This window comes from Colias philodice, chromosome 25 (genome assembly GCF_061535455.1).
Source record: "Colias philodice isolate Cphi_HAF_F1 chromosome 25, ilColPhil1 Martin Lab GWU primary, whole genome shotgun sequence".
NCBI classification, from domain to species: domain Eukaryota; kingdom Metazoa; phylum Arthropoda; class Insecta; order Lepidoptera; family Pieridae; genus Colias; species Colias philodice.
In genome coordinates this window covers 4,138,433-4,282,611 of record NC_143110.1, presented here as the reverse complement: position 1 = coordinate 4,282,611, position 144,179 = coordinate 4,138,433, and the positions used below count along the sequence as shown (strand labels likewise).

The 144,179-nt window shown below is 32.9% G+C and overlaps 2 protein-coding genes and 1 long non-coding RNA gene across 5 annotated transcripts; 2 read left to right on the top strand and 1 right to left on the bottom strand.

The window, feature by feature from the left end:
* The first annotated feature begins 40,350 nt into the window (after nt 1-40,350).
* LOC149477303 (uncharacterized) lies at nt 40,351-40,885 on the top strand. Its single transcript, XR_016317647.1, has 2 exons — nt 40,351-40,692; nt 40,789-40,885. It is a non-coding gene; the product is annotated as an uncharacterized LOC149477303 (long non-coding RNA).
* Nucleotides 40,886-48,532: 7,647 nt separating this feature from the next.
* Nucleotides 48,533-124,684, top strand: LOC149477302 (uncharacterized). 3 transcript variants are annotated; one of them, XM_089710782.1, is made up of 10 exons: nt 48,533-48,644; nt 98,060-98,157; nt 102,234-102,350; nt 103,261-103,407; nt 103,679-103,825; nt 104,722-104,850; nt 110,034-110,127; nt 111,234-111,341; nt 121,004-121,136; nt 122,924-124,684. In XM_089710782.1, the coding sequence occupies exons 1-10, from the start codon at nt 48,533-48,535 to the stop codon at nt 122,994-122,996; spliced, it is 1,158 nt and encodes a 385-aa protein (XP_089566908.1). In that variant the 3' UTR covers nt 122,997-124,684. The 3 variants fall into 3 exon arrangements, with proteins under 3 accessions (XP_089566908.1, XP_089566909.1, XP_089566907.1); XM_089710783.1 differs by lacking the exon at nt 111,234-111,341; XM_089710781.1 differs by lacking the exons at nt 48,533-48,644; nt 121,004-121,136 and adding an exon at nt 48,682-48,796 and having other exon boundaries at nt 111,234-112,349.
* Nucleotides 124,685-126,542: 1,858 nt separating this feature from the next.
* Nucleotides 126,543-132,390, bottom strand: LOC149477301 (uncharacterized). Its single transcript, XM_089710825.1, has 4 exons — nt 132,049-132,390; nt 130,300-130,454; nt 127,090-127,235; nt 126,543-126,671 (listed from the first exon to the last, which is right to left on the bottom strand). Exons 1-4 carry the CDS (start codon nt 132,138-132,140, stop codon nt 126,594-126,596), a joined length of 471 nt encoding a protein of 156 aa, XP_089566951.1. The 5' UTR covers nt 132,141-132,390; the 3' UTR covers nt 126,543-126,593.
* Nucleotides 132,391-144,179: the final 11,789 nt, after the last annotated feature.

Here is a 144,179-nt window from a genome sequence, read left to right as displayed (position 1 = left end):
TAATTAAAATGGATGTGTATTGCGGTTTCAATCGTGTCATAGAATGGTCAAAATCATAACTGTACTATGCTGAAAAACTTTTAATACACAGATGGTTTTGCAAACCTTTTCTCGTTTACGGTTTATTTTACTTTAGTTGATCGTAGAATACGTCGAAATATAAAATTAATTTGCAAGAAATATTCGTTTAAGAATTGCCAAGTTTAGTTTTTACGTAGCTGAAATTATTATAGTATAGCAATTTGACATGACATTATGACATTATAAGACAATGCATTATTTCAATATTTAACATTATTTAATCAATTTCAAAATTTTTCTCACGCTTCTTATTTGACTTTTTCGTATATCATTGTGAAAAGAAGATGTATATTTTTTTTTTCAAAAATACAACGGATTCTACTAGGTATATTCCTTTTTCCTACCCCATATGTTTTCTTGAATGACTCATCGCTCCCTCACGTAAACAATTACCCTTCGACGTAAACAATTTTACTAGGTTCCCCTTGTACATTTCATGTTTTCATTTCTATTGCCACATAAACAGAATGCTACAAAGATGACGTTTGTGTGATTTTCACTTGAACTGGCTGTGGTGGAAATTAAATTAGCTTTCCAAGTGGTTAATATCTTACACACTGTGCGAATGATATCTCTGTAATTCAGATAAATATAACCTAACATACTAGAAAATACAAATATGCATAGGTAAGAAAACCTTATTCAGTCTCTATCATAATTATTAACAATAATACCGATTTCAAAATGTTCAAATTTACTGAAAAATACTGAATCTGTTTTTGCAAACTTCTCCCTTTCGATACAGCTGCCTTTTAAACTATAATGACTTTTAAACTTAAATCAAAGCCCAATACTATATGAATGTTAATATTCGTTTAAATAAAGTTGTTATTTCATTCTATTCGATTTAACGCGAGTATTAGTAATGAAAAAAAAATTGGTTGTCTGTAAAGTCGGTTTACTGACGATAGTTGAACGTGACAACGGCCTATTGTGCTTCTTTGTCGCTCGTTCAGCGCTCTCGCTTGCACTTCAAGCCTACATGGAACGCCTCAGAGCGAGGTAACGCCGCATGAGTCATGTTTTTTCGTGCGTGCAGCCGGCTATCGAATTATAAGACGTTGTCACGTCAAAAAACTGAAAGTAAGAAATGAAATATCAACGGATTTTAAACGCGATTTAATGGTCAAAGTTGTTATTATTGCAGAGATGAAGATTGAAGGTCGTTTCCTATGCGAATAAACCATATGCATGAAATATTAATTAACTTGATGTTTGCACTTTCAAGTTTGATATTGGCTGTTACATCAATCGTGCTATAAGCTGAATTGATTTTCACTCAAGGTGCTTCAAGCCAAGAACAAGTTTAATTATAAACATAATATTATGCTCTTATGTTGTGGGAATTAATTTAAATGTTTTGTTAATTTCAAAATAATGTACTTCTATGGTAACAAAACTAATGGTATGTTATATTATGAGGCTCTTATAAATAACGTATATCATTAGTTTAGTTACCATAATTTTTTGTCTCAATTAATCTCTATTAAAAATAGAAAAGGAAAAACTTTGCTCTTATATTGAAATTCCTCCGCAGACGAAAACTTTTTTTGGAATAATTTAGAACGAAAACTTCATTAATTTTTTTTATTACTTACAAACGACATTATACATATTAAACCATTCAATAGAATTTACCTACATTTCGTTTTCTACTTGTGTTTATCCAGGCTTTGTTAAAAGTTTAGGTACCTTTCGTTATACCAAAGTAAGCAACATTTTATCAACATCCTTTTGATGGCTGTTCGCTGTTCTACGCTGTTCTACGCTGTTCTTCGCTGTTCTACGCTGTTCTACGCTGTTCTACGCTGTTCTACGTGATTGCGTAACAAATACAATCTAACACCTACATAAAATACGCACTACACTAGTAATATTTCACGACAATCTATAATATTCAATCTTTCTTCTATCTATCGATAAACCCGTTCTTAGAATCAGTTTCGATCGCTTACACCGTGTAAGCTAACTCTATCGCAGATTAAAAGTTTAATGAGAAAGCGACGAGGAACTTCCCTCATTGTTTAAATTCCTTTGTAAATTATGTTCGAACGGCAGTAAAAGACATTTTATTAAGTGGAGAATGCAACTATTTTTAGATGGAACAAAAATATCATGTTTATAATAGTATCATCATAGTAGTTTTAAACAAAATCGCTTCCCGCTGTCAGTCCCTATATAATATTATGATTAGATCTTTAAAGCTACGCAATGCATAGATTGCATCGATTGCTTTAAGCAATAAGGCCGCCTATTGTGCACTTACCATATTCATGTTCTCCATGTTAAATTATATATGTTTTTTATTACTGGTATTGTACAATAAAGTGTCATAAATATGCATTTTGTTGCAGTTTTTTTCTAATAGATAGAGTGGTTTTTAAGGAAGGTTGTAGTACATAATGTTTAGTTTTAGATAAAACGGAAGAAATTGTGGGCGGAAAGCTAGTTGCTTATATATTAAAGGAATCCAGTTGTTTTCTCTTCAAGAAAAATAATTTCTAATTATCTGAAATCGTAAATACAAAGGATAGAGTGTAATTTTTATGATCTATAAAACACATTTGTAATTATATCTGGTCACATTGAATGCATCTGATAGTTTGTTTCTTACGTTGACACACTAACTGAATTATTTCGAGATATGAATAGTCCTTTCCTTACATGACTTTCTCTTTTTCGCCATAAATAGTTGATTAAAACACTCATTAATTATTCCCATAGGTGGGTTGGATTTGTCGAAGTGTGGTAACATTAACATTTATATGCTAACAATGGATTAATGAAAAGAGCTTTCACGCAAAAATGAACTTACTTTTCAGGGACAAAAAGCTCATATTTCCGTGTTTTAAATTTACACATGCGCTCTATAAGAAAATTTGGAGGACCGGTGTTCCATCATTTCCCTCGTTGTAGCCTGAAGCCCTGAAAACTTCAGTACCCGCTTGACCGTCGAGCCGAACGCACGTGCTGCTGAAAATTGATTTAATTGTACGCCCGCGTTTTATATCGTAATAGTGTGAAAAATTGTGCTTTCAGTGATTTAGTATTCAGACTGGTATTCGTAAAATTAACTTTCAATTGAGGTAGGTTTTTGATTGTATAAAACAGTTATAATGTTACATTGGAATATCTTGATTAGATCGGATTTGTAAGTGCCTCGGATTTTCGAGATTTCCTTTTGAACAAATTGATTTTAAGATTATTATAATTTTAAAGCTCATTACTAGAATTTACGGTAATTATTGTTTTTTTATAATTAATTCACATTTACCTTTACGAATCAATTTAGGTAACATAAAGGTAACATAAACGAAGAATTATTGAAGAAAATTTGGTGAAATATATTTTATTTTTATAAAATATTTTAATTAAGAAATTCATGATTTATGCCCAAGAAAATATAACCTTTTCAACTGCTCTGTCTTACCCTAAGGCATTTGAAATTAAAATATAGCTAATACAGAATATTTGAGCATATTTTTTGCGTCTCTAGGTACCTAATTTATTACTTCGATTTTTCACTAAGAAATATGTTATTCTTGCTCTACAATAACTATAATATTATATTATTATGTATGAAATATTATGATAAGATGAGCTCCAAAGGTAGCTAATGAAAAAAATACTGACCCTTAAATGTCAGGAGAATATTTTATTACACGAGCAAGGCGATTTCTTATTTCAAATAGAAACTTTCAGTCTCAATATGTTTATAATAATGTATTTATTAATGAGTTAAATGAGTAGGCATTTTATACTATATATAAATTTATTTGCTTAAAAAAATATTAATAAATCACGGATCAATAACCAGACGAACAGACAACCAATAAACAGGCATATTTCAATTATTATATTTTCTTGAATTTCCTTTAAGACTGCGCTAAAGCCAGCTCTTTAAAATAACTAAAAAAATACGTCGTCTTATTTAATAGGTTTTATGAAATAGAGCCACAGTAAGTCGTTAAATAATTTTATAAAGACCTATAATCCAGATTAATGTTTGGAAAAGGGAATGTTCAGGAAATAAAGAAACAAATTTCAAGGAAATACATTTAATATTTCTTTATTACATTGTGATATAATTAAATGTTGACACATATATAATATTACTAGAGGTCCGCCCCGGCTTCGCCCGTGGACCGTGGTACATATTTCGCAATAAAAGGTAGCCTTCCTCGGGTATCAAAATATCTCCATACCAAATTTCATGCAAATTGGTTCAGTAGTTTAGGCGTGATTGAGTAACAGACAGACAGACAGAGTTACTTTCGCATTTATAATATTAGTATGGATAATACCTTGGGTACGACCATAGAGTATTCTAAAAGCTCTATAGCCAATACTTTCATGATAATACAAAGGTTATAATAGATACGAAACATTTGAAACATTATTATCTAGCTTGGTTTGCTATTTTTGCATTTAAACACTGGTAGGTACTCATAAAATCAAATCTATTGTAGAAACAATGACGCTTGTACTCCTAATATGGAATACAATTTCATAAATAATTAATTATTGATATTATTAACAAAGCAAAACCTTATTTAGTCTGTTTCAATGCAGTAATTAACAATCTAAAATGTTTCGAATACAATTTCAAAATTCTAGCTTAGCTCTGGCCATACGATGTTTTTTTTTTTTTAATTTTTGAAGCACTGGCTAGTCAGTATGAAAATATGAACACAGATATGAAGCTATTATTCAGACAATGTGGTATAAACTTCATTAATAAATCGCTTATGCTTTGATCACTCGATTTACATAATATGTATGACATCCTGAACTCAATAATTGTCTTGTCCGCTTGTGTGTAACAATAAGCTTCGTTGAGGGAACAACATTATATATATACATTATATGTAATATATATATATATATATATATATATATATATATATATATATATATATATATATATATTACATATTGAAAAATAGCGTTCTTAAAGTTTATTAAATGCGAGTTCATTTCTAAAATCTCGATTCTTACAATAAAAACACACTTTTTATAGGACTACACTAATGTATTCAACGATATAGCGATGACTTTGTAAAGCCGTACATAATAAATGCTAATAAATGGCTTTAATTTTTTTAGATATAATTCCGAACCGAGCCAGCTAGTTATTAAAAAAAAAGCCGATTTTCATTGACAATTCTATTTATCTATGTCGTAGTACTATTTATTCGACGACGCGGTTGGCGCAGTGGTAAAGTAACTGCCTACTGAGCCGACGGTCCCGGGTTCGATCCCCGGTCAGGGCAAATATTTGTGTGATGAACTCAATTATTTGTTCTTGGGTCTGGGTGTTATTATCTATATATATGTATTTATTAAATATTATATTTATCGTCGCCTAGTTCCCACAACACAAGCCTTAATTGAGCTTACTGTGGGACTAGGTCGATTTGTGTAATAATGTCCTATAATATTTATTTATTTATTTATTTATTTATTTATTCTATGTTGAATCAGGTATTGTATAGGTACGTTAGGTTTTAAGTTGTAATAGGTCATGAAAGCTTTCAGTGCTGAAGGACACGACATTTCAAACACTCAATTTTTGCAAACACAAAAATTAGTTTGACTATTTTGTTTGTGTGGTTATGTGATTAACATGTTAAGTGCTTCTAGAAGAACTCTAATTGAATGAATAAATGTTTGAGTTTGATTTTGAGTTTAATTTCAATTGATTTACATATTATGACAATTACGTTTACATATAAACACCTCCAGAACTTTATACAAAGGCTTGTTTTATACGAATGATAAATTGTATGAATCTAATATTTCTAAATAATATTATAAAGGCGAAAGTTTGTATGGATGTATGGATGTTTGTTACTCTTTCACGTAAAAACTACTGAACCGATTACAATGAAATTTAGCACACATATAGAGGGTAACTTGGATTAACACATAGGATAGTTTTTATCCCGGAAATCCCACGGGATCGGGAACTATGCGGGTTTTCCTTTGCAAACGCGGGCGAAGCCGCGGGCGGAAATCTAGTCTATCATATTTACTGACCTAGTGATATTAATTATTCCATTTGTAGACTAACTGTACTAAATTTCTAAGTCAATAGTTTAATTACATACCATTACTACATAAATTCTTCAAATAACTACATACTCATTCAATTGTTATTTTCGCAAGCATTATAAGCAGGAATTAATATATTAGCATGTGCTCGATATTCGGTAATAAAAGGATATATTTATAGGAATGCCGAATCATCGGGTTTATAAAGGAGGGTGAATCTTTTGAAACTATTTCGTAATTGGCTGATCGTGACGCTGCTAGTTTGGAGACGCACTATGTCGTTCGTTCATGTAACAGATTGGTGTAAATGCAGTGTTTTTGATACATAATTGAAATTGATTGCATGCAATATGAAAAAAATAAAAAAAATATAAATCTTAAAAAGCGTTTAAAAAATGAATTTCGAGTATTTTAGTAGATTTTGTTTTTACAAAGCTGTGACAATCTACTATTTTGAACGCGGTTACGTAGTTTGTATGCATGTCTATTTATAAGATAAACTACTCTTGCCTACTTCTTACTACATTTACTACTTAGGGTTAAAATTAGTATAGTAAAATTAATTTACATTATTTTTAGTGACTTTTATAGGCAACTATTGAATTCCTTGTTAGTTCTAGTAAAACTGTAAATCCAATATAGTAGATGATAATTATTTGCCTATGTAAGGTTAAGGAATGTTAATTAAATTTAAGGAAGGCGTTAATTGCAGCCCCTCATGAATGAAACAGGATCGCTGTGTTTAGAATTTTTAGGTCCTTTCATGTTAGTTGAAGATAGATACCTACCTACTCGTCACATAGATAGGCAATTCAAAGTAATAAAATTAATTACGGATAATGCCATATCGATTTATTTATTATAAAATTATAGAGAGGAAGGATTAGTTTGTTTGTTTCTTTTTATGGTCAACTACTCGACAGATTTAAACAATATTTTACCCTCGGAAATCTCTATGTAATATACTAAAACAAACTTTTATATTATAATTTTATACAGGATTTTAAATTTTGTAATATTCTTTGCATAAATTATTTAGCAAATTCATTATTTTTTACACGCATGGACGGTATTGTACGAATTATTTATAATTTTATTAGTGTTTTATTCTCATAATATACGTCGCAGTACTTTTCTTGAGTCGTAAACGTTTCATTTTATTGTATGAATAGTAGAATTATAAACTTTATGATGTATGAATTACTGTACTAATTTTTTACTATTCATGATTGACCTACATTTTTATATGCAATAGGGGAAAGCAGTTTTGTTTGAATAAGTAATTTAGTTTTATATGGATAAATGCGTAGTATTGTCACAAGCTATCGATTTATTTATTTATCGAAAACTAAAGCAAGCTTATATTATAATTATAATGTTTACTCACAGTAGTTAAAGTTTTGTTTAATAATGAAGCCAATAAGTTATTTAAAACGAGGAAGATTACAAAAAATAAATCTTCTGTAATCATAATTTTACTATGGCTTCACCATAGGCCGGTTATAACTTATAAAGGCATATTGACTATTAAAAAGCTACTTTATTTTATACGAAAAAGACGGTCAATCTTCTAATAAGTACAAAAATTCCCGTGCCACAATGTTAGTTACCATACTCCTCCAAAACGGCTGGACCGATTCTCATGAAATTTTCGTGCATATCGGGTAGGTCTGAGAATCGGCCAACATCTATTTTTCATACCCATAAGTGATAAGAGTATGGCAGAACAACGTTTACCGGGACAGCTGGTAAATATATATAAATGCACAAAAGGTTATTCATATTTCTCACTGCATCGAGATAAATTTTAATATAATTTAATTGTACAAAAGCTTTAATGGCGGACTCGTTTAAACTTTAAATCAATTACGGTCGGTGTCGTATCAATAACATGAAATAAGCATTAAAATTCAGTGTTAACAATGCTATAAAGTTTATACTTTCATAATTATTTATATAATTGTGGACTATGTTCTATTATTATAGGATTTAATAATTTATTGGTTAGGCTTGAATAAGTAATTTTCTTCCCTTTTAAAGCGACTTGCAAAAACAAAAAGAGGAGGTTCTATGTTATATGTATGTTGTTCTTTTTTGTGTAAGTTCAAATAGGTATCTTAGCACCAATGATAGTATATAACACATAAATAAACAAGTAGGTAGCACCATAGAATATGATACATATAATAGTTTACTCACTGGGTAGTTAAAATGCTTTGGTATATAACATTATTTTTGCTTATGATTGCCAGTTTGTGGTATGCTAATTGGTGTTATTTTATGTTTTATATATTACAAAATTGTAAGTACATATTTGATTCCACTACAGCGACACAGGCCTTCTATAAGAGTTTAGACCAGTGGCCAAGTGCAAGTTGATATAGGTAAACCAGAATCTGATGGCAATTAGGGAAATCAAAATTTTGAGTGTGCAACCCTAGGGAAAATGGACTGAACGATCTTGATACTGCTTATTTTTTAGTTTGTTCTCAATATCATTAGTCACATTACATAAGTGGACAATACTCTACTTAATAATGAGATATCCACTTAATATAATGTGGGTACATACTTACATGACGTATAATATATATATTACTTTTATACAGGTAATACATATTATTATTTACACATAGGTACCTATATTTGTATGTTCATTATCATTATTCCATGTAAAAATATCGATGTTATTTCGATAGAAAACTAGACTGCTTATAATTTTTTATAAAATAAAATAAAAATAAAATAAAACTATGTTTATTTTCGTAAGTATAAACAGATACACACATTATAAAATTGACTTGGACAGCTTGGACTTGACGAATAGCCGTATTGGAAACTCCTGTAATAAGTTTTCATAAAATTATATTCCAATCAACAAACAATATTATAGTTACCTACATATAATATTTTTTAATTGAAAGTATCAAAGCGGGTAAGTCCAATTTACCAATAAAATCTTCTAAATTGAAAATTGCGATGTGTTTGACCCTTCTTCATCAAATATTTTTTTATACACATTATAAACAACACCTCTTGCTTGTGATCACAGCGGCTTTTTCGACATTTTCGAAGATTTTTTAGACAAAATCCTAAAATTTATTTATCAACTGCAAAAAAGACAAATAATTTGACAACCAATTTGATAGTTGTCAAATAAGTTGCCACATGAAAATCTTTTATTTCTTAAATATAAATATGCCATCAGATTCTGGTAGACCTATATGACATCGAACTCTTTGTTGTAGCATGCCAGTTTCCCAGCGATGTTTTCCTTTGCGCTTGTCTATAATTATCTTAGAGAATTAAACCAACTATTATTATAGTCTATAGTGGTTAATTATAAGTCTCGAAATCTTGACCTTTTGATGTCGGGATTAAGACCCTTAAATACTGCGGTCTGTGAAAATGTGCGGTTAGTATACATGGAAAATGTTTATACAATACTAGAGGTCCGCCCCGGCTTCGCCCGTGGTACATATTTCGCAATAAAAGGTAGCCTATGTCCTTTCTCGGGTATCAAAATATCTCCATACCAAATTTCATGCAAATTGGTTCAGTAGTTTAGGCGTGATTGAGTAACAGACAGACAGACAGAGTTACTTTCGCATTTATAATATTAGTAATTAGTATGGATTTATTTCAACATTCCTATATTTCCACACCTACTACTAAAGTCATACTACTACTAAAACTACTAAGTCTGTCTGTGAAAATTGTATTATTAAATACGTATTTTATTTCACATGTTGTGAAGACTATAATGATAAATCAAAATAATTGTCTGGTAAACAAACGTATTAATAAAATAGGTTAATCTTTGTATACAAAACTTCTTTGTAAGCAGCACAATAAGTAATTTCCATTAGAATTATAATGTGAACGCCTCGTTTCTAAGTAAAAATATAATGATCAATTTAACGAACAAAGAACGGGCCTAATCGATCATGTATTGTCTTTTTGTTTGAAATAGTTGGAAAATACATTTTCTTCCTGTTATAACTTCAAAGGAAAAGAAAAAAGTTAACTAGTTAACCGATTTAGATAGGTATTTATACTACAACATTGATTTTAAAGGTCGACCATGCAAAGAAGTCTATTTATGTTATTAGACTACTAAGCCAAAACACAAAAATCAAATCATAAATCGCTCCGTCGCGACGTGAAAGTAATACAAACACACAATATATACACTTTCGCATTTTTTTTCAAATCTTAATATATATAAATCTCGTGTCACAATGTTTGTCCTCAATGGACTCCTAAACCACTTAACCGATTATAATACAATTCGCACACCATGTGCAGTTCGATCCAACTTGAGAGATAGGATATTTTAAACATGTAGGTACCACGGGCGAAGCCGGGGCGGACCGCTACCTTATATATATTTTTATAATATTTAAAAATACAATTTAAATATTAGTAAGAAAAGTTTTTAGGTTATAGTCGATTAAATGAGTAGTTTTGTAAATTCCAACACTAATAGTACGAAACCGCATATTACGGTTGTACGGCGTTTGATTTATTCAGACCACGGCATCCGTTGAAACTTCGCGGGGCTTGAAAACCGTGACAAAATATAATTTACATATTTCCACAATCTACTTTCGTATCGCATAATTGTATGTGAAATACGCTGAAAATATATGCGTACGAGCATTGCCTGAAGTTTTTAATTACTAACAGGTTTTGTAATAGTTTTTTGTTTGGAATAATATTTGTGAACTCAATTTCGTAGTCAGTTCTTTCATACATCACAATGTGATAACATAATAATATTATGTAATAATGTTCTTAGAAAATAGATTTTTAATAAGCATGTTATTTACTAAACTACTACCACTTGCTCTTGCATAGAACCATCTGCAATTAAAAAATGTATTGCGTAAGCAATAGTCATATTACTGGTCAAATAACAGAAAGACGGAATATCAGAACGCCGACTTTATTATTGTCTTTAATCTCAATAAAAGTTTCATTTATTAAAATAAAAACATAATACCAATAGTAGGTATAGATAATATCAGGATAAACTTAATTAAGTAGATTAATTAGTAGCAATCCAAGTCAGCAGTGGTGGCTCAGTGGTGAGACCTCGGACTTCGAATCGATAAGTCCGGGCTTCGAGACCGGGCGAGCGCGCAGGAAATAAATTGATTTTTCAATTTATCTGCGCATGTTGTAACATCACCACTGCTCGAACGGTGAAGGAAAACATCGTGAGGAAACCGACATGTCGAAGAATCAAAAGTTCGACGATATGTGTCATCCGCCAACCCGCACTTGGCCAGCGTGGTGGATTATGGCCTGTACCCTCATAGGAGGCCCGTGTCCCAGCAGTGGGAACATATATGGGCTGATGATGATGATGATGATGATGATGAATCCAAGTCAAAACAGTACCTATAGATAATAATTATCTATCCTGCTATAAATATACTTTTTGCTATTAACACTAGAAGATAGCCGTCCCTACATTAATCTGATCCTAAATCCGCTAAATTGAGGTTCCCCGTTTATTTTTAGACAGATTACTTTAATCGAAACAACCCAGCAAAACTAGTTAACGTAATTTATTTTAACTCCTTTAAAGCATTCGCAAAAGCTTTTCAGTTCACATTGGATAGTGTTTTGAGCAAAAACAAGTGAGCAGGAACTTTTCTGAAAATAATTAATTTAAATTTCCGAGGCGACATTACAATTTGTAGCCGGACTAGTGAAAATTAATGTTGTTCTGGGATTTTGCCGAATTTTAAGAGAAATTCGATGTTTTCGATTTTGATTTATTATAACTAGGTATTTGTCCCGGCTTCGCCACGCCGTAATTTCTACAATTGAAGAATACACAAAATCCTTACAAAATCGTTAGATTGTCAGTTGACACCTTTTAATATCTTTAGAAAAGTGTTATAAAACACAAACAAACATTCTTTCTAATAATCTCATTGTAAAACTTCTCCTTGTTGTAATATGTTATTAGAAATCGATCTATCTTCTTATTACTATATCAAAATAGTCCAGGATGTGGCCAATACTAGGATAGGACTGATATAGGAATAAACACATTTTTACAATATACTCTAATAAAATTTTCAACCAGTCTATAATTGTGTAAGGTCATGACAAGCCAATTACGTATTCTCTTGATATAGCCTAGTGGCCAGTTGTCAAAATTGATCAAACCTCTCATTCATCAATGTTTTTGGCTTTGTAACAACAACTAGTGTTGACTTTAGGTGTACCTCAAGGCTTGGTTTGTTTGCGCTAAATGAAACTAGTTATTTGCCTAAATTTCTATTATAAAATGAACATACATTGATGAATAAATTTAACACTTTTTAATAAACTTTAAACGTGATTTATTGCGAAGAAATAGGTTGAGGTGATACACAGATAAGATGTGTTTTGTAATATTAATAAATTCGCCATAATTAATTCAATTAAATAATTATATGTTAATATTCTACATTCGTATTCATTAACATATCTATTCCACAAAACTTTCGGCTTTAGATAATGATAATTTACTGAAATCGAACGTTTCTTGTCCACTATAACCGACATGTTTATTCAGCAATTGGTCCCTAACTAAGCCTCGACTAAAGCAATAAAAGACCCCATTATCAGATGCGATCCGACAATATCGACTACTTCATAGAACTATAGAGGCAAAACAGTCGTATCTTATTTTATTATCCATTGTCACTGAAATTAATGACATAAGTTTTGTTGAAGCGGTCTCCTGGACTTTAAGTTATTCTGCTATTTGCATCGATTATGACTGTTTTACGATTGTTTTAAATGAGTTTAAACTGTGTTTATCTATGCAATCTTAGTTTTATGGGTGGTAATAATACATATATTATAAAAACTGTGAATGAAACTGTGAAACTGTGAAACTCTTAGAGCTTCTCACTATTATAAAAGCTCAGTTAGAATTCATTTTCTCTTTCGATGGTGTATTTAATTATTTATTTTTTGCCTTTATTCTCATTTAACTGTCTTTTATTCAATGAATTACTTCCATTGTCAATTTAAAGAAAATTATGTTTATAACAATTCTCTTCGCGAAATTCAGCTAAAAATACATTTCCCTTGATATTTGCGAAAGACTTTATTTTTAAACGTTCCAGGATAAACGAGGCGTACTCGGAATTTTAGCAATTTTTTTGTATAAAAGTTTATTTTTAGGCTACAATCTAAACAATTTATCATTGGTAGAAAACCAGTTTAAAAATACAGCTTTTTATTGCGTAAAATCTAAAACTTTATAACATATTTTTAGATTAAACTAGTTGTGCCCCGCATTTTCACTCGCATGAGCAATATATCCCATATTTCTTTAGAAGTTGATGTAAACTAGCCTATTTTTCACATTCATATCCAAAATGGCACAGTCGTTTATTTGTGAAAGCACAACAGACAGACTTTCGTATCATTATTTTTATATTGCAGTAACATATACTATTTAATACTAATATATCCAAATGTAAACCGTATTGCCTTTTAAAATAAAAGAACAGAATACCAACAAATCCTAAATAATATTTGTTTATTCTTTTCTATAACAATAAGCAAATTAACGCGTAAAGATCTCTGTTAGCACGCTAATAGGGTTTTCAAACAGTCTGAGCCAAATTAAGCCATTAAAATTTCAGGTAATTGCAGCTAAATGAAAATAGTTAACGTGAAATCCCTGCGAATTTAAATCTTTTAGGTGCAACGCTCACTAAATGCGTAGGATTCTGTTTACTGGAACAAATAAATCTAAATAGAATGATATTTATTAAGAAACTAAGTATGCAGGGCCGAGCCGCCCCTGTGTGCGAAGTGTGCGGCGCACACAGGCGCCAAGACAATAGGGGCGCCGCGCCGCCACTGCCACCAAAATTATTTTTGTTACCTATATGATTGTTTTTTGTGGTGGAGTATCGAAGTAGTAAATAGGCGCAACATAGGCCTTGTAAACAACAAAACATCTAACGCTTATTGAACAAGTCTCTCAATATTTAATGTTTATTATTATTCACGTTTATGGTTTCATTTTACGTGTAGGGTTTTAGTTTACATTCCTTACGAGCTCAACGTTAAAACGGCGGCAGTTCTTTGAACCAGAGAAAAAATACTAGTTATTAATTATTTTAAACGTAGAGGCGCCGAGTTTGTATGAGTATGAAATTAGTCCACTCATTTCGTCCGAAAAAAAGGCAAATAAAAGAAAGTGAATTTGCGCATCAAATTTTTTGATATGTTGTAGGGGATACCTAGAAAAGCTTAACTTGAGTTTTTCGACCAAGATTTCCTATGAGCTTTCGTCGCCATCTTGAAAAAAGGGGTAAAATTGGTTTTTCGGCAATAACTCGGCTATCCGATGAAATTCGAAAATCACTTATAAGACACTTTTTGTTCCTTTTTTAATGCTCTACAATTAAGTCCTGACCATTTTTACTGTATCGTGCATAGTTATCGAGATATCGATCGATTTTTTTAAGGATTCATAGGAAATCTTGGTCGAAAAACTCAAGTTAAGCTTTTCTGGGTATCCCTACAATATATCAAAAAATTTGATGCGCAAATTCACTTTCTTTTTTAAATGTATATAATGAGTGGACTTAATATGAATGAGTGAGTTTCTGAACGCAACCCGATGCGATGCGTGCGACCACAGCGTGCGACGCAAGCGGGGCCCGGGGGTGGGTCATGGGTATTCCCCGATTTTAACGAACGAGATAGCTAAGGCAAAACAAAACAAATGAACAATCATTTGATTGAAAGTGTGTGTGTGTGTAAGGTGCGCATTGAATTTTTATAAAAAAAAGAGGCGCTTCATAGGTTTCGCACACAGGCGCTGCCGGGGGTCGGCGCGGCCCTGTAAGTATGTGATATCTTATGTTTACGAATACATAAACTAGGTACATGAGCGCTAAAATTAAACAGTTTTTATTTTATTCTTGCAAATTACAACTTAGATGACGTGTAACATAAATTACATAGCCTTACTACTACGTTTTAAGTTTTTTAAAGTGAAACTTCTTTAGGCGCGTTGAGAGTAAAATTTCAAGGTCGCGTCATGGCAATACCGTCACGTCGTAAGGCGACGATTTTGGTATCTTTGCCAAATAATTTCATCTTTTATTACGTGTGTTTGAAACACAGGCTCTTTTTTCCTTAATCGTGTCAAACAGGATCGAGAGTGTAGTGAAATGTAGTGAAATATTATTTCACGTCTTATCAAACAAAAGAAAGTAAAACTCGTTTATACCACTTTATACATACCCCTTATCTCTGTAAAAACTCTTTTCGAAACTAACAGTAAATATAACATTAAATTATTTATTTTAACGATTCAAATGCGTTTACAAAAGCAGCGTAGATGCATAAATACATTTTGAAAAAAAAATCTAATAATATCTAAAATAACTGTGTAAAATAATTATTAATATTTCAAATCCCGTAGTGAACGCTGAGCTTTATCATGAAATTAAGGCTAAAGTGAAACAGTTTGTCTGTTGGATGTCATCCATCTTGCGCCACTGTTCTACGAATCGCAAAGCTTCGGTATATCTGAAAATATTAGTATGTTTATCCATCGATTTATGTGTATAATATAAGTTAGAGTATACATTTATTGCCTGCTTATTGCTATTTATAACCATTATTAAGTAATTTAAGACTGTTGTTTTTGATGAAAATATAGAATAAAAATGTATTTTATTTAGTGAATTATTCAATTCCGATTCTTTGTTTTATCTGTATATTTATGTACATATTCTCTATATCTATTTGAACAATAATATCAAACGATTACAAATATTATAATAATATCCTAACATTACAAACAAAAAATGTCATTAAAGCCGAGAGCTTCAAAAATTATAACCTACAAATTTCAGTCAATATTTACGTTATTCTACTGATTAATCTTAACAAGATCTCACCTACTGTATTAAAATTCCTTCAATAACAAAAGCTTGAAACACGCAAATAAATTCGAAAATCATTACAAGGTAAGGCGGAAGCCGTAAAATATTTTAATGAGGTATCGCTGACTTTGAGGGTATAGCTTGAGGCAGGAAATATAAATGGGGGCAGATTTTAAGTGTTGGGATGCTTTAATGGCGTTGAATTTGAAATAATTATGAGAGACTGTATTTATTTCATGGTTTGGTTAAATATACGTAGGTACCTAGGTTGTGCTACATTCCACAAAGTTCTTTCCTACTAATATTATAAATGCGAAAGTTTGCGAGGATATGTGTGTGTTTGTTTCTCTTTCACGCAAATACTACTGAACCGATTACAATGAAATTTAGCACACGTATAGAGGGTAACTTGGATTAACACATAGGATAGGTTTTATTTCGGAAATCCTACGGGAAAGGGAACTGGGCGGGATTTTCTTGAAAACACAGGCAATGCCGCGGGCGGAATGCCGGTTATAATATAAATGTGAAAGCTCGTTCTCGCTGTTAGAGAAATTTTATAGATCTAACGATCAATTTAAATTGTAAATTTAACTAATTTTGCTCGGTTCTTTTCCCGGTTGTGGTAAGCAAGTTTTCGGAAATCTCTTTTTTGCAGTTTTCACAAAAAAATCATAGTTTGTTTCCTTAAAGTAAAATTGTATATCTACAGTAGGTATTAACAGTACTTTCCCTCTAGGTATTACAAAATTCTCATCCGATTATCACAACGATTTTCTTTATATTTAGGTAGGTACGTGTAAACAAAATATTTAAATATCAAACGTACATTGTTTATATTCCTCTTTTTGCTTTATTTCAAACAACCTCGAGCAATTTGTACAAATAAATAAAATTGATAAACCTTTAATTAAATTCATAACATGCAGTTAATACTTTATAGGATAGCAAAACAACGAATATATTTTGTTTCTGAAGTTCGAAGCTAAGTACAAAATAAAATATTATAACCGACTAGCTATATGCGGTTTTACCAGCATTGTTTCACTCTTCTTTGTCTCAGCGTGATGATAAGCCTTTCTCGATAACTCTATGTAACACCGAAAGAATTTTTCAAATCGGAAATGTCTCGGTCTAGCAGAACACCGAAGGCTGATCACCTACCTGTCCCTAAATAAAATCGATCAGTGAAACAGATGTATATATGCATCTGCCCCTTAACCCACTAGGGGGACATGGGGCTTCACTTATAGATTATACTGCATTATTTCGAGGTCAGAATGTTCTAATATCAAATTCAGTGCCGGATTAAGCCAGCGCGGGGCCTGTAGCAAATTCTGTCAAGAGGCCCTTCGTTTGCTATAGTTTCTGAAGTTAAAGGGTATTAAATAAAACAAAACTATTACAAATAAACTTTTCTGCATTTAATATGGGCAAATTTAGAGATAACACTTTCACTATCGACTTCTTTAAGCAAATTATACTCTATACTAGCTTCCGCCCGCGACGCGCGGAAAAATAAAGATTTATTTTTTTTCTACGTATTTTTCCGGGATAAAAAGTATCCTATTTTATGCCCAGGATAATAAGGTATTATTATACCAAGTTTCATCGAAATCGAACCGTTAGTTTTCACGTGATGCCTTCACATACAGACAGACAGACAAACAGACAGACAAAAATTTTTTTTATCACATATTTGGGTTTGGTATCGATCCAGTAACACCCCCTACTATTTATTTTTTCAATATTTTCAATGTACAGAATTGACCCTTCTACAGATTTATTATATGTATAGATTCATCAAAGTAAGGTGATTAAGACGTTCTTGGCCCATCGTGTTTCTTAACTCGTTTTTAATACGTTTTAACGTTGAAAAAGAACGTTCGCCACTGCAGTTAGTGATCATGAGAGACAAGTAAATGCGCAAGGCAAGTTCTACGTTTGGGAAACACGATTCTAAGGAATTATTTAATAAAAGTTTATAAAATTGCAGTTCCAGAGACTCTTGTTTCTTGCTATCAATAACAGTAGCCACATCTGTTTTCAGCAGTTCAGCGAACTGCACTAATTCGTCGCCTAGGCTACTTTCCAAATCATCTTCGTAAGCACTGACCATACGTGAGGCGTTTTCCAAAATCTCTTCTGTTGTTAGGGATTTTAGCTGTCGAAATATTCCAAAAACACCAGTAATTTCATGATATGCTTCCATACGTTTAGTTAAAGCAGACAGTACGTTATCAATAATGACAATAAACACCTGAATTTCAAAACGTTGTCCAGGTGTTTGATTTTCAACAAAGTTGTCGAGTGTAGTAGAGCCGGTGAAATGGTCGTACTGTGTATTCCGCTTTCTTCGTCTTGAAGTCTGTTGCTGATACTCTTCACAGTCGGTCAGATCTTTGGCTTTTTCCTCAACATCTGAAAATGTAGATTGCATTGCTTGTACGTAGGCATATACTGTTTCATAAAGGGCGTATCCTGTGTTAAGGTCTTGATCAGACGACTGCAGCGAAGCACTAGTCGCTTGCAAGCCTTCTAGGATTCGGTTCCACATAATTGTCATTATTCCCGTTTCTAACTTATTCATCGTTGAAACTAGTCCGTAAGCTTTATTACGGCACTCTGCTTTTTGATCTACATTATTGAAAATGTCTTCCAAAACTTGCTTAATAGTGATAAAACCACATAAAAGCGCCTTCGTAGCATCAGCTCTGGCTGACCACCTAGTGTCCGATAACCTTTTCAAAATCGGAATTTTTGAAGTAGAATCTTTCAATGCGTTCGTGAGACGACTCCATCGGTAGGTAGAAGCAGAAAAAAACGTGCAGAGGTTTTCAACGAAACAAATTTTGCAGCGTTTTAATATCACAAGACAGCATTTTTTTTTTACTAAAATAGCAAACCCCTTTTGACGTATTGCATGACACTATAATCGCTATAGCACTGGCGGAGGTTCGTATTCTTTTTGATTTCGTATTTTCTTTGACAAGGGCGATGGATGATTGTCATGCTCCATCTGCCTTTTATTTTGTAATCTAAGGTTTGATAGTCGATAGAATCCTATTTTATTTGATCGGGTTGTTACGACTAGCTCGTTCGATGACAATATCAGGGGATTCCCCTGTTAGTTTTGCCGTGCTACCAACTTGCGTGTAGCGCAGTGCAAGCAGTACAACACAACTTTTGGTGTAGCCAGCGCTCAATTGTAGAAACGTGGTAAAATTTTAAATTATTGTTGTAGATTTTGATACCAACGTTTCTCGTGGTAGGTACGTGTATTTTTTTTACGGTACGTGTATTATAAATTGATATTTTTTTACGGTCTGACAGGTATCAGACCGCGGGGCCCCCCGAGTCGCGGGGCCCGTAGCATTTGCTACTCTTGCTACGTGGCTAATCCGGCACTGATCAAATTCAATCACAATTAGATTAACAGTTTGGCTATCAGAACAGTTTCTAGAACTTATTTAATGTACGTATAAATATAGCTATCTAAACAAAGAAATATTTTTGTTGGCATTTTCAAAAGAATTCCCGCTTAATTAAGTTAAACAGCGGAGGGAAATTAAAACTATAATGTCTTCAAAGTGGAACATTTCAACTAAGTGCCTTAACATCCTTAAATAGTACTAATACCTAGTAATAGGTCGCAAGACACATACGATAGCGGAAAACTTTATTTTCTTATTTTGGCGCACTCACATAAAAGCTTGTATTTTTAACTTTTTATTTATTAATCAGCTATATGTCACGGCATCACGCGTGAACGGGTGGACCGATTTCGATATTTTTTTTCATAATATTCCTTGAAGTACGAGGATGGTTCTTATGGAGAGAAAACGTAAATATGTAACCACGGGAAAAGCCGGGGCGGACCACTAGTATCGTGATAAATGAAGATTATTGAGCTTTATACGATCGAATAAAATATAATATAATAAATACCTATAGTATAATAAAGTACTTTATTATAATATATCGAGGCGCTTATGGTTAATTGTATTCTATGGTCCGTAAACGCTTTGCGGTCATGGCGCGGTCGGTTTATTGACGAATGCTTTTAGTTGTATTTATCCAACTGCGCAAAAGAGGATTATGTTTCTCAAGTATATGTGGTTATATCACAGTGGTAACTAATGTATTATTTATATTAACTTTTGTATTATTTGTAGTTATGTTCTAACACTTTGTAACGTAAAAGGATTGATTACATTAGGCATTAGGTAGGTATATGTATTATGTTATATTAGGCTTCATAGTTAGACCATATTATAGGATTGTAGTAATATTCTTACGCTTTGAACGGCAAAAGAATTTATAAGATGTCATGATATTCGTATCATTGTTTAACAACATCGATATTAAAAAAAATTTTTGGCGCCAAATTGTTTTCAATCTTTCGATATAATATCTTAATAATTATATGTCTGTGATCTTATGATCTTTGTTAAGTATAAATGAAAATTCTACACACTTTAATATATTTGCATAGTCAAGGTTATTTTAAACTAGCTGCTCTGCGCGGTTTCACCCCCGTGGCTCCACTCCTGTTGGTCGTAGCGTGATGATATATAGCCTATAGCCTTCCTCTATAAATGAGCTACCTAACACCGAAAGAATTTTCAAATAGGACCAGTAGTTCTCGAGATTAGCGCGTTCAAACAAACAAACAAACTCTACAGCTTTATAATATTAGTATAGATTTCGTACCTATAGTACTAATAGCAGAAATATATAATCAAAGGTAATGTATTTACTGAAACAAACCAACCGCTACAGTTTGTGTTTGAAACCAAGTAAACTTGGAAACGTGAGGAGCCTGCAAGATGGTTGTTTTCACGGCGGGAAGTTCTAATGTCGATTTATTGCATTATCAAGTTTTGACCAAGAACGTTATGAAAAATAGAATTAAAGTTGGTTGTGATTTAGTTGTTTATGCACTTTGACTTTTCCATTATGTTTGTTTATTTCGGGTAATATTTTGAATGTGTGCAAATTAATTAAAATCCATATATTAGATGTGTTATTTACGGTTTTTAGGAGTACCTAATAATCACATAAAAATGTATTTATTACCCAAAATAACATGAAAATAGATATATGTACATAGGGCGATATTATCGAGTTAAGCTAATACATATTAATATGTGACGTCAAATAAAATTCAATATGGCGTACCTGCGTATTTCCAAACTATACATAGCCAGAACGCAACCATAGGAAACTGCTCGTGTATACTTTGTAATGCTGTTTTTAAGTTTGTTATTACAATATATACACGAATTTTGCGTACTGATCGTGTATACTTTGTAACGCGGATGCTTGCTTCTCCGTTCCAAACTATACACGATCAGTACGCAAAATATGTATAACTAAATATAGCTACTACACCACTTACGCTTGAGCGAAATAATAAATATAGGCAATCAAAGACTTGTACAGCTATATTATATCTATCTACTTTTATTCTTCTTGATTGATTCAGTAAAATATGGAATAAAAATATTATTAGGTAAGCTTAGAAAAATAAATAGGTAACAGATATAAGGGTTACATATGGGTTAGGTTAGGTTCGTGTTTTTTTTAACTACACAAAAATAGCTTAAAATAGCGTCTTCTTCTGGACTTATTAGATTCTTACATTTTAGCACTATTGTCAATTGTAAGTCGTGCAGTATAGTCGGGAATAAAGACACAAGCATCCTCGATACAAAAAATATACGATCAGTACGCAACATTATACTTAGTGTCCGACCGAAACTGGTTTCCAGGCCGAAACCGAAACCGAAACCGAATGTTCGGCCGTGGCTTCAGTTTCGGCCGAAACCGAAACCGAAACCGAAACTCACGTGGTCAAGTATGAAATTTCTAAAAATACTGAACTTTGGTGCATTTTATCTATTATTTTGCCCTAATTAGGGCATGAATTGATAACACAGTATATTTAATTTGTTGTGATCATTTATTTAATATAAAATAAAAAAAAAATATTTTTAAAATATTAATTATTAATTAAAATTATTTTATCAAATTAAGTTCTCAGTAAAATCAGTCATCTAAATCAAATCAGTCATTGTTACTGTTACTTTAAATACTAAGTTTTGGTATTTTGAGATCTTTCTCTTTATTAAAGAGTCTTTAATACTTTGGATTGGTATTAGTACTTATAGAAGAATAATCAATCTCTTTTAGGTACCTCTTATATAAAAATAATAATTATTAATTACTATTACACCCAGTTCCAATATCAACATAGATATAATCAAAAATTGTTTCCACCAGCGTGGGTCAACCAACGCTTTGACGGCCGTCAAAGCGTTGCCGAGGAAAACGAAGTTAGGCGAGCGTGAACGTGTGTGAACTAAGTTCACTGAACTTGCGAAATTAGTTTCGGTTTCGGCAAAAGTTTCGGCCGATTTTGGCCGAAACCGAAACTGCGGCCGAAACTTGATTTTTGGCCGAAACTCGGCCGAAACCGAAACCGAAACCGAAAGTTCGGTCGGACACTAATTATACTATATAATGTTTATTTAAAAAATAATGTTTTAATAATTTATTTAATATTTAATGTTTATTGTGTAAATATGTATACACAATACACATGCATTTTAATAATAGATTTCAAAACAGCAATACAATAATATAAACGCGAGCAATGGAAAGACGCCGCGCTTACTCCGAAACATACACGATAGTCCACATGCGTACTGGCGCTGTATACTTTGGAGCGCTATTCTTACTTACTTCACTACAAAGTATACGCGAGTATTTGCGTACTGCTGTTGTATAGATTGGAAGAACTTTGTAAAAAAGTTATTTCCAAACTATACGTGATTAGTTTCACACCGTTGCGTACTAGCCTTGTATAGTTTGGAAAGACGCGGCGTACCTACACGAGATATGTCACAAAAATTATTTATATATTTTCTTTTAATATAATAACTACGTATCATAAGAGAAATAAGCCAATTAATAACATGTCTTGTCTGTTTAATTTAACTCTACCTACTCATATTTGTGCGAAATACATTATGAATTCTTATCGATAAACCAAAATAAGCTAGTGCTACGATTTTATTACCTAAGTATACAATCTTCTCGACTATACTTTGCACCAGATAGATATAATTTGTTGACTGAAATACACTACGGATGATTCCCAATCGTGCCTAACCCAATTTCGGGGAAAATTAAAGGAAGTCGTAAATATTGAGGGAGGTAATTTATGAGTCAATCTCCCCAACACATTCGTCATAGCCAAATGTAGTGAGGTTTAGTGTTTGATTTGTATAAAATACAGGGTGACCGTCTGTGTACCTACTATGTTCAATGGAGTTTATACCTTTGCATAGGTGATCACGTAAAAAATACCGAAACAAGAGTTTTTTCTTGGTTCAGTGTTTGTTTTTTTTTTATCTCGAATGATGTTAATTGTCATTTTGGTGGTATCTACGACAACATAATAACAACTAAGCTCATTTTGATAGATTTTTTGGAATTTGTCTTATAGAGAAAAATGCGTTAGAATTTTATGAGTATTATTTATGTAATCAGCGCATGGAAAACTATATTAGTACCACTGAGCTTACTATACCGACGGCGGGACACCTCGTATAAATATACAGGATGACCTACCTTCGTACTTTGTAGTAAACATAATATTATTATAATATGAGAAATTGAAAATTATCATGCGTCAATGAATTCTTATTTCGCGGTTTTCAAGTGCAGATTTTTTGTATTGAATTGATAGTAAGTGTTTTGTTCTTGATATGCATATTGAATGGATATTGTGTTATTTTTTAGACAAGCACATTTTTCATTGTGGCAATGATTTATTGCTCTCTGGAGCTTTATTATGGTTTTGAGTAAGAATGTATATGAAGAAATTTGTAAAAACAAATCTGTTTATTTCGATTCATAAGTTATATTATAAAGAGGTAATATTTAGTTGTTTTAATTTCGTTGTTTATGTTTCAATGATTATGTAGGTAACTGAATACCTATGAATTATTTTCTACCTTTATAAAGTTTTACCAAACATTCCTGATTTACCTACATTCCTTTGTGATGCGTGGTCAACCAACAGCGTAGGTCAATGCGGTTAAGTCGGGTGAAACCAAATCGAATGCCTAGTATTATTTATTTGTATCATAGTTTAACCGCCTAGTTTTCATAATAATATAATTACCTATCTATACTAATATTATAAAGCTGAAGAGTTTGTTTGTTTGTTTGAACGCGCTAATGTCAGGAACTTCCGATTTGAAAAATTCCTTTCATATTCATATCATCAAGACCAACAGGCGAGTTCTTTATAAACCGTAAACAGTAAAACGGTCACATGATATTCTATGCATCACTTATAGAAAACTATATTAAAATTTAAAATCATTTTACATTTTTATACTTCCTTTGATATAAGTAAAGTGGGTCACGCGTTTTTTTCTAACAAGAGAATAGTTGCATCATTTTATTTCAAAGTACATTTAGAATTGCTTTGTTCGACTTTCATATTTCTGGATATTTTTTATAGGATTGTTTTCATTTTTTGTAAACTGTATTGTTGATATGCAAATTATTGTTTTTTTTTCTATTTATAGTTGAATGTACATGAATGAATGAACACGCACAAAAGTACTTTCGTTCTGAATTCCGATTAGGTGCTATTTTTAATAAAAAAAAAATAATAATACATAAAAAAAAACCGGATTATAAAAAAAAAAATTGTTTTACTCAATTTCATCCCATAGAACTCTATAGGAAAACATCGATTTGAATCAGATGGAAAATAATAAATAATATGTCATAAAGCTAAGGAGTTAAGTTTTTCACATAAATCCAGCGAAGCCAAATACTCTCAAAAAGATAATTTTACTATAATCATCTTCGTATAAAGCATAGATAAGACAACCCTTCATTACCATCACAGAACAGTAAAAACATATAGAAGTGCGATAATGTCATAATTAGTATGAAAACCAGTGTCGCTAAACCCACACATTTAAACCGATAGTTATACAGTACACTACAAGTAAACTATGCCTTTGATTGGACAGCTTAATTTGAGTAAAAACTGACTTAGGTTATAAATTAAGCATTTCAATATGTACCCTAACGCACCATGTTACGGTTTATTTTAGTATAACATCCCTAGGTATATTAGCTGTTTTGTTTCTTATTGCACAGAAATTCCAAATTCGAAAACATTCAGCTACTCCACAACAGAGGGCGTTAGTTTTCGATAAATATAACTTTGAACCTCAACACATAGAGATAAGGTTGAAATTTGTGTCACTCAACATTAATGACATTAACTTGATATTTATCTGATGCTATGCCCTGAGGGATGTCAGCCTTGTTATCGATAATTCACAAATAAATATTTTTTGTGTATTTTTCTTTTCTTTCTTTTATATGAGTATAGTATAATGTGTCACATTTTGGAGTATGTTTATTACTACTAAGTACGTCTTTTTATATTATTACTAGCGGTCCGCCCCGGCTTCGCCCGTGGTACATATGAGAAACAGATGTTGGCCGATTCTCAGACTTACCCGATATGCACAGAAAATTTCATGAGAATCGGTCCACCCGTTTCGGAGGAGTATGCAGACTAACATTGTGACACGAGAATTTTATATATAAGATTATTAAATAAAAAACGGAATAGAATAGTATTAATCTATATTTACAAAATACAAACAGAAAATATGCATTATTTTAAATCTTGGAACTGCCGTAGGTTTGCTGTATCGGTGGCCTTTGTTAGACCGCTTAGTGCTGTTCGGCATCCAGTTAACTCGTCACGTTGCATTTATCCATTTCTCTTTTAAATTAGCCTCTTTGGGAAATCTATAAATAAATTGGACAAATGAAAGCTAAGGAAAAATAAAATAAAATTTAATATTTATAATGTTTCAAGTCTTTTCTAAAGTATCGATACTGTCGATATGCGCCACAAGCATCACTAAAGCGACATTCGTTTGTTTATTGCAATAATATTCCAGAAACTCTTGTTTGCTGTTCAATCTATAATAGTACTAATTTCTTACGGATTAAGGTTCATTTTGACTAGATATTTGTATACAATTTTGACAAATTACGACAAGGGAAGTTATAACATAAATAGACTAGAGTAGATAATTTTTGAAACAAAAAAAAATCGCAGTCGGATGAAACCCATTAGAAAAGGAGGGGAATATGATAAAAATGTAAGGAAAAATAAATTACGGTCAATCCGAGTTCGGGAAGCGGGAGGGGGGAGCTTTTAAGAGAAAAAAATGGTTTCTCCCGATTTCCGACAAAACTACAAGTCCTATAGAAAAAAGTTCAATGGCAAAGTTGTAGGTAATTAAAAGTTCTACAACTTTTGTATTCACAATTTTTTCACATAACCTAAAAATTTAGGTGAAAAATTCAAAAAACCAAGTTTTTGGTCTTTTATTTCTATCTACTTCAAAATTTATTTTTTTTCTACGAAATTTGGTGGAAACTTACTTTATTATGTCCCAAATACACTGTAATTTATTTGATTGAAAATATTTATTTTTTAGCCTTATTTTGAATTAATACCAAAAAAACTACCTAATTTTCAATCGAAAAGTCACCCGTCAAAATATCAGCTTTTTTCAAAAACTTGGGGTGCCTTTTATTCATTGAAATCTCTACTTTCATATGGTTTAAAAAAAATAAACACCACCATAGTAAATGTTCTCAGGAAATGCATACAAACAGTCTGAAAATTAGCTTTTACTAAATCAGGCACACTTATCGAACTACCTGAAATGTTTTTATCGACATCATTTTGCTTTTGAATACGCTGTAAAATATTAAACTTAGAACAGATAATTATTTTTCTTTTGAAATATTACCGAAAAGCCGATACAAGAGAAGATATAGAGTTCAAGAAGTGTGCCTGATTTAGTAAAAGCTAATTTTCAGACTGTTTGTATGCATTTCCTGGGAACATTTACTATGGTGGTGTTTATTTTTTTTACACCATATGAAAGTAGAGATTTCAATGAATAAAAGGCACCCCAAGTTTTTGAAAAAAGCTGATATTTTGACGGGTGACTTTTCGATTGAAAATTAGGTTGTTTTTTTGGTATTAATTCAAAATAAGGCTAAAAAATAAATATTTTCAATCAAATAAATTACAGTGTATTTGGGACATAATAAAGTAAGTTTCTACCAAATTTCGCAGAAAAAAAATAAATTTTGAAGTAGATAGAAATAAAAGACCAATAACTTGGTTTTTTGAATTTTTCACCTAAATTTTTAGGTTATGTGAAAAAATTGTGAATACAAAAGTAGTAGAACTTTTAATTACCTACAACTTTGCCATTGAACTTTTTTCTATAGGACTTGTAGTTTTGTCGGAAATCGAGAGAAACCATTTTTTTCTCTTTAAAGCTCCCCCCTCCCGCTTCCCGAACTCGGATTGACCGTAATTTATTTTTCCCTACATTTTTACCATATTCCCCTCCTTTTCTAATGGGTTTCATCCGACTGCGATTTTTTTTATCTTTTCATTATTTTCAAAGGCTTCTACCCCAGTGTAAAAATATAATTAAAATAAATAAAAATAAGACATACCGATGGTATGAAATGCCTCCATTGCTGATATTATTTCGTCTGCTATCATTTTTGCACTCTAATACCGAACAACACGTCCTAATTAATGAATAAATATGGAAAAAAGGTTTGACAGCTGACAACCGACTCGAATATTTTTCTGCGCACAACTGAGAGCAAGTTAGGTGATCTTACCTTACCAGTGACACGTGGGCCACGCCCACATCACACTTCTATCTACTTTACTGTTCTGTGATTACCATAAATCTCCAATAAAAAAAATGATGACAGCTCATTTTTTTAATTGTCAGAAATTACAAATGGCCAGCAAATGGCTGTTAACATCAGCCACAGATAATAAACGGCTCCCTTTTCGTATTGTTTGTTTAATGAATTTCTGATTGAGCAGATAGAAGTTTTAATTGCGAGCAAAATGTTTATTCGAATTAATTTATACTTCAATAATCAATTGTGATGCTGATGTTTGATCACTTTTACGTATTTATAATTGTTTAAAGAAACATTGGTTGTGTGAATGTTTCTTCACAGATTAAGTAAATAGTCACTACATAAAGAAACATTGGGCCTATATTAGGCAAAGTCCATTTCAAGAAAGAAGTCCCGCGGAGAATTATGGCACTAATTTAACAGATGGGGAGATCGGCCAATACATTACATATATCTATTTTTTTATCTTAATATTCGAGTCGTAGTACTTTATAAAATGAAATTAAATGAATGATAGGTACATAACTTACCTCACAGATTTCCCCACATTCTTACGCGCGCATACAGCGCTGCGTCTGCGGGACTTCTTTCTTGAAATGGATTTTAGCTTAGGTTAAGACAATATGAGCTTTATGATTTATCTTTATTAATGAATTATGGAAAATATTGATATTTAGATATATGGATATTTGAATATTGTCCGAGCAATATTCTGTACATAAATCATGCAATGAAAATAAATTCAGATCATAATTAAAATGATGTTTGTAGCCAATAACATCATTTAAAAGATAACTCAAGCGTGCGATCTAAAAATTTTTGATATCTAGGTATGCAAAAAGCACACATTATGAAAATAAATAATATTATTTTTAAACAATACATTGTTAAACACTTTTATTCTGCTAATGTTCTCTCGAATTAGAGTAAACATTTTCCTAGAATCAGGGATGATCCCAATTAATTACCCGATCTTCATTGGAAGTGCAAATACTTTTGTGATTTGTCCCCAAATAATTAATGGCTTGATATAAAGATAAATGACTTAATTAGTATCTTGTTCTAGGCTCAGATCACAGGTCTTTAATTTATATACTTTTCGTAGAACCTCTTTCAATGATCGAATTAGTAAATATTCTATACGATAAAACAATAAGAATAAAGACAGAAAACATATATTTTAGTTTCGTGAATTCTTTACACGCAATCACTTGAAATATTTCTGTCTTAACCTTCTTTCGTTGTTTCTTTTCTTTTCATGTTTCAGGATAAATAGAGTTATTTATGTATTTGGAAAATACGTAAGAAAATAATTTAATAACGTGTTTTGTGAGACACGTACCTCAAAACGAAACTTATCGTCCGTTAATTTAAATAAATTAAGAAGGACAGGAGATAAAAGCAAAAACAATATAAACACAGCATGTGTTTAGAAAAGAAAATTAAGTCTACAGCATCTCATACCACTTGTATAATTGTATTCTATTACCCCAGTTAATATTACTATAGCTATTATATAAAAAATAACAGCCAAGTTTATCTACAAGAAACAATCACAAAAAATAGAAAATACAAGTTGCTGTCACAACAGAGAGTCGCGACGGAGTTTTATTATTCCGAGTTTCTTGTTTCCAAGACGTTGGCCGATTTCGATTTAAAAGCTATTAATTTCTACGATGAATAAATTGTGCGTTTTAACAGGTATTTCTGTTGAATTGTAAGGAATATTAGTGATTCTCTTTTATTTTACTGCGTCGATTCAGCTATCCACTTATCTTTGATTGTAATCTTACCCTTTTAGCTGTTATTAATTTGAGAGTGATTGAAGATATTGTCAGATGTTATATAATGTTAGATAGGTATATAGGGGACGTAAAGGAGCATAATTATCGCTTTCCGGCTTTGGGCCAAGATCAAAGTATAGGGAGTATAAGATGTTGTTGCCATGGCAACGAAATTTGTGGATAGGTGCTGTTGTTAAGTAATTTTAATAAAGATTAAACTTTAAAGATTATAAAAAGTGTATCAGTGCTTTCCAAGAATTTGGTCTTAGATTTGTGGGTGCTTATTTAGGTAGTTCAATCTACTAAAAGAGCAACTATGGAGTTTCTTGCCGGTTCTTCTCCGTAGATACCTACTGCGGTACTGCCTTCCGAATCGGTGGTAAATGTTAAAAATATGTAATGACGTTTCAAAAGTGCTTCTATAAGAAGTTTAATTAAATAAATAAATGTTTGAGTTTGAGTATAAAGATAACAAAAAAATAATCACTTAAAAACACTGAGCTCTAAGTATTTGCTGAATTAAACTATGTTTATAGCATTTTCATTAGTTTAATGGTTAGCAAAAAGAGCGCTCAGTGAAAAATGCAAATTATATTAGACCCTAGGGCTCATTTATTCCGCCAAATCCCAATAATTAGTCTTAGTATTCAGCTTTTATAAAGAACTCACCACTTATTACCGCTTCGTTGAATAAAAGACCTATATTGCCTTATTAAAGTAGGTACAATACGCTTAAGCCAAATGGTTGAAGTGGCTTTAGAAATTTCTGGACTTAAGGGAATTTGACTGGTCATTTTTGTTAAACAGGCAAATTGTGAACAAAAACTAGAATTACCTTAAAATTACTTACAGAAGTTGGTATATTACTTATAGGACTAAATTGTTTATGTACCTACATCATAAACAGTATTCTAATTAAATTGAGAAAGGTCAAGGCATGGCTACGTAATATACCGCGGTTTCACCTGTCTCTATTCGTATTAGTCGTAGTGTGATGTTACGATTGCCTTCCTCGATAAATGACTCAAAATTAACACCTTATCATAGTTACTAGTTCCTGTGATTGTCAAACAAAAATAAGCAACAGCAGTCATGTTTATATATTACTAGCTGTGCCTCGCGGTTTTACCCACGTTTCTCCGCTCCTGTTGGTCTTAGCGTGATGATATTATATAGCCTACAACCTTCCTCGATAAATGGGCTATCTAACAACGAAATAATTTTTCAAATCGGACCAGTAGTTCCTGAGATTAGCGCGTTCAAACAAACAAATTCTTCAGCTTTATAATATTAGTATAGATAAGTCATCTTAATACTTGTCTACAATATTCAGTACAATAAAAAACACCCAAAATGAACTCATCAATCGGTTACAACAAAGAAAACAAATGAAACAAGCAGACACCAATTTATCAAGCGATATCTCAATCAGATACAAAAACATAGAATAAGTAATATTCACCCTTTGTTTTTCAAGCATTGTATAATAAAAATCGTAAATTGCTTTCTGTTTGATCTCTCAATAAACAGTTGCAAAGGGATTTGGGTCACCTAATTGAAATGAAATGTGATAAATAATTTTATGTATTTTAATTTTTAAGCTGACCATGTTTGAGGTGGTTTCAATAATTAGGGCCAATTTTTCAATGCTTGGAAAAAACCAAAAAACTTATCCGTCCAATTAAGTATTACACGATAATATTAAAATGTCACGAAAACTGTCAAATACGGGCAATTAGAATACGTTTTAAAATGGTAGTTTTATACTGTGTTTTAGGTATACATTATTCGGCGAATAAGTTTTATTTGGTTTTATCCAAGCATTGAAAAATCGGCTCTAAAGTGACAGAAGATATAATGACATTATTCGTAGAGGAATAATTTAATTTTAACCTATTATAATTGGCTTGATGTGGTTGAATAATTATTTAGTGACTAGCCTATGCGCTTATCTATAGACTTTAGTCTTTACTATAGGTAATCTAGCTGTAAATATTGTAATGTAATAAAATTTAATACAGATTTGATCAGTTTTTTTGAGTGAACGAGTTACAAGTATATAATACCTACTAGGTTTCCACCCGCGGCTTCGCCCGCGCAGTCAAAGAAAAACCCGCATAGTTCCCGTTCCCGTGGGATTTCCGGGATTGCGTCATTTTCCCGGGATAAAAAGTAGCCTATGTCCTTTCTCGGGTATCAAAATATCTCCATACCAAATTTCATGAAAATTGGTTCAGTAGTTTAGGCGTGATTGAGTAACACAAGCCATTCGTTATTATTATTTAGAACTTCCAACAAATCCTTCGCGATATAATATCAAATAGGAAACTTTTCAGAGGTTTTTAATTTAACGCCGTTTAATAACGTTCATTTTTGATGAGTTTTGCGAAAAAGCGTGAAATAAAATGCCAGCACTAAAATATTCACTTGGGATATGGTTTTTTGAATGCTGTAAAATTAAACATGAATATAGAAAATACATACCTAGTTTTAAGTTTAATTTTTTTCACTAGTTTGCGACTAACAGCTTCGTTGACATTTTTGCCGAACTAAAAGCCTAATACTTAAAAAAAAATACTTTAAGCTTTACTTTTTTTGCCATACTTTTTAAATTCGCCATTCTAAAAATTTATTTTTAAAACTATACAATTTATCTAGCCAGTAGGGATAATAAAGATTTGATCATTTGATTTACATTAGTTAGCATACTTCTATCTATGAAGTACTAGCTTTCCGCCCGCGGCTTCGCCCGCGGCTTCACCCGCGTTTTCAAAGAAAAACCCGTTCCCGTGGGATTTCCAAAATAAAACCTATCATATGTGTTAATCCAAGTTACCCTTTATATGTGTGCTAAATTTCATTGTAATCGGTTCAGTAGTATTTGCGTGAAAGACACAGACATACATTGTGAAAGAGTAACAAACACACACATACACATCCTCACAAACTTTCGCATTTATAATATTAGATAAGAATATGTTTGCATAATATTATACCGGCTAAACGTAAACATTCTATAGAACTAGAAAAGTAAAGAAAATACTCAACTTGAATGACCGTTATTCATGAAACAATTTCTAAACGAGAGAATTGTTTATACGTTGTAAAAAAACTTTAAAATAAACTTGTATATTTGCGCTATGTTTATTCTAGAACGCACCAATATTCTTTAACTGTTCCATTCCTACATTTTATTCTTTTTATATTTCTTTTAAAGGTTCTGAAAGATGTAGAGATTTTGTTGTTATAATTTTTTGGTGTTGTGATGGAGTTAATGCGTAAACGAATAATTATTATTTTAATTTAAATTAACAAATTTTAACAAATTTTTAAATAAGGATATTAGGAGTTAACTATCTTATCGGTATGTTACATATTTAAAATTTACGACGAAATCGAAATCTACAGATTAAACAGAATTTTATTCAAAATAACTACATCTAATTACATCAATTTAGAATTACATATTACTATCGAAATCGTGTGTGTATTAATTAAACCTAAACTGAACAAAGTAATGTGCTAATCGCTACGTAGTACATATAGTACCTATAATATGTTACGTATGGTTAGGGAGCCAGGTGCAAATTTGGTTAACTATTTCCTCTCAAGAGATAATTCGTCAGACGCATGAGAGTATAGTATTATAAAGCCTCGTGAACGTCAGCTGGCGCTCGGTTGGGGGGGTGAGCGGTTGTAGCCTCCCACGCACATAGGAAAAAAAATACATTCATTCATTCATTTCCTCTCAGCTAAAAATTTGTCAAATTGTAGCTAACCCAATATCTCAACGAAAAAAAATAGTCAGCTGGTTACAACATGGTGTATTATACGTCAGCTGGTGTCTCGAACATGAAAGTTAAATTTAAAGAAAAATTTATTTTCCGTTATTTCCTCTCAAACAAAAATTTTCCTGATGATAGCTTATATGTAACTGTGGATAAATATATATGTCAGCTGGCTGTATCTTGGTGGAAAAACCGTCAGCTGATACGGGAGGCTACAACCGCTCTTCCCCCCAACCGAGCTCCAGCTGACGTTCACGAGGCTTCATAATACTATACTTTGATGCATTTTACTAATTACCGCTTGAGTGGAACTTGGTCATAAAATCTGCTGCTGGCTCCCGGACCAGTAGCTATGCTAGGTATCAAAATATAAATACGAATTTTCATATAGATTGAATAATGTAGATAAATCTAGTATTCAAAGGTGGTAGTAAACCAATTATATGTATAGGTTTCTTAAGAACATAAAATTTCTATTATTTAGTAGTAGTAGCGAAATTTCAACTACCCAGTATCTAAACACTTTATTTATTGCAATAACCACGTGCCACAGATGATATTATCGATATTTCTGTGACATTCACGAAAGATTAGCATCTGACCTTTTAGGAAGTTTTATTAGTTCGAGCGAAAAGTTCGCTTTTTGTGAGCTTAGCAAAACAACTTTGAGTTATTTTAGGTTCTGTGGGTTTATGAAAAAAGGTCATTTGGTATTTTATCGTTGTAACGGATTGTTGTAGGCCTAATGTAGGTGCTTATCGCGGCGATGAATTGGCGGCAATGTAATAAAAGATAAGAAATGTTTTATTGTATAGCAGACTATTTAATGTTTACCTTTAATTGGGTACAGAGTACAATTAGCTTAGAAAGCGAAACATTACTTCTTTTAGTCTATGGATCAATTGGTACATCAAGCAGGATGAAGTGATTAATAAAATAAATTAATTATGGCTTAAATGACGAGCTCAGATAAAATGTAGAAATTTACTGTAGAAATACCATCCATATATAGTTCAGTGCAATGATCTTCAGTCTTCAGTAGTAAATAAAACCACATTGCACCTATTACAGGAGGACTGAACCCCGTTCTAAAACCGAACTGACTTTTATACATATATAATAAGTAAAATAATATTAATATGTATTACATTGCATAGGTAAAAAGCTCACATACCCACTTAAACTTACATTTTTTAGTCTTTCGATTCATATAGATATTATTAATATACTTATACATTTTATCTACTTACACTTCAATTACAATGTTAATATATCTCCACACCTTTTAGAAGTAATTTAAAAGAGTCCACATAAATGAAACTTCAACCGTATAAAAGGGATTGAATTGCTAGTGTCGACACAGACATTGCACCTCCTTAATACCATTAAGCCATTGTTACATATATCTAGAACTTTCTAGAACCTTCTAGACTCGTTCGGTGCAGATTGAAACTCGATTGGGTCTTAAAATGTCCCCCGGAATAGATTGTCACTTAAATTGTTTAAAGCGGTGTTTGTGCAGATGGGAAACGCTTACGTTGGATTTCCAGACGATTTTTAAATGTAGCTTTCTTATCTGTGCTTTTTATAATATTCATGAGAAATATATTTTATGATCAATATAACAATTTATGTTTGTATGTAGGTATGTTCTGTATAGAATGGCAAAATGTGCATTTGATCATGCAATTGTCTTGACCAATATGTTGTGTATACGCCCACGAAGGATTCTGAATTGGCACCTACGACAAAACTTTTGACAGCACGTGCAATGCCGGGGTGCTACGCTAGTTATCTATATAAATAAGAAGTGGGTCATATTCCTGAGAATAAACTCGTAAACTCTGAAGTTTTAATACATTTTTCCTGCACGTACTGCTATTACACAAATATTATTGTTTTCATAGTGCAAGGCAGATTTGTTGACTGAACATTTCATCGCGATATCTCAGAGAAGTTATAATAAGAAGGTTGAAATTTAAATACCAAGCGATACGAGATGTTATAATATTAAAATATATGCTATTCATAGGTGATTTAATACATACAAATAGGTCATTAAATACGACATTCAACTATTGTTACTTAATTATGCTACAAACACAATTAACATGGCTGTACTATAAATTTAAATTATATAAAACTGAAGAATTTGTTTATTTGCATGAACGCGCTTATCTCAGAAACTACACGTCCGATTGGAAAAATTCATTCAGTGTTAGATAGCCCATTTATCGATGAAGGCTATAATATAGGCTCATAACATCATGCTAAGACCTATAAAAGCGGAGCAGTGCGGGTAAAACCGCGGGGTACCACCAGTTAATATTTGTATACCGATATGGTCTTCTAATTTTCACCATTTTTACAAATCCAAGTTATTCTTTCATCTAATAAGAGCAATCGTGGTGTGTGAATAAAATAAAAATTACTGCAGAAGCATGTCATAAACTTTTATTTCATTGCCGTTGTCCACTTGAATGAATAAGGACAAAGGGCAAAGTATTATCTCGTGAGAAGAGGACATTGTTGGAATTCAGACAAAGTTAATTACATTTATTGTTACGCACAAACAAAATTAAATTACGACCTTAAGTACGGATATTATGGTTCTTGAGAAATTGTTTTATGCGATATAGGTATATTTATCAATAGTTATGGTGATTTAGGGTGTTTTGGTTTGCACTAGTAATTTTTTGAATATGTTAAATGATGAGACATAATAATCAATTGGGTATTGATAGCTTTAATACGACTTATCTGTTTTAAACTAATATTATAAAGCTGTAGAGTTTGTTTGTTTGAATGCGCTTATCTCGGGAACGACTGGTCCGATTTGTGAAATTCTTTCGGTGTTAGATAGCCCATTTATCGAGGAAGGCTATATTATATCATCACGGTAAGACCAACAGGATCGGAGCCACGCGGGTGAAACCGCGCGGCACAGCTAGTTGAAAATTTAACTAAAAACTACATAAGCAAGACTTTCAGCTAAAAAGTTATTATTATTTAATACATACTTATAAATTAAACTTTTGGATAATTAAATACAAAACAATTAACAAGTCACAGACATATCATAAATTTTAACAAGCCTCTTCTCTATCGGGAGTTAAAAAACCTAAAACTTTTTATCAATTTTTCAACTATTTTTATGAATATTCATTTCAAAACTCTATTCCGAACCATCGGTTTGGAATGTCACATGCACATAGAAAAATCGACATTTCACGTGATTATTTTTCCGACCCAAATATCGACCAATAGAGTTGCACCATTCGACGTCACGTGGTACAACCTACATGGTATTATACTGATAATTTTTTGAAAATTTTCTCTGGTAGTTGAACGTCAAACTGACAGGTTGAATTCAATTGTGAAATTATTGGCCGGACATTTAGGACGGAAAAATAATCCCCCGAATACCACACGAGCTTCAAAATTATATCGGAAAATACCCGATAATTTTGAAGCTCTTGTGGTATTATAAGTGATAATTAGGTACCTACTGTCATAGAATAATAACTACATAGTAGTGTTCTAAAAACGTTCGATATCAAAGCACTATAAATATAGATATCATATTAATTATAAGAAATTAAAAGTATTCAAACTCAAACACATTTATTAATTCAATTAGAATTTTTATAAAAGCGCTGTCGAATCATCATAGCTTGGATTAATATTTAGCATTTACCACAAAATTTTATTAAATTCTTTTTATAATAATTATTACAGCATAACATCATCTGCCACTATTTTATTTCTATTAATTCCGAATATAATATTTACAGGATACATCTGCCACTAACATGAATATTCAGCTTACTCCTAAACCAAAAGATATCCATATTCCATATGTGTATACTGAAATATCTTTATACATACACTCACTGTAGCTTGTAGCTGATAACAAAACCGGATATTACGAAAGAAGATATATGAAAATGTACTGCGCTACGGTAACACATTTTTCTATTTGGCATTTTGTTAGCAAAACTCCTAGACAAGCTTTATCTGTATCGATTTAGTTACACCATTTAGAGGGATAGGAAAGTGAGCGATGTATAGTCGATTTCATGTTTTAAAGTTAGTTCGTCTATAGTTGAATAAATGCAATGAAGGAAAAGCACATTTACTAGACTATAATGCACTATGGTAAACCCGCGACTTTACTCGCCAGTGTACTGTGGAAGCCAGATAAGTTGCATCCTATCCTAGTACCTATACTGAATACTATGAACTGTTTCCTATCAACCGATTTAGCGAAATAAAGCACTACAATATAGACAAATACTCATTCACGCGTGATTACAAATTAGGTATAGTATAAAGAAATAAAGCATGCTATGTACATTATGTATCTAGTCTATAATATAAAAATGAATCGCAAATTGTGTTGGTGAGCTCATAACTCCAAACAGCTGAACCGATTTCGTTAATTTTTTTTTTATAATATTTCTTGAAGTACGAGGATGGTTCTTATGGAGAGAAAACGCAAACTTGTACCACAGCTGAAGCAGGGGCGGACCACTAGTTATCTAATAAAACACAAAGGAACTAACTTATTCACGTAATATTTTCCGCACATTTAAGCAGTTTTCCCAACCATTGCAGCATTAATAGTGCGAGCATTTTACATTCGTTTTAAACACGAAAACATATTAAAGTCCTACCTGCATTACATTTATGAGAAATGAACTGAAATCTCGCCTAAATCTCCGAAAATATTTGGGCGTAAGCCAAATTGTGACGACTCTTAATAACGGAACTAGGTAGGAATTATATGAAAAACTGTGTAACATATTACCTATATTATTATTCTTATGTTTATTATCGCAATGAATGTTTAAGCTCTGTTGGCAAGCTCTCTATTTAATTACCGGTTTTGTTTTATCGAGAATAGACCACCTACGTTAAAATATTTTAGGATCAATTTTAGCATTTGTTTATTGTGTTATTATTTATTGAATCTAAAGCTCAATGATGCGTGGGTTGCGTTAAAATTATTGAATATTTGATGTTCTCAACAATGGTCTGATGGAGTTTATTTTATCAATAAATCACTGATGGACAATGGACGGATCACAGATGGACTTCCAGCAGGTTTGTTAGGGTGATTTTCCGGTGTTGATTGAAAATTTACGGCTAAAACAAACAACCTCAAAACGCAATTAAAGTCATCTCGCATACAGGGGGCTGGTTGATAGGTGACAACCAGCCCCCGAAAATTTGTGACAACGAGCCCCATAACACGTTTCATGAAAATAAAATTGAAAATAAATTCCGATCAATGAATATCTAAAAAACTATACTACGATATTATAAAACACATTTCATCATCATCAAATGAACTGAAAGATTATTACTGTAAAACAAGAACGTATAATTACGAGGTTCGACACAGCAGCACAAAAATTTACTTTTGCTGTGCGAAAACAATAAACACGTGTGAGGCCCTCACGGCAGATCGGAGCGGTCTGACGCGAAGTTGGGACAGCGTTTTCACTGTATCGCTCTTGCCACGCTGTTCAACAGACTTATTCGATAGTTCAGTTTTGTGTTAAGACCGCTGTGACAAACAACCCGTGAGACAACCAAACCCGGTCTCCCCTACTATAAGCATCACTTATTGTGGTAAATGGTAATATACATTATTATCTCAATGGTAATATATCGTTGTTTTTGTATTGCAATGCCGATTTTTCATTTGTTTGTTCCAATCTCGAACAATTAATCTCATAACTTTGTATAAAGCCTGTATAAAGAATGCTTATCAACCTATAATAACCAAAAAACTACTTGTTCGTATTCATAATTTGCAAAATCTTACCTACAAATATATATATATCTTATATATAAAATTCTCGTGTCACAATGTTAGTCTGCATACTCCTCCGAAACGGGTGGACCGATTCTCATGAAATTTTCTGTGCATATCGGGTAAGTCTGAGAATCGGCCAACATCTATTTTTCATATGTACTACGGGCGAAGCCGAGGCGGACCGCTAGTATATATATATATATATATATATATATATGTTTCATTAATCACTCAATCCGTTTGAAACCTATTTGTGACGTGACTTAGTGACTATCAAGTATCACACGATCAATGTAAAATTTTAGGAACAAATTAATATTCTTCGAATGAATATATTTTATAACATCAAGATGAATTAAAATACTCTAAACTAGATCTCCAGACGCCGGAAAGCTATTATTACCGCGTCGCAAACTAAAATAAAGTTTTGACTATTCCATGCGTAGACATTGAGATAATATTAATATGGAGTCGATACCGCCTACACCACTTATGTTCCACTCAACATACGTCATGTGGCGTAACTGCACTCAGTCGCTTGCTCGCTCATTGGCGCGAACGTCACGCTCATTTTTTATTTGTTTTAAAGTGAAACGCATCAAATATGCCTACGTGTGTGTTACGATATTGCACAAATAATACAAATAATACGGAAAAGTGCAAAGGAATAACTTTTCAATCAGTAAGTAATTAGATAATAATTTTTAAAACTTAGTTAGAACAAAATTTTTGGCGGGCGACATTTTGCGTCATTTGTCATAGATTAAAAATTTAAGATATGACATTGGGCATGAAATAAGTGTTGTTAGTAATATTTGCTGGCGTATATTTTTGTAGTATAAAATAATAATTTTACATATTTAGAAAAGCATAGACTGGTTGTTAATTGAAAAAAGGTGAAATCATGAAATATGAAAATCAATTACTTAAATACCAATTTTTTTTTTGTTAATTGATTTTAATCAATTTTAATTGATATTGTATAAGCTACTGACTTGAACGTATAATTGAATTATTATTTATTTATCTGCACTAATATTATAAAGAGGAAAAATTTTGTTTGTTTGTTTGATTGTAATAAACAGGCTCATAAACTATTGGACCGATTTTGATGAAATTTGGCACAGACAATCTTTAGACCCTGAGAAAAAACATAGGCTACTTTTTATTGCGAAATATGTACCACGGGCGAAGCCGGGGCGGACCGCTAGTTCAGAGATTAATATTTTTTCTATTCAAGGTTTCCATGTCTGGGTCGTGAAGAAAGGGAAAAATGGGTAAAATTTGTCCAAAACAACCGCAGTGAAGAAACCTGGTTACCATCCGATAGAACTAGCATCTGTTCATTGCATTTTCGCGATGAGGATAAATATACCACAAAAGCGGGAAGGCGTATTCTAAAGAAGTCTGCTGTTCCTTGTATTGATGTTAGTAATAATAATAAAATTTTACGGATTTGTATAACAAATAAAATATTATTTTAGCCATCACTAACATTATTATTATTATATATTTTATTTTAGCCGAAGGTGTGCTACAATAGTACTGGAACAATACAAGCAATTTCTGAGCCGGGAACATGTTCTGAGGATGATGAACTAAATATAAATAAACACAATTTTTACACGGCTTTTATTTTTTTTTCTAAAAAAGGCTCAATTTGTAAGGAATGAAACTTCCCATAGCCCATATTGAACCTCCTCATCCTATATTATACGCCAGATATTGTTAGCCCCGCGTAGTAAAGTCAGTTTATATCTGAAATAAATATTAAGTAAGTACAAAGAAAATTTCAAGTCAACGTGCATGTAAGGAGTGGCACCCAATAAAATAGACAGAAAGAAACAAAGTGTCGCCTCTATAGCGGTGAGTCAGTGACATCGCATAATCTATGACTGTCTAGCCGTCATTCGCGCGCCCCGCGCCGCCATCTTGGCGCACAGATTTTGTTCGTGGTGTCTGCTCCATTATTAATATTATCTCAATGTGCGTAAATAATAAAATTGGCGGGAAGCCAAGATGGCCGCCCGGCTGTCACTTGTGACCGATGGTTGTCAAAGATACGCATCTCTTCAGTATAACATTGCGACACGACATTTCACTTGCGTGGGATGTTCTAATAGGAATATGCCAGACATTGTATGCAGCTGAAATGCTTTTCAGTTTTAAGTTGAACAAATCGGGTTTTTGTAAAAGTATGAGAAGATTTGAGAGGCAATTAATATTGGAGCTTAATATTATTTATCGTAACGTTATACATATATATACCTATATTTTTTTATTAAAGGTACAATAATACCCTGCATATAATTTTATTAGATTCGACTCTACATTAAAATTCTTCAATGTTATAGGCTAGACTAGGCTATAATAAGTAATAACTATATAACCCTTACATAAATAGTCACTATTTTCCTTATAAAAGCAATTTCCTAATAAAATGTCAGAACTTCTTACAGCATAATTAATTAAATTCAAGAGATGGTATCATGGTTGAATGGAAGTTGCTTATAAAATATCTTGTAAAATATAATATGTCACGACCGGTTTTTAATATAATTTCTTAGGTACTAATATCCGTCGTTGCGAAATAGCATTTCTTGTGAATAGATCGAAGTGACAAAAAGAGAAAATATTTTTTTACTAAAACCTTAGATATTATTTGTCTAGAATCAATCAATAAAGATGAATCTCTGTAATGTCTGTATGCAGTGTATGTTTGTTGTCAATAATATTATAAAAAATATATATATACGGTCGAATTGAGAACCTCCTCCTTTTTTTGAAGTCAGTTAAAAAAAGTTCAGTATCTTTTTGGTGTCCCTTTACAGGGTAGATAATGTATAGGCATATCCCATGTGTTTGATTGATTCTTTACTGAAAATGCAGTCTAGCGTCAAGAAGATGAGAGGTCTCAAGTTGAAATTAAAACATCACAAAGCAATTTTTTTTAATATAATAGATGAGGTAGCCGAACTAAGCATTAATAAGTAAGCCTCTCTTCATATTTACTAAAATATTTTCCTTGTTGTGATACTACAAACCAAGAGGAATCTTAAAACGAAAGCAGACAGTAAATTCAACACAGCATTGTATAATGTATACGTAGTATATAATGTTATAAAACGCGTGTTATTTTTATGTGATTATAAAAGTTCCCAATGACGCGGGACTAATCTTAGTTTTATGATCCACAGCTTTTAGTGCAACGAGGAAGTTTATGAATGTCTTCTGTGTGAAAATGCAAAATGGAAACGAAATATATGAACCACTAGTATTGCCACGCAGTCTTACTCGCCAACAAAATTAATATTATGTTGGTATGGTACATTATCTACAAAACAGCTACCTACTTTTTTATACTAAAATGAGAATATTAAGATGTGAGTAAACTCGTTTTAATTTTTTAAATTAAATTATTTTAAATCCGTTTAGCAGCTTTCGCCTGAAAGATTAGAAGAAATCACATAAATTTTTCTAAGTATTTAAGATTTATCTTGCGTCTCTATCATATATATCTAAATACATAATTTGGCGTTTATGATACATAGGATAAATCCTTGAACCTATGACTCGTATGTTTGGTAATTTATGAAAGATGTTAAGTTAGTGGTTATAGCAGTTAAATTAATATAAACAAATATCATAAGTTAACCTTAGTCATACCATTATAGGCAAACGAAGGGTGACATTACGGTAGTTAGGGTAAAATATTAGGTACTTGTCATATATTTGCTCGTAATAATTGTCAACAAATATAATAATTGATAATAGCATATGAGCTGTTAAGAGTCAGTTTACTTGATATACATTATACATCCTATACCTATATGTATGAATTAAAATATGATATATATGAAGAAAATGTAATCTATTTTCTTTTTAAAAATCTACTAATATTATAGGTAGACACATTTTAGCTTAAAATGTGTCTGCTCTATAAAATATGTTTTAATTATAACAATACTGATACAATTACAGCACGTGCTAATTTAAAATTGCGACAAAATAAAATATTGCGAAGTTTCAATTCTATTTGTAGCACCCATTTTGAACCGCGTTAAATTGATTATTTTGTAGTTTAGTTTTTAGCAGGTTTGAATTTATTTCCATGTTTTTTGTATATTGACGATTTATATTGTTGTGTATTTATATTGTTGCCGTTTACAATAACTTTTAGTAATAAGATTAACATACTTTTAATCCCATTTTTCTGTATATTATTGGCAAATACAACCTAATTATATACTATATTATGTACTTTAATATCCAATAAAGGAAATTACATAAGCTAACATAATTATAAAGCATAAATAATAACAGCTTTTGTAATAATGTGTTCTTATTATAAACCCGTAGTATTTAGGGTGATTAGCACACGGCGTTTTTTTAAATAGGATATTGGATATTGATAATTCTCGTTATGTTTTAGAAGTGTTTTAGCAAGGACTTTCCACTAATTCGAAATGAAACGCTTATTACTAGAAGTAATAATTTTAATACGATTAGAAGTAATAATTTTCTTCTAATTAATTACACTGAAATAAAAATATTCACAGGTATGCTGTTCATTCTGTACCGATGAGAAGGCTAATTTTCAATGATAAAATCAATTTTTATTATTCGTTTTGATTTGAACTAATTGCTAATAAGATAAAAGACATGTTTTATAGTGAAATGTTTTTAAATATGGAGAACATGTGTCTGTTTAGATTAATCGCATTCACCAAATTATATTCGTGTCAATTTATGTTATCTAATTCAATACCGCTCGCGTACAACCAGCCTTATATTATACAGCTCAGTAATTTGTTCTCAAAATACAGTGAGAGCCCTTATTATTATAGTTTTGGCAACGATTGCGCCTAATTTACAAATATCGTGACTCCTTAATGCTACATTATTGAGGGTTGACTCACAGACGATGGTAATATATTATTATGTTTGTCAAAATACTCGTTTCACAAAATATATTCTCTTCAAGTATATTATGTAATTTACGATACAATTTGTTATATGCAATCTACATGTTTTATAGAAGAATGATTATGATGTCTTCCATCTTGGAGGAATCTGTAGAGTTAGACTATATTCATTATTTCTATTTGTGCTGTATTTGTAAGCGTGGATTAAAATCACTACACAGTATAAAACAAAGTCGCTTTCTCTGTCCCTATGTCCCTTTGAAAAGTAGTAAACTGCCGATTAAAGTAAGAAAACAGTTTATACAACGAGCGAGAACTTCCATCCAATATTTCAATCCTTCAGAAAAAAGCAAGCCACTTATGTCGTTTTCAACTATTTTCCTTAAAAAATTTTATCCAAAAAGATACTCTATAGCCGTGAAACAGACAGACAGAGTTTCACTTTTATGATATTATCATATAAATACTTCGCTGTCATCTGGTGGAATCAGCTATTTGATTAAATGACTAGCGAATTTATTGAATGACATTGAATACATACCGATGCATTGAATGTACGTATATCGTAATTAAAATCTATAGATTTAAATCCAGTGAACTTTTATAAATAGCTTTCGAGTTAAATCGATGGGCCATTAACACCTACGAGGTTAATAAAACGTTCACTGTTTGATTCATTTGGATCTTTTGATGCGCAGTCCAACGGTTATACACTGACCGATTTAATACTGAATGTACGAAAAATATTGTAGAATTTTAACAATTGTGCCAGATACCTGTATAATTCAGCATGTAGAGATGTGGCTTAGTGGTTTGGATTTCAATTAAAAGGTGTGGATTTATTGGACAACGATCGTTCAAAAATTTGCTTTTTATCCTCATTACTACTGTGTTAATACTGCTTCAATTGGTGAAGATAAAATCAGTAACAAAAGTTCGACTACAGTCTACACGTAACGTAACATCTACCTATTATTTTCAACACGTCAAAAAATTTCGAACAGATTTTGATGAGACTTAGCAGTCTTGTAGCTAATGGGATTAAAAAATATTTTGTTATTATTTTGTATTGAATAGTTCATTTATTGAGAAAGACAATAGACTTTACAACATGCTATGACTAATAAAAGCGGAGCAGCAAACCAGAATACTCCTTTTGAAAATGAAGCTGCATATTATAGTCCATGTATTTTACACGACTATTCTAATACAAACAGGAATTTGCAATAAACCCAGTGGGAAAGCGTCCCAATAAACAATGCAGTATTTAATTAATGGACATTACAGCAAATAGATTCGCAATCCGGATTACAAAGCCAAAGATCAGCGTTGTTGGCACGGACCGGCATGAATGAACTATAGATATATAGTCTGTAGGTTAATAAACGAATGTGTATCTGTGGTTGTAAATTAAAAAGCTAATTGTAAAACTGAATATAAAATTAGATATCTACACTAATATTATAAAGAGGAAAACTTTGTTTGTTTGTTTGTTTGTTTGTTTGATTGTAATGAAAAGGCTCATAAACTACTGGACCGATTTTAAAAATTCTTTCACCATTCGAAAGCTACATTATCCACGAGTAACATAGGCTAGGTTTTATCCCGGAAATCCCACGGGAACGGGAACTATGCGGGTTTTTCTTTGAAAACGCGGGCGAAGCCGCAGGCGGAAAGCTAGTGTTATAATATAGGTGTTGTGTTTTGTATTTACTACTACCTATAGCTAATTTTCGAATTATCTATACTAATATTATAAAGCTGAAGAGTTTGTTTGAACGCGCTAGTCTCAAGAACTACTGGTCCGATTTGAAAAATTCTTTCGGTGTTGGATAGCCAATTTATCGAGGAAGGCTATAGGCTATATAATATCATCACGCTAATACGAACAAAAGCGGAATCACGCGGGTGAAACCGCGGAGCGCAGCTAGTCTTTTAAATAAATGTACATATTATGTTAAAAACAAAGACGTTATAGAATTTGAACATTAAGTTCTAAAATTAATATAAATAAATACACATTAAGGAAATTACTGTAAAGTTTAGACATTCATAAATATAATATCTTCTTTATATTTTTTCGTATAATATAATATATGTAAGTATCTTCATTTCCTATTTAGTCAACAGATAATAATTTTACATACTATGTGCTGTGGGCTTATTCATAATATTAAACCGAGCTACAAAACTGCATGCAAATTTTACTGGAATTTCCATATTAACTTTACACAGAGTTGGTTTTTCGCACGATTACTATCGAACAATTTATGAGAAAAATTCATTTAATAGAAATTTTATACAATTATTAAGTAATATATGCAACGAATAATTTTTAACAAAATATATTTAAAATTTGCTGGAACTTTTGATCTATTGATCATTGAAATACTTAGCAAGAATATCATACAACAGAATAATGTGGTATCTGCAGTAAATCAGAATATAATAAAAAAACGACGTGTGGCACTCGGGGACTGCCGCGGTAAAGCATGCTATGCCTTCAAGCCACACCTCCGCGCCCGTCGGAGTGGGGAGCGTGAGGTTTTTTCGTTACGGAATTTCTCGATTCGGTCCCCGCGCTCAAGGCCCGCGATAGAAGCTATGCAAAAGCTTAAAAAGAAAGTCGTGTTGTATTCCATTACCTACTATTATTTTTTCACATTCCTTTCATTCAAAATTTGTTCTTCACGTTTTATTATAGCGTCTAAAAATAGGTTGTCGTATAACAGGGTCACACCAATCTCTATATCAAATTGATATAATCTAACCGTAGAGCGAATAAAATGTGTTAATGTAAGTTATAACAGATAGAAAACCAGAGCACGTTCAATTCATATAGATTAAACATATCATTTCTCTCAAAGAGCTCAAAATCCTGCATACATTCTGTTTAAACTTCTTTCGCTAATCTATTCCATACAAAATATCCTTCATACTAAAAAGTAAAAATGCACTTTAAGTTGTATTTCAACACATAAATAACCCACACATACACATGTTTTTCTTTGACATATCAGTCCATCACAGTCTCGCGTTGCCTTTTAGAGCAAGTTTTAAAATTTTCCTTGCACGTTGAATTTTAATACTTTAAGCAATGGAGCTTTACCTTACGTATTTCTACATAATTCAGTTGGTTTGAGCGCATTACCTTGCATACTCTGGTAACATAACACTTGGGTAAAAATATTGGAAGTAGGTAGTATTGTCTGAAGAGTTATTTCATAACTACTTCCATATGTTTCTCGTTTTGTTTTAAGTATCCAAGATATATCTTACTGAACTACGTTGTAGTGTATCACGGGGTTTCAGTATAGGACTCTTATCTACACTAATATTATAAAGAGGGAAACTTTGTTTGTTTGTTTGTTTGTTTGTTTGATTGTAATGAATAGGCTCATAGCTACTGGACCGATTTTAAAAATTCTTTCACCATTCGAAAGCTACATTATCCACGAGTAACATAGGCTAGGTTTTATCCCGGAAATCCCACGGGAACGGGAACTATGCGGGTTTTTCTTTGAAAACGCGGGCGAAGCCGCAGGCGGAAAGCTAGTCTGGAATATTGTGGATATAAATGATTTTTGAATGCATGGTAACTTTTTATCGGGTTCTGGTGGTCATTTAAATGAAGAAGGGATGTACAACATTTTTATGGGCAGAATTTCCGAGTACTTTTTCTATGTGAATTTCTATTCGCATAGAAATGTATTTACTGCGTTGAGCTTAATCATTGCTTTGGGGATATAATGAAGTTTGATAACAGGATCGCTGGCTTTGATGTCCTATAGAGGTTTGAATACCTATTAGTTCAGGCGATGCACTTTGCATTAACACTGCATTAAGAGTACGCCAATAAGGCTATCGTGGGAATATTAATAGTAGCCTAGTTGATTTCTGGAAAGTTTGGTAAGATGGCATTTTAATTCTGTAATTCAATGTGTTCATATTGGGGCAATTTAATTAAAAATGTCTTGGCAAATAACGACATGATTATTAAGATATCATATAATATTTTAGGTGTAAAAATGTTAAGAAAGTAATAATGGTACTAACAGTTCCGCTAGAGTCTAGAGAGTAATGGCATGATTGATTCTTATCATACAATTTTTGTTCCAGGTACTAAAGTGAAGTGCAATTTGTGATACAATGTATAGTGCAGTGATGAGAGTGTAGTGTTGTACTTAGCAATGGAGGCGACAACTCTGCCCCTGGAGGCGGACGACGAGGGCAGGCCGCAGCAGGCCTCGTCCACCGGCAGCGGCTCTTCGTCTGGCGCTGGCTACTATGGGCACAAGAATGGTGAGCTTTGTTTGTGTTACACGTGTAGTGTAGTGTTGCAATGGAGGCGACAACTCTGCCGCTGGAGGCGGACGACGAGGGCAGGCCGCAGCAGGCCTCGTCCACCGGCAGCGGCTCTTCGTCTGGCGCTGGCTACTATGGGCACAAGAATGGTGAGCTTTGTTTGTGTTACACGTGTAGTGTAGTGTTGCAATGGAGGCGACAACTCTGCCCCTGGAGGCGGACGACGAGGGCAGGTAGCAGCAGCCCTCGTCCACCGGCAGCGGCTTTTCGTCTGACGCTGGCTACTATGGGCACAAGAATGGTGAGCTTTATAGTGCAATTGATATGCAATTATGGACTTTATTTGGCTGTATAAAGAGCTAATTATGCAATGGCAGTGGACCTAGCATGCGCGCCACGACATAATATATCGCCCAAGATAGACTCTATTTGCCGATATTCTTAACATGCGCGCCAGAGTCGATACATTTCTCGACGGCAGATTTCCCTGGTATTAAAAAACTGGTTTTTGTGTAACATTCCGGTAGGTTTTAACAATTTTGTCAGGATATGATAGCATAATGTCATAAGATACTATAACATATTCTTTGTGTTAAATGAAAATTGTGTTGATAAATTTCTTTCTGCATTTACAAACTTAAATCTTAATTCTGAATAAAAACAAGGCACTAATTACTAGTTCAACAGTGTCGCCAATACGAAATCGTACGATCCAGAAATCTCATTCCAATTTAAATTTAATATTAAATAGTTTGTACATAAATATAGAGATATTAATTGCAAAAACATCGAGTATCAGCGGCCTGATTCATTAATTGTGTTCTGTTGACCCAGTTAAGAATGGGGAAGCATTATTCTAATAGGGTACGTTGTTAATGCTGTGTATATAAATTGTACAATTATTTACGCTACTTGCAATCCTGAATATATATGACGGAAATGAATTGTTTGCGTTTCTAATTGCCACCTTAAAATGATTCAAGATGTATCGTATTTGTAAATCTAATAAAGGGAACACGGAAGTGATATTTAAGGGGTATAATAAGAGTATAAAATAGATGTTTATTTATTTTGATTGAAGCGATAATACATTCAAATGAAACTATATCATGTCTGCAGTCTATGTGTTCTTGACAATTATTGATATCTTACTTACTTATCGGACACGTACGACATCAGCAGGATATTCATCAGGAATAGAACCTATACTATGTCGTTAAAATACCGACAAAGCCCCTGCAACATCTCCCTTGAAAAATTTGTTTGCTTGCCAAATACTACCTAATATAAAATGTTAAAGAAATGTTTTATAATATATGTATTTTAATTTCAGTGTGCTCATGTTGACTCTTATTAATATGGGTCTCAAAATTCTTAAGTGTTCATTATAACGCTACAAAGTGTGCGACTTAAAACTTAAAACGAAAATCGAAACGAAACTATGTATAAAAAAGCCACAAAACCTTTTTACCTGTTTTATTCATAGCTACGAAATATAGTCGAGTGAAATTCTTTTCGGGCTACGTAATAAGTTATAAGCCTCGGATTTGTTGAGTGCTCAAACTTTTTTATGACACGTCTTGGTTGAACTTTGGAAAATCCTATTTTAACGCTGCAAAGACACCTTTTTATGCGGATTCACCCGCAGCGCTGCTGTTGGTCTTAGCGTGACGATATTATAGCTTATAGCCTTCCTCGATAAATGGGCTATCTAACACCGAAATAATTTTTCAAATCGGACCAGCAGTTCCTGAGATAAGCACGTTCAAACAAACAAACAAACTCTTCAGCTTTATAATATTAAGTGTAGCTATATACTTTTTTCTAACGTATAAATCACTTCATTGGATGGATTTGTAACAAAAGAATATTGATTTTAAATTAATATCGAGTAGAATGTCTGTTTCTACGGAACGTCATTTATTCCTTTACTGAGCAAAACTAGAACAATTCGGTTTCCAACAAGAAACTAGACTAGTGCTTACAACTCTAGTTATAGATGAGCTGGACGAACAACATACATGTAGAGAACTTAACTCAGACGTATTTAGTATTTCAACTAGGTTTCAAAGCACTTTGATCATTTCAGGACAGTATTTATAATGAAAGAAGCTCTTTATACACTTATTAAGCGCAAATCTTCAATTCTGTAATAACTGTAATTTCATCTGTGTTTTTTAGTTTATCTGTGCTTTGTAAGATTGTTCTATCGATTAATTTGGTATTATTATCATTATAAGTACCTATAGTTGTGAGTAAACTTATTATAATTTTACTTCTTACATTTTACAAAATAAGTTTGTAATGAAACGACAACTTTAATTTCAAGGTGCACATTGTTTATTAAAAAGAGTGTGTGTGCCGGGCACACGTGTCAGAAGTGAAACTTCTTTGGCAAGATTCAAAGATACCGAAATCGTCGCCGTATTCCATGACGTGACTGTATTACCATGACGCGACTTTGAAATTTTACTCTCAACGCGCCTAAAGAAGTTTCACTTCAAAAAAACTCATGAAACTATGAAAAATACATATAAAAATCTCTGTAAAATTCTCAGTAAAGTATTATTGAATTAAGGCAATTAGCAAACACGTGTAGGTTCGGTATGGCGTGACGAATTAATGGTCGTTACGGAAAAATGTTAGTACATTAATCATTGCACGAATGAAAGTGACTAATTAAATGCTTAAACGATATATTGTTAAGAACGTATATATTTGAGATGCCATTGTTTTTGAGAAGGTTTGTTATTAAACACTGCCTACAAAGCTGTCATTTTATTGGGATTGTCGGTTAAGATAAAATAATTTTACATCTTTTATCGTATAAAAACTTCATGGTGTTGGAAATTTTGCACAAAAAAATACTCGTTTGCGTTAAAAAATAAAAACTGATTTACCCCAAAAATGTTGCGTTTTATTGCAATAAATCTTCGCCTCTTTTTTAATCGATTTAAAATTCGAAGGAAACTAAGACATTATCAAAAATTACCTATAAAATGTTCTAAAAGTATAATTTGGTGCAATAATTCCCCCTATTAATGCTTTTCGTTAAGATGGCGTGTTTGGAACCCCTTACCTCAAGATTGATTACCGTTTGTGTTATGACTGACCGCTGACGGAAGGATATTTTAGAGCTATAAATAATGAAGATATCTCTATCGTATGATAAAGATTTCGCACACAAATATCTCTAACAAGGTATACGAAATAAATTTACTGTAATTTTAAGAACTTTCGACTTTTCTCGAAAAATGGTTTTTTTATTATATTTTTCTGTTGTGGGTTAGATTTTACATCTAGTTACTAGCTTCTGAAGAACCCTTAGGATAACCTAATTTATTGTTCAAAAAATTTCTTTCATATTTATTAATAGCTAATAAAAATAAACTAGTTTTAATTTAATCTTATTTCTTGAAAAGCTTACCTAAGTACATTAAGAACCTTAAAATAGACATGTCTTCAAATAAGTTGACACGATTTAATAAAAAAGGATATAAGGAACTCTCAGAATATTAAAGTAGAAACGTGTATAAAGCATTCCTCTTTCGATTAAACGAAAAAGGCGCCATATTGCATCATTATATTCACTCGCTCCACAATATTACTACAGTCGTTACAGAAATATGACCAGTAAGGAAGACCCCTTGATATTGTTTATTCATTTCGAGAGAATAGTAAAAAAGTGTGGGTTTTGTTTACGGGTTCGAAAAAAGTGGATGTTTTATGCATTTTTCACAGTAAAGGATTGAAACAAGACCGGTTGATACTATCTTTTGATATTTACTGAAGAAAAAAAACAAAAAAAGGGGTAATAACAATTGAGATTCTTGATTCGTTGGTCAATTTTTATCGTCCACTCTATTCTGAACTCACGATCTATATTCACGCGTTGTTCGCTACAATACAATTTAGAAAATTTACCTCAAGTAAAATAGTTTGGTACCTACCTATGTATTATTACTATTTATTTTCATCTAGTAGATATTCGAGCAAAAATTAGATAGTGTAGATAACATTTTCGCTTCCACAATTCTTAAAACTATATTCTAACGAAAAAGGCATATAGTTAGCCTACAATAGCCTAAATCTATGAAATACCAATTTGTTTTTCAGATAAGTTGCTTTAAAGTACTTTTTTGATTAAAATACAAGATAGGAAGAGTAATGCCAAGAATTTTAATGATTCATTAATATCTAAATCAACCCTGAGTGGGTGAAAGGAGGGAGGAAATTTGTCAATGGCTGTCGCGAGATAACGTGAAAGTTACGCGCAAATTAATTATATATTCTATCTGTTTTTTATTTGTTTTGTCTTTCATGAAGACACGTATTTGTTACTGCTATATTTTGTTACTGCGCTTTTATTAAGGAAGGGCGAAGATAAAATGTATTTCGATGTTGTAAAATGCAAAACTTTCAACACAGCAGCTAAATCTTCTACATTTAAAATATGCCACAATAATTATGTATTCTAATTGTTTTTTATTTCTTTTACTTTTCATGATTGACATATTATTTGTTACGGCTTAGCTTTATAATAAGCAAGGGTAAGAAGAAATGTATTTAGATGTTGTAAAATGCAAAAACTTCAACACAGCAGCAAACTTTTCCACGTTTAAAATATGCTTCAATTACATTGGTATGTTGGTATGGAGTTGGCATTGCATGATATTATATTTATTATAAGTGGCATACATACTACGGGTTCAATTATAAATTGCTTGATTTATACCAATTAATAGAGTTTATAAAAAAGAGAGCTTACTAATTATTAATTACTTACTAAGAATAATTTTATTTATTTGGCTGATTAATAATTTTATTTATTCATATTCTTATATGTTATTTTGTGTAGTAAAAATGATGTTCTACTTTATTTCTGGCAATATAATAATATATTAGATAGGTAGGTACCTAAATAATAACATATTGTAATTTAAAAATCTTATATAAGGAATTTAGTTATCAATTTATGATAACACTTCAAGATTTGTTTAATTTGGGGTAAGAAATAACAAAAATATGCAAATGACAAATTAAGCTCTGGAACCAATATTACGTTAGTACTATTAGATATTATGTGGCTATATACATCTCTCTATACAAATCATACACTCGAGAACAGCCTGGCCATATCAAATATCAAAGAGTATAATGTGTTCCATTATGAGGGTTCATCTTACACTGGTCCCCTTCGGTTTGCATAATAGCACCGAAATTACGTGGGATAATACACATTGAATCTTTTTTTATTAGCCCCAGTTGGTAAACAGCGCTATAAATAATAAATACGATGTACGACCTTTTGAATTTATTAATTTCATTTGCTACGTTATTCAGTGGAAAGAAAGGATGTTACAGAATTGTGAAGGTATGTTAAAATTACAAAAACATAATTGTAATGAAAGAAAGCGTAAATCTAAATAAAATTCTTTATATCTATTATCTGTTACTAATATGTCTGTATCCTGCTACGTTTTTCTGTAGCACACGTTAGTTGAATAAATGAAAAATGAGATAAAATAGATAACAGCAATCCATGAAACAGTTTTATTTCTTCTCAATCGATGCAGAAGCTTAGCGTGCCTCGCTTAGGTACAACATATAATTATGAACATTCATTTATATTTATTATTTATTTATAAATTAAAGAAGGATCACATTTAACTTTCGTTAACATGAAATTTAAACTAATATTTCACCAAGCATTGCTCCTATGATATGCCGTCATGGAAAACTAACATTTTCATCTAAAATAGCTGGAGATTAAACAAAATCTTGTCACGTCATCTTTGATGCCGAAACTCATCTTCATATGAAATGTATATTCTTATAATAGATATGTTTTATTTAGAGACACTTGATATATTAAATATGAATTTTATTTATTTCTCTCATCACGTTTGAGACTAATTTTGTATGTGTTAACCTTGATAAAATTTGAAAAAGATTACAGTGACTTTTGTTTTTTCATCCGACTTCAATAAAAAGAGAAGGTATTCTATTCGACTGTATTATTGTTCAGTTAATATAGTAATTAACTGAAATATGAAATCGTGTCGAAATTTAAATTTGAAAATAGAGTATATATCCATTTGAAATTGTTCATGAAAACAAGAAATAGGTAAGTAAACTCCGATAAAATTGTATGGAACTTTTTGGACTCATTTATATTACGCTTTACTTTGATATTTCTATGTTTTAATTAACAAGTCTTTTATAAGTTTTTTATATATTTGTGTTGCGTATCTGATTTTTCATTTTCGTATCAAAATTTAAACTTCTATAGGTACGTATATATACGTAAAATTTAAATATGTCTACTCAACTATGACTGTTCCATATGCTTTATAGATTACTAGGTTTCCGCCCGCGGCTTCGCCCGCGCAGTCAAAGAAAAACCCGCATAGTTCCCGTTCCCGTGGGATTTCCGGGATTGCGTCATTTTCCCGGGATAAAAAGTAGCCTATGTCCTTTCTCGGGCATCAAAATATCTCCATACCAAATTTCATGAAAATTGGTTCAGTAGTTTAGGCGTGATTGAGTAACAGACAGACAGACAGAGTTACTTTCGCATTTATAATATTAGTATGGATGAATTTTTACTAAAGAAATTTGTATTTTCTTTATTGACATAGATTACCTACCACAATTATTGTACCTACCCTTTTATTTTAAATGTTGCGTTACTTTTAAGATATTGCTAGAAAATTTTTTATGTATATCTAAGTACTTCAAGTTTTATCCAAATCTGTTCTACGATTCAGAACGAAAAACAAGAGTTCCTTTCTCGATATTGTATTAATTTGTAATTTTCTTTTTATCTCAAAAACTGTTACATTCCTTTATTAGCACGAACAATATAAACAGCAACATCAGGATATCATTTATTTTTATATCAAAACATTTTATAGAACAACGCTCTAAATTGCCTTTATGTAGGTTCGATCTGTAGCAGTGTGGTCAGTAAAAATCGTGTTTATAGCATCGCTGGCTCTTCGACCGGGCCACAAAATTTTAGTGCGCTATAAAAACTGATTTTAGGTGATTGTAAGAATTGAGGGTTTAAGAATGTTGTAGAATAAGTTGAATGGTGTAAAATAGCACAAATTAAGTAATTGAATGTTTAAAATATTATAATGATTTTAAAAGAACAGCAACGGAGTCTATTGACGGTTCTTCTCAGTAGAAAATGCTTTTCGATTCGGTGGTAAATGGTTAAACTATGTTATTACGATTCAAAAGTGCTTCTTGAAGAAGTATAATTTAATAAATAAATATATGAGTTTGAATTAAATAGGTAGGTACGTTGTAATTTTTTTAAGGGACAGACACATTTTTTTCGGTCTCAAATTTTTTTTTCATTCAATATGATATGTGAGTTTTGTTTTAGGACATTGACAAGATTCTTAAGACATAAAGAAATATGTTTTGATAAATTTTTAAGTTATAGCAAGTTATTTCATTGAAATAAATTATCGATTAAATTTGAATATCATATTAATTCTTTTCTTTCATAATATACTACTTTAATTTCTGAATTGAAGCCACTTACAAACAAATGTTTTAATACATTTCTATTCAAATATTGCTTACTAGCGGTCCGCCCCGACTTCGCCCGTGGTACATATTTCGCAATAAAAAGTAGCCTATGTCCTTTCTCGGGTATCAAAATGTCTCCATACCAAATTTCATGCAAATTAGTTCAGTAGTTTAGGCGTGATTGAGTAACAGACAGACAGACAGAGTTACTTTCGCATCTATACATATAATAAAATCGTAGGAAAGTCAAAACTGTACATTGAATATTTTTTTAAAAGAATACATAATCCATGATCTATAATCGATATAGAAGCCAAAAACATAGTTTTTAGAATTTTTGTCTGTTTGTCTGTTTGTCTGTTTGTCTGTTTGTCTGTATGTTTGTCCAGGCTAATCTCAGAAAGTACTGCACGGATTTACTTCAAATTTTGCATGAATATTACTAACAGGTCGGGTCAGGCTGTTATATACATATTATCATGCTATCACCTTCGGGGGAGGAGCTGTGAACCTTTATTTTTCTTACGTATTCCGTGTACTACGACAGCGTACAATATAAAGACTCATGTTTAAATGTTGTTTTTGAGTAAGCCATGCTATTGTCTACCTTTACACTATAAAAACTACATCATTTAAGTAATTTTGGCAGAGAAACAGTATAATGAATCTTAGTAGTATAAAGACAAATTTAAAACAGCGCCATCTATGAGATTTCATTTAAATTAAATCAATTTACATAATATTAACGCTCCTTGGAAATTCATAATTTAAATATTATGATGTTGGTGAGTTTGTTTTTTTCCCAGAGTAAATTTCAGGTGCGCTTATATTTCATGTGAATATACTAAATTTTTATAAGTGAGGGTAGATGTTTATTATTTGATGTTAGTTACAGTTATATAGGTAATAGACGTAGTATTTGTATTCTCTTTTGGTAATAGTAGATAACAGTGATTGTGTTCATTGGTTACATTTTTAAAAATCTTCGGCTTTTTTTTAATTTTCGCCTTCTTGCGTTCCCACAAAAGGTAAGTTGTAGCTTTTATATTTATTGTTTATTATAATTATATAGTTAGACTCATGTTTTTAATTAGTTAAAGTTATGACAAAATAAGAAAATGATGAAATTTTATTTTTATCATGTATAACTTTTAGAAGACTATATTATACGCCCAAAGAAGGTCACTTTAGTTCTTGATAAAACTTTATTTGTTAGTAGCTTTTTATTAAAATTAGGTACACTTATCTTTTGATTTTTTTTATTTACAGATTCAATGTTCATAAAAATTGACGATTTGCGTGAGGATGTAGTGGAAATTAGTAACCTTGCGCGTGGTCAATCAATATTCAATACATATTATAATAAAATTCTAGAAAAGTGATGTCTGTACAATGAAAATATATAAAAAAATAGCAGGGGTTATTATTAAATCGATCTGAAACCCAAAACTGTAGTTATAATTTTTTTTGTCTGTTTGTCTGTATGTTTGTGCACGCTAATCTCAGAAAAGGCTTATCCGATTTAGATGCGGTTTTCACTAATATATTGTGGTAATCTTCATTTAACATTAAGTGTTTATTTCATGTTAATCAGTTTGTAAATAAAAAAGTTATGACCATTTAAGTATTCACGGCGAACATTTGCAAAGGCATTCTATTGTACACTATACAGTGTACGATAAAACGTAAGTTATCTGTTATACGCTACAGTAATTATTCCTTATAAATGTCCAGGTGATCATATCGAAAGTCCCCAAGGGTGGGGGGGTAAGCTGAGGTAGTAGGGGGGGAAGGGGTCAAATTAGAATTATGCTTACTTCTAGGTAAATTTTATACATAAAATGTCCTTTAAATTATGTCGTATTATATTTTTAACCCCTTTTAACCATTTTTAACCATCAAAAAGATGGGTGATAAGTGTTTGACCGCTATGTTTGTCTGTTTGTGCCACCGTAGCTCGCTTACAGGTAATACGAATTAGATGCGTGTTAGGCAGCATATTTTCCGACGCTGGTTCTTAGATAAAGTGTATCAAAATCGGTTCATCCATTTATTATACCTAGGTATATAGAGGTAAAAGTGGGAATGTGGGAAAAAATATTAGTTATATTTTTATCCAATTCGGTTTATCCATTTATTAGATTACAGCGGTGAAAGTGGGAATGAACAATAATCGAATGTGGTCAAATAATATACTCAAGCGGCATATCAAAATATAAAAGAGCAACGTGTTTTATCGAAATCGGTTCATCCGTTTATTACATTTAGGGGTGACAGTGGTTAGATAAATAAACCAAATGGAGCATCAAACGACAGGATATGACGTGTACATATAGGTATAATTAGATAATATGGTTTACATCAAAATCGGTTCTGCCATTTACTAGGTGTGGAAAGAGAAGGGTTGAAAGTCTGTGAAAGAAGAGGGGGATATGGGAGCGAGAGGATAGCCACACCCTGGAAATTTTGAACTCTACTCAAAGCCACATAGGCCTGGCTCTTGGCAATTTTTTTTCCTAAAGATACCACTTCTTTTGCCACTGTGATCCATTACAATTTGTGCACGGTTACGGCCCAACTTAAAAGATGTCAAGGAGCAACAAACTTATAGATATCAATAAGATGTAGGAATGTAATATGGAGGTAGAGGTAGGTCTCGCTCACTTGAAAATATCACATGAAAATAAGAAACCGAAGTTAAAAATTTAAAAATTAAAAAGAAAAACCCAACGCAACGAAGGAAAAGGAATAAATAATAATTTTACAAACTTCCCGACGATCTTTAAAATTAAGTACCATTATAAAAAAAATATAATTGTATATGATATGATAATGATGGTATGGCAGCTCCGACGACTTTGTTTTTTTATTTTTATAAATATTTAAAATGGTATTTATTTTTAAAGATCTTCGGGAAGTTTGTAAAATTAGTGAAACTTTTATTACATCGTCTCAAACTTTTTGGTCTGTGTAGCGCATGTCGCGTGACGGTCGGCTGCCGAGTAGGTATAAAGCAGTGTTCGGAGTCATTATCGTACAAATAGGATAATTTTGTGCCTAAGTTTCACTTTTACCGTGGTTTCATAAAACCACACAACATTTTTAGGGTTCCGTACCTCAAAAGGAAAAAACGGAACCCTTATAGGATCACTTTGTTGTCCGTCTGTCCGTCCGTCCGTCCGTCCGTCCGTCCGTCCGTCCGTCCGTCTGTCAAGACCCTTTTTCTCAGGAACGCGTGGAGGTATGAAGCTGAAATTTATATCAATTACTCAAGTCTACTGTCCCTTGAAGCTGTGAAAAAATCAAACTTCTAAGCCAACGCAATCAAAAGATACAGCCGTTTATGCCTCAAATTTTCGACACATGCAAGGGAATCAAAACCTACAGGGTGCTTCCCGTGAACTCAGAATCTTGAAATTTGGTACGAAGCAACGTCTTATAGCATAGATAAAGGAAAAATTACGAAAACCATAAATTTTTAGTTACATCACATAAAATATTTTTTTTTTAATAATTTTAAACTTACTACCCATTTCCTCATAAACGCGTAGAGGTATTAAATTGAAATTCATACCAAATACTCAAGTCTATAATACCTTTAAGCTGTAACAAAATAAAACTTCTATGTCAACGCAATCAAAAGAAACAGCAATTTAAGCTGCATATTTTGAAACTCGCAAGTACTCGCAAGGGAATCAAAACCTAAAGGGTACTTCCAGTCGACCTAGAATCTTGAAATTTGGCATGAAGCAACGTTTTATAGCACACATAAAGGAAAAATTCCGAAAACCTTAAATTTTTTGTTACATTACAAAATATATATTTATTTTTTAATAAATATAAACTTATTACTTTTTTCCTCATGAACGCGTAGAGCTATCAAGTTGAAATTCATATCAAATACTTAGATCTAATTGCCTTTAACCCGTGAAAAAAAAAATTGCAGGTTTGTACGGAACCCTCGGTGCGCGAGTCCGTCTCGCACTTGGCCGGTTTTTATTTCCTTTTTCTATGCACTTTTCTTCGTGGCGTTGATTTTTTTTTTTATTTAATTTTTATTGCACGGTCTAAACGGTTTAGTTACTACGGCGTGAGACTGGAAAGATCTGAGCGCTGAGACAAACGTCAAAACGCAAAGGAATAGAATCTGCTATCGATACTAATTATTGTCTTAAGCGTATGATGTTTTGATAAGGATTTGTTCACCTTACCAACGACGACGACGACCACGAACAAAATTTTCATCCAGTCGTAATTTAACAAAATTGTGCAAAACACAATTAAAAATAAATTATTAAAATTTCGTCGTTCTGGTGATTGGAATTTTTATTTTTGAGATCAACGAATGAAAAAATAGATTTTTCGTAGAAACGGTTATATACAGGGTGTCACACTTTTGGTATACTAATCTCAAAGGAGGTTATAGTTTTGCATACGCTGAGTACGTAAAAAATACTTATAAAATTCCAGACGCATTATTTTTTCGGATAGATGAATTTTTAAAACTCTATGTATACACCCCTAACAAGCAACACGCCCAAATTTGCCATCCGCACGTGAGATATCGTTTAAGATTATGTTTTCATAGACAAAATGCTCACATTAGAGAAGCGGTATATGCCGGCTGCGCGAAGCTAGAGAAGAAAATATAGATTTTCAGGAAAAATTTAGCAAAAAAATTATGATGTAATTTTGTTGTTTAAGTATTTTTTACGTGATCAGTGTATGCAAAACTACAAGTCCCTTCGCGCTTAGTATACCAATAGTGGGACACCCTGTATATTGTCAAAAACATCCATACAAGGAAGGAATTTATTTTTATTTTTTAGCTCAGCTTAGTAATAAATTTTACTAACAGTTCGTTTAATTATTTATGGTAGTACGTGTTTATTCAATAAAAGTTAAGTAGTAACTACCTACTATGCAGTCACTATTCCACGCGGACGAAGTCGCGGGCACAGCTAGTTTATAATATTAGTATGGATTATAAAACACCTATTATTAATATTTATTAAACAACCCATGCAATAAATACCACAGACCGCAAACCTCATTAATGATATAACGAAAACAATGTAAACCGCGTGTAACAGCTAGTCAATCACAACCGGTTTTCAATTATGAATATATTACGTTTTGAAATAGTTAAAACCTCAAATAAACAAAATGTGGTTTTGGTTAATTAAAGCATTAAACCTTTGAATTTAAATCATATATAATTTATGGATATAATTGAAAATAATAACACCGACCAAGTGCGAGTCGGTCTCGTGCACTGAGGGGTTTCGTATAAACCGGTATTTTTATACGTTGTAACTTGTAACTGTAAATAAATTCTTTTAACAATTTTTCCTATGCCTGTGCTAATAATACATTGTTTTATTTTATTTTATTTTATTTTTATTTTTATTTTATTAGTTTCCAAACAGCTTATACAACAATATATAACAAACAAATTATTCAAGTACAATTAATAACGTTCTATGTATAAGCCTATTCTATGGATACACAAATGTTTAGAGTGTGAAAGATGTTAAAACAATTGCGGTTACATACTAAACATACAGGTGAAGCTAATAAAAACGAATGAAATAAAACACAATAGAAATAACAATTGTACGAGTTTGAATCGGTCTGCTTATGGTTTGCTTTAACAAGTTACAAGACATCTTGTGAAAGAAATTAGTTTTGTTAGTTGCGAACATAATATAACATACTAGCAGTCCGCCCCGGCTTCGCCCGTGGTACATATTTACGTTTTCTCTACGTAAGAACCATCCTCGTACTTCAAGGAATATAATAAAAAAAGAATTAACGAAATCGGTTCAGCCGTTCTCAAGTTATGCGCTTACCAACACATTTTGCGATTCATTTTTATATATAAGATTATCTGTAATTTTAAGATACCTGCACCAAAAAATATAACATTTCAATTATTATTAAAAGACTATCTGTGCTACGGTTTCAACCGCGTAGCAAAAGCACGTATTTCTAAAGGTACTGTGTTCTGTTACAAAAACTACAACACTGCTGTAACATTCAATTAATAATGTTCTCTCGTAATTACTCACGTAATTATAATTTTAGTAGGAAATAGAATAAAAAAATAAAAATCATTTTATCGTCAAAAATTAATCGAGCGAGGTTAATCTTAACACGTACAAAAACAGCATGTGTGCCGAGCATACGTGTCAGAAGTGAAACTTCTTTGGTAAGATTCAAAGATACCAAAATCGTCGCGTTACTCCATGACGTGACGGTATTGCCATGACGTGACGGTATTGCCATGACGCGACCTTGAAATTTTACTCTCTACGCACCTAAAGAAGTTTCAATTCAAAAATATCACTAAATAAACCTCGGTTTATCCCCAAAAATTTATCTAGCAGGATCTTAATATAGCAAGACACAATGGAAACTTACAACCAAGTCATTCCATCACACTCAAAGGTCATTGAACTAGATTCGCCATTTCGGAGACAGATTGAATATGTGATGAGTCGAAACTCGAAAGCATTCCGAGCTCTATGGACACAAGTGTATTCCAATATCACCGAATTGATTTAGGACATTTTTTAAGATATTCTTTAAAAACATCTATACCTGTGAAAAAGGTTAAATGTGCTATGAAGTTTAACAAATCACTGACGTTAATACCACTTAATACTTTGAATAGTAAAGCTTGTATATTCCCTTCACCTTCGATATATCTTGAAAAATAATATCTGAAAATTCTTATTGAACTTATAAAACAATTTGTTTTTATTGAAACAACCATCTTGAAGTACGTTAATTCCATAATGAATTTGTAAACATTTATTCTGGAATATAAATAGATATTCGAATATAAGAGTAAATATGATAGCCCATAGAGCTTTTTAAGAACGATTTAAATATACAATTAAATAATTGAAGCGTAAGTTTATTGCCTATGTGGTATTCGGTTATTAATATCTGTCTGGAAAGTATCGCAAAGGCTATCGCGATAAACTTCCATGTATCCCTCGAGGGAACTTCCAGACGTGTCAAGCAATTGCTGCCAAGCAACTTTGACCAACTTCGTCTATAAGCCTTAAGTATAATGAGTAAAGTTTCGCTCGGCCACGTTGTTGCTATTAATTAAACAACGGTGTAGCCCCTACTTCGCTGAAAGTATGTTCGTTGTGAGAATTTTATCGCTTGTGCCTTGTGTAATTAAATCTTTAACGTTTAATAAATTATTGTGGAGGGAATATCAAACTTAAATCTAATGCAATACAGGCAAATTTTGCGTAATACGATTTTTGGTATTTGTATACAGTCATCCACTTGAACAAAAGTTGTTATAGATGCAAATTTAAACAGAGTACTGCCAAGGAAATATTAAATATCTCGTATCATTTACGCGTGTAAAAAGAATTTTTCGGAGCTCATTTTTTTGCCAATTAGCGGGCGGAAAAGTTTAGTCTCTTTTGTTTTATTCCCTACGAAGTAAAAGCTTCAAAATATCCTCGGGGATACAAGCATAGGACATAAATTTAAAAAAAACTGCTCTAAAGACCATTTATTGGCAGTATTTACATATTATGCGAATATTTTAGTTTATAAAAAAACGATAGGTTTCGGTACTTTTATCAAATACTAAATTAATTAAATCTCAATATATATTAATGTTATCATCATAGCAAAGTTAAACTGCGAAACTAATTCACACTGTCCTAAATTTTAACGTTATTGGAATTTATAATAGTATTAATAAAATAACATCCTTTAAACTGAAGCCACATAAAACTTCATCTAACATAGCGATTTGGACGTGAAAATATGATAAAACAAACAGTTAAATCGGTATAAATCATATTATTACCTACCAGCTTCTCTCGGTATACATTAAAAGACTTCGTTCCATCCAGTGAGTGCCAAATTTCATCAATATCCGATCAGTCGTTTTTGTAAAAAAAGAAGACAAATTCACAGCCATTCGCGATTAATAACTTAATAAAAAACAGAATTGCCAAACTAAATTCTCATCAAACAAAAATGACTTTAAATTAAGCTCACCCGATCACTTTCTAGAATAAATCACAATTCACAGCTTACAAAAGGATCTTCGAGAAAGTTCGATTCACTTCCGAACCTATAGTATATTATCTGCGGTCCGAACTAATCTAGTCGACGATTGTCAACGCAGTCTAACCCAATACACGTAGAGAATTAATTCCATAGAGGATCGAACTAGTTTTATCTAAGAACTGCTGGCGTCTGTTGAATTTCTTAATATTTTCTACTATTTACTCTTTGTATTAAGTGAGAAAATTAAACGAGTTTGTTTGTTCATTGTATTAGTTGGATATTCGTTGGTAGTTCAAGAAAAGCTATGATTTTGTATTTGACTTTCTGAAATTGAGGTACATAATTGGATAAGACCTTAGAAAATGTAAGAAATATAGGTGTTAACAAATAAAACAGGAAACATTTAGAAATTAAAGACTTTTTAACGGATTTTAAACGCGATTTATTCATTATATTATTTTCCCGAGGTTTCGAACACTTTACAGCGAGCGTGGTCACGGGGACGTAACGAATAAATCGCGTTTAAAATCCGTTAAAAAGTCTTTAACTTCTAAATGTATAATACTCGCGTAAAATCAAACACTAGAAAATACTAAAACAGGAAACAATTTAATTACCTATCAGATGACATTTGTTGACACGTTTCGCGTCATACGGCGATGAAAATACTGTTGACAAACACCTTACAGTACCTACCTAATTTACCTACTGAAAATAATATTACTTATTACTTGACTTCGACCGTTTCGCCTGCATTCATTATTTCATATAGGCTCTCTAGTGAAGGAGGTTCTATAAGAATAAGAGGCTTTCCAATTTACTGCTCACTTGCCAGCCCTGGCAGGTCGCCAATGCACTTCCGATATTATTAGTTCAAGAATTAGTGATTTCAAAATGCTTATTTATGTATGAACGTTGTTAAATGTAGTTTTTATTGGTGAATATTGTGAAGTACTTTCATTTAGATAGTTTACAGTGATTTTGGGTAAAGTCGTGCTAATAATTATTGTGATACAATAAGTTCGACTGGTTGCATGAGATATGTATGTATATGTAACAGTTTACGTCAAAATAATTGAAAGGGTTTTGAATTTTGATGAATTTAAGCAAAGATATAAAGATAAGAAAGACGACAAAGGCGATTTTGTATCATGTAAATAAAACTTGACAAAAATGAAGTAAGTACGTACATTTGCGCTAATAGTAAACTAACGTAACACTTAAGATATAAATGAAAATAAAATGTACACAAACATCTTAGTATTATTGAACCAAAATTCTAATAATGTATGAATAATATCTAATTCGCTCGCTTATACGTATTTCTTACCACAAATTTAACTAAGATTGTACTACAGCTCAAGTCTATGAAGTCCAGTTTGGAGTGACTATCGTGGCAAATAAGAAAAAATAATTTTAAACATTTTAAATTTTCCGCCCACGGCTTCGCACGCGTTTTCAAAGAAAAACCTGCGTATCTACCGTTCCCGTGGGATTTCCGGGATAAAACCTAGCCTATGTGTTAATCCAAGTTACCCTCTATATGGGGCTAAATTTCATTGAAATCGGTCCAGTAGTTTGTGCGTGAAAACCATACATACATACATAATTACAAACCTTTCCTCTTTATAATATTAGTATAGATTATAAGTTGTGTTTTATCGACATGACTAAACTCACTTTAAACCGCAAGTTAAGCTATAAACTAAAGTTAACGTAAAATAAATACAGTCGGAATGAAATTTAATAATGTTTGAAGTTTTCCTTTGACTAGTTAATGAAAAATAACTCCATTTATTGAAATGGCAGCCGTGGAATGAAGCGAAAGTATTTATTTATGTAAATTGTTATTGTTTTGTTTATTTTAACAGCGCTAAGTTTGTTAAACCACTCTTTTCTTTTATGAACGCAATAAAGTCTGATAATAATTAATTAATCAGTTAAATGAGACCTCTCGATACAAAAATAATTTAATTTAATAAAACCGATCACGGGGCAGAATTCAGTTTGGCAATAAGACGCAACTGCAGGTTCGAATCCCGGCTCGTGATCGAATATTTTATATTCTTTTATTTAATTTTCTCATTTGAATGTTATAAAACGAATTATTAAAATCTATCAAATTTTTGAGCAACGAAGGCGTCTAGACAGCTCTAGTCAGTAATAAACTGGATAGCTTGTGCGTAGGTTGGTTTATAGTACCAAGGCCACATGTCAATCTTTATCAAGCACAATAATATTCATAACCTTACTTGTCGTGGTGATAATAACATGGAACCACACATGGAACTATAATAGTGTCCGACCGAAACTGGTTTCCAGGCCGAAACCGAAACCGAAACCGAATGTTCGGCCGTGGCTTCAGTTTCGGCCGAAACCGAAACCGAAACCGAAACTCACGTGGTCAAGTATGAAAGTTCTAAAAATACTGAAATTTGGTGCATTTTACCTATTATTTTGCCTTAATTAGGGCATGAAATGAAAACACAGTAGGTATATTAAATTTGTTGTAATCATTTATTTAATATAAAATACAATATAAAAAACAATTTTAATTTTTATTGTTTTTTCAAATTAAATTCTCAGTAAAATCAGTCATCTAAATCAAATCAGTAATTGTTACTGTTACTTTAAATACTAAGTTTTGGTATTTTGAGATCTTTCTCTTTATTAAACATTATTTGTTGCAAATTAAATTCTCTACAACTTTGGTGCAGAAACTTTTTGTCGTAGAACTATAAATATAAAAGTTATAAGCGAAATTGTTCAGAAATTAGAGCTATTTATATCTTTAATAAAACTTTTTCTTCGCTTCGCTTAGCTTCGCACTGACCCCCCCCCCCCTACATATAAAAAAAACAAAATTGCGTCCTCTAAAAAACGCAAGGTTAGGCCTAAAAAATGTACACATCACTAAAATACCCCACTCTGTGCCCATGGCTAGCTAGCTACGCCCATGGTTTTAGGTACCTCTTATATAAAAATAATAATTATTAAACACTTGACCGTAATTTGAAGCTTACTTATTGAGAGAAGGTACCTAGCTTTTTCCGCCTATTTTCCCTCTCTTTCTCGTTGTATATATGCTATCTCTCTCGCACACGGCACACCTCCCACCAGGTGGCGCGGCCGGCGCACGATAATGTGCAGGCGCTTGATCTTCTTCATTGGCGTCTAGCTTCCGCCGCGAGAAGGTTGTCTACAAGACTACAACCTTGGTGCTATTAAGTATTAAGTATTGCTTAAAGCAAGTGCTAAAAGTGTTAAAAAGTGTATCCCGTCGGATCGGTACAGTGAGTTATTTTTACATCTATTCTAATAATATTTTACTTAAAAATGAGTAAAAATCTTTAAAGTCAACGGTATAATCGTTGGACTTTATTTAAAATGCTGAGGTTTTTAATGAATCCTTCAGCAATAGTTTATTTTTCAATATGCTTAAATACTTAATAGCATGAATAAAGATATTTAAAATTAACGATACAACCGTTACATTTTACTTGAAATAGTAACTTTTCTTTTGAAATATTTCATTATGCAATATGTACTAATTAATATTTGAATTTTTAATACTGTGAGTAAAGCTATTTTAACGGTGTTACCGTTCGGCTTTACTCGAATCGTTAATATTACTTTTGTGATTATTTGATATGATATATCAAATACCCTCTCTTGTATATAGATATTTTTAATATTTTATTTCATTTTTAATAATGTGTTTTTATTACAAGGGTACAAGTGAATTTTTCGTGGAAAAATTACAATTAATACTTAGTATGGATATGAGCCAACTCAAAGCTTTACAGGCATACAATCCATTGCTACGACTTTATTACATTGTCGTTATCGCTAGGAACGGTTCGGAATTCCTATCATAGTTTATTACTAAAAATTATCGAACGAGATGAGTCAGCTCCAAGAAGTCACGACATGTCAGAACACGTTGTGATATTATTTTATAAATCGTACGGGAGTTACCGCTCAACTGAATAATGATGGAATTCGCTCATGTATAGTAGATACGTACCATGAATGTTCCACACATTCAAAACTATCCGTAGTCTATACGTGTCCTTTTATGAGTATTATTCTGATCCGTTTTTATGTGAAAATAGACATATTACACACGGCTAATTTGATTGAAAATTACGTTTCCTATGTTCAAATGATGCAACTTTTTTGTTAAAACGAGTAAGTACCAAAAATTTTACAATTAAATTCTTTGGTTTACTGAACTTGTGCTGAAAGGGTTATCGTATAATAATTATCGAGATATCTTAATATAATTAATTAGATTTAGATACACTTATTTCAAAGGATTTACAATTCACTTCTAACGTTTTAGAATAATATTATAAACTTGTACACCTTGACAAAAAGTAAAAAATTGCGGGTGAGTGGAGATTATTTTGTGCAATTAAATATTATAACGTCCTACGACGGTATGGTTGCGTTCGTAAGGAATGTTAACGGATATAAAGCAACTAAATGTTACATCGATTGCATGAACAAAAATAAATATGAATCGAAGTTCATTTTAAAATTTAGTGAATTGATTTGAATTATGAATTTATTAAATGTCGCTAACATTGGAAAATAAGTTAAAGGACCTTGTTAATTGCTATATTATTTAAATGATTATTTACTGCTATTTTTATATTAGCACTAAGGTGTATTCTTGCTCGAAGCAGAATACATAAATGTGGCCACTACTCCTCGCAGGGGTTAGCCAGGTCAAATTCACCCTCGCAGGGTGTCTCTTAAGCATTTTTTGGCAGGCCCCACTTATTTCTAGTTACAAACATCCCTCGCGCAGCTGTCGCTCGCAGGGAAATGGTGCAAATATATATCGGCCCTCGCGGGGCTTTGATTACAATCGTCCCTCACGTAAAAGATGGTGCGAATATATATCAGCCCTCGCGGGGCTTTGATTACAACCGTCCCTCATGGAGAAATGGTGCAAATATATATCAGCCCTCGCGGGGCTTTGATTACAACAGTACCTCACGGAGACATGGTGCAAATATATATCAGCCTTCGCGGGGCTTTGATAACAACCGTCCCCACGGGGAAATGGTGCAAATATATATCAGCCCTCGCGGGGCTTTAATGGCGATTGGTGCAAATATACAAAGGATTGATCATTAAAATGATCATAGATATTTGCTTTTGTCAACGAGGACCCACGAAAGAAGTTTTGGATATGACCGTATCGGATCTTCACTCTTCTAAGGTAGGTAGAAAAAGGTTTTGAAATCTACTTCACAGTGGGCAGTATAGTAAATGACCTAATAAAATACAATAAAGGTTAGATACGTCAAATAATGGGCGCATGAAATTGATACTTCGTATCCTAAAAGTTTACGCTTCAGGAATCAGGAAACCACCATTGGTTTACCAATTATGGAAATTGGAATTGAACAAATTGTATTTACCAATGCAAAGCCTAATCACAACAAAGGAAGGCGAGTCGGATCAAATATCATCTCGCAGATGATTTGTGGCGGTGGTTTCGAGGATTGTCACCAAGCCTTGTGTCAACGGTATGTTTGGTATCGTAATTAAATGGCACTAGCCGACCAATTTTCATATACAAACATCGGAAGAGATTTTTTAATCGCAAAGCGATTGAATGTAACAAATGACGATTGATTACGTATAGTTGACCTCTCATAGGCCTATTTTAGTTGCCCGGTCTTGTAGGCAATTTATTTGACTCGTTTTTCAACCCATTTGACCTCATTATTGCACCCATGAGATTTTTCTTCGGGGCTCAAACAATAAATCGCTGAGGGATTAGGATAATCGTTTGTTAGACAAGTTTTTTGTCATCCCACCAGGATTATTATATTGTATAATAAAGTTATATACAACTATTAACGTAAAACGTTTAAGTACTCAACGAATGCTGAGAATACTGACTGTTGAGTTACATAGGATAGAGGATAAATAACGGAAAGTCAATCTTTCCAAACAAAAGCCTCTTATTATTAGATATTACTTGGAACCCCTACCCTTAACGAGAAAGCTCTGCCAAATGACTTCTCATTTCTTTGCTTTGAGGGGGGGGGGGCAATAAATGAAATGTACAGGCTATACGGCTTTTAAAATATAAGTCTGGTAATCGAACTAAACTTTGCTGGTTTAGTTCTTGCTATATCGCTATCCGTGCCTGCTTCTCGTGTTTACGGGTGAATTAAGTTTATCAATAGTCATAAATGCAATGCTATTCAGAGGATATACTGCATTTAAAACATGACAAAGTCTGGTAAGCGAACTAAACTTTGCTAGTTTAGTTCTTGCTATATCGCTGTCCGTGGCTGCCTCGCGTGTTTACGGATGAATAAAGTAATGTCCTGTCTTCGCATCCACAGCTAACTGTCCTATACTGTCATAATCTTAACACAGATTCATTCGACATAGCTCCCCACGAGCTCAGTTCTTCATTTTTGCACTCGCACAACTGTGGACAACACAAGAGCAATGCCTCCATTGGTAGCAGTCACAATCAAGGGATAACTAACCTTAGGCTAGCCATATTACGGATGTTGGAACAACCGACTATATTCAGGGCAATTTTCTTTGTTCAGTGTAACGTTTAGACTGTCGTAGCATTCCTACGGAACAAAGATGGGATCAGATCTGCATCCTTAATGCAGTTAATCGAAAGGAGATACTTTCAGACGACGATAGTATTCAAAACCCACCATATTCCTTAACATAATAATGCATAGTTAAGCTTATAATCTCTCTTGCCATTATGTCAGTTAGAGACCTGAACGACGCGATAGAGTACCGCTATTTCAGTAGTAGTAACACCTAGAAGGGTGAAGGTATTCTGGAAAGCGGAACTGAAGGCCCGGTCAGCAGCATCAGCCACCTAATAGACAGTGTTCAGTGCTGCACCACTATAATCTGCAAAATGACTCTGACGGTATGAAAATGTGGAGTACATTTTCAAAATATCAAATGATATAGTTGGAATAAAAATCCTATTTGCCTCCGTCTATCCAAAAGACATACGGAGTAGCTAGTAGCAGTTGGTTGAATTAGAATAAAGTAACTATAGTTAAAATCCTTTGTTACTGACTGGATAAATTTGGCTCTTTTCCTATCTGACGTTCATATAGCTGTTGACTGCCTAGTGTTGTGCACAAACACTATTATTATAAACTAGCGGTCCGCCCCGGCTTCGCTCGTGGTACTTACGTTTTCTCTACATAAAAACCATCCTCGTACTACAAGGAATATAAAAAGAATTATCGAAATCGGTTCAGCCGTTCTCGAGTTATGCGCTTACCAACACATTTTGCGATTCATTTTTATATATAAGATAAGAATAAGAAGATAAGTCACGTTATGTAGTCCCGAGGCTTTCGGTATATAAGTTCTGATGTAAATCATAATTATATCTTAAAACCGAATTGATTAAAAGTAACGTACTTGGCTGTAGTAATTGCAGTTTTGAGACACAGATAAGCTCCTTATCATTTTAGTCTCTTAAGTTCAGTATATTTGTTTCCAGTACAGAGTTTATGACCTATCAGTTTTAAATAAATAATTCATGCATTGTACTGAAAGTACTAGCCATGTTTAGATTATGATTGGTGGCGTTGGCTCTAAACATTAATAGATACCGCACGGTTTGGTTGGATGTTAAAAATCTGTATTATAATTAAAACCGTTTACCTGTTTTGATATTTTATTGCCTTATTCAAGGGGTGACCTTTTAAATTTATTTCTGACCCCAAAAGTAAGGACCAAGTTCTCTTCTTGTCCGCTTGTAGCAGGTTGGGTTAAAACTGTGTGAGTTGAGACAGGTGGTAATTCTATGTTAAGATGATTCAATTGTGCTTCTACAGAGTTCTAATTGAATAAATAAAGGTTTGAGTTTGAGGTATTTTTGCCTCGTCGGGATCAGCTGTTGCTTCATTTTGTAAGTAACATCTAAATGCGTAATTGAAAGTCGTTACTGGCGCTTTCGCAGATTTACGCTAAAGATAGTGAAAATTGTAGTAACTTTAACTTTTCAAGCCCAAAAGGTTAACTAAGGTACGCTTGAACCAATCTCATAAGTTCTAATACTTTTAATCATTATGATTAACTTTTTGGTTCTTATTTGATTAACTTTTCATCTGGGATTGTTAATATAAATAATATAAAAATTTGTGTGATTTATTGGTATACTATCTGCACACCTTACTCTTTCAAATAAAGAAATAAGTAATTACTTATGTACCTATTCAAATTCACATTGGCGTCCATATATTGTACACCAGGTGGGTAACAAACAGGTCTCAATAAGTAAGCTTCAAATTACGGTCAAGTGTTTAATAGCTGTGTTTTACCTGAAAATAAAACACATTAAATACTTACCTATATTTGAAGCTTACACTTAACGTCCACCTGTTGAGGATTTCGACTCAATGAAGAAGATCAAGCGCCTGCACATTATCGTGCGCCGGCCGCGCCACCTGGTGGGAGGTGTGCCGTGTGCGAGAGAGATAGCATATATACAACGAGAAAGAGAGGGAAAATAGGCGGAAAAAGCTAGGTACCTTCTCTCAATAAGTAAGCTTCAAATATAGGTAAGTATTTAATATGTGTTTTATTTTCAGGTAAAACACAGCTATTAATTACTATTACACCCAGTTCCAATCTCAAAAATTGTTTCCACCAGCGTGGGTCAACCAACGCTTTGACAGCGTCCGTCAAAGCGCTGCCGAGGAAAGCGAAGTTAGGCGAGCGTGAACTCGTGTGAACTAAATTCACTGAACTTGCGAAATAAGTTTCGGTTTCGGCAAAAGTTTCGGCCGATTTTGGCCGAAACCGAAACTGTGGCCGAAACTTGATTTTTGGCCGAAACTCGGCCGAAACCGAAACCGAAACCGAAAGTTCGGTCGGACACTAAACTATAAGCATTAGGGGCGGTGTAATATCGAAAATATACAAAGAAATACAAAAAGTAAAATACGGTTACATAAGTAGGTATTTAATTAATAAAAACGAAGGCTTCCACATCGTGAAATTGTCAACTAAACATTTGCATCGTAAACTGTAAATTTAAACCAGTTTTTGTAGTTTTTCCGATTCTAATAATATGAGTGTCAAACTCAAGATACAGTTCATCAAAACAGGATAGAGAAGAGATGCTCTCTACAATAAACACTAATGCTAAAAAAATCCAACATTATACCTACATGCGAAAAATATAACCTTTCTGCATACCTACTAAGAAATTAAGAATTGATCTTTCCACGCAGCAAGAAGATTGTGTGACAAACTCAAAGAAAGTCTATAAGATCTTCCTTGAATCGGTTCGTGTTACATGCAATCTTTTCTACCACTGTAGCTCTTTGTAACATAAGATACGAACCAATATTTAATATTTACCCTTTATATTACTGTTATCTGCATTCGAATTTGTGTTCCATTTTATTTTGAATCAGATTTACGAAAAACATTGAATTTGATAGTTTCTTTTCAAGGTTTTTAAATCTATTGTTACAAAATATGCCAAACATAGTATTGTAATTTGTAGTCTATCGTTAAAAAAATAAATTTACATTTAAGAGTTTTACAAAATAAACATCTAATATCTTATTAGGTACTTATTGAACTAATTTAAGCAGATAATCCTATTTAGCCAATTCAGACGAAAAAATATAAATTTCCCAGGAACGATAATAGCTACAAAAAATGTCTGACAAAATACTTTGTGCAAAATTTAATTAATTTCATACAATCATTATCCAAAAAGTTAATATAACGATCTTATTAGAGATCGCAAAATTTCCGACTTTGTTAGGCCCTATAAAATGGCGGGTATTATGAAGTATTCTTCAGACCCTTACCCTTTCTCATTGTATGAATAACATTACCTGTGTGCCCTTATATTATATCGTCGGTTGATAGGGCTGCCAAAAATATGAAAATCTTCTTTTATTTTAATTCAAAACTAAAATCTTCCGTTTATTGAGTGAAAATGTAACGAAAATTCATCCTGACACGCTGAATTGCTTTGTATTTGTAGTTGGATAATCTGTTTCAATAATAAAGCCTCTTCAATAATTTGAATTTGAATGTTTCATAATATTAAAGTACGAATTAAATAAAAAAATATAAATTTTATAAAAAAAATATACCTATTAAATAGGTCAACAGCAAAATAAAAGTGATATTGAGCATTTCATGTATTATCTGCCCAAATTATTCATGGTTTCTAAAATTTCTAAATCGACAACCCTGCAAGTCTCGAATACCTTTATTCAGTCCACCATACGGAAAATAGTTTTTATACGATTGCAATATTTTAGCTATCATGATTTTGTATCTCTATCATGATTAGGGCATCCTTTCATATACTTTTTCATTCATAGATAAGGTGTAATCTAGGGAGAAATTATATGAACATCATCTATACTAATATAAAGCCGAAGAGTTTGTTTGTTTGTTTGAACGCGCTAATCTCAGGAACTACTGGTCTGATTTGAAAAATTCTTTCAGTGTAAGATATCCCATTTGTCGAAGGCTATATATGGCTTTATACATTACGCAGATCAACAGGAGTGAAGCACTGCGGGCACTGTGAAAACCGCAGGGCACAGCTAGTAAAATATACAATACTTTTAAATATATTTATTTTGTTCAGTTTTATGTATGAGCTCACTAACAGCACAGTAAAAAAACAAATGTCACATTATTACAGTTAAGCCCAGCTATAAAATATATAAATTGATGGGCATTATAATACAAACGGTTCGTTATTTCTATTATTCCACTCATTTCTATTTGCAATATATTCAGTAATGTTTCGTTCAGGAATTATTTATTTCATATCAAAAAGTCGCTAAAATAAGTTCACAAACTTATTATCCCTTAACCTTTTTACACACACGCAAGGATAATTCGTTTATGTGACACACACATACATACATAGATGAGGGACAAAACTGTCAAGCGGTTGTCACGCACTTTTGATTTAAACATGGCCCTTTGAGGTAAGGATTAGGGAATGACAGTGTCGTTTGAAACTTACTTTTAGTGAAAATAGTTATAAATATATGCAAAACTATACTTATATTTCAGACTATACTGTTTATATATTTTTATGATAGAAAAAATACTTAATACTTATACTTACTAAGTACATAATTATATAATAAATAAAAATAAATTAAATAAATACTTTAACTATACCTAATAGGAAAATCACGAAATATAATATTTTCAATTTGATTCTTTTCAAACTAAAGTAACGCACATAATATTTATTATACTTATTTGTAGTATCAGGTACCTACTACTAATACATGTTATAAATCCTCAAACACAATCTTTTTATTTATAAAGATAAGAAGACAAGATTATGCGAATCCAATAAGTACTATATTTATAAAGTAGTTATCACGGTTCGTAATCTCAAACTCGGGTAAAGCCCAAATGTCTATCGAAACAACTTACTAAAAATAAAAGAAAGGAACCTTTCCACGTCGGTAATATCACCCTATTTCACTGGGATAAAATCAATTTCGCATAGGAACATCGTCAGCGAATATTCGCGAAAACAAATAATAATATCAACTATAATAAAGTACGCCTACTTAATATAAAACCTATTTTTGTACGAGAAAATGTACGAAGTGTAATAATAATATATTTTATTCGTTGTTACTGGGAATTGTAAATTGAAACGGAACCATAGAAATATTCATTTGACATGTTTGTTACACTCTTTTTTCGTTCGAATGTGTTCAGAAATTGTATAAATATTTGTTCTATATTTTATCACGTACCTATTGGAAATACATACCTACATACATATTTTATTATATATATAAGAAAATATGAGAAGAACTGTATTTTCTTAAGAGATTTAGTATTAGTGTTGATAATTCTGTAAAATAATAATAATATCACTTATAAATCGGTGTGGTGAATTCCAACAGTATCCTTAAATATGGCGAATTAATTTTTCTGGCTTTCAAGGGCGCTTAATCTTCAAAGATATCTGAGGTAACTCAAGTATGCTCTTACCTCCGTTTGTCTTTCAATTTGACGGGCAAAGATTTACATAACCTAAGTAATCGAGTGTTTTCTTTGATGCTTTATGTTTATTTGTTTTGCGGTGACATGATTTTCTTGGAGCATGAATATTTTGTAGGTATAAAACTTATAAAATATATAAACCGCAGATGGAGTATCTTCATTGATTGATGAAAATATAGGATGGAATTGAACTTAAGAAAACAAAGCATGAAAAATATTTAATAACGCGAATAAATAATTATTCATTATGTTTTACTGCTTATAAGTACATTTACTAGCATCAAACTAGCATAATCATCATCATCAGCATATACGTTCCCACTGCTGGTATACGGGCCTCCTATGAGGGTATAAAACCCATACTATCCCAAAAAAATAGCATATTAATTTACTTACAATAAATTAATTAACAGATGATACGAAGCTTCAATACAGTTTTTTAAATAATCTAAAGACCTTTTATCAACTAGGTATGTTAGTTGTAAGTATGTACTTTACTTTAAATATCCATTTTTCCCAACTTAACCATGTTCAAAACTTATTTATTCCAATTCAAAAAAACACACACAGTTTCAATGAAATAAAATACTTTCGCATTCGACGCCAGCATTTTTAAATAAAAAGAGCTAAAAAAGGAATGTAACGTTTGGAAGTAGCGATCAAACAGAGCCGGGTCTAGTATTGTTTAACGTTTTACTCCAACTCTCTGGTAGTGTTTTATAGAATTGTTTTCGATGTGGGTTCTGTGACTGCATTTTGTGGAAAAGGGGCGGATGTTCTAACATTTACCTGCTGGGTGACTGTGTTAATGACTTTCTGGGTTGGAAGGTGAACTCGTGATTTTAGAAGGAAAAAAAGAATTGCATACAAATAAAACTGATTTTTTTTTATTGAAATAGGGGAATTTGATGTAATGAGGCAAATGCAGCATATCACAAACAATAAGAATAGGTACCTAGTATGTAATAAATCTATATATTTCTCTGCTACATATAAAATATCATCAAAAAGAGATTACAATACCCCTCAAAACCATCATTCTGATCAAGAAACTTAAAAACACATTATTTCAAATGACGGAATGCAGTCTTACATATTATAGGAAGTACAAGACAAGGCGGTTAAGCTCACACCCATCTCACACCAATGCTATACACTATTGCCATGTCCTCGATTTGTGGCAACCCATCTCACCACAATACGGTCTGAGATACTGTCTTAGAATTTAAAGTGACTAGATGTGGTAATCCAGTCTGTAGGTATTTATGCTCTACAAAAGGTGGCGTAGAAAATGTTTTGAAACGATATTGTTTAGGTATGAAAGGTTAATCAAAATCCAAGTTTTCGACCTTGACGGACCCAGGCGCTAGCCGCCATCTTGAATTAAAGGTGCTAAAATTAGGTATATTTTAAATAACTTCTCAATTGTTTACTAAATCACAAAAGTGTCTATGAGGGGTTCAAAGAAGACAAAATTACCTACATTTTTTTCATACATGATTATTCTGTAAGTCCTAAAGGTAAAAAGTTACAAGCGACGGAAATAATAATATTTACAGAAATCATATAATTTTAATTTTGTTTAAAAATTGTACAGCTATCATTTTTTAATTCTCTTTGATGGCCCGGGCTGGTTAATGGTGGCTTCTTCATTAACGTCGCTGAAATTTTCTGTTTCATTGTCTGTATTTTTAGTTTCCAACCATGAAATTTCGTCATCATGACCAGAAAAAATCGAAGACGCTGGAGCACGCTTTCTAGTAAATTTTTACGGAGGGGACATGGATAAGGAATCCTTAGAAGATATCCGATATGAACGATTCGTAAAGTTATCAATAAAAAGTAAATTTAATCGACGAAATTTCATGGTTGGAAACTAAAAATACAGACAATGAAACAGAAAATTTCAGCGACGATAATGAAGAAGCCACCATTAACCAGCCCGGGCCATCAAAAAGAATAAAAAAAGATTGCTGCACAATTTTTAAACAAAATTAAAATTATATGATTTCTGTAAATATTATTATTTCCGTCGCTTGTAACTTTTTACCTTTAAGACTTACAGAATAATCATGTATGAAAAAAATGTAGGTAATTTTGTCTTCTTTGAACCCCTCATAGACATTTTTGTGATTTAGTAAACAATTGAGAAGTTATTTAAAATATACCTAATTTTAGCACCTTTAATTCAAGATGGCGGCTAGCGCCTGGGTCCGTCAAGGTCGAAAACTTGGATTTTTATTAACCTTTCATACCTAAACAATATTGTTCCAAAACATTTTCTACGCCACCTTTTGTAGAGCAGAGGCTTTTACATTTCCCCACAGACTGGACTATGGCTTGTAGAGGCTTTATTTTACGTATTCGTAAGGTGTATACAAATAAATTAAAAAAAAAACACGCTTAAAAGGTCATGAAATGATTGTATTTTGCTCCTTGCTAAGTGTACAAATTTTGAATATAATCTGTCCGTTTAAAATGGGTCAAATTGAGTATAAAGGAGAGGAGAGAGGAAAGGAGAGGGACACACAAACATGTAGGTTACCTTATAGGTTACATATCTATAAATATGCAGGTGAAGCTAATAAAAGCGTTTGAGAATGATTTTTTAATACTATATTATATAGTTATGTGTCAGATAATTTGAAAAAGTCCTACATGTAAATCTATACGTTATTGATTTACTGTCTTTTAACATTAAAAATTATATTATGATATACTTACATTGAAAAAAAAGTAATAAAAACTAGGTACCTATCAATAGCCAATATTATATCTGGTAAATTAAATTCAATCAAAGTTTCTTATTCAAAGAGATCCAATATTATGATGTAAATTAAAACATTCCACGTTTTTCTATTAAATAATAAGTGACTTACTTACTTATTCCCCTACAACTTTTTATATTTAGTTTCATTAAGGGACAAACTAGTCTTATATACTATTATCTGCCATTTGGTTGTATGTATAATAATTTCATCAAATTACAAACATAATTGACGTCACAGGTGAGCGTGGTTATTCGCCGGAAAATATATGACCTGAATGAATAATTCAGTTCAACGCCATCTAGCGTATGCTAATGTGATGCATTCGTCCCTGCTAGGATTTCAGTTTATTAGAGGGGAATTTAAATTATACATATTGGTTAGGGAGCCAGGTGCAAATTTGGTTAACTATTTCCTCTCAAGAGATAATTCGTCAGACGCATGAGAGTATAGTATTATAAAGCCTCGTGAACGTCAGCTGGCGCTCGGTTGGGGGGGTGAGCGGTTGTAGCCTCCCACGCACATAGGAAAAAAAATACATTCATTCATTCATTTCCTCTCAGCTAAAAATTTGTCAAATTGTAGCTAACCCAATATCTCAACGAAAAAAAATAGTCAGCTGGTTACAACATGGTGTATTATACGTCAGCTGGTGTCTCGAACATGAAAGTTAAATTTAAAGAAAAATTTATTTTCCGTTATTTCCTCTCAAACAAAAATTTACCTGATGATAGCTTATATGTAACTGTGGATAAATATATATGTCAGCTGGCTGTATCTTGGTGGAAAAACCGTCAGCTGATACGGGAGGCTACAACCGCTCTTCCCCCCAACCGAGCTCCAGCTGACGTTCACGAGGCTTCATAATACTATACTTTGATGCATTTTACTAATTACCGCTTGAGAGGAACTTGGTCATAAAATCTGCTGCTGGCTCCCTGACCATATATGTTGCAGTCATCTGGTTGAATCAGTTATTCATTGAAATCAATGACGACATTTAATTGGATGACTAAAGGACAACTCGTCAAGTTGTGAATGAAACGTTCAACGTCTTGACTGTACGTCATTTAGAAGAGTCGTTAGTTTTTAGCATGTTGGGTTTGGTTATTTTATTAAGAAGTTCCGACAAAGGATATCTACAGATTACATTTATTACATCTTATTTAAGTACTTACATGATCTACTGCACCTTTAATTATAGGAAATTACAGCGTTCAATTGTATGCAATTAAAATTCGATAATTTATTAAGAATATTAATAGTTAAAAAAATTAAGAAAATAACATTCATTACCTATATTATAAACCAAAAAGTATTGCAATTACAAATTCAAAATTACATTTATATTCGTCAAGGTAGACATATAAAAATATTATATAAAAAATAAATAAATTTCAGAGCAATTAATTACCTACACTTATACATAATCCAAATAATTATTAAAATTACAATTTTTATTCAATTAAAATTAATCAATACAATGAAATTATACAATGGGTTGACAAAAAACAAAAAAAAATTGGTTGTCTGTAAAGTCGGTTTACTGACAATAGTTGAACGTGACAACGTCCGATTGTGCTTCTTTGTCGCTCGTTCCGCGCTCTCGCTTGCACTTCAAGCCTTACATGGAACGCCTCAGAGCGAGGTAACGCCGCATGAGTCATGTTTTTTCGTGCGTGCAACCGGCTCTATCGAATTATGACGTTGTCACGTCAAAAAAACAAACTTTTAAAGTATCTACAACATGTGTACATGATATTTTTTATGACATTATACGATTAAGGAGGAGCGAGTTATATATTCATAAATACGTTACTGCAATGCTTAAGCCAAAAACACGCGTGTGACAAAAGCACATAATAAACCACAAACTTCAAAATAATTTCTCATAACTTACACCACGGTGACTCAAAATAAATGTTTTATTTATACTTTAGGCCCCAGCTCAAGATGTTCACGAGATTTATGCGGGGAATTAATTTTTCAAGTCTACCTTTACGAGTTTCATTTCATAAGGACTACGTTTTACTCAGAGTGCTTTAACGTTTGCAATATTGTTAATTAAGATTATAATACGCTTATTAAATTTTTAATGGAGGGCGTAAGGGCTTTTATTTTGAGCGCTAGAAGGGTTGTGTTTTTCGTATATTTGTGCTGATGTATGACGTGTAATTGAATTTATGTGTAAATGTGTGTGTATCGTTCTTTGAAGCTATATTATAACTGAAAATATAGTTAGTTTAAATTGTTTATACTTTATTGATTTATGTAAGTTATTTTAATATTGTGTATGTACCAACATCGAGGAATTTTAGGACAGTTACAATCAATTTAAAATACAATAAATTTCATTATAATCGTTTCAATCTCCACTGCTGATAGTATATTTTCGGCATAAAATATTTATACCTATTATGTTTTACTACAGATACCAATTATAATACTATGTTTTACTATCCATCAAGTACCTATGTTTTTTCTGATAAAATCCACTAGTTACTTGCCTTAGTAAAATTCCTTTAGTACGTACAAAAAGAAGCCTTAATCCTGCTCTAGAAAAATTACCTTCATACTTAAGGGGGCGCATAAAGCAAAATAACCAATCTTCTAATAGATGATACGTGTAATATGCAAGACCAAATCTAAAAAATAAAATATATATCAAACTAGATGATATGTTCAACGATTCTGTTTAATCAAAAACATAAAATATTAAAATTTACTCGATAAAAAAAAATCACCAAGTTAGCTCTAATTTTCACACTTTTACGTTTTCTACTTGACATGGTAATACTTATTATGATTTTTTTTCATAAACAATTATATTAAAACATTTGCAAGATATTTGTCAGAGCATTTTGTGTAATTACTTTTAGTTTTGGTTTTATCTGCGATAAACCACTTTTATCGTGACAAAATCAAACGTTTATCTCGAGAAAAAAAGAGCGCCAAAAGTGGTTTATCGCAGATAAAACTAAAACTAAAAGTAATTACACAAAATGCTCTGACAAATATCTTGCAAATGTTTTAATATAATTGTTTATGAAAAAAAAATCATAATAAGTATTACCATGTCAAGTAGAAAACGTAAAAGTGTGAAAATTAGAGCTAACTTGGTGATTTTTTTTTATCGAGTAAATTTTAATATTTTATGTTTTTGATTAATTGATATATATTTAATTTTTTATATTTGGTCTTGCATATTACACGTATCATCTAATAGAAGATTGGTTATTTTGCTTTATGCGCCCCCTTAATAGCCCAGCAATTTATCCTGTGGTCTCGACGCAGGCCACGAAGGCTGTAGGTAATATAACAATTTAACCTGTAGTGTTATGGCGCTCTTTTTTTCTCGAGATAGGTACCTACGATTTTAGGAAGAAATATGTATCTACTTAGGTACTTATAGTGCGATATTTTGTGGATGTCAGTGGAGGAGATTCAGAATTCGAAACTCAGAGCTATTTAAATTAAATATTATAATTTAATTTAAATAGGATTGTTTCTGCCCTTAATAATTTGCATTACAAATATTAATTTTCCACAGTACTGTGTGACATTACTCGCATTTTATGTAGAATCAAGAGTGAGCTTTAGATCGACACCAAGGTAATTTGCAACGGTAATGTGTATGGTAGGTAAAATTTATATTAATTTATTATTATTTGACATACGGTAGAAGTTTAAAAAAATGATAGCTATCACTGGCTATCACATATTATAACTATCAAAATGTGGTGAAACCAGCCCTTACATAATTTATAAATTGAAATAGCATAAACAAAAAACAGAAACTCACAGTCAACAGTTTTATCATCTACACTTGTTTTTTCCAATTTATTATGTACATAGAATTACCTACTTTCTCCCCGTCTAGTTCAGACGAAAATCATTTGTCTGAACTAATATATAGGCGGGACAATTGAACACAGAGCGAGCGACCTCGCGAAGCAATTGCTTCTAAAAATTCGCTGAAAATGTTTAGTTAAATATCTATAATGTGAACAAAAGTTTCACTATTATTGTGTTTTATAAAACCATCCACTACTTTTTTATTTATTCAAGCAGCATAGATCCACATATACACGTTTTATACAATTTCAATGACACACAAAAATTATATTTGTCAATAAATTACATAAAATTAGTTATATTTGTTAATAAATTACAAAATTAGTTATTCATTACATTGATTTTCAAAGCGTATGTGCTGCCATTTTCTCTGGCAAAAGCATGCTGCTTCGCATGAAAAAGCTTCGCGAGGCTGCACGCTCTATGTGGACCCGCCTAACCGCTAAGTAGTAAACGATTCGTGCCTAATTCCGTCAGCTTTCAAATATTGAGACGATTCGAAAATATATTATAAATAGAATTGAATGTTTAACAGTTTATTGAAGTGGAAGTTAACGAGATGTTTAGGATTAAATTGGGATGAATGAGAAGTCTTATAGGACCTTATTCGTTATTCTTATGTATGAAATGAATAAAACTCAGTAGGTATCACTTATAACTTACCTATATATTATTTATAGAAATAAGAAGTATACATATATTTATAATAGATAAAGGTGCTGTGATAATAATTACAAAACTAGAAGTTTGCATCCCTCTAAAAATTATATATGTACTTAAAGTTTCTTAAAAATTACTCTCTTTCGATGTTCGGTGGCATTTTATCTCTCCAATCGATAAGCAATCTGATAAAACCTACAAATTACTCTTACATAAAAACTATAACATAACACAATAATCTTTATTATAATACCTGAATATTTTACTTCAAAACCTATCATTCAACAGCGAACAGTAAATATTACGCGTCCAGAATAAAAAACTGCAATCCCATTGAATCGATATTCAAGAACACTTCCATAGATACCGTTTGATACTCTCCCGCATTCAGAATTCAGATTCAGTTACAAAAGAAATAAATAAAAATTCGCTGCACTCGCTGCACTATATCCACAATCTAAATGAAATACTGTAGCACGCATCAATGATTTGTGCAACTTTATAATGAATGAAACGTTTCGTTTTAAATGTTAGATACACCTTGTTTATATATAAATTCTAAAACTATATCACTACATTAGTTGTTAAGTATTCGAATTACATTAGCCAAAATCAATTTACAATGATAATAATATATTATGTACGTATGCCAATTGTTTGCCCAAATAACTGATAGCCTTAGAAGTTAGAACACAACCCGAGTGTGAGAATATTGGAAAATATAGATCTAATAAAACACAGAAATACATACCTACTAAGAATCTTCTTCATCGAAACGGGGATTTTAGTTAAATCAACTGCGTAAGGTAAGCTTATTGATATTTTATCTTCAATGATGTTTTAAATAAGTTTAATTATGAAATAAAAAAAACGCTAATAACTTCATGTGACAATATATCCAATAGTTCGGAATTTACTGTAATATTTTCCATCTAAAATACCAATACTATAGGCATAGTTTTGCCAATGAAAGTTCCGATTCTTCCATGTCAAGACATGGATTATTCATTCAACTTCATCCATTAAACGTGTTTACACTAAGTTGTCCAGCTCTTTCAATCAAAACTTCACTTGTTCACAAACTTATCTACATATTTACAAAGTTCTTGGGTCCATCAAATCCAAACTTTACTCATCTTTTAAACATTTTCTCATGAGTTCCGTACTGATGTATACGGAATTGTGTTATCGATATTATTTATAACTAGCTTGAGCCTTCGATGCTGTCTAGGTTATTCGACGCATTTGTTTTTTTGCGGATAATAGGAAATATTTCAAATGTAGCTTACCTTCCTTGTCTATGAGTTTAGACATTAGGAAATGTAGGTAAGAACGTAAGTATTCATAATATGCATTTGGGTAAAAGTGCTAGGTATTACTCCTTCTTAAAGAACTTCATTTTAATTGTAATCGAGGTTATTAAAACTATAAGACTTCACTATTTTCAGTTTGCGTGCGCGCTCGTGACAGCAGTTCCTTGTTTTTCACGCATTTCACGTTCGGCGAAACGCTGTTTTTTATCTTGTACAAAGTTCTATCGTATGGACTTACGAAGGTATTACATTCCTGGAACAATTTGAATATAACAAAAAATATACCTGTAAGAACGAACATGATAATCGTCAAAAGATTAAAAAGATCGCTCCTTTATACTTCTCTATATTAAATGCTATGCTATTTAGCCTTCCCGTAATAAATAAGTCACATCAAAGACAAAAAGCGTTGTTCCCCACATTCGCGCCGCTCCGCCACGCTTCGCTTCGCTCGGGAACCTTTGAAGTTACAATTTATAAGAATCCACGGTAACCTACTTTTAATTGCGCCAAAAGAGCTGGCTCTATTTCGCCTTTATGGCTGGATAAATCCTTTTAGAGAGCGTTTTATTATGCTTTTTATTTGGAAACTTTTGCAGTCGGATTATGTTTTTTACGACTTGTGGAAGTGTAGATGGAGACAGGTTAGGGATGAAGATGCCACGATTGATGTATGTTTACGTCATACTGGTTTGTTGAGACGACATTGCTTGTCTTTGCTGAATCAAATATGACCGACATATTTTGATTGAGGTGAAACGGTAAAAAAGTAAACACTTTGCGGGACTAATTCGAACTAGTCTACATTCATAGTCATTTTAAATACTTTCTGCTGAATTGAATAGCTATAGTAGTTATATAAAAATAATTTACAAAAAAACAATGTAATTAATAAAAATGATCGTTAGACTTATTATTTTAACGTTAATTAATTTTCAACATGTACCTACCTAACGTAAGTTTAACAAGCATGGTATTCCAATTATATTCACACATAGGTATATACTTACATAATATCTTTTCTTACACAGTTGAAACCGAGCTTTCATATTGCATACAAACATAATACAAACATAAGGGACTGTAAAATCGCTCTTGCGTGTGATATTATAGGTAAAACTATACTGTACTTGGCGTAGCTCCTAATGATATAAATGAACGCTCGTCCCGATAGTTCGTGCTAGATGTTATTAATGTTAAAAGACTGGGAACTAAATAATTCGACGTTAAAATGATAAGAAACTGTATCTTAGTATATAACTTTCACAGAAGAAAATATCATTACATTTTCAGAAGAAATACTGTCTGCTTGAATATTCTATGTGTGCTCATAAGGTAACAGAAGAAAATATTATTATAACTTTTCAAGAAAGAAATAAAAATAACCCATCATAATTTGTTTTAAAAATACTTGTTAATAACACATTAATAATGACTATGTGAATCTAACAAATGACGACCAACATTTCAACAATCACCTAGATAATATAAAAACACCTAAAAATCAATTAAAAACGGAATCCACCCACACGCACAAATAATAATCTATAAGTATAGATATTATAAAGCTGAAGAGTTTGCAATTGTTTGTTTGAACGCGCTAATCTCGGGAACTACTGGTCCAATTTGAAATTCTTTCGGTGCTAGATAGCCCATTTATCGAGGAAGGCTATTGGCTATATATATCATCACGCTAAGACCAAAAGGAGCGTAGCAATGCGGGTAAAACCGCAGAGCACAGCTAGTTGACTTATAGAGGAACACGCTTTTATGAATGGTACTCGTAAATGATTCGTGATTGAACAAAAATGTACCTAATTCAAAATGCAATTAATTTTAAAATGATCTGGCAGCGTTCCCGAACTTCACTGACTAATCTCAATAAATCCATTGACAGGAATTGATGGTTTTAAGTGGGCTTTGGTCCACAAATTAATGGACTTTAATCTACTGGGTAAGTATGCCAAGCGAGACGGATGGAGGGGTAAGCGGAAATTTCGGTTTTTACGTCTAGACAAGGAATTTGAGCATTGATAGATGCCGCCTTAATTAGGTATTCTATCTTCTTCGTTTGTAGATTGACGGTTTTTAGAAAAGATAGCCGCGATGCTATTTATGTAAAGATTTTTTGTATTCTCGGGTTTGTTGCCGCTTTAATGTAGGTAACTGTGTTATCATTGTAATATGTAATAAACAAAAATAAATTAATTGGCTTACATAATATAAAATCTTGGGTTTAATTCATGATAGAGGCGATGGACTATATTTTTATCATATATTTTTATAAGTTAGTTATTGAATCTGGATACCATGTGATTCTTTACTCTCGTCCGCGTGATTAGACATTAATCCTATGATAAAATTTTCATATTCTAAAATATTTCAAGGGTATAAAGACGCATATACATTACATATATTTACCATACCTTCCTAGTTCCTACAACTGCAAATTATTATTCATGCGAAAACCGCTATATCGTGTGAAACAGAACTCAGAAGTTCGTAAGTTTGAACTGTCTCATTATTGCTATGAATATGCGCCAATAAGCAGAACTTTGAAGATATTAAAATGAGGCTCGCAATGCGCTTCTATCACGTATCGTTCTCGGTCGTCTGGAATGTTCTCAAACATTCTAGAAAGATTAAGAAATGTTCTTACGTTTATAATACAGAGGTATCGTATAGCATAAACATTACCTATTAATTATAGCGGAAATAGGATAAATGATGTAGGTTGTTTAAATTTACTTGAAATGTTTAGAAGGTTTTTTTTGTATACAATAATTCTGTTTTTCTCTAATAAGCACGTGGATACATCATACAATTTATTGATATGATTGAAGTTTGAAATAGAATTATCATTACGTTTATAATAATATTTTCTACATGAAATATCTTCTCTATAATTATGTACAATATTCTCGCTAACCATATCTACTCCTCCGAAACGGCTGAATAAATTCTCATGTTCTTGTGCCAATTAGTAATAATACAATAATATATTACTGAATAATAATAATAATTTTTATAAATAAAATGTACATTATATTGAACACAAGTGAAACTCAATTTTGCAACATTGATTGATAAATGGTGTGCGAAATTTTATACATTCATGATAAGCTTGTAGTGAAATGCAATTTTAGAGAAATTGTTCGAAACTGTTGTGAAAATTGTGTTCAATTAAAATACCTTTATTTTTACTGATATTTTATACGTTGATTAAAATGAAAATGAAGTTTTTAATATGAGGCTTTTTTTTAAATAGGAGATGTTAGTATTAAATTATGATGAATTATACAGAAACTACCAACCATTCATTTTTTATATTATTAGTGAAATATAGGGGAGTTAGGTAAAATATTACCATTCATGATAATATTAAATAATAAATCTTATAATATAAAAATGAATCGCAAAATGTGTTGGTAAGCGCATAACTCGAGAACGGCTGAACCGATTTCGATAATTCTTTTTTTATTATATTCCTTGAAGTACGAGGATGGTTCTTATGGAGAGAAAACGTAAACATGTACCACGGGCGAAGCCGGGGCGGACCGCTAGTCTTATATATAAAAATGAATCGCAAAATGTGTTGGTAAGCGCATAACTCGAGAACGGCTGAACCGATTTCGATAATTCTTTTTTTATTATATTCCTTGAAGTACGTGGATGGTTCTTACGTCGAGAAAACGTAAATATGTGCCACGGGCGAAGCAGGGGCGGACCGCTAGTATTTAATATTGGATACGACGGCAACTTTATATATCTGACTAGCTGTGCCCCGCGGTTTTACCAGCATTCATCCTTTCCTGTCTAAGTGTGTATATAATATATATATAGTCATAGGTATATACTTCATATATTGCCTTCCTCGATAAATGAACTATCAAACAGTGAAATAATTTTTCCAAACAGGCCCGTGGTTACTGAGATAAGCGCGATCAAGCATACAATCATAAAGATTCTTCAAATTTATAATACCTACATGTATTATAGATGAGACGACATAAACATTAGTGTCTGTTACATTTTTATGATCAAATCTGATAATTATAATTTATAATATAAATAAAGTTCAGCCTTAAAAAGCACAGTCTTTTTTGTTTAAGGGGGCGCATAAAGCAAAATAACCAATCTTCTATTAGATGATACGTGTAATATGCAAGACCAAATCTAAAAAATAAAATATATATCAAACTAGATGATATGTTCAACGATTCTGTTTAATCAAAAACATAAAATATTAAAATTTACTCGATAAAAAAAAAATCACCAAGTTAGCTCTAATTTTCACACTTTTACGTTTTCTACTTGACATGGTAATACTTATTATGATTTTTTTTTCATAAACAATTATATTAAAACATTTGCAAGATATTTGTCGGAGCATTTTGTGTAATTACTTTAAGTTTTGGTTTTATCTGCGATAAACCACTTTTATCGTGACAAAATCAAACGTTTACCTATATATGTATTTCTTATCGATATCTATATCTACCTATGCTTGAATAAGAAGGAACAAATAAATACATATATACATAGCTGTCAGTGTCTCCACTTCAGAATATTATATTACGCCGTCCATTTTAATCGCAACTAAGAAGCAGACGTATTAAGTTTGGAAGCATATATCAAACTGGATCTACTTCAGGTTTCAACTGAAACCTAAAGTCTAAACTAGTTAGTACTAGTCTAATGTAGTCCTCCTAAACTTTCACAATGGAAACTAAATTCTCACCTTAATTTGGTGTACAAAAACATCTATGTATTTTAGTTGAACAATAAGACGTAGATATTTTATAAAGATTAATGAATGCCTTATTCTTTTTTATATAAGCACGCAACATACACACATATGGAAGACGCATGTGTGCGCATACTACAAAGTCCTACTGAAATAATTTAATTTCGAACAATGCTTTTTTACTGCTTTATGGTACGCGCTATAAATATAAAAAAAATATTCTACAAGTAATTAAGAAAATACATTTCATATGTATAATATTAATATTAATCTAGATCGCATTACATTGGATATTTTATTATATCCCAAAATAAATAATAACACTTTTTAATTGTACAAAAAGTATCGGAAACAATTTATTTTATTTATTTATTTTACTCTTTAATACAACTAAACAGACTTACATACTAGAACACACAGAAATAAAAGCAAGGAGCAGTTTAGTGTATTTGGCGGCCTTATCACTTAGAAGTGATCTCTTCCAGGCAACCAGGGCAGAAGGTAATCAGCTCAATTAAGTTGTAAAGGTAGGTCAAGAGAAAAAAGAAAAATAATAATAATAATGATAATGATGTCACTGTAAACAAAATAAAATATAAGAAGATTAAAACACATAACAATTTATAAATTATATACTGTACATAAACATATATACGAAACTACAGTACATACAAAAATATACTTATATAATATATAATATACATATGTCTACTTATACTATTATACAAATATACCATAAATATAAATAATTTGGAAAATCCAAAAGTGCACGCCTCATAATTTTTTTTTAATAAATATTTATTAATTATTATTTTTGTTTATTTAATAACAATTAAACCACATCGATTCAGACCCTGAAAAATGAAAGGGTTCTATTCCTGAGCATACTCAAGCGTAAGAGAAAAAAAAAGACTCGATTAGTAAAGTATTTCGGTCGCTATCGTGTTAACAAGAAAAAGGATCCGCACATACAGACACACGGACGTCCAAGACAGAACTTTTTTAAACTGTTTTTTAAATAGTTTAAATAACAAAAATGACATCAAAAATATCATGAACGTTAAAAATAGTGTTTTTTCTTAATATGTGTGTGTATGTATTATCTTACAAGTGCAATGTATGAATGATAATACATATAATACATATATAATACATACACTACTAATATAAAAAAAAAACAATAAAAGTTACTATGCCGAGTTGAAAGCGGATGACAGAAAGTGACGACGAAGGAGGTTTTTAAAACATGATAAATTCTTAGCTTGTTTGATTGGTAGTGGCAATGCATCCCAAAGATTAACAGCAGTTACCGTAAAAGATTTCCCAAAAAAGTTGGTACGTCGCACAGGGACACATAAGGTAAGTCTGTCAACCGAACGAAGGGTATAGTTTTCATTGCGCAAGAAGGAAAATTGGTTTCCAAGGTACGTAGGAGCGGAAGGGTCAAAAAGGATACGGAAAAGTAAATGCAACAAATGCAGATTCCGGCGAAAACGGATGGGGAGCCACTTGAGCTTTTTTCTATAGAAAGAGACATGATCATATTTCCGAAGGCCGAAAATAAATCTTATGCAAAAATTTTGGAGCCGCTCAAGTTTTTCAGTAAGCTCAACTGATAAATCAGGATAACATGCATCAGCGTAATCAAGAATAGGAAGAAGAAGGGATTGCGCTAGCATAATCTTCGTGGGAATGGGCAAAAAGTTACGAAGCCGCCGGAGCGTAGATGAAGCAGCATAAACCCTGCGGCTTAATTCCTGGACATGATTGGACCAGGAGAGCGTTTGATCAAACAGCACGCCTAAGTTTTTGACTACCTTTTGGTAAGGCAAGACTACGCCACCGATTTTGATGCTTGGTAAAATCACAACCCCACAATAACAATCAGTCAATGAACTGAAAATCTTCGAAATCTCCAAGTAAATCTCAACAAGAACAAAGTTCAGAGCCCTTTGTTACTTACTATCTCGCTTATTCCGAACTTTTTATGAAACCAACTTCAGAATAAGATCAACGTCTCTCGTTGAGATATTTCAACTTAATGAAATAAGAGATTATTTGAACCGAATACGCCTTTTATTTGCGGCGAGTATTTTTCATTTAATAATAAAAAGTTAAATACGTAATAACTAATAACGTATTTTTGGTAAAAAAAGCTTTAGGTATGTCAAAACTCCATAATTACTTTAAGGTTTATTTAATCAATTGTGTTCTATCATTATTTACTAGAATGTACTCAATTGACCATTTATCATATAATATTTTATTAATTTCAATATCTTAAAAGGTTATATTTTCTATATTTGACTATCTATATATTCAGACAAGTTGGACGTAACAGAGAATATAATAACCACATAGTAATACGAAATAAGGATCGCCAGAACAATACAAATACAATTTAAAGTATAATATAACCAAAACTAGTTAACCACGGCTCTGTAGAAGGGTTCCCCTATCATCTACGATTGTATCACTAAAGGCTTAAAACTTTACGGTCACTACTTGTGTGAATATAACCCGCATTTCTATAGTGAGAAGGGTTGTTAGCTTATAAAGAAACTTACAAATAACATAATATCTAACATAATATGTAATAATGTAAGTAAGGGTACATAGGTATATTTAACCCATTGAGCCCCGAACGGCCCGATCGGTCCACGACACTATAGATTTTCTATTGTGTCTGTGATTCCGGGGCCTGAGTTATTACATGTATGTTAAATATTTCTTTATTTATACACTGCAATGCATATAAACTGTAAACCAACAATGTGAAAACATATGAACTGTTGAGTAAAAATAAATCGTATGAAATTATTTCAATTCCATAATTCCTGAAAGGTTTCTGAAAAAATATTGTTCTCTATTCTCGAAATAATCATATTTGTCAGCACTGAAACTATTACTTATCACGTATTTATACAGTAAAATAGATACATAACCAAAATGTTAATATAACAATTAACCGTACATTTAGTTCGATTAACCCATGACAATACCGTGTCTCCAGGGAACAAATTATATCACAGCAAACAAAGGAAATATATCATACGAAAGGAAACACGTGCAACCCGCTTATCCCTCCGTTTTCAACTTAATTAAATAGATAAACAAGTTGCAAACTAGATAATTCCCTGCGGTAAATAACAAAAACATTGAACGCTTCTGAACGCAACCGATATTTCTGTTACAAGTTTTAATCTGTTCCAATCGCAAACGTCAAATAAGTTTCCCGCGCAAAATTCGGAACGTCGATACAGGGAAATTTTGATTTTGGCAGTGGTAAAGGAAATCATTATACAATTTTAGTTGACTACGAGCAAATTTATTTTGCTATTATTAGCTTCGATAATAGTGATGCCATAATATTGAAATGCCACTATGATTTGAGAATTAGAATGCGGTAAATATTCGATTGAATACGTAGTTCTAATTTAATTTTAGTTTTTATTTTTATATATGAAAATATTTGTAGTTTAAAAAGTTTTCAGTATTGTATAACTTATAATAGATTAAAAAAGTAGTATTTGCATATATAGAATATGAAGATTTCAAATGTTTATTTTACAGTATATTCCGGGAATTTGAGAAAATACATTCAGCACACGCCGCCCCTTTAGTGTTTCAAGCTAAAAGGGATTTAGGTTCGTATATATTTGTAGGATAGGAATAAAGCAAAAGCAAAAGGTTTAGAAGTCCGATTTACTTGCCGCTGAAATGTGGAACATACCTACGTATGGTACGCTATAGAAACATACAACTAAGGTAATAAAATATGACACAGGGATTCATTATCAACCTGATAAACTGAATTTGATATTTTGTTTTTTTATGCCATTCAAATGCTTAATCTATTCTTTAAAATAATATTTTTTAAAGTGAAACTTCTTTAGGCGCGTTAAGAGTAAAATTTCAAGGTCGCGTTATGGCAATACCGTCACATCATGGAGTAAGGCGACGATTTTGGTATCCTTGAATCTTGTTTGTTACCATTGTCTACATTTAGCATAAGACAAACTGCAATGTTGCAAAATTATATTGTGTCAATGGCCTGTAATGCATCCATACTAATATTATAAATGCGAAAGTAACTCTGTCTGTCTGTCTGTTACTCAATCACGCCTAAACTACTGAACCAATTTGCATGAAATTTGGTATGGAGATATTTTGATACCCGAGAAAGGACATAGGCTACTTTTTATTGCGAAATATGTACCACGGGCGAAGCCGGGGCGGACCGCTAGTAGGTAAATAAATATGATTTTCGTGGTTATATTCCGTTATTTGCTTATACCAATACCAAAGCAAATGATTCCCTTTGATCGGATTTCAAGCATGGTGGCACATTTCTCCGAGTACAAAGATATGTGCATAGGCATATGCACAAATACAAATGCACTTCCTATTCCATCACTCTCATAGATACAACGGAAGATTCATCTCGATCTATTAAGCCGATAGCAGTGATAGCACCGACAGCTTTACCTATAGGTACATAATATTTAAGTGGCTTTCTAATACTCTACGGTTTTAGAAATATTTAATTTCCCTTATTGCACGCCTCATAAGCGAAGCGTTGAGTGGGTACTACTGTCACTTCGCGCAAAACATCTGATTTTTCAAACTTAAAATGTCTTTATGTATCATACATTGCACTTGTAAGATAATACATACACCTGTATGTGCGGATCCTTTTTCTTGTTAACACGATAGCGACCGAAATACTTTACTAATCGAGTCTTTTTTTTTCTCTTACGCTTGAGTATGCTCAGGAATAGAACCCTTTCATTTTTCAGGGTCTGATTCGATGTGGTTTAATTGTTATTAAATAAACAAAAATAATAATTAATAAATATTTATTAAAAAAAAATTATGAGGCGTGCACTTTTGGATTTTCCAAATTATTTATATCTCTTCTAGCTCAAGCCCGCGGCCTCGCCCACGTTTTCAAAGAAAAACTCGTATAGTTTCTATTCCTGTGAGATTTCCAGAATAAAAATACTATGTGTTAATCCAACTTTCCCTCAATGTGTTTGCCATAGGGATTTCATGAAAATCGGTAGCAGTTTTTGCGTGAAAGTTATATAAGATAATTATAAGATTATTAATATATATATAGATAGATATTAATATATAGATATTTAACATATAAGATAATATGAGTATGATGTTTTTTTAATGCAACATATAAACGTCTACCTTCACCTCCTTTCAGTACAAAAACATGCCAACCACAAGACCAACATTTATAATATACTAGCTTTCCATCCGCAGCTTCGCCCGCGCAGTCAAAGAAAAACCCGCATAGTTCCCGTTCCTGTGGGATTTCCGGGATAAAACCTATCCTATTTCCCGGGATAAAAAGTAGCCTATGTCCTTTCTCGGACATCAAAATATCTCTATACCAAATTTCATGAAAATTGGTTTAGTAGTTAAGGCGTGATTGAGTAACAGACAGACAGACAGAGTTACTTTCGCATTTATAATATTAGTATGGATTTAGTATGATGTTTTTTTTTTTTATAATAATGCATTATAATGCAACATAATATACCACCTTTACCACCTTCTACGAAAACTGCTAACCACTAGATCAACAAAACTCCAACATAAATAGACGCTGTCTAAGCTAGATTGATCAATACTTCTTTCCACTTTCTAGAGAGTAGAGGCTCGCTAACTTCCAAACTAGAACTTCAATATTTGATTTGGCAAGCCGCAACGATCAAGCTATTATACAAACTATTCCTAGGTCAAGTCAAATAGACGTGTTTACGTTATCTATGGTCTATATTTATTATCTCTATCAAGAAGCTTATATCTAATACACTGGAGATTTCAGTATGAACATTAACTTGTAACAAGAAAATATGACCTTGAATGACGCCTGTATCTTTTTTTATACTTTCACACTTTCACCTTTCAACTTGGCAAGTTAGGTGTGAAAGGGATAAAAAAACATACAGGCGTCATTTCATGTCATATTTTCTTGTTACAAGTTAATGTTCATACTGAAATCTCCAGTGTATTAGAAGTGTATTAGATATAAGCTTCCTGATTTCTATATATATTGATTCGCAAATAAGGCGGGTAAAATTTGACTCGAAATTTGGAAGCTTTTAGCCTGTCAGAAATGCTATTAGTATTCGTTACTAATAATGGTAAGTGAAAAACAACATTATTTGAGACTCTGAGTTCACTGAAAATTCACAATATAGATAAAAAATAAAAACATGAAAACAGCACTAGAGAAATGAATCAAAATTATAAATAAAATACATGAATAATTGTAATAATATGATAATTACGGAAATTTTAGAAACTCACTTCTTTTGTTTCGTTTTTGTTATAAACGCAGTTCAACCAAAAGTATATTTTAAATTGTTACTCGCATTACCATAATATAATTATATGTTAACAGGCAAATCCTTTCAGTGGACTTTACTCCATTTATATGGAGTGCTAGTTTAAAATTATTTCGTTGAATTTTATGTAATTACGAAACGAAACAATATAGTTATGATATTTTGATAATATATGTGGTTGATTATTGAATAAAATTAGTGATAAATAATTGATTTATTGAGCTGACACATAGGAAATTAAATCCAACGCTAAAACTCCTTTGAATGGATATTATCATTCATATCATTTCAGTCAACGATGTTTTTTTATAAAACCTATTTTCAGCAAAGCCTCCTTTCACAGAATATAAATTTTCTAAATTCAAATTAGACTTAACAATGGTCGCTGGCCATTAATTATTTCGTTTTGATATCTGGCAAACAACCAACACACCGTGCGAACGGCATTTCATGCCAAATAGTTTATGAATTTATAGTCACTCAATTTCGAAGCCTAGAAATTCGCGGAAGTTAATTATAACATGCTGAATTCTAATTATTTAGCGTGACTTTTATTGGTTTTGTACCTTATAACTTTAATATGAACTAATAATAATTTATTGATCAAACTGAAAATATATTAAGCCTACCTAAAACTGCCAAAAGAATATACATATATGTACATAATATATTTGTCTCCACATCAAATCCTTTATAACATTGCGATTCATCAGATAATACAAAAATTATCAAGTACAACAAAATAATTGATCTACTTACAATATATTAAAATACACCCTTTTACTCGGAAATAACTATAATAATTTAAATGTGAAATAATATTCACACACCTTCATGGCGCAACTTTTATTTTTGTTAACATCGACATAATAGGTATGTGAATCATTATACTATCGAATCTAATCATCGTATACGTATTATTACAAATACATATTACATTAATACACAGAACAAATAGCAACAAATTATAGACTTGTTGATACACAAGATATCATAATGTTCGTACTCTTAACATAACCGAACTCTGGCAATTGACCAAAACGCTGTGTTACCGAGTATGCCAGAACTATGTTAACATAGGGCTACCAATTATACTATTAGAGACAGAAATAATATAATATAGTAACTGTTGAACAAGATTACATAAAATTTTGTTTTTAGTAAAGTGCGTAACAAAAATCATTTTAAAGTAATACCATAGGCATAGATAATAATATTATAATACTTAATTGATTTGTGCAAGAAATTTTAATTTCGAAAATATAATACGTTATAGATCAAAACTTTTATTTTTATAAAATGTTTTTACTTTGCTCCTCAAACTTGAATAAACCATCCATTTTTCAAACGACGAAAAACGGTAGGAGGTCCTCAAGTATTTTATGCATAGTTTTGTTTTCTCTCCTTATAAGCTTTATTTCTTTTAAGTATAGGTTGGCAACCCTATCTGCACAGATTATTAATTTTGACGTTACCGTACCGGTGTTTAACGGATTTCCCTTCACATGTGAGACGTTGAAAATCTCAGAATTCCATTCATCTTATTGTTTAATCTGTAGCACCATTAACAGTGCTAATGAAGTATAACGTTGACATGAGATTAATTGTTAAACAGTTTATCCGTTTGATAATATATATATATATATATATATATATATATATATATATATATATATATATATATATATATATATGATATTGTTTGCGCTTTTGTTGTCTTCGGGGAAAATTAATTGTTCTGAGTGTAAGAACAAGACATACATGTAACGCTGGATAGAGTTTAATTGTGCAGAATTTACCTATGTCACTAACAGAAATAGTAGTTAGTCTGTTAAAATTAAATAGAAACCGATTAGCTAATTCTTGCTTTCTGATCGAATATATAATAAAACTATACTTTCGAAACTAACCTCCTCTTCAACGTATTTCCTTCATGTCTGTATAAAATCTGAAAAACACAATCTTAAAATTTTCACTTATGCACCAATAAAACGTGGTAATACCACGGTGTTATAGCTATGAAAGAAGAAGAGTAATCAAATTACGAAATGTAAAAAAATCCACTTTATGTTATGCACCAAAAAATGTGGTAATACTTTATGTTAGGTCCATGGAAAGTCAGAGAAATCGAATTATCAAAATAAAAATAACCTCTTCATTATTAGGTAAAGCTGGTAATATAAAACTAATATAATTACTTATTCACAGGTGAATGGCGCGGCGAAAGAAGAATGCTGGACATCACACGCGACAAGCCGGTGAAGGTGTGCGTGCGTGTGGTCGTGCCCGTCAGAGACCATCCCAAAGTGAGTGATTTACTAGCTTTGACCCCCGGATACGCTCGAGTGCACTCAATGTTAGGAACGACCCGCATACAAATTTCCAAAGGGTTACCCTATTTTTGATTGTAATAAAACACGAAGGGTCGATTTCACTGCAGGCTGCTGAAATATTTTTTAAGTTTTATGGCACCTTTTTAAAGTAAATTTACGTAGCGAAAATAGTACATTGTTTGTTATTTTAACTGATAGATAAACTAAATAGGACATGTGGAGGCTGTGAAATCAACCATAATTATTTATATTCAATTAAAAATAATACTTACTCTACATAGTCTGAAAGACAGCTAATCGAAAAGTCAGAATAGCATGTCGTCTTCGATAAATATTATTAAATATTAAGACTATTCAAACATTTTGTATTCACTTAAATATACTTACGAGTATAAACCATATCAACTAGATAGCTCATCATTATGAATTCCAAAAGTATTATTCTTACAAAACTAAGACGATATTTTAATTATTGCAGACGACAAACGATCATATTCATCTACACATCTACTCTGAAAGTAGCAAATTAGGGATAGGAAGGGTTGGATGTGGGTATCTGCGCCCTTCTCAATTTACGCTAAATTTGACAAGATATTATAAATAACAATATGGTATAATATGAGATGTAGATTGATATGTCACCAATATATCAGTATATAAAGTGATAAATATTCAATTAGTTACTAGTGAATATAAATTAGTTGTTGATAAATTTATTTTTAGATCCTTCTCACTTGGAAGACGTTTTTTAAAAGATGTTAAAAATTTTCACAATTTTAATTCTGGTGCAGACGCGCGGTAATAAGTAACAATTCATTATCATTGAAATCCATTTAGCCGTGTCGTGACCATACACGATCTTCTTTTGTTTTACTATATTTATAGATAGAATAGCTACTTACCTTTGGGAGTAGTAGAAATACCTGTAAGATAGACTAAACAAAACACATCTTACAGAAGTAAACAACAAATAATCAGAACTCTTTAAAAGATCATAATTTACGTGCGTATTTTTTAAAGCATAAATCTTTTTATCTCGATTAACGCTTCCTGCATCTCCATCCCCGTTGGAATTAAATTTCCTGTAACGCAAAGCGAATGTTTTTGTATCAACATAATATATAATGAAGTTCTTTTATACAGTCAAATGTTACTTCAGTTTGTAGGGTAAAAAGTAGGAGATTAATATTCTAAGAGAGTGCAGACGATTTCTTTTTTTGGATCATAGGTACCGACTTAATCCTTAATTCTTCGATTATATTTGACTGTTTTGATTATAACACTAATAACACCTTAAAGTATAAGAAATGTGTTAATAACTGCTCTATAATTAAATAAATTTTAGTTAGAATAGACCTTTATTTGCTTTCTTTAGTATCTACCTATAAATAACATTCTCTCAAAAACAGCACCAGTCATAACAGTATAATACAAGCTAAAGTCAAACCTCATTCCGAACTCTTTTTCGTTCACTTTATAAGTTTAACGAAGCCATGTATTTCGACAAAGGTCCAATAGATTTCAGAAACCATTTCCTTAATCGATTTAAAGTGTGAACCCTCACGTTCAGAACTCATTTGTCCAACTACGAGTGAAAAAGTACAAGAATTCGCTACAATGTGTTTAAGTACGTAATACAATGGGTATTTTTTACCATTTACTATATTGTTGTTTGTACTGGAATTTTATTTATACCGTAGAGAATTTATGGAATGCTATCTATACAATCAGGATCCATCGTGTGTTATATCATATGAAATTATTAATCAGCATTTAATTGAAATTATAATGTTGATTTGTTTAGTTTTTGTTTTACTATAATATTAACTCATTTTAAAGCGTGATTTGGTAAACTTTACTAGTAAATAAAACACATGTAGAGTCTATTTATTTATACATATTGAATAAAACACATTTTGCTATTCTTTCGTATATTTAAAAAAAAATATTTGAGTCAAGTGTACAACCAGCCTAATAAGTATTGGGTTACGATGCCACGCGATCCTAATGTCCAATTTCACGTATTCTTTAACTAAATTGCTCACTTCAGATCCTAACAGTTGGAGCACGTCGTTAGAAAATATGTGGAACGAAATCTTTACATTCTAACAGCATTTTCTTAAATCAGGTAAAAGCTTGAATAGTACGAACACAAATTAAAGAAGGGGATGATTCTGAAAAACATTGAAATAAAATATCGAAGGAAATTAGAAAAACCACATGGCATTGAGTAACATATTTCCATTTTAAAATATACACTCGTTGTAGCATATGAAAAACTGTAGGCCGTAAAGAAGTTACATTTCAGGAGCTGGCAATACCTATCGAATTACAGAATGTAACAAGATTTATATTGGCATAAAAAAGAGCAATAAAAAGAGATTCACATAAACCAAAGTTATGATAACACAAACTTTATCTGTTTATCCAGCTAAAACGAGTGCAACAAATAAAGTGCAGCTTAGCGACAATAAATATAAAATCGCAAACATTCCCCGCACCTGTACTAACAGAACTGAGACAGTTTTGCCAAACAAAACAAACTATTTCACACGTAGCACTTGGGTAGCGCCCAAATATAATAAGGGACTAGCTACATCGGATCGGACGGTTCGATTTTCAGTTTTCATGTAGAAGCCAAAATATAAATGAATTTTGGGCTTAGAGTAAACTCTTGTTGAACAGGAACGTGGTTCAGCTTATAGATAACTTTATTATTCTAATTTTCGAGACAGATTTGTAACTGCGTTTAGATAGAAAATATAGATATGTTCTGTATCCGTAATTGTAATGAAAAACTTCCTATTCCTTTTAATTGAAATAGTTAATTGTCCTAAAATTAAGCAAAATTGTAATTGTAATTAAATAAATATGGATAATGTGTCTGAAATAAAGATCTATTTATTATTTATTTATTATAAAAATAGATTTTAGTCCTTAAGGAATTTTACATTATAATTCGTCTGTACATCTTTCGTACGTAACGCGACGAATACACTTGCGTAACCCCTAATAGATTGAGTTTGAAGTGAATAGAGCTGTCGACTGCAAATGTTGTTTTATCTTAACTCCACTGACATGTGACGAAAACTTCGGTAAGCTTTTGTTTTTCTTATTTTGTTTGCATTCCCCGCAAATAGGTATATCATGCTACGTTCAGATTTTGTGTGGGAGTAACAAAAATATAGATTTTCCAACGTATCTACGTTTTTACAAACCTTTACACAAACAGTATTCAATGAAACGATGAGAATTTTACGTAAATATTCACGCAAAAACTGTTTGCTTTTATTAACAGCTAGTTTGATATGCAGAAAGGTAGAGTGAATAAATATTGATCATTTTTTTTATATCAATTGAACATCGCAATTCTAAATTAATAAACATATCCTACAATGTACATATTTTGGAATAAAGAAGTTCCTTGAGTTTTACTGAGTTTAACAATGAAGACGAAACAATAAGAATTTAATAGATATTATTAAGTGACTATAGTACCTAATTCATTCCTCACTATAATACAATAGACTGTTCTTTAAATTCATCAACCTGAAAATTAAAACGCTTTAAATCAATACGTCTCTATCTCAATTGCCTACCAGATTGGCCGTAAAGTACGTAAGAATATTTTAGTCTACCCTAATAAACCGCCAATTATCTGGGCCCCTGGGGACCGGGACATAAACCCCACGAGAGGATCGCAACTCAAGGTCGGTTTGAATGACATTCGGTTTGGTTGAATTGATGTTCTGCTTCGAGTAGGAGAAATGTAGGTAGAAAATGTTTTGTTACGAATTTGTCGTGGTGTTCTTGGAAAAAGGTACCTACATATTTTAAATTAACATTGAGCAATATAAGACAAATAATTTTAAAGCAACATTTTGCGGAAGTAATTCAAAATATTATTATACCAATTACGTTAATGCTGGTTTATACTTATAGGTACAGATTTAGTAAAAGAATTGGTCAATCTAATTTTTTTCTTAGAAATATCCAACCAAACTTTTATAAAAGCAACAATAAAGGTAAATAGATAATTTTGTTCGCAGTTTAACTTCGTCGGAAAGCTCCTCGGGCCGAAAGGGAATTCGCTGAAGCGTCTACAAGAAGATACGATGTGTAAAATGGCTGTGCTAGGCCGAGGATCTATGAAGGATAGACAAAAGGTAATTTATTATGGGAATAAATTGTAAGAAACACCTTCCAAGGGTTAAAATTATTAACTCGATGATTTACTCTTAGATACTAATGAAAGACCAGTTAGTTGCAATGGTAGAAATTTCGTGTACTGGAAAACCATATTATATGTAATGAAATAATATGTATCCTTTGTTGGAAATTCTTTAAGAAATTAAATAGTGTTTTACTCTAAAATCAAATAGATTGTAGAACAAAATATCAAGAAAGTGAGAGAAATAAAAGCATAGAAGAATTAAGTGTACTAGCGTGGATCTTTAGTGTTTCTTAGCACACAAAAACACGCGAACATTAACAATTCAACTATTTCACCTGTATAAATGTACTTTCCCACGATTTCTGCACACCGCATTGTCTGGAACAAAAATGAATCTCTCAATTTTATATCAATACAATACAATGAAGAGTGTATTGTAATTTGTTGGAGACTCGCTAGTTGTGACCGCTTTGAAATACTTCACAATACCAATCTTCAAGATAGTCCACGATTGGGTCTTGAATATGCTCAGGTGCTTCTTTTGTACCTGTAGTTATTCTGTGCCATAAATAAAATTCTTGGAACACTCGAAATTAGAAATTTCGTTCAATTTCTAGAATGATATTAATGGATCCAGCAGATTATTATTAGTATTAGTAGAAAATATATAATTAAATGCTAATTTTATAGCATTGTCGAAATTTGTAATTTTGTATTCGTTCGTAACAGACTGGGAAAATTATTTACTTACTAGGAGAAACAAACAACGTTACATTAGACAATACACATTACACATACTAGGTAGGCAGTGTTTGTAATCCAAATGAGAAGTATTTTGGGATCTAGGCATGTCAATATCAACTTAGTAAGGACTTAGACTTAAACTCTTAATTTTGGAACAGGAAGAAGAGCTCCGTATGTCAGGTGACCCAAAGTTCTCCCACCTGTCGGAGGAGCTGCACGTGGAGATCAGCGCGTTCGCGACGCCCGCTGAGGCGCACGCGCGCATCGCCTACGCGCTCGCCGAGCTCAGGAGATTCCTAGTGCCAGTAAGTTCGATACACTGTAGCAGGGGCACTTAACAGCAAATAATAACACGTGGAGATACTACAATTTTCAAATACCCATTACACTTTAATTTTTGATGTGTAATCCATTTCACTACAATACCCTTATTGCTGATCAACTCTGACGTTCTGCAATGTTCATTATATCAGAGCACAAAAAAAGCAATATAATTTTTGTGACTCTAACGTTAATTAAATCAACCGTGCTTGCTCGAATACATATTATCTTAACTAATTAGTCCATAACTCCCAGGATTACAACGACGATATTCGACAAGAACAAATGTTGGAGATGCAGATACTATCTTCACAAAATGAACAGCGAAGACTTACCCCACCAGAATCGTCGCGAAGTAACAGCGAGGAAACTTTGCCAATACGGGACACAGTGAAACAACGGGTTAGTTGAAGAAAATAAAAGTATTACCTCCTATAGTAGCGGTTTCAACATTTTTTGCTTCAGAACTTTAGCTTGGATGGTTAGGTAATAAAAAAAATGAAATGCCTCGAATGGTAAAAGAAGTTAGGCGTGCATCCACAGTTCTATTATTTATGGCAATGCAAAATTTAAATGAGTTATTGAAGATTGTTTATTTTTACGAAACTTACTCATTTATTTCTGTCATGACTAATTGAAATTAATAAAATTAAATTAAAACACATTTAATCGGCAAAAGCAACTAAGAAAAATTATGTTTAGATTGGTTTCCATAACACAAGCAAAAGCTTGGTATGGTCAGATCGAATAATGGTAAAAAATATCCTGAAATGTTTATTGAAGTGAAACTTCTTTATCGGGGTTGAAAAAAAATTTAATGTAACATTTTTTCGTTACGCGTGACATTTTTCAGTTATGCGCCATCTTTTTCTTATCCCTGCCACGCGTGATTCGACGTATTTCTGTAAAGTTGCATATAGTAAATTATTTTTTGAAAAATAAGGTCATAAAGAAGTTTCACTTCTTACGTGTGTACACTAGTACACGCACACATTTTTAATTAAATAAATAAATATAAATAAATAAATATTATAGGACATTATTACACAAATCGACCTAGTCCCCCAGTAAGCTCAATTAAGGCTTGTGTTGTGGGTACTAGGCGACGATAAATATAATATTTAATAAATACATATATAGATATAACACCCAGACCCAAGAATAAATAATTGAGTTCATCACACAAATATTTGCCCTGACCGGGGATCGAACCCGGGACCGTCGGCTCAGTAGGACTTTACCACTGCGCCAACCGCGTCGTCAAATTCAATTATTGAGTTATTATATCCCATACCCAGGTACAAGTGGCCCCAGTGTCCCAGCCCTCGCTGGCGAGTGCCCCCGCGCTGCCGGTGCACGCTCCGAGCGCGCGCGACTTCTCCCCGCCCGCGCCCAACCCCGCACCTGAACATCTACCGCACCATCAGGTATGTATTGAAACGTCGCGGAAGAATTTATTTATTTATCAATTTAATATACCACACCAAGTAAAATACCGAGTAAGTACACCAAGTAAAAAATAATTCCACTCATCATTATAACGGCTCGACGGAAAACAGTGGGGTTTTAGTCGGTAAGAATACGACGTAACCCACGGCTCCTTCCCCGGGGCCAGGGTATCTATGCAAGATTTCCCCGCTTAAAAAAAAGGTGTGTATTGAAGTCTTTACGTCTTGTATCGACGAATGTATGATCGAGATGGATAGCTATCTATACACTATAGGCCACTATAGGTCCATACAGAACAAACAGCCGCGCCCAGCAATTGCCGCGTGAAGCTTTTCGAGCAAAGTGGCTCGGCCTGATGATTCTCGTTGTCATTCATTAGGTCACCTAGATAGGAGGACACTTTGACACAATAAGACATAACAAGAATACACACAACTGGTGTAACAATTTTTGAATTCGATTTAAAAAGTTCGTAGTTTTTTAGTTCATCGATTTCAACCAAATATATTTATCATCACATCACTTATAATTACAAGTTTCCTTTTATGATACGAGTGTTATTTCAGGAACAACTATTTCATATTATATTTCCACAGCTCCTACTCCAGTCATTACAATTTATATACGTTTTAAACGTGTTTTATGAGCAATTACTCTCGTAAAATAATAATTATTGTGGTTTTAGAGCATTAGATCAAACACTGTATCTAAAAACTATGAGAGTGCAGCGAAACTTGGTACTTTTTCTTTTACACGGATATAGGTAAATAATTCGATTAAAAACCATAACATCTTATGAATATTTAACATCCTTACTGTATTTTGACACAAACAATCCAGTGTTTAGCATACAAATATGCTCTGAAAACATTGGAGATTATTATGCTAGATAGCAAAAGTATTTAGGCCTAATATCAGCCAATTTCTATACGAATCCTGCTCCTTATAGATAACGATAACAGTTTCCTCACGAAGCTCATCCCAAAGATTACCACATCCTACTTATTGATATTTTTCTTAGATATTTTTAGAAATGTATTTTCAGCGAACATTCTTGTTTTCGATACATTAACTGTTGAACCCAATTTCTTTTGATCCTGCTTATTCAATTATTCTTGACTATAACTTAATAGAAATAATCACAAAGGTAAATTTGATAAGGAATTTTCTTTGTTATTCTTTCTTCCATGTTTAAAGCAAGAAGGATGTTCTTGTTAAAATTTGGTCTTTGTCTTAATGCGGAACACACTCATCACATTTACAAAATTGTTACGTTATAATTTAAAATAATTTGGAAAATCCAAAAGTGCACGCCTCATAATTTTTTTTTAATAAATATTTATTAATTATTATTTTTGTTTATTTAATAACAATTAAACCACATCGAATCAGACCCTGAAAAATGAAAGCGTTCTATTCCTGAGCATACTCAAGCGTAAGAGAAAAAAAAAGACTCGATTAGTAAAGTATTTCGGTCGCTATCGTGTTAACAAGAAAAAGGATCCGCACATACAGACACACGGACGTCCAAGACAGAACTTTTTTAAACTGTTTTTTAACTAGTTTAAATAACAAAAATGACATCAAAAATATCATGAACGTTAAAAATAGTGTTTTTTCTTAATATGTGTGTGTATGTATTATCTTACAAGTGCAATGTATGATACATAAAGACATTTTAAGTTTGAAAAATCAGATGTTTTGCGCGAAGTGACAGTAGTACCCACCTCAACGCTTCGCTTATGAGGCGTGCAATTATGGCTTGACATAATCGATACTAATATTATAAAGCTGAAGAGTTTGTTTGTTTGTTTGAACGCGCTAATCTCAGGAACTACTGGTCCGATTTGAAAAATTATTTCGGTGTACGTTCTTTCGGCGAAGCGCAACTAGTATGACATAAGATATGAATTCCTAAACTTGAGTCCTAAACAAAAGTTTCTATTATTACCCAGTATAGTATTATGTTATCTGTGATTTATATCTTCATGCCAATGTATAATTCATTGCTGTTTTTATTTCTCCTGAGTATCCACATTGCAGTATTAATCATCCATCTATATTTTTTCCTACCAATACTACGCTAAGCTTAATTACAATCAACACATATAGCTAATGATAAAAGGGTTCCTCTAGTTATGTAACATTGTTATTTCACCCTGAATTACTTACGTAAAACAAACGTTACGATTCCATACTAATTAATTAGGAAGGGGAGAACTGAACAACAACGTAGAAGTTTAAGATACTGTAAGACATATACATATACATATATGTAACAAGAACCAGCAAAACAATGTTTTAGTTAAAGATCTCATTCGGTATGAATTTTTAATTGACTCTTGTGAAAAATATCACCTAAACTTTCTAACAGATGAAGAGAAATTTTAATCAAACTTAATAGTCAGATTGTTTAAGCCTTTGAATTCATGTTTATTACTTATCTATATCTATACCGATATTATAAAGCCGAAGAGTATGTTTGTTTGTTTGTATGTTTGAACGCGCTAATCTCGGGAACTACTGATTGAAAAATTATTTCGGTGTTAGATAGCCCATTTATCGAGGAAGGCTATAGGCTATATATCATCACGCTAAGACCAACAGGAGCGGAGCACTGCTAGTTAGCAATAGGTAAGTTGTGTACACAATCAGCAATCAGCTTAAATAATTTGTTTGATTATGTTCTTGACATTTAATTATTCACTATAATAACACTATTCACCAAATATTAATTATAAAAACCATCGAGGCTTCAAGATCTTCTTATTCAAGATTTTATTTATGTATCCCGCAATGTCTAATTCGAAATTGGCCAATTTATGACTCCATTTATGACGTGTCACGTGTCAAACGTGATTTAAGAATCAATTGGGAAATGTTCTCACCATTTACGAAAGTGAATCATGGAACACGCGACACGTCATGTAAAGTCACGTAATAAATTTTTAGGTAATGCTTTTATGCTCAGAATGTAGCTTTGATGTAAGCGCGTCATGCGTGACAAGCTAACCAGAGAAATGAATTTCGAACGTGTCAAACCGATTTATCGCCTGGCCGAACTGTCGAACCACTTTTCAATCGAAATATGGTTATAATATACGTTATAATTTAATAAATATTGAAAACCCTGTTTTCTTTAAAGGATACGTTAAAAATTTGTAACTTAGCAAGGCCCTCTTTATATATTACTAGCGGTCCGCCCCGGCTTCGCCCGTGGTACATATTTTACAATAAAAGGTAGCCTATGTTCTTTCTCAGGGTCTAAAGATTATCTGTGCAAAATTTCATCAAAATCGGTCCAGTAGTTTATGCGTGAATACCATACATACATACATACATACACACAAACCTTTCCTCTTTATAATATTAGTATAGATGTATAATGTATATTGTATATACAATAGTTTAACGCCCGCGGCTTCACTCGCGTATCTCTAGAAGATTACTATAGCAATGAGATATTTCATCCCGGTATAACAAAGCCTATGTCAATCTCTAGACTCCTAATTATTTATCTCCAGACACTAGAACTAGATCATAAAATCGCTCAAATGCAAAGTAAAAGAAAGAGAAATAAACACAAACAAACACGCTTTTGCATTCATAATAATGTTAGTAAGAATGTTACAGCAATTAAATGAATTTATATTCCTAACATTTCTTATAAAAAAAATTATGTACAGTATTACTTTATTTGAGCAACACATCGACAACGATCTATGTTTCAAAGTGCAAACAGTTGAAATCGAATAACTTGCGCTCAGTTGGAAGTGCTTTCAATGCCTGAATTTATTGCTATTTTTCCGATATTACCAGCCAGAGCGATCCTAAACAAAAATATCACGATACATTTAACCGAGTCATATATGCATAAACATTTTACTGCAATTCACTTGAATCAGACATTAAGGAAAAAGATTTACCGAGTATAAATAAGGTAGGTACCTACTATTGATTCGCTCCGGGTTTGCCCGTGGTTCAAGAAGCATCACATACATATTCCACGGCGACATAATGTTTGTAATCATTCAAAATAATTATTATTCCTACAACTAGCTATAGTTTCTAACTATGCTCGCGGTCTTACTCGCTTCACCCCTATTGGTCTTAGCATGATAATATAGCCTTCCTAACAATGAAATAGTTTTTGAAATCGGTCCAATAGTTCTTGAGATTAGCGCGTTCAAACAAAGAAACATAACTTTATAATAATATAAGTATAGGTAGGTATAGAATCTTAATCTGTAGGATATACATATATCTATAGTATAGATTAAGATCACAATTGATACAAATCGAGCACAGATTGCCGACCTCCAGTCTAACCTATATATCTATACAATTGCCGGTTTTAGACTGAAGAGGTCACGTTTAAGGGTAAGTAGCAATAAAAGTTCACTGGGGGTTTGAAAGGTCTCCTATTAATAGTTTATAACGTGGGCTATATTGAGTTTAAGACCAGTTTTAAAACTACCGCAAGGAAGACTATTCTTCAGGTAAGTATAAAGTATTAATGTTTGCTTGGAAATAAAGGAACCGGGTTAGGAAGAATTAAAAATTTCAACAACAGTTCTCGAACTCAAACTTGATCGTTTATTTATTCACCTAGATTTTTATTAAAAACCCTGTTCAAGCGTAGAAATTATTAAACACCGAATTGAAAAGCAATCTCTGCAGAAATAGCCAGAAATTCTATAGTTGCTATTTTAAAATCATATCGACACTTTAATTTACTACATATTCGAGCAGAACTAATGAAAAGCTTTGTGAGGGTTGCTTGTTTCAATAAAATAAAAAAAGACGGGTTGCACTCCGGGAGTGCCGGCAGAAGTGAAAACTTGATTATTAACGTTGAGAATGTTTGATATCCATCCGTCTTACGCTTTTTCGATCAGGTCACGTGTCCTGACGCGAGTTTAAGATTTTATACCCATTACAGAAAAAGTGCTCAACGCCGCTAAAGAAGTTTTCACATCAAAAAATCTTCAAGCGTATAGTGAACCTTCTAGGGAAGCACGTACCATTTAGACCACATCTCATCTTAACATCAGGCCAGATTTTGGTCAGGCAAAAAGGAGTGGTTCGCTATCGACAATAAAAAAAATAGTTGGTGAGATGAATTAGAAATACATGAATAATTAATCTTATTTATTTGCAGTTAACAAGCCCAGCTGGTCACGGCTTGCTAGTTGGAGGTGGTATACTTCAACAAGCACCAACACATCATCTTCTCACACAAAACTCCATACTAGGTAAGATATGTTTCGTTAAGTAGCTAGAAATGGTTTAAACCAATTTCTGTAGAATTAGTGTCCATTGCTGCTAGAATAACTCCATAATACTCCATAGGTAATATAATATGTACCATAAATGTAGCTAGAATCAACATCCATTATTTGAACCATTTTTGTAGAATTAGTCCTCTTTGTTTCCTAGCTTCAGTATTGTTCTTGTTTGTATTCAATATGTAGTTTGAATTTTCAGATTTTCAGAATACTATAATAGCTTTAATCCACCGTAAAACCTTACCAACATTTATATGCTCTAAAGGTTAATCGTGTGTTAAAATGCCTTCACCACGTGCCACTAAATGCGGTGCAAACGAAATTATTTCTTTCAGTTCCGAACGAATATGGACTGCAGAGCGTATAATTATGCTAATGAAAGAATTTCTCATGAAAACATTTTGTTTCTATTTAAATGCAAAGCATATCTAGCAAATGGATGCGGAAAATAAATTTCAATTCCGTTTTGTTTTGCTCGGGTTAGCGAGGAGGTAAATGAGACGGGTCATCTGCTAATAAAAACCGGTGTTAATTGTTAGCAGCGAACACATTTAAAGAGATATTGGGTGGACGAGGAATTCTAGGGCTGAATTTTTCTTTGAATTTAAAACAGTCGAAGGGTTCAGCATTTTATATTAATAAAAATATTTATTGTGTAGGATGATGTTTATTTTTTCGTGTATGATATAATACCTCGAATGTATAAGGATTATTTTTCTCCAGACGCCTTCTTCATTCATCTAAAACAAGTGACGTCATCTATGTTCAGCTTATATGTTAAGCCTCCTTGTCCCATTTATCCTGTAATAAAGTAGCCTATGTGTTTTCTTGGCACAAAGCCATGTTGTTGACAAATTTCAAATTGATCGTTTGTTAGTGTGTACTAAATTATATAAAAAATCAAAGTTACAAAAGTCGCTCAGTTGTCTCGAAAGTTTATGCCAATAAATACTAAAATATTATTTTCTTAATCGTATTGTATCGAAATAATAGTAGATAATCGTGAAATAGATGTCGTAAGAGAATATATGTTTGCTTTGCTAATTAACAAACTAACGCAGAGCACTGGGCAGGTGGCGGCGACATCCTGGGGCTGAGCAGCCCCGTGCTGGGCGGCGTGCTGCACGCGCACCCCGCGCTGCGCGGCGTCAAGCCGGCCGCCGTGCACCTCGCCTCGCAAGGTCGGTACGTCGCTCTTACTTACACCCGCCGACACGCAGCACTCGTACCGGCCCAGCCCCGCGTGTCACTCGCATCACGTCAAGCCGGCCGCCGTGCACCTCGCCTCGCAAGGTCGGTACGTCGCTCTTACTTACACCCGCCGACACGCAGCACTCGTACCGGCCCAGCCCCGCGTGTCACTCGCATCACGTCAAGCCGGCCGCCGTGCACCTCGCCTCGCAAGGTCGGTACGTCGCTCTTACTTACACCCGCCGACACGCAGCACTCGTACCGGCCCAGCCCCGCGTGTCACTCGCATCACGTCAAGCCGGCCGCCGTGCACCTCGCCTCGCAAGGTCGGTACGTCGCTCTTACTTACACCCGCCGACACGCAGCACTCGTACCGGCCCAGCCCCGCGTGTCACTCGCATCACGTCAAGCCGGCCGCCGTGCACCTCGCCTCGCAAGGTCGGTACGTCGCTCTTACTTACACCCGCCGACACGCAGCACTCGTACCGGCCCAGCCCCGCGTGTCACTCGCATCACGTCAAGCCGGCCGCCGTGCACCTCGCCTCGCAAGGTCGGTACGTCGCTCTTACTTACACCCGCCGACACGCAGCACTCGTACCGGCCCAGCCCCGCGTGTCACTCGCATCACGTCAAGCCGGCCGCCGTGCACCTCGCCTCGCAAGGTCGGTACGTCGCTCTTACTTACACCCGCCGACACGCAGCACTCGTACCGGCCCAGCCCCGCGTGTCACTCGCATCACGTCAAGCCGGCCGCCGTGCACCTCGCCTCGCAAGGTCGGTACGTCGCTCTTACTTACACCCGCCGACACGCAGCACTCGTACCGGCCCAGCCCCGCGTGTCACTCGCATCACGTCAAGCCGGCCGCCGTGCACCTCGCCTCGCAAGGTCGGTACGTCGCTCTTACTTACACCCGCCGACACGCAGCACTCGTACCGGCCCAGCCCCGCGTGTCACTCGCATCACGTCAAGCCGGCCGCCGTGCACCTCGCCTCGCAAGGTCTTACATTGACACACAGCCAAACAATATTAACCATACAACTAACAATAGTAACTATAACAACACATATAAAGATCATTTTGTGTAGGCTACCAAGAAAATTCTTACATACGAGGCGACTTAAATGCCTACCTACTGTATCTTATTCTCTCTTATCAGTTACACTCAAACGCCCTGTACCATTATTTACACGCATATCACTGCCCGCTCATGTAATCTTGTCGTCAACAACATCGTTGTGGTTTTTGCCAGTTCGTGAACATTCCCATAATGAAGGTTTCGTTTTTGTTAAGCCCTATGTATTTAGTAATACATATTAATTATGTACTAGACAGCGATTTCGTCTTAGTATATTCACACCTAAAAAATGACATAGTATATTTCACTGCTGTTGTGCGAAATGGTACCTCATGAGTCACGACTACAGAATTTAATTTTTACCAGAATTTCCTCATGACGACTATTATTTCATAGTTAGTGGTCGCGCCAATATAAAAAATATACGTAAATATATTCTCGATATGAAAGTGGACTGTATTTTGATCTACGTGGTGTTAGCAAAGAGGGATAGACAGGATCATACGGCACGTACCTCGTCGGAGGGAGTAGCGTCCAGAACACACGCGCCGCCACGCGGTCAGGGTCCTCCAGCTCGCGGCGGGCAAGAACGGCGTCCAGTCCCACACTCCACACAAACACACACGCGGCGGTGAGCGCGACCAAGGGCCGGGGCACGGGATACCCCGGTGGTGTTACAAGGGCACAATGCCTGATGATCTAGAGAGCCTCGTGGAAGCTCTCCGGCGGTGGCCGAGTCCCGAACCTCGCGAAGGAACGGAGCGAACCCGACTGACTCCAGCGACACGAACGTCGCGTTCACGTCTTATTGGACGTGTCACGTGGTTAGTGACCACGCGATGATTGGTTGTGCTCGTATGTAGGGAAGGATGAAGAAACACACCACAAACAATAAATGTTTAATTTCTACATTTACTATTTTAATTATATTGGCGTTACCATATCCACCCGCCCTAAATGGGTCACCATTTAAAACCAATCATAAGATACAGCGAAAAACTATGACTCTAGGATCGCATAATGCGCGCGGGTTGATAAAAGTCCTAAGAGCCACGGCGGTAATATAAATAACAAGTTCTATGGCTCTAGGAGCGCAAAATGCGAGCGGGATAATAAAAAATCCTAAAAGTCACGGCGGAAATATAACTAACAAATTCTATGACTCTAGGATCGCGTAACGCGAGCGGGGTATATAAATTCCTAAAGTCACGGCGGTATTACAACTAACAAATTCTATGACTCTAGGATCGCGTAAAGCGAGCGGGGTATAAAAATTCCTAAAGTCACGGCGGTATTATAACTAAGAAATTATAAACGAAAGCGGTGCAAAAACTTAAAATTAAACTTAACTAACTGCGGTAATATACTAATGCGGTATAACTATTGTCTTGGAAGCGGACATAAACGAACGACCGGGCGAAGGTAAGTTCCCTTGGCGGTTCTAACTGTACAAACGCGCGCGACGTCGTCCTTTGAAGGATGTACTTTCTCTACGACGGCTAAAGGCCAGGTTAGGGGCGGTGCATTATCATTTATTACAACCACGACCGTTCCAGGAGTGTCGAAGGTGTCGAAGGCGTATTCCATTTCTGCCTAACCTGCAAACCGTGTAAGTATTCCATTCTCCAACGTTTCCAAAACGACTGGACTAACTTGTCCAGTAGCGAAAGCCTATCAAGCAAACTGACGTGATCAGGTTTGACTTGAGGCGCGGGTAAAGCTATTAAAAGCGCGGTAATTAAAATAACGCGAAACAAATGTGTTATAATATTCATATATTTAATATGATAATAATCAATGATCATGATAATTATGTGATCATTGCGCGGTAATATCACTGGATGCTTATGTGCATATTCCAGGGCGGAATCGCTTAGACGTCCGATAAGGATAAGTCTGTTGCGAATAAAAGGCCTCAAGCGGTTGAGAGCCTGCGAATAAAATTTATAATAGAGTATATTAGAATACTCCTCTGCAAAATATTTATTTTGCAGTGCGGGAATAATTTTATTCTCAGCGAAATTAAGTTCCTCTACGGTCATCATAACACCGCGGCGGGTTAATAATATAAGGAACCTATAAATATAAAATACACGACGCGACGAGACGCGAAGGGCGGTATCGTATAAAGCGCAATGCTTTATAGGCGGGCACACAGTGTGCGCTATTAATTTTCGTTCGGGAATGTCTGCAATAGACTCACCATAGAGACTCTTAAGAGGCCATTCAGATGGGTCCGAACGAGCCCACTGGGATCCGTGGAACCACAGAGGGTGCGGTACGAGATTTTGTGGCGTAATGCCACGCGAAAGAATGTCAGCGGGATTTTCAATACCAGAAACATGGTAGAAATTATCTGATGGGATGTTATACACGACTGTGGGAGCAACGAAGCCCATCATGTCCCACAGACGGGCGGTAATTGACAAAATGGAGTGCTTAGTGCACATCACATCGGCGGGAGCGGTAATTTTAAAATAAAAATAATTATGAACAGTAGACCAATGCAGACCAAGTAATTTATGTTGCACGGTCTTATCAAACTCCACCGCGGAGGGTAAAAGTTTGTGCGAAGCGGGAAGATTATCTAACACATTTTTGCTATTACTATTCCATTTAATAAGATCCCACTGAGCTCCCTTAAACAAATCGATGAGCTGCTGCGACGCGGAAACTGCTTCACATTCCGTGGGAATAGAGAAGGCGATATCATCCATATACAACGAGGAAGACGCAATGCCACTCGCGAGCGGATATCTCGCGCCGTCATCTTCTACGAGCTGTCTTACCGTGCGCAGTGCATGATAAGGACTAGACTTGATGCCGAAGCAAACTCGATTAAATTGATAAAGAAGCAGCGGATCCTGCGGGCTGAAACGATATAAAAAACATTGAAAACGACGATCAAACTCACGCACGAATATCTGCAGAAACTGTTGGCGGCAATCGGCGGTCATGGCAATCGCGTGGAGACGAAACCTAAAATTATTGTAAACAAATTGCCTTGTAAATTCGGCCCAACATGCAGAAGGTCATTCAATGAACGCTGGCTTCCAGAAGTTGGCATGCTAGCATCTAAAACCATGCGCAGCTTAGTCGACGATTTATCCTCGCGCAGAACAGCGTGATGCGGTATAATATAAATAGGTGTAGGGTCACGCGGATCATACGGAGGCGCGGGTGAAATATAATTTTTCGTTAGATAATCTTTTATGACGTCATTATATGCCAACCTTAATTTAGGTGAAGCTTGAAGCTTTCTTTCGAGGCACATGAAACGTTTGCGGGCAATATTTAAATGAGTCACCGAGAGTGTAGAAATCATCCTTAAATGGAAGCGAAACGATATATCTGCCACTCACGGGGTCGCGGGTTGTAGTTAATTTATAATATTCTTCGCATTCAACATCATCGGGATGTTGAACGGGCGGTGCGGTAGGAAGCTCCTCGAGCTCCCAGAAACGCCTGACTAATGAGTCAATAGCGGCGGTCTCTTGAACGTGACAACACATCAAGGGCGGTTTATGTATGTTAGGTATGGTGGGTACTGAACCCATTATTACATAGCCTAACACCGTGCGCAATGCAGCGGGCGCCGACGAGTCACGAGATGCATGAACTACGTCGGGGAGAAGCAGATGAGGGAACAGAGAAGCACCGATTAATAAATCGATTTTATTTGGCGTACCAAAACTCTCATCTGCGAGCGGTAAATGCGAAATATGCGATAAGACAGAAGTGTCTATAACAGCGGTAGGTAGTAAATCCGTAACATGATCAACAACTAGCGGTGAAATATTAAAAGATATGTTGTTGTCAAGACGTGAATAAAATTTTATATTTACGGAATTACTATTTACAATTTTTTCTGAACCACCGAACCCCTTAATAATAGTACGTTCGGTTTTCTGCGGTTTAATACCTAAACGTTCACAACATTCATTCGTAATGAAGTGACTTTGCGAAGCGGAATCTAAAAGCGCGCGAATAACAAGCCGTTCGCCTTTACAATTATAAGATACGACTTCAGCGGTTGATAATAAAATAGTACATTGTTTATTCGCGGGCGCGTTGCATTGAAATGCGTTATCAGTATTAGCTGTATAGCTAGCGGTACATAGCGCAATGTCGGAGCGGACGCACTCGCCCGACGCGGACGGCGCAGGCAACGGCGGTGTGCTGCGCGGCGGGGGGTGAGACGCAGGCGCGGGAATGGACGATTCGCGTTTCAAATGTAACATTGTATGATGTTTTAATTTACAAACGCGACAGCCAGAATACGACGAACAACTAGAAACTCGATGCTTTATACTGAGACAATTTATACACGCGTTTCTATCCTTTACGCATTTCAAACGTTCCTGCGGACTCATTTTATGAAAACTCGAACATTTATATAAATTTTGATGCGTAATATTTGTACAAAGACAACTATATGCGGAATCAGCGGTTGTTACGTAAGACTGATACTTAGGCGGAGCAGACGAGATATTATTTGAACTGCGGTTATAATTATTATACTTTCGAGGCGGTTTATTTATTCCCGAATTTGTGGAAGGATGAATGCGTTCTAATACCTTCGCACGAGTTTGAATAAATTTAACTAAATTATCAAAGGTAGGCATTTCACTACCAAACTTTTTATTTTTGTTTATTTAATAACAATTAATTATTATTTTTGTTTATTTAATAACAATTAAACCACATCGAATCAGACCCTGAAAAATGAAAGGGTTCTATTCCTGAGCATACTCAAGCGTAAGAGAAAAAAAAAGACTCGATTAGTACAGTATTTCGGTCGCTATCGTGTTAACAAGAAAAAGGATCCGCACATACAGACACACGGACGTCCAAGACAGAACTTTTTTAAACTGTTTTTTAACTAGTTTAAATAACAAAAATGACATCAAAAATATCATGAACGTTAAAAATAGTGTTTTTTCTTAATATGTGTGTGTATGTATTATCTTACAAGTGCAATGTATGATACATAAAGACATTTTAAGTTTGAAAAATCAGATGTTTTGCGCGAAGTGACAGTAGTACCCACCTCAACGCTTCGCTTATGAGGCGTGCAATATTATCTAACTTTATATTTTGTAAGGCGCGCACTGCGCTAACAAAGTTATCTGTAAATAAATCAAAGTTTGTTGCGGACGGAGAATGCAAAGGTTTAAAATCAAACATTTGATTTAAATACGCGGAAACCAACATACGTTTATCATCATATTTATCTTTTAAAGTTTGTAAAATTAAATTATAATTTTCAGCGGAGGGGGTTATACCAGCTATAACAGTTGTGGCCTTCCCCGTTAATTTACCTAGTAAATAATATAAACGCTCGGCATCTGTAAGGCCGGGATTGTTATGAACAATTGATTCAAAATTCGAAAGAAACAGCGGAAATGAGCGAATATCACCCGAAAGTGGTACTAATTCGATAGGCGGTAATTTAGGCCTATTTTTATGCAAATTATTAATATCTCCGTGTGACGGACTTGGTTGCGAATATTGCGATTTAATTCTTTTAATCCTGCTATATAAAGACTCGAATGCAACGAGGCTTTTATAATCAGGTTTCGCGGTAGGTGTTAATAATAATAAGCGAGTATTGTATTCGTCTAAACACTGTTTATAATCATCGCGTAATGATTCTACCTGCGCGGACTCGTCAAGGAAACTTTCCATAAGCGCAGCGTTGTTTTGAATGTTCAAGGACAAATCATAAATTCTTTGCACCATTTCGAATATAATTTCGCGTTTAGCTAATAACATGGATAACTGCGAATCATTTATATCTTCCGAATCATTAACATCCGAAGCGTCACTATCAGGTAACTTAGTCATTTTCTTAGGCGGCATTTTTAATAACAAAAGTATATATTCAAACAGAGAATGTTACAATACAAGTTACAATAACAAGTAATACGACTAAATAAAGTAGGTCAGCGACGCAAGCGTAATATGAACCGAGTATGAATTTTCAATATGGTCGGATTATAACAGCGGATCGCGGAATGACCTAGATAACGTTATAAATTTCGAGCGCGGGTAGCGGATAAATAAATATGATGAAATATGTTCGATTTATAATGATTTTAGCGTTATAACTGCGGATAAACGATATGAATATAGTTTTAATTAACTATTTTAATAATAATATACGCGTAACTTAATGTTACGGGCGGAATAAAATATATTTTAAGCAAAAAATAATAGATGACGCAATGTCGATCTATGCGGTATAATATTATAGTTATTTCACAATGAATGTACTATTAAATCGCTTATTAGGGCCTACAATGAGTATCCTAATAAGGGCGGGTTTAAAATATATTTTATATGAATAGTAGAAGACGCATTGTCGTTCTATTATATGCGGTATATTAAATAGTATTTCGCATTGAAGATACTACTAAATCGCTTATTAGGGCCTACACAATGAGTATCCTAATAAGGGCGGTGAAATCATCAGGCATTATCCTGCTCGAAGTGACCACTCAATGGTCGCGCCAATATAAAAAATATACGTAAATATATTCTCGATATGAAAGTGGACTGTATTTTGATCTACGTGGTGTTAGCAAAGAGGGATAGACAGGATCATACGGCACGTACCTCGTCGGAGGGAGTAGCGTCCAGAACACACGCGCCGCCACGCGGTCAGGGTCCTCCAGCTCGCGGCGGGCAAGAACGGCGTCCAGTCCCACACTCCACACAAACACACACGCGGCGGTGAGCGCGACCAAGGGCCGGGGCACGGGATACCCCGGTGGTGTTACAAGGGCACAATGCCTGATGATCTAGAGAGCCTCGTGGAAGCTCTCCGGCGGTGGCCGAGTCCCGAACCTCGCGAAGGAACGGAGCGAACCCGACTGACTCCAGCGACACGAACGTCGCGTTCACGTCTTATTGGACGTGTCACGTGGTTAGTGACCACGCGATGATTGGTTGTGCTCGTATGTAGGGAAGGATGAAGAAACACACCACAAACAATAAATGTTTAATTTCTACATTTACTATTTTAATTATATTGGCGTTACCAGTTAGATTACGTTAGTTAAATTTATAAAAAACCCGATTGTGATAAAATCATTAAATTATTATTTAAAAGAAGACTTTAAATCCAATACTGTGCATAATTCTGCAATACCTTAATTTTCCTTGCAATATCGCATTACGAAGGTAAACTAAAAGCGCATCAAGTTTGAGCTATCAAGTTCGATAACAATTTGCAAACAGTTGAACGGTTTTGTTATTTAATTAAACGTCTGTTCGACGGACAAGCTCTTTGAAGAACTGTTGTGGTTAGAACCCGGTGCATTTGCCTTAAGATTTACAGCTTGCAAGGTCCGTGGCAGCTCTGTTGATTCTCAAAGACTGAAACTATTTCACAATTAGCAGATGGAATATTCGATTTAAATGGAAGATTTTGTTATAAAGAAAATTGATATCGTAACTTTTGAGACATTCATATTTTTTTCAAGGAAAACGGAACATAAAATAAGCTAGTCAATAAAACGAACTAGGTTTTAAAATAGGTCAATAATAATAATAATTTCTCTGCTAGAAATCTTGTATGTTATTAGGTCATTACGTTTGAAACTTTTGGCGCAATACAAGAAACTGCGAGAACCTCATTCAAAATACCTATCTATTTTAAATAAGTTAAGCAGAAAGAAGTTAAAACCCCTTATACTTTAAGCCGTCTACAGATAAGCACAGAGCATACCTGTAATGCTACAAAGTATTGATTTCGTTTCAATCTAAGAGGCAGAGAATTTCCTCGGAAATCCGCTTAACGTACCTACAGGATTTCCAATGTTTTCTTTTCGTATGTATTTGTTATAACGTTATAATTTCTGACTTGGTTAATACAATAAACATTAGTGAAGATATTATGGGGCGAAATCATTAAATTGTCAGGATAATATATTTTCTTATGTCATCAAATACTTGAAACAAACAAATTAATATAATGATTTTCAATAAAGAAAATACACCACTCTGTATAAAACATGCACCTTTTTTATGTCAAAACCTAACAAGAGATTGAGAGGTCCCTATCCTATATCAGACAATTGGAGTTTATTCTCCATTGGGCAAAATACGTCCAAAAATATATCGGGAATGAATCACCGAATGTCACTTATCGACTCCTCGGAGTTGGAAATAAAACACTTCCCTTACAGAATTCGACGTCTATTGAATTAAATGCGAAAGTAACTCTGTCTGTCTGTCTGTTACTCAATCACGCCTAAACTATTGAACCAATTTTCATGAAATTTGGTATGGAGATATTTTGATACCCGAGAAAGGACATAGGCTACTTTTTATCCCGGGACAACGACGCAATCCCGGAAATCCCACGAGAACGGGAACTATGCGGGTTTTTCTACGACTGCGCGGGCGAAGCCGCGGGCGGAAACCTAGTAGAAAATAAAATCAAATGTTTCATAGATTTAGGTTATGAAAAGGTATAAGAAGTTTGTCTTTACTATCTGTAAAATATGTTATCTTTGTGTACGCATCGATCTATTTCATAAAATTGTAATCAAGGGGTTTGTTATGGTCAGGTGTTGGGTCGGGTGGGGGCACCCGCAAGCGGCCGCTGCTGGGCGGCGCGCGGGGCGCCATCTCGCCGACTAAGCGCGCCGTGCTGTCGCTGCTCGCGCGCGCGCGCGCCGCCACGCACAAGCACGCGCACGAGTGAGTCCACGCCTTTATATTGTTAACGAGCTCAGCTGATGGGCGGCTGTCTAGCAAGCGTTCCTAGCGGACGTGGGTACATGCCTTTATACCGCCTCCTGGCTTCTACAGAGTTTTGAGCAAGGTATGCCACGAATCAATCAAAAGGTAATCGACACCTTCACTGCAACACTGCTATGAAATCAATAGTGACATGTGTCAACAACATGTTACAAGACGATCAGTGTTTAGCTGTAGGCTTAGCTGTAGGCTTGGCTGTAGGTAAGTAATAAGTAGGTATATTATTACAAGTATAAATATGTACATATATACAAAGTTATCTAACTGTTTGATTGATGTTTGAAGATTGCCTGGTTATATCAACAGCAACAAAATCATTTTTATTTATTTTCATAGAATTGTCAAAAGTTCACGTAATTTATTTAGGCGCGGGTCAAACACAAGCGGCGCGGGCGCGGGCGTGCCATAAGCGCACCTCTTGAATCTGTTTTGCACCACGTCCTTCTTATACATTTTGTATGAAAGAATTTTGGACAGGCGTCGAGACGGCACGCCACGGTTGTGCCAAGGTTGCGCCAAGGTTGCGCCGCCTTTCCAAAATTATTTCATACAAAATGCCAATAGCGCACCCGATGCACGCCGGCAGCGCGCCCGCGGCGCTTGTATATGTCCCGCGCCTTAGTTTTCCAAAATGAGAATTCTAAAATTAAAAAACTTATGAGTCAAATTTGATAACCCCATACTAGTCAATACTTAAGTCATAAAATGGCACTTTATGGCGTTTTTATGACCGAATTTAATTTTCAAGTTTTAACGACTCAGCTGTTCGTCAGTTATGATCGTGTTTTAGGTATTATTTTTCAGTCTAAAACACTACTAACTTTAACATTAACCAACCTTGATGACATAAGAAAATATTGGGACTTCGTAAAAATAATTTTAGGAGCAATTTGACAAACTATAAAGTGGCGCTGCAATTTACTGGGAAGCATCGTTTTAACTATAAACTATCAAAATGTACAATCTAATTTTATAAAGTGCTCAGCGTAGTGCTGGTCACTCACGGCATATTGAAATTTATATTAAATCTCAATTTTATCTCGTTCCCAAGCACTTTGGTGAACAATTTATGAGTTTGCTGTGGGCGGAACGTGTTATAATGAGTTATTAGTTAAAACTATAATTTGATCTTTCGAATACCTATTCCAGGCATCGCGACTAAAAGTCTATAGTTAGTTTTAATTTCTATGTAATAGTAATCCTCAGAATTTATCAGAAAATCAAGCAATTCTTAACCAGGCAGATGTGCTATACTAGGAAAGACATTGAATAAGAATCTTTTCAGGAAAAGCAGTTAATAGGAAACTACAGACTAGCTTTCAAGGAATGTAATTGCTTCGCAACTACAAATTATATTATTTCGCAACTACAACAAATTTTTATTTCATTTTAGTACTTTTTTAGATGTGTTCTTATTTTTTACGTCTCTTTACTTCTGTGATTAGGTATTGTATTATCAAACTATACCTACTGCAACCTTTTAGTCCTTTTTATAAAAGTTTTGTTTGAACGCGCTAATCTCAGGAACTACGGGTCAGATTTAAAAAATTCTTTCGGTGTTAGATCACGCTCTGACCAACAGCACCATTTTTTTTTTGCTTTTTGTAAAATTCTTGTCTATTTCCATATAATATGTACCCTTTTGTCTAAAAACATGTTTTATCGATAGAAATGTACAACACCTCGAAATTTCCCATTTTTTCATACTAATAATTGACTTATTTCAGACACCCGGCTCTACTTCCACTGATACGCGACGAGTTTGTGACAGGCGTCGGCGTTAATATCAATTTAGCGTAATATTTATAATAAGTAAATAAACTTTAGTAATAAATTATACATACTGTTTCAATAGAGTACATGGACAGCTTGTAAAAGTTTTTGCTTTTCTGTTTTTAGTTATAAGGATGAATGAACTGTTTTTATCTTTTACCATTTTCCTGATAATTATTTGTTTTTGGAAAATACCAAAAAAAACACTAAAAATGTTTTGCTGTTAATTAAAAGGGTCTGAATAAATTTGAAAATCTCATTTATATAATATTGTTTTCTATAAAAAAAATGTTTTATATGTTTACAAAATTGTCGGGATTTTTCTACAATTTGATATAGGTATTGACTTACCTACAAGACAATTGATAATGACCTTTATTTCTAGTAATATTATAAACAGCCACCAGCATCATTATTTTATTTTATTCTAGCCTTTGTAGCGCATTTAGATCCAAAATTATTATGTGCCGTCAATTTAAATGAACCCCATTTAGGGCCTAATTAGAAAAAAAGGACCACGTGTAAATAATTTTTCCTCGCCTTCTAGTTGTAAATAATTATATTAATATAAATGAATATAGAGTATGTATTTATGAAGATAAGAGTTAAATATACTGGATCGAACTTAATCTTGATACAAGGCGACTGATTGAACGAAAAACACACGTAAAGGAAGATAATTCAAATTCATAAAAAAATAAAAATAAATTATTTTTATTGAACAAACGAAGAAAAGCAATTTGTAACTAGAGATTATTACAAAATGTGTGACATAATAAATGTAAATTTTGCTAACAAAATCTCTCTTTTACTTGTATTTTCGTTCATAGGTACAATCAATACAAATAAATTTTAATAGATCACTTAAATACATCTATATCAAGCACAAAATTATAAAAAATACACAATCATTAATAATTATTAAATTTTAAGGTCTATTCAAACTACAGCGGTATCCGCTACCGCCGTGGGTAGCGGTACACCGATGGCACGCGATTAGAGTCTCTATAATATAATACGTAAGAGATTTAATCGCATGCCCATCGTGATACCGCTACCCATGGCGGTAGCCGATACTGCTGTATGAATAGGCCTTTAATTGCACCTACGTAAAGCATATTATGTAGCTAGAAAAATTCGTAAATAATTATTCAATTTAAAGATTCATATAGTAAAATATTGTGTACATTTTATCAAATTGAAATTGATAATTCTAATTATAAAATAAATATAGATTTAAAATAATAAGATTTATATCAAACGTAACATTCAAACATCAAACAATTATCATATAATTGTTGTTAATTTCGGCCTTTATCTAAAAAAAATATTTGTGTTATATATTCGTAAGTAACTTTTTACGTTACTTGGAAGAGCGAAGCTACAACACTGCTTATTGATATCTACCAACTGATAAATATAATATCCGATATTTATCGAAAAAAAAATATTTTAGAACACTGAAAATATTGTTTCTCACTTGCTCTACTTTTTAATCCAACAAAATATTATGTAACTCTTTGAGATAAAGGCATGAATTATTTACAAATATTTTGCATTACAAAATATTTTTTTAAACTGTATGTATGTTTTTTTTATTTGATCTTAAATCTAATTAAGACGTATATTGTTATAAATAATTTCGTTATCTACTATGTATATTGTAATTTGTATTAAGTTTTGAATTGTTTTTATATACGTTATTTATATAGATGTAGAGTATGTATATAAAATGCTATAAGTATATTGTTTACATTAGAAATAAAGTTTTCAAGAATATCATTTGGTTTTATTTTTAAACTACCTACCCTTTTAAAATCATATAACCTTAGCATATACAGGGTGTCCCAAAAAGTAGTGATGAACGGAAGCTGGGAGGTAGAGGACCCAGAGAGCTATCTGTATCACCCCCCTGTATGTTATGCGATTTTTCGTATTTTCGGAGTTATGACGTTTTTTTTTTTCAATTTTTCACCTATCGCCGAGTACGATGATATTTTCACTCATGGTGACGTCAATTATTGGAGAAGATGCTTGATTTTTTTTGTGTGCTAAGCTGAAAGATAGGCCATTTCCGTATGGTAACATTTACTATACACATTATATTTCACTATAGAAAAAATCGGAACCATTGTAATAATTTTTAAGAATACTTTCAGCCAGTACCTATATCATCGCTTTTATACCATCAAAATCATATAATTTCCATTCTGTGTTTTAACAAGAACAAAATCATTTGAGTAGTTTTAGGCAAAGACCAACCTGACACATGTACACTACCAACTTAGGATTACAATTCTTTCATTATGATTGAATTCTTTCACAATAGTTGCCTTGTTCATAAAAAGTAAATATGTAATTATAATTTTCAATGTTCCCAATGTATTAAGTAAATAATATAGTCTAGTTATCTAAACTATATAAGTATTTATTCAATAGAACAGGACTATAGGCAAAGTCGTAAACTCAGAATTCCAGACGGCGTAAATATTTGTGTTTGTTTTCGGTATTTGACTTGAGGCTTACATCTCTACTAACAATCTTAAGACTTGGTATATACATAATATTATTTATTATATAACGTAAGTATTAATGAGCATTGGTTAATTGGTTTTATATATCACTACATAGTATAAAATGAAGTCGCATTCTCTGTCTCTATATGCCCATATGTATGCTGAAATCTTCAAAACTACGCATCGGATTTTGATGCGGATTGTTTTAATAGGTAGAGTGATTCAAAAGGAAGGTTTTAGTATATAATTTATTAGGTTTTAGACAAAGAGAACATAGTCAGTAGTAGTGGTAGTAATAGAATAGTTAAGTGTTCAGAATTTTAAACATGATTTTGAAATATCCTTACTAATATTATAAATGCGAAAGTATGATTGTGTGTTCGTTTGTCTTTGTTTCATGTATCATTGTAATCATGTTATGATATGATTTTTGACCTGGAGATAGTAGTCTAAAGACATAGGCTAATTTTAACAGGGTGAAATATTATCTCGTTACTACGGGAATTCATTTTTAGATTTTTTTTTTCATTTAATGATATTATGTAGGCCAGTCGCGTGACATGAGTATGAAATTATGTTTCTGTCACTTCAAACGAAATTATATTACATACAATAATATATTTGCAAATATAATTTTCAAAGTTTAATGACCTTTGACCTGAGACACCAAAGAGATATCATTTACATATTACTAAGATACGATCTCTAAAAGATAATACCTACTAATTTTATATGTAGAAATAATATTACATTCACGTATAAATTTCAACAATGATGCCTTATATTTGATAACAGCACAAAATACCTTACAAGTTGCCTACATTGTAGGTTAAAACCCTAATGTAAGTTATCATTATAATTGTTAGGTTAAGTAAATGTCGTAAGCATTAGAAATACTTAATTAAAATTAGTTTCTAATATTATTTCAGTTTTCCCAAACACATTTCAGCATTGAACAATGCCTTAATACTCGTTTTTACTCAAATTTGACGCATTTTAAAGGTTACAATCTTATCCTTATAATAAATATCTTGCTCAAAATAAAACACTCAAGTAGCTGTATTCAATCTTTAATGGAAACAACAAAGCTCACAATGAAACAGTAATTTCAATACGATTGCTTTCTCAGTAGGCGCTTCGTCTTCTTTCTTTTTGTACTACTCGTCGACTGTTGCGGTTGTAAGTTCTGAAACGTAAATATGATTTCATAAATGTGTTTGTTTTGGATGTAGACGTCGAGGCAATGACTGGGCAATGTTGAGAGAATTAAATAAAAGTTATTTGACTAGTAAATACGTAGTATCTGTAATCACCGTGAATGTACCTAACAATAATGTCAAAAATTATTATGAAATCGATGGTTGCCTAGATTTGTTATTCAAAAACTATGTATATAATTAATGTTATTTCTAATTTATTCAATTTAATAATATCTAGGTATCTATCTATCATAATGCTAGTAGCTAGTAGTTTTAGCTTTGTCTAAAACCTAATAAATTATATTTAGCCTTCCTCTTGAACCAATCTATCTATTAAAAAAACCGCATCAAACGCGGAAAACGACTTTGTTTTATACTACTTATGTAGTGATTTCCTATACTTACACTAACATTCTTCCTAACAACGATAGCCACTCCACCGCCCCTGCCAGGCTTGGAGCCTGCGGGTCGAGGCACACGCCCGACGAAGCAGCGATCCTTGGAATGAAGGATTCGGCTTGATTCACTCTCTTCGTCATCTGATGCTGTGGCTGAAATAGAAGACCTAAATTATTATTTTTAGACATTAAAAGAAAGTAAAACATCTGTAATGCTATCAGTGTTACTAGTGTTATGAGCGGTAGTGACAAGATAACATAGGATGACCCATCTATCACTATTTCTCATAAAATATGTGCATTGTAATAGACATTAAAAAGCGTGGTAGAATGTATGTTTTTATTGTAAATAAAAATTTCTGGTCGAGTTTCCCCCGTAGGAACTGGTATCCAAACTTTATTATGATTTCAAATGGGCTTCTGAAATTTAACATACGAAGGTATAGCTTAGATCATTAAGTAATGGATAACACTCGCAGGCGTTTCCCCTTTTGCCGAGGTATAAGATTATTTTCATCGAAAAATCTTATCCTTTCATAAAAACTACTTGCGTAATCGATTACAAGCACTCTGCGTATTCGTAAACCGTCGAACAGACGTCTGCGAGTGCTCCGCTAAAAATGCCGTTTTGTACTGTCAAGTCTTGCAGAAGCAATTCAAACATGTCGAATATTAAAAAAGATGGAATAACCTTTCATTTGTGTATATTTTTTTATTTTTTTAACGTACATTTCTAATAAAATGCAATTTCTAATAATCGTCGATGTATCGTTTAGCGATATGATCAAGAAAAATAATCGAGTCATGTTTACTCGATCATTGATGCGGCCCCACGAGACTATCATGGAAAGAAAATATACAATTTTAATCTTTATAAACTAGGAGATAAAGTTGAATTTAAAACGCCTTAATGAACCGCATTCCTTTCGAGACTATCTTGTAAAGAAATACAAATTTAATCTTTATGACCTAAGTGATAAAGTTGAATTTAGAACGCGATATTGAACCCCACTCCACATGACTATCTTGGAATGAAATACAAATTCAATCTTTATTATCTTAGTGATAGAGTTGAATTTAAAAACTCGTCGCTTAAAAGGTCGTAAATTTTTACGACTTTCGTGACACAAATTATTTTTGTGAATGTGTGATTATGTTTCATTGTGTTTCATCAGTGTGAGTTACCCTCCCCGCACCAAAATCAGCAGAAAGTTTAGTTAGAACATTTGCCAGCGTACTCCATCCATTACTTAATGATCTAAGAGGTATAGCGGTCAAATGTCTATTAAATAAACAGAAACAAACAAAGTTAAATAAATAAATGAATAAGTAAGTTGCAAAAGGCGATCTCAATTCGACGAAATTTTACTTTTTCTACATAAGATATGAAGAAGGCAATCCTATGTCATTTTTATAACAAGCAAAGTGCGGCAACTTCAAAAGACCTTGAGAGCTTGAATAATTTTGTCTGAGGTAATTGTAAGATTTATTCTAGAAACGTCTCAGTTCTGTTTAATGTATAGGAACTTTTATTTCTGCTGAGCAAAATCATGGTTACCAACTGGGCTCAATGAAATTGTAGGCTCCTCTTGAAGTAAAAAAACAAGCCCTTTGATTGATACAAATCTTATAAAATTAGTTTACCAAATGCTTCCTAGCAAACGATTTCGTGTATACAGTACATACTCAGAGTTTTTGAAGTGAAACTTCTTTATCGGGGTTGGAAAAAAATGTAGTGTAACATTTTTTTCGTTACGCGTGACATTTTTCCGTTCCGCGCCATCTTGTTCTTATCCTTACCACGCGTGATTCGACGTATTTCTGTCAAGCATAGTAAATTATTTTTTGAAAAATAAGGATAAAGAAGTTTCACTTCTTACGTGTGTACACTAATACACGCACATATTTTTTTTATCATTTTTTTTTTTGTATTTAACAAGAAATATCCCAACTACGAATAATGTAATTTCTCGACAACGTTACGTCCTTTCGTTATCATTGCCTGAAAGAAACTCACTTAGACAAACATATTTAATGCAAAACTTAACTCTACTTTTGTTTGTTTGTTACAACGCTATTACCTAAAGCCCTTTATTGTAAAAACAAGAATTAATTATTACACAAAGCGTGACAAAAGAAAATAAATAAAATTAACGTCCCTTCTCGAGTGCTACAGCCTACAAGTACCACTTTCTTTGAAGATCAGCCGTAAGGCATTAGCATTTTAAATTCATTTCGCTTGTATTTTTTACAATTTTATATGTTTCCGCCCTCTACCTTTCAATCACAATTTTACAACAACCCACCTAAGGGTCAAGCCGCTTGGAAGGTCAAAAGTCGTCCATGACTTTATCAAGATATCTTAGAACTGAGCAATTATAATATGATTTTAAAGAATAGAAAAAAATCGATCACGAGACGGGATTCAAACTCAATTTCGCCAAAATTTAAAAAATTATATTTATAAAGCATTTGAATGACATAACCCGAAAATATCTAATAACTTATATGGTTTTATTTAAATAACTATAAAAGAGAATATTATAAGATTAATTATACATATATGATATAATATGATTATAATATTATCGCGGTTGATTGATATTCCATGTAAATAGCAGCAAATATTATAAGAGCCCTTGTCTCTATGATCTATTTAGAACTATTGAATACTTTCATGAAATAAATAATATCAATAGTTCTGACTTTATGAAACGATTTGATCTTATGACATGGACACGATCTTCCCGAACTTTTCGATCTGAAATCGGATACGCTTTCACTGGGCAGCCATCCTTATCCTAATAATGATTGATTGACGTTTACATGCGGGTAGTTGTTTCACATACATGTCACTCGGGTCAGACAGCGGGATCCCAGTTAAGACTTAATTTATTAGATGTAATTTTACTAACATTAATACCATGCTAGTAATTATATGATGACGAAGTTACAAAACCCAGTCAAAAGTTTTTGGGTTAACTATGCTTTTAAGAGACAAATATACAAGTAAATACCTAGTGGTTAATTTATCAGATGAGAAGGACCGACTCATGCTTATGCTCCAATTTATAACACCACACACACACTCATATCCAATACTATCATCAATAAACAAAGCACCTCACACACACACATTTGACTCAATGCTTCAAAATATAAAACTTAAATCACACACTCATATCCGTATTCAACACACTCATGATTCAATACATACACTCATGTTCCGTATGCTTCAAGATCCCGCGTAGCTTCTGCCCAATGCGCTGGCTGCTGCGGCTGCGGCTGCGCAGCTCGCTGTCATCAGGGTCCGACTTGCTGTGGACCTTGCATTTCTTCTTGCGCAGGTTGCCGCCCGTGTATTTGAGGATGCTGCGAATTAAATAATTGTGATTTAATTCTACAAATGTATCATGTGCCTGTATATGATAATAGTATGTTAAGTAAATAATGAGTTATAATATTATATCGTGTGATAGGAGAGTTTTGAATATTAAATTTTACTTAACATTAAAAAGGCGCATAATGAACTGCTAGTAAATAGATGTGACAGCTAATCAATTAGAGATGTTTTAAATAAAATATATCCAAAGTATTGGGTAATCAGACGAACATATAGAGATACATATAGAGCTAGAGCATTCTTTCGTGATCTTTTAGTATAAACGAAAACTCGTATTCAGTGTTATTCAGTATTGCATGCATGTTTCTATCAGCTCTCAATATAAAGTCAAATAATTTTAAATTAACAAAAAATAATATAAGAAATACTATTACAACATTCTTAGCACCAAATCACGTAGGAATACTGAAAACAGTTTCAGAAAAAGGGGCAGCCGCAGGAACCTTCATAAATTCCAAGTTAGTTGAAATGGAATAATAAAGATTTGTTTATTGCCAGTCGTGGATATAGTTACGGATACCTTTAGTTCACTTCTAATAGCCCTTAAAAAGGTTTGTGGAGTTGGGATAACAAGATAAGAGGCAGATTAGGCTGATGAAAGGGTTTTACGGGTTTCATAACATTAGCAATATCTACAACTAGCAAAGTTTGTAGGCAAGAATATACGAATTCGTATTCAATATTAAGAAAACTTACAATTTATTTCATTCTATTGACTTGATATTCAAACCATTGTTTCAACCATATTATGTGATTAAGTTGAAAGTAAATTTCCAACTCATCATTTTTATTGTCCTGTTTGTCATTGAATCAAATGAACAATAAAAACATGCCAAAAATGATAAAAGTTAAGGAATTTCAGGAGACAGTGCCGGCCACATTGTGGTATGAATCAAAACTTTTAACTCAATATAGCATGAAAATATCAATAACTTGAGATTGTGAGACAACGGATTCTGCTTAGTTAGAAGATAGATAGCATAGTATAAAGAAGATGGTATAGAGAGGTCACGGATGCAACATTGTATTATACCAAATAGATTTTATGAATAACAAAGGTTTCTTTAAAGTTCAGACTTATTTAAATCTGCGTTGAAAAGTTGAAATAAAAAACCTTCAATACTTTTGTTAATTGTTGTATTAAAATCTTTATGATGTGTATTTACTTTCTATGGATTCATAAGAATTATATAGATACTAGATTTCCGCCCGCGGCTTCGCCCGCGTTTTCAAAGGAAAACCCGCATAGTTCCCGTTCCCGTGGGATTTCCGGGATAAAACCTATCCCATGTGTTAATCCAAGTCACCCTCTATATGTGTGCTAAATTTCATTGTAATCGGTTCAGTAGTTTTTACGTGAAAGAGTAACAAACATCCATACATCCATACAAACTTTCGTCTTTATAATAGTATTATAGATATTCCTTATGACAACGAGAAAAAACTGCTTTCTTAAAATGTGTACAAAATTTATCGTACAGAATACAGCTATAATTAAAAAAATAACCTTAAAAGTACCTACTTTAAATTACCTACCTATATTTTCTAGAAAATAACACTTACGATAATTTCTTCTTCTTCTTTATATTTTCAACTGAACTTGATGTGTCCTCTGTTTCTTCAGACTCAGTGTAGAGATATGGCAACTTTCCCATTTTTTGGAATCGAAACAACTTTAAGCTTTTAGTGAATTGTTACTATGTATGAGTGATCATTGTTGATCTGATTTTTATTTTTATTTATATATTTTATTTTATTATTGATACAAAGTTACTTTATTACTCCATGTTGTATAAGTTTATCTGACAGTGTAATTTTTTTAATGTTGATATGTTAAAGTACGCCTAAAAGGTTTTACGAGAAAAACCTCTTTCATTTAAAAAAAAAGTAAAATTATAAAGCAGCTGCAAGATTAGAAAATACCTGTGGAAAATACATATTAAAAAATTATGATATTGAAGAACCTGAATATATTATGTTAACTGTTTTCAGTTAGCTGTAGAACTATGTTCATGAAAAGAAGAAATTATAGACAAGACTTGAAAAGGCAGGAATTTGGATATAAACAGAAGGTATATCTACACAGTAGATACTTATATCATCTTATACATATCTATTATCTACAATATGTAGATAGGCCACAGAACACTTCCTATAGACTTAAACATAACAATATTTATAATCACCAAGGCAAGTGAAACATATGTTTATACGTGTTGCGGTAAGATCCTTTATCTAAATAGACCTGAATAGAATCTCAGATGGCCGACCGACCACCGACCACGAGAGAAATACGATTTAATTCAATGTTACATTACAGATTGTTTTACTATAGATGCAACCTATTGTGAGTATTATTAAATAATAAGCATAAGTAAAAAGAGGTGATTTTGAATAAGTATCTTTTAATGTGATATTAAATTTCAGTTTCAAAAACACAATAGATAATTCCGTAATTAAAGGTGGTACGTGCCTACATTAATCATATTATACTTTCTCTTGGAGTTCAATACATAAATGTTATAGTGACATACAATAAAAATTGCCACAAAAATAATATATGTATATTATAATATATACCTATTCTATAAAATACTCTGCTCGTTTTCCTATATAGTGCACTCTGAAACCATTTTCAAGCAATAAGCTTATGCTGCGCAAATCTCTATCGTTAGACTACTCTGTACATGGACGATTACATAGAAATAGTATGTTCACCCAGAGCAAGTTAGATTTCATGAGGTGTTACTAATGTAACCGTAATGTGTGCAGCATGTTGCAAAATACACGATCACAACCGCTATGTCCATACTAGTAATAAACATGTGGAAATTCTGCATATAATCTTTGTAATAGAGATAAAAGGATAGGATGAAGATTAAAGGAAACCAATAAAGTACAATTAATATACTATCTATTTATATATCTAGTAGATAGCTGTGTAAATATGTATTACTAGTAAGCTATGTAATTATACTTCTGAATCGATTACAATTATATTTGGTATACAGTACGTACGTAGGTAGCTGAAGACCCAGAATAACACGGCTACTTTTTATCCCGAAAATCCCACGGGAACGGCAACTATGCGGCTTTTTCTTTGACTACGCAGACGAAACCGCGCGCTGGCAGAAAGTTATAGTTATAAATCAACTAAGCTAGCTACCTATTAATAAACTAATAAGAAAACAAAAGTAGAGAAACTCATAAAATTTCCTTTAAAAATATATCCATATACGGCCTAGGAATCTATTATTCTAATACCTATATAACTGTGGGTCTGTGCAACAAGTAGATCCCAACTCCGAGCAAGTGATTTGCATCTAACGTCACGTAACGCCAGGTGTTATCGCTAAAACATGTCACCTGGATTTATTAGACGTCTTTGTTCCAGTAACTATCATACAGATTGCAGATAATTATTTTGATCTTACGGGCATTGGGTAAAACTTATTTAATACTAGCGGTCCGCCCCGGCTTCGCCCGTGGTACATAATATTTACGTTTTCTCTACATAAGAACCATCCTCGTACTTCAAGGAATATAATAAAAAAAGAATTATCGAAATCGGTTCAGCCGTTCTCGAGTTATGCGCTTACCAACACATTTTGCGATTCATTTTTATATATAAGAAGATTATACCGATTACAATATCGATAACAATGAAATTTGGTATGTAGATTGTAGGTAGCTGAAGATCCAGAATAAGATATAGGCTACTTTTTGTCCTGGAAATCCTATAGGAACGGAAACTATGCGAGTTTTTCTTTGAAAACGTGCGCGAAGCCACGGGCTGATATCTATTATAGTAGTAAGTATATCTATTTACTGAAGTAATTTATTACTTAGAGTTAGAAACTAAAAGGAATAAAAAAATGAAGTTGATACTTGATCTTTGAGTCAAGGTACGTTTACATGAAGTCTTTAGAGACAAACAGACACATCAACAACACACATCATTAATGTTTCCAAATCCGAGCTTCTCTCTCAGCAAAAAATATTTTAAAGAAACAAATGATCAAAACTCCACCAAATTCAAAGCTCAGACTCAAAATGCAATTACTTCCCACGAACCGTCAAATCGCGTCAATCAAAGGGAAATTCAGGGTTTCTATACCTACATTTCACGTTCTTTAGAGTTACCGTTATGTCTTATAGCAGTATTACTTCCAGTTTGGGAAAGTGATGGCGCTACACGAACTATATAGCGCTGTCCTCTTTCCACACTGGAAATAACATTGCTGTAAGATCATGGTACGGGGGCTTGTCTCTCAACTGAACTCATAAGCAATTAAAGTCTACGCTCTGTAACGAACAACTAAACTGACAACATGAAGTTTATTATTGTTTGGCATTTTGAAATCTTAATCTTAGCAGCTTGAAATAAATTGTATTTGATGGGAAGGGATGCTTGAAATTTTTCAGGAGTAAAATATGTGATGAGATAATACCTACTTAATCTTCGTCTTAGTGCTTTCATATTGATTTTGTTTGGAATTGCAGACCAATGATTTGAAGAAAGTGATTCTTACCTGCTTGTACCTGCGAATGCGTTGAACTAATGAGCAAACATCACAGACCTGGGTGATAACTGCTAATAAAATTAAACATAAGATTCGGGTTAGGTAATCATATTTTGATTAATATTTCAATAAGGAATTTCTGTATTTTTTTTAAACTTGCCTCACGTTACTTTTATTTTACAATTTTTAAACAACTATTTACGTAGGTTCCTATTCTTTATGGTATTGATTCATTGAAATTACAACGAGAAAAGGGTTAGCTACCTATAATTTAAGGTATGGTCAAAACTCTTAAATAACATGATCGGCTTGTTACGTATAAAAAATGGAGGTGTGAACATAGAATCCCGGATCTAACCTTAAGCACTTGACGGGATAAGCCGAAGCCATAAATTTCAACGGTGTCTGGGAAAAATTAATGGTAGGGTATCAGTTGAATCTTTTCTTAGCACTGCATAAAACTCTTTGGAATAATACGCACTGTTAAATCGAGAATTATTTTTATCACGATGGTTTTGGAAATATTATATTTCAATTAATGTCATTAGGTAGGTACTTTGGATTCCTGCACTTTGTGTATTTTTTTTTCAATGCAGCGCAATTTCCCTTCTTTTTATTCGACTAAGCAACAAACTATAAAAACAAATCTTATATCGTTTTGTTTAACTATTTCTATTTATTACAATGTTCTAAGTATCCGATAAAAGAAAAGGGATAAAATGAAAACGATTCGAAAGGATAAAGGTTCGAGACGAAAAACTAACAAATAGTTTTTGTCTTTCTTAGACTTCTTGTTTAACATTTGAATAGGCAAAAGACTTTATTTTCTTTCCACAAAAATAAACCCTGTGTGTGAATGTGAATGTGAATATTATACGTACTAACTATTCAGTAATCTGTGATGCAAGATATTACGCCAATATATAACCAGGTTATTTCAGAGCCGAACTATAAACAGTGTAGAATAAAGCAGGTGGCAGTGCCGTAGTTAGACAAGTTAGACAGGCGGACTAGTCGGGACTTAGTAGTATAATTAATGCGTTTACCGTACCACGTAAACAAATATTGTTGGAGAATTTAATTATGCGAGCTGTGTTTAGTTGGATCCACTCAAGCGAATGGGATTCAATTGCACGCAGCAAGACTGCTTTTACGGGTTAAGTTACGGATTCGTAGAAGTAATGTTTCGTAGTCACAGGTTTCGTAGCATGATTATTTCTGGGTATTTCACGTAGGTAATGTTGTCTCAAACTAATACAGCTCGTTGACGTACATAAACACAATAATTTAAATTGCTTCTGGGCGTGTTTTTCACTGAGCTCCTATTAAACGGCTGTACCGATTTTAATAAAAATAAGTAGGTAGGTACTTAATCATTTGGAATCGAGAATTATTTACAATTCCAATTATGTTAACAAATACATGATAAACAAAACGTTCATCATAAAAATACACAGCTTACTAGCCTCTACTTACATTTCACTTTGTAAGATTCTAGAGAAAGCTTATTTTCACTATTCAGGTTTACAATAGCCAAATACTTATACTAACTGTAGAAGATTAGTTAAAATATAAAGAGTATTTTAGTCACATCTTTCCTGGGAATAACTTAAAAGTGATCAATGGAGGAATGATAGAAATCCTCACTTACTTCATCAAAAGCATTTTGTTAAATTCAAACAAGAATTATTAAAATAAGAACAAAAACAACTATCTCTGTACTGAATGCCGTCCATAGTTTACAGGGATATTAAACAAATTGTTCACAAGGTATTTCATTTCGTTCCTGGAATCCTGGATGGCACAATATTATCGTACATTTGGAAATATGTGGATTTCCAGTTATGAGGATTGTCGAATTATGTAATTTCATAAGGGTTGTGCTATTTCTGTTTTAAGAAATTTATATGGTAGTTTTTAGGAAATATTAGGTTGTAAAGGATTTTAGAAATAAAAGACTTATGAATGGTTGTAAAATGAGCTCTATTGATTTTATTCATTACAATATATGTATTTACATAACTATTAACTATTTAACGAAGATAAAAATAACTTACAAATATAGTCGAAATTTGCTAAACTACGCATTTTGCTAAACACAACATTGCGCAATTAAATATTTAATACATAAACATCTCGTGTTGCGGTGTAGTTTAACTTCTCCGAAACGGCTTGACCGTTTCTCATGAAACTTCGTGCATATGGGGTATATTCATTCGGTCTTTACTTAATTATACTTAGTATTGTTATATATTTTTATTTGATTTTACCTTAAGAATAAAGTAACTAGGTAATTGTGTTTTTTAAATAAAAATGTCATCTTACAGTTCTAATATAGTCTTGATGAACATATAATTATTAAGATAATCACTGTAAAGACAGCTATAATCCGAGGTGTTTAATTATTTCTTAAATAATGATTAATGATTATTAAACACTTGACCGTAATTTGAAGCTTACTTCATTGAGAAGGCACCTAGCTTTTTCCGCCTATTTTGCCCTCTCTTTCCGTTGTATATATGCTATCTCTCTCGCACACCTCTCCACCAGGTGGCGGGGCGCACGATAATGTGCGGGCGCTGGATGTTTTTTCATTGGCGTCTAGCTTCCGCCGCGAGAAGGTTGTCTACAAGACTACAACCTTGGTGCTATTAAGTATTAAGTATTGCTTAAAGCAAGTGCTAAAAGTGTTAAAAAGTGTATCCCGTCGGATCGGTACAGTGAGTTATTTTTACATCTATTCTAATAATATTTTACTTAAAAATGAGTAAAAATCTTTAAAGTCAACGGTATAATCGTTGGACTTTATTTAAAATGCTGAGGTTTTTTAATGAATCCTTCAGCAATAGTTTATTTTTCAATATGCTTAAATACTTAATAGCATGAATAAAGATATTTAAAATTAACGATACAACCGTTACATTTTACTTGAAATAGTTACTTTTCTTTTGAAATATTTCATTATGCAATATGTACTAATTAATATTTGAATTTTTAATACTGTGAGTAAAGCTATTTTAACGGTGTTACCGTTCGGCTTTACTCGAATCGTTAATATTACTTTTGTGATTATTTGATATTACTAGATATATCAAATACCCTCTCTTGTATATAGATATTTTTAATTATTTATTTCATTTTTAATAATGTGTTTTTATTACAAGGTTACAAGTGAATTTTTCTTGGAAAAATTACAATTAATACCTACTTAGTATGGATATGAGCCAACTCAAAGCTTTACAGGCATACAATCCATTGCTACGACTTTATTACATTGTCGTTATCGCTAGGAACGATTCGGAATTCCTATAATAGTTTATTACTAAAAATTATCGAACGAGATGAGTCAGCTCCAAGAAGTCACGACATGTCAGAACATGTTGTGATATTATTTTATAAATCGTACGGGAGTTACCGCTCAACTGAATAATGATGGAATTCGCTCATGTATAGTAGATACGTACCATGAATGTACCACACATTCAAAACTATCCGTAGTCTATACGTGTCCTTTTATGAGTATTATTCTGATCCGTTTTTATGTGAAAATAGACAAATTACACACGGCTAATTTGATTGAAAATTACGTTTCCTATGTTTCAAATGATGCAACTTTTTTGTTTAAACGAGTAAGTACCAAAAATTTGCAATTAAATTCTTTGGTTTACTGAACTTGTGCTGAAAGGGTTATCGTATAATAATTATCGAGATACCTTAATATAAATTAGATTTAGATACATTTATTTCAAAGGATTTACAATTCACTTCTAACGTTTTAGAATAAGATTATAAACTTGTACACCTTGACAAAAAGTAAAAAATTGCGGGTGAGTGGAGATTATTTTGTTCAATTAAATATAACGTCCTACGACGGTATGGTTGCGTTCGTAAGGAATGTTAACGGATATAAAGCAACTAAATGTTACATCGATTGCATGAACAAAAATAAATATGAATCGAAGTTCATTTTAAAATTTAGTGAATTGATTTAAGGTGATTGCAACGATCTGTTCCCAGCCAATATCCCGCTAGATGGCGCTGAATTCTACATTTCTAGTTTATTTGAGTTTTTGCGTAATTGGAATAGTCATCAAACCTAGGAATAGTCATGGCGGTTACTGAATATTATATTTTATTGAAATATGTTATATCATTGCCTTAAAATCCACCCAATTCGGTAAAATTATGCGTTTTAACATCTGTCATTGCATACAGGGTCGTTTACACACACAGACGTATACAAAAATGATAAAGATTTAACTCTAGATGGCGTGAATGTAAAGCGCGTCACACACGGTGAAGATACTACCTATAATATTTTATCTAATCTAGTAATATTTTATATTACAGTATCTTAAGGTATCCGGTATCAGCGTTCTGACCATCATTTTTCTTTTTTCGCTGTAGAACCGCCATCCTGTTACAAATGACCCACAAAGGAGAATGACCACGGGTGGTATCGGTAAAATTTTAGTTGTGCCACGTATTCGTTATATTGTTAATTCCTATTTGTATTTATAATGATCATATGTATCAATATTAAGTCTTAATTAAACCGGATAAATTGAAATAATAGTAAAAGTAAAAGTTTTTCTTTTGAAACATGTATGAACTTTCGCATTAGTAGGAAGTAGGATTGTTATAAAAATAAAAGTTATATTTGTTGGCGTAAACTATTTTATTGTAATTTTGGGAAATAAATAATGTCAAAATTGATTACCTACAATAAAACGCAGTTTTATTTTATTACCTACATTACACTATTGTTTTTTTTTTATCAAAACATGTATTTGAAGTAGCAAATATGATATTATGCTGATCCAAGCATTTTCACTCAAAACTAATATCACTAATGATTTGTAAAAGTAAATTATTTCAAAATACATTTCATAACCAACAAGTAAGAATAATTATTCATACAACAACAAATCAAAAACACTATTTACTATGGAAAAAAAACCAGGAAGGTGAAAAACTTTACGATTTCGATGCACTCGACTTTTAGTAAAATAATAGGTAAAAATATTATTATGGTTTTGATCACAGACATATCTGTGGTTTTGATTTTAGCTACTAGTATCAGAAAGCTGCGTGTTCAATGCACGTCGGGGTCCCACAACTGTGGAGGAAGGAAGGTAGAATACCTCCATCGAATAAGTGAAGTTTCTCGACATACTCGATTTGCCGGCCGGCCTCAATGAAGATTGTCCGAAAGTTGTATATGTGCTCTGTAACGAAAAAATTTCGCTAGCGCGATTCAGAGTGAGGTGTCGTACAATATACCTAATGAAGTTTTTCATCTTTTTATTTTACTGCAAATACAAAATAAAAATTAAACAATGGTAATGTAAATTCTAAACAAACTACTACCAAAATACAATTAGAACAAAAATCATTTGACTTGTTTATTTCACCCAGAGGCCAGAGGCGGCTCGTGACAAAATTGTATAGGTGTTCACTTGAAATAAAACAACGAAAATACAATAGCGTTCGGGATGATTTATTACAAAAAAATGAGCACCACATTTTATAAATGTCTATAACACTAAAAATTACAAAGTACAGGCTATTTCAAAACGAATTCAATGACTAGGTATCAATAATTAGTAAATCACCGAATTTGCATTCGCGAGCGTAGGTATCCATAGTGTTTGTCACTGACGGTCACTGACCTCTATAACTTATAGTTATAGAGGTCAGTGGTGTTTGTTGTGTAAACATGTATGTATTTGAGTAGTTAGTAGCATATTATATTCTGAATTTCTGATCCATGCCTATTCACTCAAAACTAATAACACTAATGATTTGTAACAGTAAATTATTTCAATAGGTAGGTATTTGAACATTTCCCAACAAGACGTAAGAATAATTATTCGTAGGTATACAAGATACAATAACAAATCTAATACACTATTTATTATTTTATTATTTACTAGCGGTCCGCCCCGGCTTCGCCCGTGGTACATGTTTACGTTTTCTCTCCATAAGAAGTAATAGCTAGAGAGCTAGCGCAAAGCTACCTGTATGTATTTGACCAGACCTGGATTTTTGTGTGTTGATTCCCCTATACCTACTATAGGTACATGAGATGAGGAGTCACTAAGCCCAGAGTGGTGGACGGGGCGCGCGCTTAGGTAAGACAGGTGGAAATTTTTGGCGAACTTTGAAACCATTTGACCACGTCTGCCATTTTGATATTTGAAAATAGATTATTATTACTATCGGAAAATAACAATGGCAGACCATTATCACGCGGATAACATTCTGGCAGACACTTATGAAAGTGCTGAAAAAAATACAATTTTGAAAGTATTTGACCAGATCTGCCATTCATATATTTTATTTATTAGGGTCTTAAAAACTTATTTTCGAAACGGCAGACATTTTCATTGCGTACAGACTTCAGCAGACAACAAAACTTTACAGACTTCAGCAGTCAACAAGACTTAGCTTCTACATGGTCAGATGTATATATTACGTTCCCTGACCTTACATCAATGATTTACTTAATTAATGTTTTTATGGTCATTTACATTTAATTTTGAAAACTATGGAATAAAATTTATAAATTTGATGATACAAAACTAAATATACATTTGTAAAGAATCTCAAATATAAAGTTGTGTTGCAAATAACAAATCATCATTTAAATATTTAGTTTATTTCTTTATTTAAGAAACAATTAACAATTACAAAACAACATAAAAAAACACGCATGCATTTATTGAAATGTTCATTCATCATCACTATCGTATGGCGTTGTGTGACTCGTCTTCATAATCCATTGAATCGGATTCTGTAAAAGTAAAACGTAAATTATATAATAAAAGAAATGAGTCATTATAAACTTACCTAGTAAGGCAATGCCTTTGATGTCGCACGATGCCGCCGCGCCGCCAGTGTAGGTACTTCTGCTGCTACATGAAAATATGCTAGGGTTGCAACAAATGGGAAATAAAACAATTGTGATTATTACTATTATGATGTAATCATTTATTCATATTATGTACATTCAAAACAATTGCTATTATTAAATCTGATGTAATTATTTTTTCATAAATATATAATTATTATTAATTACATAATATATTGCACTGTGAAATATTTACGTATCACTTTATTTTTGATGTTCTTAATTGTCTTTTATAAAATTTAAGTGACGCATTCGCATTGGGATCAACAATCCGATAAGAAAAGAATGGAGACAACATATACATAGCTTTGATTTCAATTCTACAGATACAAAATATACAATCTATCTAAAATGATACAACGGATGTTTCCTGCGTTTTCTCGTCAAAATACCGAAACAACGTAATTATTGTATAGTAGTTGGGCGTGAAAGTAAAAAAACAAATGAAAAGTGTTTTCCATATGATTATTTATTAAATTTACGCGATTAAGAATAATTTCAACGATACAATTTAGTAACCGAGAATTCAGAGGATTAAAGAAAATACCTGCCTGATCATTTTATCAAACTCTAAAAGAATTATGGTTATTTCGCATCACTCGGTTTATTAGTTTGGTAATAATTATTAAAGGTAGTTACAACCCTAGCCATTGAGTCGAACGGTAGGCAACACAATATCGACTTTGTGCGGGTACATATGGTACATTTCTTCTTGCTGTGAAGCGTAATTATTATTATTAAGATTTTTTAGGCTATTTTGAATCAGCTGTTCTAATTTAATTCTAGAAATTTATTAAAACGTGATTTTTTTTAAAGTATATTATGAGTTTATAAATACCTCAACCAATAGTTATTGTGTCCTATCCTCATTTCTTTATATCTTGGTAGTTAACTAAAGTGTTAAATTTACATAACCTCAACAACAACATTTACACTGCCACTGCACTAAAACTAAACTAACTAGCTCTCTAGCTATAAGAACCATCCTCGTACTTCAAGGGATATAATAAAAAAAGAATTATCGAAATCGGTTCAGCCGTTCTCGAGTTATGCGCTTACCAACACATTTTGCGATTCATTTTTATATATAAGACTAGCGGTCCGCCCCGGCTTCGCCCGTGGTACATGTTTACGTTTTCTCTACATAAGAACCATCCTCGTACTTCAAGGAATATAATAAAAAAAGAATGATCGAAATCGGTTCAGCCGTTCTCGAGTTATGCGCTTACCAACACATTTTGCGATTCATTTTTATATATAAGATAAGATTATGTGAAAATAACCAGGAAGGTGAAAAACATATTTACGAAAACATAGTAACATAATATGGCTGTCGCTACAATAATTATATTTCAATTTTATCTTTTTATACCTAGTAGAACTGGCCGACGAATAAAAAAAATCGTATTAGAATAAATACAATAAATTACGGAACAAAAAAAGGATTGTAACTGAATTAGGTATGTTTGTTTCTGGGCGCACCGTTTTCGACGACGTGACGCGCGACGTAAGCGTATAGGTATAGGTACCTACTTTGCTAAAACAAACTAATAAAATTGTGTGTCTGTCTGAAAATTCGGAAAAGCATATTTTGCAAGTTTGTAATTACTTTGATAGTTTACCGATTTATAATAATTGTAATTGTAATTGTATAATATATAATTTGCAATGTGGTGAAATTTCATAAAAATCACGGGCCAATTTTTTGTTTTGAATCCCACCGAAAATATAATTGCGTTATTAGAATAATTAATTACTATACCTACCCACGATCAATTATTACAATATAGTCTCAAATGCATACTAGAGAAATATTGCAATTTGATTCAATTAAAATGCATAGCATACAAAAATAAATTCACAACACAAGAAATTCCGCGCGCAAATCATAGCGCGTGTCAATGAAATCAAGAATGTTTTATATCAAGCCGACGCGGACGACGACGCGACGCCGAACAAAAGTACCTACGACGGACGACCACGCTTCGAGTTGCCAAACAACATGAGTAATAAATTGTTTACAAAAAAAACAAGTTTTCCATTTTTCTGTATGAGTAGACAGAACTTCAAAACGCCACCTGCTACGGTTTATATTATGAACGATTGTTATAAAAATAAAAGTTATATTTGTTGGTGTAAACTATTTTATTGATCAATAATTTTGGAATTTAAAATTGTCAACATTGATTACAATAAAACGCAGTTTTATTTTATTACACTATTGTTTTTTTTATCAAAACATGTATTTGAAGTACCAT

What these genes read in the sequence shown, in the direction of transcription:
- LOC149477302 (XM_089710781.1), top strand. Translation starts at nt 98,083, where the DNA reads ATGCTGGACATCACACGCGACAAGCCGGTGAAGGTGTGCGTGCGTGTG. An exon ending in GGGACACAGTGAAACAACGG is followed by an intron (nt 103,826 to 104,721) that starts GTTAGTTGAAGA and finishes TCCCATACCCAG; the next exon opens with GTACAAGTGGCCCCAGTGTC. An exon ending in CGTGCACCTCGCCTCGCAAG is followed by an intron (nt 112,350 to 122,923) that starts GTCTTACATTGA and finishes GACTTATTTCAG; the next exon opens with ACACCCGGCTCTACTTCCAC.
- LOC149477301 (XM_089710825.1), bottom strand. Translation starts at nt 132,140, where the DNA reads ATGGGAAAGTTGCCATATCTCTACACTGAGTCTGAAGAAACAGAGGAC. An exon ending in AAGAAGAAGAAGAAATTATC is followed by an intron (nt 130,455 to 132,048) that starts GTAAGTGTTATT and finishes TTTAATTCGCAG; the next exon opens with CATCCTCAAATACACGGGCG. An exon ending in GAAGCATACGGAACATGAGT is followed by an intron (nt 127,236 to 130,299) that starts GTATGTATTGAA and finishes CTTCTATTTCAG; the next exon opens with CCACAGCATCAGATGACGAA.